This window comes from Bufo gargarizans, chromosome 1 (genome assembly GCF_014858855.1).
Source record: "Bufo gargarizans isolate SCDJY-AF-19 chromosome 1, ASM1485885v1, whole genome shotgun sequence".
Taxonomy (NCBI): Eukaryota; Metazoa; Chordata; class Amphibia; order Anura; family Bufonidae; genus Bufo; species Bufo gargarizans.
Genome location: NC_058080.1, coordinates 326,377,915 through 326,522,093, shown reverse-complemented (window position 1 = coordinate 326,522,093; position 144,179 = coordinate 326,377,915). Strand labels below are relative to the sequence as shown.

General features: G+C 43.5%; 1 protein-coding gene across 4 annotated transcripts; it reads left to right on the top strand.

Moving 5' to 3' along the window:
* Positions 1–69,735: 69,735 nt before the first annotated feature.
* On the top strand, positions 69,736–140,163 carry RFX2 (regulatory factor X2). Of its 4 annotated transcripts, XM_044305980.1 has the most exons (19): positions 69,736–69,904; positions 86,378–86,654; positions 97,464–97,572; positions 98,410–98,499; positions 100,662–100,738; positions 101,172–101,430; positions 106,758–106,832; positions 108,465–108,646; positions 111,838–111,957; positions 112,187–112,302; positions 112,469–112,587; positions 112,790–112,899; positions 113,074–113,225; positions 115,882–115,979; positions 124,730–124,879; positions 125,380–125,588; positions 126,168–126,321; positions 134,207–134,240; positions 137,503–140,163. In XM_044305980.1, the coding sequence occupies exons 3-19, from the start codon at positions 97,468–97,470 to the stop codon at positions 137,610–137,612; spliced, it is 2,160 nt and encodes a 719-aa protein (XP_044161915.1). In that variant the 5' UTR covers positions 69,736–69,904; positions 86,378–86,654; positions 97,464–97,467; the 3' UTR covers positions 137,613–140,163. The 4 variants fall into 4 exon arrangements, with proteins under 4 accessions (XP_044161915.1, XP_044161908.1, XP_044161932.1 ...); XM_044305973.1 differs by lacking the exon at positions 86,378–86,654; XM_044305997.1 differs by lacking the exons at positions 86,378–86,654; positions 98,410–98,499.
* Positions 140,164–144,179: the final 4,016 nt, after the last annotated feature.

The following is a 144,179-nucleotide window of genomic DNA, read 5'->3' as shown; positions in this document are numbered from 1 at the left end:
TATCAAGGAGATACGGGCTTAAGTATAATCCTCATTGTAGGAACTGAATTTTGATGGGGTCATAAAACACTTGGAGGCCAATCCCTAGGATTGACAGTCACTCTGCTGCCATTGGCTGACAGGAGTAAGTCTCCTGCCCATGGCAGAGTTCATAAAAATCCATGCACAAGGACAGAGGGGTGAGACCCATGGAACATCACCAGACACTTAATTGGACATTGACGGCATATCCCTGTATCAGAAGAACTTTGAGGGTCTCCCCTGATACATATTGAAAAGGGGTTTGCAAGGATTCAAAAAGGACATATGAACGACCATCTGAAACCCTGCAGAGAAACTAAGTATTCTTTCATCTTTTTCCCTTTCATTTGAACTGTCGTGATTATTTATATTGTTATTAGTCTGTAGATTTATCGTCATTTTCATTAGATTTGTATGCACTGCTTTTTACCGCTTATTAAAGATTATAAAATCTAAATAGCCAAGTCTTCCATATTCTAAGCTGCTGAACAACGTACCTTGCCTTTGAAGAGACGTTACCAGGTAGTTACTTAAATTGCATTTAGGAATTGTAGTTGGGGGTGATTGACTGCGGTTGGTCAGTAAGTGATATCCGGTTCATCCACTGATCTGTGTGATAGTGAATGACCCGGATAGTCGGCTCGTGGACCGGGAACCCACGTGGTGGCAGTTACCGAAGTGTAGTGGGGGGTGTTAGCCGAGTGGTAATACCCCGGTCACGTGAGGTCTCTGTGTGTGCGCAGACTCCGTCACAGACCACTACGTCAGAGCTGTGGGATCCGGAGCGGTCGGATCCATAGTTCGTGACACCCGCCACTAGGCCCAAGGTCTACAGCAGTGTATCCAAGCCAGCACATTGCAAGTCATCACAGATCATCGCAAGTCTGCACAGAGCATCGCAAGTCTGCACAGAGCATCACAACTCAGCACAGAGCATCGCAAGTCTGCATAGAGCATTGCAGGTCAGCGCAGAGCATCGCATCACATCAAGAAAATACAAGTCTCCTTTAAGAAAGACATTTGTTCCAGCAACCTTCAGATCGCAGTATCCTGCTCTTCAGAATAAGGTCAGAGCTTTCCTTTATTACTTATCATTGCATATAGGCTTTGGCATAAAGAGACATTTTTGTCTTAAGATAAAGACTTTAAAGTAAAACAAAGGACAGTTTGTATTACACGGACTCCATTGCATTTAAAGTGAAAGTCATTTATTGCCTGCATTTATCACTGTTGCATTTAAAGTGAAAGTTATTTATTTCTGCATTTGTCCATATTAGTGAATAATAAGTGAATGGACTTTTAATATTTGTATTGATTGTTATAGCATTTAAAGTAAAATGTCTGAGCCTAGTATTACCATGCCACTGTTAGAGGATACGAAGATAGAGTAGAAGTTGAAGAGCAAGGGAACCTGTCTGATGTAGAAGATTATTTTGCAGCTTTAGTCTTGCCTCAAGCAAATATAGCCCAAGCAGATAAACTAAGACGTTCATCACATGCCAGAAAACTGACCCCAAAGATGCTGAAAATTTGGAGCAAGAAACAGCATTAAAAGGAAAAAGTTTGCCAGAATGTATGAGAAGTGGAAATCATACATTAAAGACATTCGTAGAAAGCTAATTCAAGAAAGTATAAAAAGGAACTTGAGTTATATGGTAGAGACGGTAGAAGAATCTGAATCAGAGCTTATGGCAGTATATGTCAACCTGTGGTCACTTACGACATCGTCCCAGGATATTGTAAGGAACATGGACACATGTACTGCGGTCACTAAAGATTTAGTAAAGCTCATGAGAGAACTATCATCTGCAGCAAACTATGATGAAGTTAAAGCAAGAAGTAGAATGAACGAGAGACTATGCTAGGTCCTTAGGGGGAACCACAATCTCAAGTGTGACTTCCTTTGCTAGCAGAAGTGCCACCCACATATCAGAGTCCTCAAATACTTCAGCCTAAAGAAAGGAATTAGCTGAACAACTTGCTGTCAAGAAAGCAGAAATTGAGATGGAAGCTGCCATTGAGGCACAGCATCAACTGATGGCTGAAAAGCAAACTGAAAAGGATGCACAACATCATCAGATGGAAGCTGAAATGGAGGCACAGCGCCATCAGATGGAAGCTGAAATGGAGGCACAGCACCATCAAATGGAAGCTGAATTGAAAAGTTTGGAAAGGCAGAAAATAGTTAAGATTATAGAAGCCAGACTCAGAGTACATAAGAAGGATATGAATCAGAGTAGTCATAGGTTCAAATCTGTACTAAGTGAAGAAAAAGACTCCTACTTTCCTTCATATGCCCATGAGAATGGAAGGAAATCTCCAGCATGTAGTTAAGAAATAAGTTATTATCCTTCCATCCCTGCTCATAAAAACAAAGAGAGGCCTAGTCCAGTGTTAGGAAAAGGGTGTGTGAATCTACCCTCTATCTCTACCAGAAAAGATGAAGAAAAGGACTCACCTAAATCAGAACTAAGTGAGAAAATAGAACCGGATGATTCTATTCCTAGATGCCACAGCAATGCTCAGGAGAATGTTACAACCATTGTCCCAGCAAGACCACAGAGAACAGTCCTAGCTAGACTTACCATTCCGGAACCTACTGTATTTTCAGGGGACGTACTGAAGTTCATAGAGTGGAACGCAAGTTTTGAAATGATCATTGAACATCATTGCTTCAGTGCAGTTGACAAGTTATTCTACCTTCAGAGTTATGTTGGTGGAGAAGCCAAGGAAGTTCTTGAAGGTAACTTTTATAGAAAAGACAAAGAAGCCTACAAGCACCCTTGGGAAAAATTGAATATAAGATATGTTCATCCTTTCTTAGTACAAAGAGACTTTAGAGAGAAACTGAATAACTGGCCTAAAATAGGTCCTAAAGCACACTTCAGACTCCAAAAGTATGGTGACTTCCTGCAAGCATGCAGCAATGCCATCCTACATGTTCAAGGACTGGAAGTACTGAACCACTATCTAGAAAACCACAGGATGCTAACTAAGCTACCTGAAGAAGTGGCTTCTAGATAGAATCGCTATGCATAGGGGAAGAAACCCCCAAAAATCTGGGGGGGGACAGCATTTTTGCTCGCCGGGTAAATTCTTATTCAGTAAACTGTGAGTTGTTTATATCGTTACATTTTAAGTGTGTGTGTGTGAAAAATCTCACAACAAAAAAATATGCAAAATGAACAGTTCTTTGTTTATCAGGTCACAGAAATGAACCAAACGTTTGGCATATATTTCAGCTATTCCGGGTACTTTCTCTAGCACCCCCCCCCCCTTCCCCCCGCCAAAACAATAATCTCCCCTTATATATAATTTACTTACAGTTCTGAAGACTCAGGGGTGCTGGCTGGCTTGGCTGGGAGGAGTGTGGGAGACTGTGAGGCCTTTTTCTCCAAGCTGCTCCGGATCAGTGCTCTGGGCAGCTGGGCCCTGGGCTGGAAGTGGACACAATAAGAAAAAAATATTTTTCATTTAACAGCCCCAATAAGATCCCCAATGTTAATAAGCCCTCAGATCACACCTCAGCTCAGACCCTAATATGAATGACCCCCAATCAGACCTCAGATAAGAGCCCCATACCTCATAGCAGCCCCCAGTGCCTCTCCAGCAGCCCCCAGTGCCTCTCATCAGCCCCCCAGCGCCTCTCATCAGCCAGTAATAACAGCCCCCCCAATCATGTGCCAGTAATAACAGGGCCCCCCCCAATCATGTGCCAGTAATAACAAGCCCCCCAATCATGTGCCAGTAATAACAGGGCCCCCCAATTATGTGCCAGTAATAACAGGGCCCCCCGAATATGTGCCAGTAATAACAGGGCCCCCCAATTATGTGCCAGTAATAACAGGGCCCCCCAATCATGTGCCAGTAATAACAGCCCCCCCCCCTATCATTTGCCAGTAATAACAGACCCCCAATCATGTGCCAGTAATGACAGCCTCCTAATCATGTGCCAGTTATAACAGCCCCCCAATCATGTGCTAGTAATAACAGGGCACGTCCCAATCATGTGCCAGTAATAACAGGGCCCCCCAATCATGTGCCAGTAATAACAAGGCCCCCCCAATCATGTGCCAGTAATAACAGCCCCCCCAATCATGTGCCAGTAATAACTCCTCCCCCCCAATCAGGTGCCAGTAATAACAGGGCCCCCTGCCTCACCAATCATGTACCAGTAATAACAGGGCCCCCCGCCCCCCCCCCAACATTATGTGCCAGTAAAAACAGGGCCCCCCTCAATCATGTGCCAGTAATAACAGCTTCCCCCAATCATGTGCCAGTAATAACAGCCCCCCCCCATTATGTGCCAGTAAAACTAAGTATTGTATATATTTAAAAAAATATATAACACTTATACTTACCTCTTTGGATCGATGCAATGCAGGCCTCTTGCGGCCTGTGTCCCGACTCCTGCGCTGTACGGCTCAGGCCTATGCCGGCCTCTGATAGGCTGCCGGCCTAGTAGTGCCGGCAGCCTATCAGAGGAACAGGAAAGGGACACACATCCCTGCCCTGCTCCTCCGCACAGCCTTGTTTGTATCGCATTATTTCCTGGGGGGGATCCGTCCCCCCCGTTTCCCCCGCTTCCTACGCCCATGTCGCTATGTGACTAAACAGTTAGATCTAGGTAAGAACTTCCCAAGTTTTAAAAAGTTTTCTGAGTTTGTCAATGAGGAAGCACGGATAGCATGTAATCCAGTAATATCATCTTACGTCTTAAAATCCTTAGAATAAAGGCCTGCAAGAGAGATAAGATGTGTAAGAGCAACTAGCTTTGCAATCAACACTGCAGCTAAAGGTCCATATACCTAGGAGAGCAAGTTCAAAGTCACTACTCGGATCAGTAGAGAGACAGAACTGACAAATCTTCAGACTACCTTAAAGTGTATGTTCTGTGGAGAGAACCACTCCATACATAAGTGCCAACAATTGAAGGAGAAGTCCCAAGAAGAAAAGAAAAAATTTGTGCTGGATAACCAACTGTGTTTCGGATGCCTAAGAAAAGGCCATGTTACTAAGGAGTGTAAGAAAAAGGCCACATGCAGCGTTGGCAAAGGACGCCATCCTACACCTCTACATGAAGAATGTCCAAAGAAAGATAAATCCTCAATACCTAAAAATACTGAGGAAGGAAAGAAAGTATCGGTATTCTCTTGCAGAGTGAGGGAAGGAGAAAGCAATGGCACATCAATGGTTGTACCAGTGTGCATATTAAATCCTAAAAGGAGGAACAAGAAGGTATACGCCTATGCGCTACTGGATGCCCAAAGTGGCTACAGAACCAGTGACAGTGTCAAACTCACCACAATGACGGGGAGAGACACATTAGTGAACAGTCAAATGGTCAAAGGACTGAGAGTTAGAGGACTTCATTTAAACTGCACATTAGATCTACCTCCAGCTTATACAAAAGATGATATACCTCTAGATTGAGATCGCATACCTACCTGTGAAACAGCCAATGAAAGGGAGCACCTATCTGTCATATCTCATGAAATATCCCCGCTGAAGGAGTTTGGTGTTGGACTGTTGTTAGGCTACTATTGTCCCGAAGCCTTGGTACCACGAAGGGTAATCAAAGGAGGAAATGGTGAACCCTATGCTGTTTAAACTGATCCAGGATGGGGTGTTGTTGGAGGAAAACAGCAGATTGCAAACTCAAGACAGGTGATAGGATTGTGTCATCGACTATCTGTCCAAGTTCGTACACACTCTAGAAGAAAGTATTCAGCAGAATCAACAAGGTCATCTTGAAATACCCTTACCCTTTAGAGAATGACCTAGTCTGCCAAATAGCAGAAGTCTTGCCCTAGCAAGATTGAAATGTTTGAAGAAAAAGATGGGAAGAAATCCCAAATTCAAGCAGGATTCTTTGAAATTCATGGAAGGCATCCTTGAAGAAGGACATGCAGAGAAAGTTAATAACCAACCTAAAGAAGGAGAAGTGTGGTACATCCCACATCAAGGTGTATACTACTCAAAGAAACCAGATAAGATTAGAGTAGTATTTGATTGCTCAGCAAAGTACAATGGTGTTGCATTGTATGATCATCTACTAAAAGGACCAGATCTTACAAACACTCTGCCTGGAGTACTCTGTAGATTCAGAAAGTATGCTGTAGCAGTCATGTGTGACGTTGAAAAGATGTTCCACCAGTTGCACGTGAAAAATGAAGATAGAGACTTCCTGAGGTTTCTATGGTGGGCGGATGGAGATACAGATACAATGCCAGCAGAATACAGAATGAAAGTACACAACTCTCCAGGTTGCGCCAATTATGGTATAAAGTACCTGGCTAATCAGAATGAAAAGGATTGCCCATAAGCAGCAAATTTTCAGAAGAACAACTTTTATGTAGATGATGGTCTCATAACTCTAGAGTCTACAGAATCTGCAATCAAACTAGTGAAAGAAAGCCAAGAGTTATGTGCAAAAGGAAACCTGTGCCTTCACAAATTCATCTAATACAACAGAGAGGTACTGGAATCCATCAATGACTCTGAACGTGCAGCAACAATGAAGAATGTAGATCTCAATTGTGTTCATCTTCCAGTTCAGAATGTACTTGGATTGGGATGGAATGTAGAGAACGACAAGTTCTTCTTTGAAGTATCTATTTAAGAGAAAGCTGCAACTAGACGAACCATTCTTTCCGCAGTGGCTTCTATATTTGATCCATTGGGATTCTTGGCCCCAGTAATCCTCAGAGCAAAAGAAATACTGCAATAATTATGCAGACAGAAGTTGGGATGGGATGAGCCCATACCTAAAAATGTGAGGCCAAGGTGGGAGAGTTGTATGAGAGACTAATACAAAACTTGAGAGAAGTTCAGATACCCAAATGTTTTGTACCTTATGATTTCAGAAAGTACAAGAAAATAGAACTTCATTACTTTTCAGATGCTAGTAGTTATGGTTATGGTCAGTGCTCCTACATCAGAGTAATAGGAGAAGAAAAGATACACTGTGCCCTGGTTATGGGATAGGCCTGAGTTGCACCTACCAGTATTCAGACAATACCAAGACTTGAAATGACAGCTGCCATAGTTTCAGCATCAGTAAGCAAGTTTCTGAGAGAAGAATTGGAATTGAAAATAGATTGGGAAAAGTTGCAGTAAAGGTTACACAGAATTGTCTATTAGAAAAAAGAAGTCCAGCTCAGCTCGGGTGCAAATAGATGACTCTTTTATTCCAGCGGTTTTAAAATTTCCATACGACAAGGTGTATGCAGTGACGCGTTTCAGACCTCTACAACATAAGGGTACTTCTTCATGACAAAAACACGATTTGTGTTTGTCATGAAGAAGGACCCTTATGTTGTAGAGGTCTGAAACGCATCACTGCATACACCTTGTCGTATGGAATTTTTAAAACCGCTGGAATAAGAGTCATCTATTTGCACCCGAGCTGAGCTGGACTTCTTCTTTTTTCTATTGGATTTTATTAATTCCCGCATCCAGGTGCGGTGTCTGTGCACAGAGGGTGTTGTGTAGCAGGTGAGAGCTGCCTTACGCTTGATTCACAGAATTGTCTATGGGTGATCCAGAAGTAAAAGTCATACAAATATTGAGCACTGCTGCCAAGTGTCAAGATGACATACTTGAAAGACTAGTCAGATGTTCAAAATGAAATACAGTCATAAACGTAGTAGCTCAAATTCAATGTTTGGCAAAGGGAATCAGAAAGAAGGAATTGCTGAATGTAGAAGAAAGAATGAAAGCTGAAGAAACAGTCATAAGACTCATTCAACAGAGATTCTACAGTAAAGAGTTGAAGAGACTTAGACAATAACCTAAAAGGCTTCCAAACAACCACCCATTGTACAAGCTTAATCTAGTTCTGCAGGATGGTATATTGAAGGTGGGAGGGAGACTGGAAAATGCATTGTTACCTAGCAGAGCGAAGTATCCAGCAATTCTACCCAAAAACTCCACCTTCACAAGATTGATTATTGATCACTGCATCAAGGAAGAAGCTTTACCCAAAGCTGTTTGAGAGAAGGTGGTTACTGGATTGTGAAAGGAAGCAAAGTTATAGCAAAGTTTATAAGTAAATGTGTAGTCTGCAGAAAGGCACGTAGACCTACAGAAGAACAAAGAATGGCAGATTTACCGGCAGATCGTGTAAACCCATCACCACCATTACTTTATAGCAGAATAGATTGTTTTGGCCCATTCATCACCAGACAGAACCGCAAGGAGTACAAGAGATATGGACTAATATTTACATGTCTGAGTTCCAGAGCGATTCACCTGGAAATGTTAGAAGATATGTCTACTGACGCATTCATCAATGCCTTAAGATGTTTCATAGCCATTAGAAGTACCGTCAGAGAGCTTAGATCTGACCAAGGATCTAATTTTTAGTCGGAGCAAAGATTGAATTGAAGAAAGCTCTAAAAGAGATTGATAAATAAAAAGCAACTGAGTATTTGTTAGAGAAACAGTGTGATTTTCATATAAATGCTCCTCATGCAAGCCATACAGGAGGAGTTTGGGAAAGACAAATCAGAACTGTGAGAAATGTGTTAAGTTCAGTGTTGAAAAAGAACGCCGGAAGAATAGATGATGCTTCACTTAGGACCCTATTCTATGTTAATGACTTGTACTGCGACTTTATTGTAATGTGTATTACTTTAAAAATACCAATAAAAACAATCGAAACAAAGGACCCTATTCTATGAAGTAATGTCTATTGTTAACAGTCGTCCACTTACAGTTGATAACATCAACGATCCAACAAGTTTGGACCCTTTAACTCCCAACCTTCTACTTCACCTTAAGTCTGATTACATACAGCTGCCGCCTGGCAAGTTCACCGAAGAGGATTTATATGCCAAAAGGAGATGGCGAAGAGTTCAATATCTGTCAGAACCGTTTTGGAATAGATGGAGCAAAGAGTACTTAGCCAATCTTATGCTAAGAAGTAAATGGCAAACACCCAGAAGAAATGTCCAAGATGGTGACATAGTGTAGGTAAAAGAAGAAGATTTACCTAGAAGTCAATGGAAATTGGCCAAAGTTATAGAAGTTCAAAAGGATGAAGACAAACTAGTAAGAAGAGTGTTGTTACAAATAGGAGACTCAAAACTTGACAAAAAAGGAAAACGTCTCACTACACCACTCAAGTTGTAACATCCTATATAGAAGTAAGTTGCTCTACTTGAGAGTGATAAAAGACACTTGAGAGGTGAGAACCTGATGGAAAATTCCTCAAATTAATGTTCAAGTTCTACCACTAAGAACACAGAATTATAGGTAATTTTGGTGGGAGTGTAGCTGGCCAACTAAGACCTGTCCTAGGTTGCTAGTATAGCTTATATGTGTTTACAGCTAAACCTTCCAATAACCTAAATACCGTTCCTATGTTTATGTGTTAAAGACAAAAGCAGAGTTCTTTACTGTGACATCATGTTTTGGATGTTATATAACTGTTATATTTTGTGTTCACAGAAGCAGAAAAAGATAATATGCCTTTACGATTCATTTTGTAGTGTAAACTAAGCTCAGTGACACAGCAGAAACAACAGAAAGCATAGTGTTAATCTGTTGTTACTGGGCAGAAGTCTAGACCAATCACAGCCATCTTCTCACACAGCAAGAGTTTTAACCAATCACAGCCAGCCTCACAGTGTCACGGATGATGTTGCAGATAGCTGGAACTTATAAATAAACATCCGACTGGCTTGATCCCAAACTAAGTAGCATATGGGTGAGCCCTATATAACCCTAAGAGCTCTCCCTGACTGCTATGCCCATGCAAGGGGTTCAATGGTAGACGATTGCATACCCACGTACCTAAGACTGTGTGACACCTGAAAACCCTATAATAGTGAGGGGACACGACCTCCGGCTCCCTGCACTTAATACGGATGGATTAAAGGAAAGGACTTATCTGAGAAAACAGCAGCAGCAGCCTCCAGCAGTGACCACCTCATCCAGGAAGTAGTATAAACTGCAAAGTGAGGCAGTATAGGAGGGAATATAAAGGGAGACAATTAGTCTAAATAGGTGACACCTGGGAGACGGAAAGGAGATAAGAATGTGAAACCAAAACAAAGAACGTCATGCAAGAAGTAGAGAAGAAAGTCTGCCCTACCTTCTCACAGAACTGGCGGTGACACACAGACAGCCTGTCTGGGAATTCCCCTAGTAGGAGCTGCTAGAATCATTATTCACCAGAGACAGGAGCTAAAGAGACATTCACTCCACTGATAGCTGAGTTTTATGGGAACAAGAGGCCAAAAATAGGTATTTAAAACAGTTATATATTGTTCATATTGTGTTTAGAACTGTATACTGAACTAGATATATATGTGTTTACTTACAGTTCCACCAATTGCAACCATGCAATTGCAAATACAAATTTCAAACTACAAATTGCAAGCATACAATTGCAAGCATTCAGATTTCATTTTGCTATCCAAATTGCATACAACCATACAGATCATACTCAATCAATCTGCAAATAGTCATTGCTAACTGCATACTGCAAGTAGAACTATTAGTTAGACCTCAGATATACCTCTCAGAGATCATAAAGTGCCTAAATAACTTAAAGTTACAGTACAGAGACTCAAAAGACAAGTATAACCACCATTTTATGAGTGACAAGATTAAACAGTTGAATCACCATCTTATGCATACCGCCATTTTGTGATAGCTTTTCAACACGTGTTTTGTACATGAACTATCTGCCACGGAGGCGGCAGTGTTATATATGAAGAAAAGTTGAAGTTAATAAAGACGTTATTTCAAGCATTTGGTGTGCTCTTTAAACCTACTGTTTCCATAGAACGGCGCTAGAGGAATTACAGAGTAAGGCCTCATGCACATGACAGTTGTTTTTCTCGGCCTCTGTTCAGTTTTTTTTGCGGATAGGATGGGGACCCATTCATTTCAATGGTTCAGCAAAAAAATGCTGATAGTTCATCCATTTGTGTTCCACGTCCGTTGTCCGTGTTTCCCTTCCGCAAAAAAAATTGTGTATGTCCTACTTTTTTCACATTTGCGGATGAGGATAGAAATTTACTACAAGGGATCTGTGGAAAAAAACGGATCCTCCAAAAAAACGGATGCCGCATCTGTTTTTTTGGGTGGACGCACAATTTGCGGACACAAAAAAGAACTGTCGTGTGCATGAGGCCTAATAGACAGTCTGGTTAGACTAAAAAGTCAGAGATACCAAAATTCTTCTAATGCCAAAAAGCAAAAGGCACTTCATAGTGCTTGGCCTGCCACAGATAACAAAAACACTGAACTACTTAGGGATGCAGGCTGGCTGCCACAAAGACCAGGAGAAGCAGGACACACTTGTGATTAGGAATACTAGCCACTTCTATTTTCCCACAGAATACGGAAATGATGTCTCATGAGCCAATCAGTGGAGCTGCAGGCAGGGAGGTAACCTTGCAGAATGACTAGAATGTCATCTTTTGTTTGGCTATGAAGGAGGGTGGATGGATATAGCAGTCTCTGACAGAAAACTATTTTAGGTACAGTCTACAGTAACAATTAGCAACATAGTACAGAAGGCCGAAAAAATACATTTGTCCATCCAGTTTGGACTGTCATCCTGCAAGTTGATTCAGAGGAAGGCAAAAAAAAAACTGTGAGGTAGAATAAAAAAATTCTTCCTGACTCCAATCAGGCAATCATAATAACTCGCTGGATCAACGACCCCTCTCTAGTAGCTATAGCCTGTAATATTATTACACTCCAGAAATACATCCAGGCCCCTCTTGAATTCCTTTATTGTACTCACCATCACCACCTCCTCTGGCAGAGAGTTCCATAGTCTCACTGCTCTTACCATAAAGAATCCTCTTCTATGTTTGTGTACAAACCTTCTTTCCTCCAAACGCAGAGGATGTCCCCTCGTCACAGTCACAGTCCTGGGGATAAATAGCTGATGGGATAGATCTCTGTACTGACCCCTGACATATTTATACTTTTTCTAAAGTGAATAACCATCATTTTGATAATCTTTCAGGGTACTGTAGTTGCCCCATTCTAGTTATTACTTTAGTTGCCCTCCTCTGGACCCTCTCCAGCTCTGCTATGTCTGCTTTGTTCACAGGAGCCCAGAACTGTACACAGTACTCCATGTGTGGTCTGACTAGCGATTTGTAAAGTGGTCGGACTATGTTCTTATCACGCGCATCTATTCCCCTTTTGATGCAACCAATTATCTTATTGGCCTTGGCAGCAGCTGCCTGACAATTATGCTTCTCTTTTAGTGTCATCGGCAGTGAAGGAAAAGACTAGAAAGAAGAAGAATTGTGTAGAATAGTGAATAGGGCACGGAAAGCTTTCAGCTAGGGAGTGAGGAGCTGAGATTGGGTGTGCCTGGAACTGACAATGCTTTCTAGCTGCCCTTACTGCCTTATAATACTGATGTAGCTGCTGAAGAACCTCAAAAGCAGCCACCTGCAAGAACATTTCTTTTTTTCTCATTTAAACCCAAGGTCTTTAGATGAGGGTGTTTTTTTAGCTCTGTGTCTTTTATACGATGAGCCTGACAGAGCAGCTTACGCAAAGAGTCAGCTCCTCTCTTTGCATCAAGGCAGGTGACCAGTAGAGGAGTATTGCTCCAAGTTCCGCAGGTGGTGTACTACATCTGTCTGGAATGATCTGGGCCTTTAGATGAAGTCATGTCTCTGGCTATACAATTGGATCGACGTCTTAGAGCAGGGTTTCTCAACTCTGGTCCTCGGTACCCACCTACCAGTCATGTTTTCAGGATTTACTTAGTATTGAGCAGGTGATATAATTAGTGTCCATGCATCAGGACTTACCACAGGTATTCATTCTGTGGGCTATTCTCAAATCCTGACCGGTAGCTGGGTACCGAGGATCGGAGTTGACAAACCCTATTTTAGAGAATGTAAATATGAACATTCTGTCTCTGTTCTTCCTTCTTCATTTCCTTCTGTCTCTAGGCTTATTGTCAGCTTTTTCCCCACTACAATTAAAATGAAGCTGCTATGCTGCCACTATGAGCAATTAGTGTAATTTTTTTATTCAGTGTATCATATCCGTCCATGCTAAACGCATTGCATTGTAGCAGAAGCATTTTTTTCCGGCAATTATGCCATCTGCTGCTTTTTTTAGTGCATCATATCTGTATTGTTTTCAAACGTGTTGCATTGTAGCAAAAGCAACAACGCCATTCTACCAATTAAATTGAATGTAAATTACTCCATACAGAGAAATTGTAAACTGCCGAAACTGCCTTTCCTGCATTGGTCAATTGTTGGTATGTTTGAGGGGGATTAATTCTCCAGACAAAGTATTGGTGTGTTCTGCAAAAATAGCAATACAAGTGTACAATGCATGTTTTACAATCCAGAGGGTACCAGTTTAAATCTGTGATTGAAAACACTTGAAATAGTAGTCTGAAATCTGGGACAGGGCAACTCCAGACAGTTGTTGGTGTGGGGTGCAGAAATTGGAATACAATTGTACATTGCATATTTTACATTCCAGATGGTATCAATTTAAATCTATGAATAAAAATATCTGAATTAATAGGCCGAAATATGGGACAGGGCAACTCCAGATAGTTGTTGGTGTGGGGTGCAAAAATAGCAATACAAGTTTACAACATGTGTTTTACAATCCAGAGGGTACCAAAAATACCAAACTTCAAAAAAGGAAAATTTAGCCAACTAAAGCCTCATTCACACGTCTGTGTCCGTGCTCAAATCCGTCAGAAGGTGGTCAGTGATGCATCTGTGAAGCTGTCCGTGAAGGATCCGGGTTCATTCTGTGTGTCCGTCTTTTGCTGTCCGTGTGCCATCCGTGTTTCACTAACCCTGCACAGCTGAAAAATAATTTTTAAAGCATCTCTTCCTAATCATCCGTGAAACACGGATGCAATACGGATGTTTGTTGTTCCAGGATGGTATTCTGATTGCCTGTTGGAGTCGGGAAGGAATTAAAATCGTTTTTTTGCCTTCCTCTGGATCAACTTGCAGGATAACAGCCTGCACTGGATGGACAGATGTCTTTTTTAAGTCTTATAAACTATGTTACTATGTCAGCTGAACTGCCTGATGGAACACAGCAAAAATACAGAGCATGCTACTAGAGAATCTCAAGGCTGTACAAAGAAAAGGGCTCAACAATTTTAATAACAAAAATGGAAAAAATTATTTTAGCTCAAAATGAGTACAATGCAGTAATTAAAAAAATTGCCCCAAAAATGTGCATAGCATTTAAGAGGCCGAGAGCGAGCATGCGCATACCCTATTGAAGGGCTTAACCTGAGAACACAGGCCACAGCCTGCAGAAGAAGCTTTAAACATTGGTGACCAGGAACGCTGCTGGCTGGAGGAGGGAGGAGAACTGGAAAGGACCACCGTCAGAACAGAGTGGCTTCTTCATGAGTAGCAAGGCGCCCATGCCTGCAAAGTGGAGCAATGCAGTGGCAGGCACGGGGTACCAGTGCCACACAGACATTTGTATATGGGGTGATATATATTTAATACTAATAGAATTATATGGCTTTGTATGGGCCTATTTTGTTTGTTAGTTGTGTGTGGTTAAAAGGAGTCTACAGTGATCTATTCACAGTGCTCCCATATTCACAATGGCCCCATAGAAGTGATATCCACAGTGGCCCCATAACAGTGACATTCAGAGTACTCGTATAACAGTGACATCCACAGCGCCCCTTAACAGTGAAATCAACAGCATCCCACATAACAGTGACATCCACAGTGCTCCCACAGCAGTGACATTTACAGTGGCATCATAACAGGAACATCATCCCCATAACAGTGACATCCACGTAGACTCATAACAGTGACATCCACCGCACCCCCTTAACAGTGACATCCATAATAGCACCGTAATTATGACATCCACAATGCCTCCATAGTGACATTTACAGAGTTCCCTATAAAAGTGACATCCACAGCACCCGCTTAACAGTGACATCAACAGCGTCCCCCATAACACCGACATCAACAGTGCTCCCATAGCAGTGACATCTACAGCGGCCTCATAACAGGGACATCGACATCATCCCCATAACAGTGACATCTACTGTACACTCATAACAGTGACATCCACTGCACCCCCTTAACAGTGACATTCACAAAGGGACCATAACAATGACATCCACAGTAGCCCCATAATAGTGACAGCCACAGTGGCCCCATAACAGTGACATCCACGATGTCTCCATAACAGTGACATTTACAGAGCTCCCATAACAGTGACATGTACAGTGCCCCTAAAAGAGTGACATTCACAGCGCTCCATAATGACATCTACAGTGCCCCCATAACTGTGACATCCACAATGGCCCCATAACAGTGACATCCACAGTGCTCCCATAGCAGTGACATCCACAGTGGCCCTATAACAGGGACATCTACAGTGGCCCAATAACAGGGACATCCACAGTGGCCCCATAATTGTGACATCCCCAAAGCCCCATAACAGTGACATCCACAGTGCCCCCATAACATTAACAAGCCAGGGACCCCATAGCAGAGACCACAACAGTGACCTCCATAGCAGCCTTACTCCTTAACTGTGATCACAGTATCCAGTACCTGTAAATTTGTGACCTACTTAGGAACCCACCTAGCCTTATGAAGACTGATTTTTTTTGCTGGACAAGTTTTATTTTCTAATGGCACTATTTAAAGAGGAACTTTTACCGGTCCTTACATTATCATGTAAATAGCTGGCAGGGCAGCATACTAAAGGCATGTGAGACCTGTTCTGGTTTCCCACCTAGTATGTAAATCCATACCATCGGTACAGGGAGGAGGAGACGGCCGTGTTTCTCAAGGGGCGTCTCCTTCTCCCTGGCCAGAAGGTGAGCTTTTTTTTCTCCCTTGAGAAACAAGGCCGTCTCCTCCTCCCTGTACCGATGGTATGGATTTATATACCACGCAGGAAAACGGCGGCACAGCGGGGGAACGTAACAGTGCATAGGAAAAATAGTAAGCGATCTCACATGCCTTCAGTATGCCCTACCCTGCCAGCTATTTACATGATAATGTCAGGACCGGTGAAAGGCCCTCTTTAATATTGCATATGATGTAGTATGGAGCTGGAAAAATATTCTAAATGGGGTGGAATTGGAAAAAAAATCTATTCGGTCACAGTTTTATAGTCAGTGCAGTGTACAGGTCAGTACAATTACGGTGATACCACACTTGTATAGTTTGTCTTGCATTTTAATATTGAAAAAAAATGCCCCTGACCCCTATAACTTTTTTTTATAGTTATGCTTACAGAGCTTTATAAGGGCTCATTTTTGTGGGGCAATGAGTGATACCATTTTGAAGTGTGTATGTATACCATTTGCCTTATTGGATATATATTGTTGTATTTTAATAGTATGGGCATTTTCGGCGATGCCCATGATGTGTATTTTTTTTAATTGTTATGTATTTTTATTTGGATTTTGGGGAAAGGGGGGTGAATTTTAAAAACTTTTTTTGCTTTTTTTTTACTTACAAATGTCGTGCAGATCGATCCAGTCATTTGGCTGTGTATAAAAAACAGACAGACAGGCAGAAATTGTTATATATATATATATATATATATATATATATATATATATATGAGATAATAGATAAGCCAGCTCAATGGAACTTTGTTATATATGGCTGGGCAATAGAAGACATTAAGACATAGAAATTTAGGATCTCCAGGCTTTTACTGAAATCCCTCTATCTTCTAGCCTGTAGAAGCAAGGCTGTTTTAGCAGTACCTACCCTTCAGTCTGCAGGCTATTTCACTGATCTCCTGAGTTTTCCCATTCAGATGTATATAGCATATGTATATTAATCATGGGACAATATTGCGTTTTGGTAATTAATGTGTAAACCGGTTTGATGAAGGAGCCCCTGTGCTTGCAGATATTCATTTTCTGGCTAGCCATAGACTTCTATTATGACTAAATGAATAACGGACTGCTTCTAAAGGCATTCCGTTATGCATTCCGTCATAAAATTGCGTTATGGTCCGTGGTAACGGAATCCATAACACAATTCTGCTTTTGCCACCAAACGAAGTGTGAACGAATTTCAAAAGGCATCTAAAAGTGACCAAGGCATCTGAGATGCTAGACAGATGAAGGGGGCTCACTCTGTCCTCCAACTGTACCCCCTGCAGCAAAATTGCAGGGTTCCAATCAGTTGCTATGGTATCCTGGAGCCTTGTGAAAGCTCCTAGGACTGCCATAGACTGCAATCGCATACTAATGTAGTCTATGATATAGGAGATCTAATGATTGCATGTTCAAGTCCCTCAAGGGGACAAAAAATTTAAACCATGAAGACATATCACACACAGGACTGCATTACCAGCAGCAACAGAGTTGCTGCAACTATCTATAATAGATAGTAATGAAGACATCATGTGTGATATGCTGTCAGAGGTAGCAGCCTTACACATTCTAGGGGGGTTACTAGTGGCCATTTTAAAGCATTTCCAGAGAGCGCAATTAATTTGTCTCATTACCCCTTTCACGACTGCCATACAGCTATATATGTCCTATCTGCACATACCCCGTGAAGTAGCACATATATAAACATTCTGGCAGCTCTTTAATCCAAGCGCTGGAAAGCTCTTGGATTAAAACTTCTACCCCTGTCACAGACAGTTTACATTCCGGTAATGCCGACAAGGGACCAATTTGCTCAGATTGCTCTGATAGGTTAGTCTGTGCAGATTAACCAATCAGAGTGTGGCAGTGTAAACATGCCAGTTTCAGGCTCTAATCTGCCCTCTGCCCCCCAAAAGTCATATGCAACCCAAAACTTATAACAATAAAAGCTCCAGCCCATCTCATAAAAAATAAGCCCACATACAACTATGTTGTTGGAAAAAAAAAAAATATGTGTTAGATCTGGTGATGGTGATGCAAAAAAAAAATGTGATTTTATGATATTCAAAATTATTCAACCCCCAATGCTGTAAAGGGTTTTAGGGAATTGAGTGTACATTTGTAATTGTGTTTAGAATGAAATCTTACAATGACTTTTTAAAGAACCAAATGCAACTAAAATGACATCAATTGTTTTTGTAATACAGTATTAAATGTATTTTTTTTGTGATTTCTTCATTGACACAATTATTCAACCCCTTAAAGACTACCACTCTTAAGAACAGAGGTTCATTCAAGTGTTTTCGATCAGGTATTGAAAATACCTGTGGATGTCAAGGAGCAGCAATCAAGCATAATAAGCACCAATTAGGCAGATTTAAAAGGACTGTGATACTCAGCTCCTTCTAGACATTTACTGGTGTGTTTACAAACATGTTTACAAACATGGTGAAGTCAAGAGAATGGTCCAGGAAGACAAGAAAATAGGTGATTTATCTTCACAGGAAGGGCAATGGCTATAAGAAGATTGCAAAGATGTTAAACATACCAAGAGACACCATAGGAAGCATCATTCGCAAATTCAAGGCAAAGGGCACTGTTGAAACACTACCTGGTCGTGGCAGAAAGAAGATCCTGACTTCGACTGCTGTGCGTTACCTGAAGCGCAAAGTAACTGCTGAGGAACTGAAAAAAGATTTGTCAGATGTGGGTACTGAAGTTTCGGCACAGACAATAAGGCGCACACTGCGTAATGAAGGCCTCCATGCCAAGAATAAGAAGAGTCGACTGCGGTATGCCAAAAGTCATGTGGACAAACCACAAAAGTTTTGGGATAGTGTTCTGTGGACTGATAACAAAATTAGAACTGTTTGGGCCCATGGATCAACGCTATGTTTGGAGGAGGAAGAACAAGGCCTATGAAGAAAAGAACACCTTGCCTACTGTGAAGCATGGCGGGGGTCAATCATGCTTTGGGGCTGTTTTGCTTCTACAGGGAAGCTTCAGCGTGTGCAAGGTACCATGAATTCTCTTCAGTACCAGGAGATATTGGATGAAAATGCTGAGGCTTGGGAGACGTTGGACCTTTCAACAGGACAATGATCCCAAGCATACTTCCAAGTCCACTAGAGCATGGTTGCAGATTAAAGGCTGGAACATTTTGAAGTGGCCATCACAGTCACCAGACTTAAATCCGATTGAGAACCTCTGGTGGGACTTAAAGAAAGCAGTTGCAGCGCGCAAGCCTAAGAATGTGACTGAACTGGAGGCTTTTGCCCATGAAGAATGGGCGAAGATACCTGTAGATCGCTGCAAGACACTTGTGTCAAGCTATGCTTCACGTTTAAAAGCTGTTATAGGTTATAGAGCAGGGATCAGCAACCTTCGGCACTCCAGATGTGTTAAAACTACGACTCCCAGCATGCACACTTGCTTAGCTATTTTCCTATTTTCAGAACTCCCATAGAAGTGAATAGAGCATGATGGGAGTCGTAGTTTCGACATGTCTGGAGTGCCGAAGGTTGCTGACCGCTGCTATAGAGTCAACGGGGAAAAAAGCCAGCTACTGTCCCTAGGTCACCGGTCCCCTGCAGTGGGACATTTGCAAAACAGGGTTGAAGTCCGGAAGGACTATCTGACCTACCTGGGCATTAAGATAGGACGCACCCCAGCGTCAATATACACTTTGAATTACCCCCCTCTTGTCCTCAAAATAGAAAGCGAACTAGAGAAATGGCATGATCTACCCTTATCTTTGTGTGGGAGGGCACATTTAATTAAAATGGTGAGCTTCCCAAAGTTACTTGATCCACTCCAGACAATTCCACTGCTACTAAAACACACAGATGTTGTAAGGATGCAGAGAGCGTTTAATCGTTTCCTTTGGAAAACTAAGAGGCCCCGTATTGCCTTTGCCAAATTGACGATGCTGAAGGATGAAGGGGGGGTTACAATTACTGAATATTCGCCACTATAATTTGGCATCGCTATTCAGACATGTGAGAGACTGGGTGTGGGGCACGGGGCACTATTCAGCGATTATGATCGAAAATAAACTAGCTGGTGGGGAAAATCTGGAGGCTCTACTACACTCCAGGTTGAAAGACATTCTGGTGTCAATAAGGCAGTCTACCCTGCTAAAGGACACCATAATGGCGTGGAAGGCGATTAGGAAGATTTATGTTCTTCCCTACTATCTATCACCCAGATTGGCATTATGTTCGCTACCGGCATTCCCCCAGGGCAGACAGAATATTATGTTCCAGACATGGAAGGGCAAAAATATAATGAGACTTAAAGATCTACTACACACTTGTGGTCTCCACTGGCTGTCTTGGGACCAGGTGAAAACACAGTTCGACTTACATGACGCCCACTATCTCCCCTATCAGCAAATTAGAAGTTATTGTAAGGCTCAGGCGAATTCTGTTGGTGATTCCGAGAGGCTAGCATGGTTTGCGGCTTTGTTGGGCAGGGATGGCTCCCACATGTCCCTCTCTGAGTTACACCAGAAACTCCATAGCATTCAGACAATAGGCTTGGTGAAGGGGGCTTACAAACCTTGGAAAAGAGAATTATCTGATCAAAACAGAGCAAAGAAAATTAGGGTAGGCATGGAATTGTTTAGGCGGGCGACATACAATGAGCAGTGGAGAGAGACACAATTAAAACTCATGCATAGAGCGACATACGCCTTTAATTTAGCCTATCACGATGCCCCTGCCCATTACCTGCGTGAATGTCCTAAGTGTAGCCTTCCGAAAGCAGGATTACTGCATGCCTTATGGGAATGCCCGAAAGTACAGCCGTTGTGGATGCAAGCAATAGAGTCAATAGGTGAAATTTGGGGAGAAAAGGTGGGTCCCACATCTCAGAAGTGTATATTTCATTATATACCCTAAAACCATGAAGAGGAAATGGGGTCGGTGGTCGTCAAGTCAGGAGTGCACCTTTTACTGATGTCAGTAAAGAAGTCTCTCTTATGGCACTGGTTAGGAGGGGAAGTACCAGCGTGGGAGGAGGTAATTGGGACAATGAAAAATGTTCTCTACCTGGAAATATTGGAGGTAGAACAGTATAAGGAACGACTGATTGAGAAATTCATAAAAAAATTGAGGGGTTTCATAGAGAAACGACTGTTGGATAACGAAATCCAGGAGCTTATAGCCCCATTTAAACTGAATGGCTGGTATTTGGAGGCTCAGCTTGCGAATAGGCTAGGGAAACTGGGATTGTAAATTGGCATGCGGGAGAGTAAAACTCTAGGGGTGAGGGGCGTTGCTTTGCGCCAACACCACTTCATGTACCAGGGTCTTAGATTGGTGTTCATGGGTGGAAGGTATGGGGGGGGGATGGGACGGGGACACAGGTGGAGGGTCGGGTAGGGAGTTGGGACAATAAATTATAAAATTGTGATTTGAGAAATCAAGCTTTATCATCTGCCTGTACAATATTCTTTGCTGCAATTCTTGAACAATGTGATGTTCATTTGCTTATTGCCTTGTATGTGATTTGTCACTTCAATAAAGAGATCTTTAAAAAAAAAAAAAGCTGTTATAACTGGAAAAGGATGTTGTACTAAGTACTAAGATTGAATGTCACTTGGGGGTTGAATAAAACTGATAATGATGTGAGCACAGAAAATACATTTGTGGTTATTTCATTATAAATGTTATGTTATATTTGTCTGACTTACAAGTGCCTCTTTGATTTAATTGTAAACAAGATGAATGAAATGATCAAAATCAATGTCAAACTGGCCAAAACACTCAATTACAGTGGGGGTTGAATAATTTTGAACACAACTGTAAAAGTAGTAGAACATCAAAAAAAAATACAAATTTTGTATCGCCATAACCGTATCAATCCACAGAATCAAATTATCATATCAAATATACCACATGGAGAACCACATTAAGATAAAAATAAAAAACACTAACAGAATTGCAATTGGGGCCCCTCCTCACCTCTTAAAAGTCATATAGACCCCAAAATTGTACATATTAAAAATTCCAACCCGTCCTGCAAAAAACAAGCTCTCACACAGTGATGGTCAGTTCGCAGTGTTCGCCAGCGAACACATGCAGGCTGCCATCTTTAGTAAGGTAGACTCACCCGTCCGGCAATGCACAGAAATCAAATGCAGTCACCGGGAGCAGGCAGTTCCGAGTACAGCCCGATGAAGGCCCCGGCGGCTGTTCTCTGAACTGCCTACTCCCAGTGACTGCATTTGATTTCAGACCGGCTCCTGGCACAGGCACAGGTAAGGGCTTTAGGCCAGCAATATATAGCAACACACTCATTCATTGCAATTAGCAAAACATGTGCAATTTTTTAACAATTAAACAAAACAAGTCCAATTACTATGTAATAATGAATAACAAATCTCACAAAATATGAAATACAGATATGTGACAATATAATCCAAATTCAACATGTCGGAATATTTATGCTGTCTCCGATTGACAGTCTATATTATTTATGTGAATAAATTAAAATCTGTAATAAAGGAGATTCTAACTTATTATCATAAATATCAAGCTAAAACAAGCTCGTGATTTGCGTTGAATTGAAGACAAAACCCAGTTACAGACAAAATATATATGTAATTTATTTATACAATTTATAGTGCAAAATAATATATATAATAAAATTGGCGATAAAAATTTTCAATCAATGATATGCAAAATAGTGATAAAGACAAAAATAATTGAGAACATATATATAGGCAATTATGCCTTCTTGTAGTAATACCCCTCAATTATATTTAAAATCAATTTAATACTTGATTTCTCTCAGCCGACAAATGTCCGATTAAACCCAAATCTGGTTTATCTTTTATCTATATAAATATATATATATTATCAACCATACTGGTCTAGAACTGAATTCAGTTCCTTGGAGATAATACCGTGTTTTCACTAGTATATTTTCAATCTCCCTGTATTGTATTAATTTTCAGGATGATGCTGCAGGTACACCCCAATCTTATTCCAAAACAGATACTATACACCAAATATGGTTAATTGAATATATATAGATATGTATTATATTAATTAATTATCCTATAAAATATAGGTAAGGTTATACTATACCAAAATGTCAGCTAGCAGAAATCAGTTTCAATGGTTCTAAGATGGCTGCCTCCAATGACTGAAAAGGTGGTCAGGGTTGGATCTGGTCTTTTGATGATGTTCAGAGAGAGAGCTAGGGAGCTCTAGAGATCGATCATTTTCTGTCAGCCCATACCATCTTTTTATCCTATCTTAGAAAGGGCTTGGCCAAGTTTTATCATTAACTAGTGACCTCACTTTATAATCAATATAACCTCCCTCTAGTATTTTACCCTAACACTAGATGGCACTAGTATTCCATACAAAAATCGAACCACTCACTTCTTTCTCTTATCTAATATACTAGCAATAAATGTTATCTAAGGTTTCAGACAAAACCTTGAGAAGATCTTGAATAGACAATGGCTTTTATACTTCGTCAACCTCCTTGTTTATCCTTAAATCTTTTGACCAGACCTAATTAAATCAAGATAAACAGGGCTATCTCAATTCATTGTTCTTCGAAGCGACAGGGTTTGTTCATGATCACCTGTGTCCACATTTCTCCATTCAAGAAAATCTCAAGGAAAGAAATAATTAATTTGTGTGTTACACTGAGAGAGATTCTAAAAATGACAGAGGAATTTGTACCTCGTTTCTACTCTTAATACTGAATATAGCTATAAGGACCATACTCTTATATATATATTATATATTTGGTACGCCTATTAAAATTGATAATATAAAATCAATCTACTCATACATTGATTAATATAAAAACCACAAAGAAAGATTAGAGTCTTTCTATTCATTGAAAATCATCAGAACTCAGCATCTTTCTAATACATTGTCTTATCTAGGCAAATACATTTCATTAGACCTTGGGACATCTCCTTCTCACAAAACAGACTTAGGTAAACACTTTGGTATATATCGTAACCCTTAGGTTAGCAATTTCAGAGTAAAAAAAAAAATCTCACCCTGCCTTTTAAAATAAGACAAAATGGTTGTCCACGAGGACACTGATTTCAGGCTCTGATCTGCAGAGCGCAGATCAGAGCCTGAAACCGGCATTTTTTCACTGCCGCGATCCGATTGGTTAGTCTGCACAGACTAACCAATCGGATCGATTGCCGGCAAGGGGCCACTCTGATTGGTCCCTTGCCGGCATTACTGCACTGTATGCTGTCCGTGACAGCATACAGGGCAGGGGCAGAAGCTTTAATCCAAGCGCTTTGCAGCGCTTGGATTAAAGAGCTGCCAGAACGTTTAACCACGGTTAACCTGTGGTTGTTGAGACGCGACTTGAAATCCGTAGTCGTCTCTCAAACATACAACAGGTTGCATGGACAGGTCAGTACATAGATGATAAAACTGGAATCGCACGTCAGATAATAACCTATCCGATGCACAACGCCGGTTTGAGGGTGTACAAATGTTTTACCCTTGAGCATATACCTGCAATTGACACAGGATAGACAAGGAAAACACTAGGACTTGTTAGCGTTGTCTGTCTGCCCTTTTTCAATGTGCCCACATCGGCTTTTACTAGTTGATCCTTTAGACTCCGGGACCTTCTATAGGACATTAAAGGGGGAGAGTGGAACTCTGTAATTGTATCATGGCAACCTTCTAATATGCCCCGGTGTTGTCGTATGATATTCCCTATATCCACACTCTGTTCAGAGTGTGTTGAGATAAAGGGAATCCTCATCATTTTAGAGTGTTCTTTTTTTCTTTCAAGAGTGGCCGCTTCCTTTTTTTCTTTAAGTAATTTAGTTGGATAACCCCGCCTCTGGAACTTATTTACCAATGTATCAAGAGTTTTGTCAAAGATCTTGGGGTCCGAGACAACACGTCTGGCCCTGAAAAACTGCGAATACGGCAAAGATCTTACCATTGGTCTGGGGTGATTGGTACTGTACATCAACAGCGTGTTTCTGTCAGTGGGTTTGGTGAACAATTCCGTGTCCACCTTGCACTCTGACAGAACCACACGGGTGTCCAAAAATTGCATTTCAGTTTGAACTGAACCAGTTCAACCACACCAGTGAACCAGTGTGAATTGGAGCGCACCATCTATCCCATTGAGAAACCTATGAAATTCATGGAGCTGCTCGACACTGCCAATCCAAATGAGGAAGATGTTGTCTATGTACTGCCACCACACCCTGACAAATTGGAAGTGGTGGCTTCCATAGACGACATCCTCCTCAAATCGACGCATGAATATATTGGCGTAGGTGGGGGCCACATTGGACCCCATCGCTACGCCCTGTTCCTGTATATAATAGGAGTCCTGAAACAGAAAGTAGTTGTACCTCAAAATGATCTCAAATAGAGATAAAATAAATAGTTGGCATTGACACGTGAGTGTAGAATTCTCAAGCATATAAGCAACTGCAGCCAGTCCCTTCCGATGGTCGATCGAGGTGTAGAGGGAAGTGACATCAAAGGATGGTCCGCATGGTCTGAATGTGGACTATAATATTGGGGTAGTATATGTTAGCGGTTTGCCCTTGACAAACATATGGAAACGTTATATTGTACCTGCGTATATTTGGTGATCAATTGTATGGGACAAAACAGTAGTTCCTTATGGATTGCCAAATATTTTGTGTTTTTTCTATTCTATTTTGTCACAGATTGTTTGCAATGGAGCATGGTGAGAGGGAATACGAGGAGATATTTGAATGGCCTGCAGTCAAGATCCACATTATGTAGAGGATGTCTGTGCTTGTCTTTGTTTTATTATCTTTTTTCAACTTTTTAGTTTTATTTTGTATATGGTCATAGTCTGTTGTCCACATGGGAGGTGGTATTGAGGAGAACCCTCTTGAACGGTGATAATGTGCGGGTTTCTGACCAGGGGTACAGTGCGACCCTGCATTAACATGCGGGAGCGCTACTGACCCTGGGTCACGGGTGGAGACAGCACGAATTGGTGCTGGCGCCACTTCGATCCTGTGTGTAACAAACGGCAATGATATTGGTATGTGACATCCGCGGTGGATGTCCGGCTCCCTTGCTAAATAAGGTAGACACGGTGTTGGAGTTGCAATGCGCAGCCGCGCAGTGTTGTATGTGGCTACAACCGGAAGCGCTTTATGTACGTCATCCTGACATGCGCAGAGACGCCCCAGACACGCCGAACAACTTGCAGTATCTTGGATGGCAGCCATTCACCCTCTTACTTCTCTTTCACCCTCCGCTCGCAATACCTCATAGTAAGCACTTGGCACTTTCTGATTATCATCCACATATGGCACTGTTTATGATAATTATTGTAATCAATTTTATATGGAAGTTTTTCTTTTATTATATGTAATTATGTATACATCACTAGGGAAATATATACATTGTGGATTATGTTGAATTTGAATTATATTGTCACATATCTGTATTTTATATTTTGTGAGATTTGTTATTAATTATTACATAGTAATTGGACTTGTTTTTTTTAATTGTTAATTAATTGCACATGTTTTGCTAATTGTAATGAATGAGTGTGTTGCTATATGTCCCACTGGGGTAAATAAAGACTTTTTGTACTTTTTAACTTTTTGGAGTGCTGCCCATTTTTTCTATTTCTGTATTGGCTTTGATCCGCATTGGGCCAGTTGCACCCACCAGCTTGCATTAAGGACGGTGCTGCCATTGTTTTAAAAAAATATTTTATAGATATATATGTATATAGTGATATAGATCAACAAATATATAAATCTCTCTCTCTCTCTCTCTACATAAATATATATATATCTATAGTGACAGGGCCAGGGGGAAAGTGGCAGAAGGAGTCTACATTTCACCTAGGTTCCTGTCCTGTACGTTCTAAAAAGTAACCAGGGAATTAACAGCAAGGAAAACTAGGTTTTCTCTTTGCAAGTTTTTTTTTTTTAATTAAAACACCTGGTTAGAAGGGCCTGGCTGCTTGGAGCAGGGAGAGTTGGGTGGGTCCCTGCTCGAATTAGCCACTCCAGGTATCCAGGGTAACTGTGGCTAATCTCCTTGGAACCTGAGTGTGCTATAAAAGGGCAAACAGCTCACTAGCTGATCTCTCTGCTCCTGGGAAGAACCCTGCTGGGTGAGTGGAAAACAACAGTGTGTTTGGTTGATGGAGCTGGGCACAAGGCCCAGTTTCATGTAGTTAGGGACTACTGCCTGTTTAGATGTAGTGGCCAGACGGCCAGGTATTTCTTTTGTTTTCAACTGTTTTGTTTAATATTTATTTTTCTGCAAAAGTCAATAAAACTGTCTGAGGCCAGTTGCACCATACTTGCTTGGACTGGACTGTGTTTTATGTGCCTATAGTGCCTGTCTCACCCAGGAGACGGCGGTCCCGTGAGCTAATCCCGTTACATATGGTGGAGGCTGCGCTGGCACAAAAAATCCAGCAAGTTTTATGTCCTGGGTTAAGTCTGCTGTTCTGAAAAAAACAAACAGTGCAGATATGGAGGAAGTGCTGAAACAGCTGATTTAGGCCAACATACAGCTCCAAAAGGCGAATGCTAACCAGCAGGAAACCAATCGGCTGTTCATGGAGACTACGCAGGCGTGTTTCAGAGAGCAGCAGTTGCTTAATAAAAGTCTGGTGGAGCAGATAGCGGTGCTGGCTGGGAGGAATCCATCTCTGTGTGGAGGAGAGTGCAAGCTTCCCTTAAAAAAAATGGTAGCAGGGGATGATGTGGAGACCTACCTCACCATTTTTGAAAGAGCCGCTGAAAGAGAGAAACTCCCAGCCGAACAGTGGGCAGACACCCTTGCTCCATTTCTGAGTGAGGAGCCACAGAAAGCCTACTATAATTTGAGTGAGCAGGATGCCAGACAGTACCCAAAACTGAAAGCAGAAATTCTCGCTCGCTTAGGTGTAACATCTGCGGTCAGAGCCCAGCGAGTGCACAACTGGACTTTCCAATTGGATAAACCAGCGAGGTCGCAAATGTATGATCTTTTTCTCCTGGCTAAAAAATGACTACAGCCAGAGGTATCTACAGCCACTCAGGTGGTGGAAAGAGTGGTCCTGGACCGGTTTGTTCGTGCTCTAACAGTTCGGATACAGCACTGTGTGGGACAAGCAGACCCCAGGGATGTGGATCAGCTCGTCGCCCTACTGGAGCGGTATCTGAACACCGAGGAGTATCTCCAAGACCTCTCTCCTACTTGGCCGGCGCCAGGGAGCCAGACGTCTACTGATCGCGGTAAGACTATTCCTAATCTAAAGGGGGCGAGGGAGGGCCGTAAAAGTAGGAACTGAGATTGACCTATTAGCCAGACCTCTTAAGCCAGTTAGCCCTAGACAGCCTTGGGCGGTCAAAAACATTGTTTAGTGGCGATGTCAAGGACTGGGCCACGTGGCTGCAAACTGTCCTTTAGCTGATGAGCCTATGGAGTGTGACAGTGGGAGGAGGAGGTCATTGTTTACGGGACCTGTCTACTCTGCCTTGCCGGAGCGACAAACTTGCAGCTTGGTGATTGAAGGACACTCAGTTCAAGCTCTGTTGGACTCTGGTAGTCCAGTGACTCTTGTGCATGGCAGCCTGGTGGACACTAGGAAGCTGCAAAAGAGAAAGATGGGGGTTATCTGCATACATGGGGATACAAAAGAGTACCCCACTGCTATAGTCTCTTTTGAAACCCTGTGCGGGAAAGTAACCCATGAAGTGGGGGTTATAAACAGTCTGTTGCATACTGTCATTGTGGGGTGTGATTTTCCTCTGTTTTGGCAAATGTGGTTGATATGTGTTTAAGTGGGTCTGCTGTAGATCCCATTCCCCTGGCTGAACCTGAAAATGTGCAAACAGTAGGGGTGACCCAGAGTGATACTGATGATGTCCCGGAAATTGGTCTCCCTGACTTGCCAGTCTCCAATGATAACTTTGGGACAGCTCAACTCAGGGACCCTACATAAACCCACGCATGGCAAAGTGTGAAAGTAGTCAATGGGGTGCCTCAAGAAACTGGGGTAGAGAAAATATTTCCCCATTGTTTTTTATAGAGAATGAACTCTTACATAGAGTTGATGAGCAAAATGGACAAGTTGTGGAGCAACTTGTGGTCCCAAAATTGCATCGCCAAAAGGTGATGGATCTAACCCATTCACATGTGCTAGGAGGGCACTTGGCTTATGAAAAAACCAAAGACCGGATTTTGCAGAGGTTTTATTGGCCCGGGGTACATAAAGAGATAAAATAATACTGTGATTCATGCCCAGAGTGTCAATTACACAACCCGGTAGCGACCTTTAGGAGTCCGTTAGTGCCACTCCCGATTATTGAAACTCCCTTTGAGAGGATTGCAATGGATTTGGTGGGACCTCTTGTTAAGTCTGCCAGAGGTCACCAATACATTTTGGTTGTCCTTGATTATGCTACCCACTATCCTGAAGCAATACCTCTAAAGAAAACCTCTGCAAAAGTGATAGCCAAGGAGTTGTTCCAGATGTTTACTAGAGTGGGCATACCTAAAGAAGTACTCACTCACCAGGGGACGCCCTTTATGTCAAAGGTTACAAAAGAGTTGTGTAAACTGTTGAAAATAACTCACTTGCGTACCTCAGTTTATCACCCCCAAACGGATGGACTAGTCGAAAGGTTCAACAAAACCTTAAAAGGGTTGCTCAGAAAAGTGGTGGCACAGGATGGGAAAGACAGGGATTGTCTTTTACCATATCTTATGTTTTCTGTACGGGAGGTGCCTCAAGCATCTACAGGATTTTCTCCCTTCGAGCTAGTGTATGGTCGGCACCCTCGGGGGCTTTTGGCTATTGCCAATGAGACCTGGGAAAGTGAGGATACACTCTACAAAAGTGTGATTGAAGGGGGGCGGAGCCAGCAAGCCATGGTGTAGGACGTCTTCACCAGAGCTCCTCACCGCTAGCCCAGCTTTTTTCAGCTATAATCAGTAGATAACTATCTCAAGATGGGAAAAACCCTCAGGGACAAAGAGGGAGCCTCGGGGATCGCCTCGAAGGCGAAGAAGACTCAGGGAGACCTAAATAAGTTCCTTAATAGGAGATCTTCGTCTCACCCGGAGAGTGGCAAGATGGCGCGTGAGGCGCGCAATCACTCGGAGCAGGAGGGTGCCGATTCAGATGCCGACAGCTCTGACAATGAAACATACAGCAGAGGTGAGTCGGATTCCCTACCACTCACCAGAAGCTTCCTACAGCAGTCGCTGGCTCAGGCGCTTACGCCAGTGATGAAAGAACTGTCTGACATTAAAGCTGAGTTACAGCAGCTAGGCCTTCGGGTGGAAACCCTGGAAGGCAACCAAGACATCCTAGTCCGTCATGGCGCGGGAGTCCAGCACCATCTATCAGCTATGTCCAAGATGGTTAACACTGCCTACCTGAACTTAGAAGATCAGGAGAACAGGGGACGAAGGAAGAACGTCCGCCTGAGGGGTATACCAGAAACGGTGCAGGCAGAAGACCTGACTGACACTGTGCGTCGCTTGTTCTCCTCCTTGGTAGGGGAAAAGCGGGCGGCCGCCATCACTATAGAAAGAGCCCATAGGGCCCTCTGGCCCAAACCAGCTAACGGCGAACCGCCTAGGGACGTAGTATGTGCCCTAATAAACTTTCTTGATACAGCGGCTGTCCTACGGGCAGCGAGAGAGAAAGAAGATATCTCATTAGACGGCCATACAATACTCTTTTTTCAAGATTTGGCGGCGAGTACTTTGGCCAAGCGAAGGAACTTACGCCCGTTAACCGCGCTGCTTAGGAATAAGAAACTGCCGGTCCGTTGGTTGTTCCCCTTCGGCCTCAGCACGGCGATCGGAGGGAAGCAGTTCACTATAAGGTTCCCAGAGGACTTACCACCTATATGGGAGGCCTTGGGATCAGAGGCCCTAGATATACCATCGTGGCTGCCCTGCAATCCGGCGCTTGATCTCCCATGTTTGCCGCAGACGGAAGGCTGGCAGCTTGCTCAGAAGAAGAGGACCCCGAAGAAAAGGATCCCCTGATATGATCCTTGCAAGGTCACTTGAGGACCCTTTGAACCGAGATTAATGATCCTTCGACACAGAGACTGTGGATGACCTATTTCCTGCAGGTTCCAAGCCCTGTTTTTTGTGCATGCCTTTTCATGGCTGGACTGTGTCTGTCTCGATTCCCCTCTCCTGGCATTTACTATTCTTACCCTTTCTCATTCCCTCTCGCATCATTTTTTCCTTCCTATCCTCTTCCCCTATCATTTTGTCGCTGCAATCTCTCAGTAGTGAGAAAAATTGTGCTCGATTATTTTTTCTATAGCTACACTCTAGCTCCAGTTATGTTTTTATTCAAGATGGTGGAAGGTAATGCTTAGCCCCTTAGAGTGTTTATTTCCGCCTTCATGTTCGCTCTTTACAATGTTTATCTACTGTCTGTTGCAGAGTCACTGGGTCTAGTGTGTGAGACCTGGCCTCCGGGTACTTTCACACGAATCCCCCATATCGGGTTTTCACAACCCATTAGGTAGATACTACCTTTTCCGTATTAATCTTTGCGCTCTGTATAACAGCAATGTTTATGTTCTGTTGTTCTGTGTTGTTCCCATGTGTCAACCCATACCTGATTCTCTAGCCTATTTGCACAGACTTACAGTCTGCTATTATGGCTGACTTGAAGATTTTGTCTTGTAACGTGAATGGTATGAACACTCCACAGAAAAGGAGTCAGATTTACCAATTGCTTAGGAGGGAGTGTGCCGACATGGTGCTCATTCACGAGACTCATTTTCGGCACTTGCACATACCCAAAACTGTGAACAAGCACTTCCCTGAGTGGCACCATGCCTCCTACTCCTCAGCGGCAAGAGGGGTTTCAATAGCGTTAGGCCAGAATTTCCCCTTCACACTGATGTCTAAACTGACTGACCCTGAGGGGCGCTGCCTGTTTTTGAAAGGAAAAGTGGTGAATACTATGTATACCCTGGTGAATTTATATGCACCAAATAGCAGACAGACCTCCTGGTTGATCAGCACCCTGGAGCTCCTCAAGACCTTTCGAGAAGGTTTTCTCATTATAGGAGGGGACCTCAACCTCACGCTCGATCCCTCCAGAGATTCAACATCTAGGAATAGGCCGCACTCCAAGAGGCAGATGAGGAGATTGCTTATCTCTTTTAGGGACTTAGGGGTCTCGGACGCTTGGCGTCTTCTGCACCCAGAGGACAATGACTGCACCTTCCACTCGCGGACGCATAATACCTATCAGCGTCTAGATTACATACTTTTATCTAATCACCTGATGACCTCGGTGACTGAGGCTTGCATTGGGAATATTGTAGTTTCGGATCATGCGCCGGTGAGTGTGAAGATTAAGTTTCATGCTCTGCCTCCGAGATCCTGGGTCTGGAGGCTGAATGAGACACTCTTGGAGGAAGAATCGAATAGGCGTAATGTTGAGAGATGTCTGCATAATTATTTCAAGGAAAACACTGGAGGTCTTTCTAGTGGAACATCGCTGTGGGAGGCTCACAAGGTTGTGGTCAGGGGAGAGCTCATTAGCCTGGGCTCGAGAGTTAAGAGAAGCAGACAGAAGCGGCTAGATTCCCTCCTTCAACAGATCTCCACGCTTGAAATTCTCCATAAGAGATCGAAAGCGGGTGAGGTCCTGGGATCTCTTAAGAAATTGAGGCAGGAGGTTGTTGATCTTCTTAATGTGCGTTCAGCAAGAGCACTAAAGGTATTGCGCTTTAAACAATATTTACATGGAAATAGAGGTTCAAAGTTGGTTTCCAGCCTCCTTAAGGGTCAGAGGAACAAGTCCTTCATCTCGGCCATTAAATCACCCTCAGGTTCCCGACTTACTGATACGCCAACAATAGCCCAGGAGTTTTGTTCCTTCTACTCGTCCTTATATAACCTCCCAGCCCCCCTCTCTAGGCAACAGCTTGATGACCGTACATTGGAGTTTCTTGATTCTATTATTATCCCCAAATTGCCTGTAGAGGATAGGCGTAAACTACTTTTGCCATTCACAGTGGAGGAGGTGGATAAAGTCCTTGCCTCTATCCCTTCTGGCAAGAGCCCAGGACCGGATGGGTTCCCATTTTCATATTATAAGAAGTTCAAGGATATCCTGGTCCCTCATTTCACTGATGTCTGCAATCTTCTCCTTGCAGGGGGCTCCTTGACTCCACAGGCCCAGGAAGCACATATTACGATTATACACAAAGAGGGTAAGGATAAAGAGAGCTGTAGTAGTTACAGACCAATCTCGTTGCTAAATACAGATCTAAAGTGGTGGGCTAAACTACTGAACAGTAGGATGGCGGAGTTGCTTCCTGGGCTTGTGGGAGAAGAGCAAGTGGGCTTCGTGACGGGCAGAGAGGGCAGACATAATATTAGTAGAGTGATCCATATGATAACCCATGCCTCCAAAACTAAGTCCCCTCTTGTACTATTAGGCACGGACGCTGAGAAGGCGTTCGATAGGGTCAGTTGGAATTACATGGGGAAAGCATTAAGCGCCTTTGGATTTCCAGCGGACTTTATAAGAGCCATCTATTCCTTATATTCCGCTCCTTCTGCGAAAGTGCTGGTTAACGGTACCCTATCGAACGCCTTCCAAATCAGAAATGGTACCCGTCAGGGGTGTCCGTTGTCCCCCACCCTATTTGTCCTTACCTTGGAGACTCTTTTACTTAAGTTTCGTCAATCTCCCTTGATTAATGGAGTAAAACTAGGGGGTTATACTCACAAGATGGCCGCCTTTGCGGACGATTTGCTGCTTTGGACGACAAACCCTGAGGTAGCTCTACCAGAGATCATGCAGATCTTTCAATCCTTTGGAGTGGTCTCAAACTTTAAAATTAACTTTGAAAGGTCAGAGGCCTTAGGAATCTCACTGCCAGCAGCCCTGAGTGAAAGGGTTAAAGCCCTTACGCCATTCAATTGGCCAACGCAGGCGATTAAATATTTAGGGGTTATGATCCCAATGGAGCCCAAGCTTCTGTTTAGACTCAATTATCCCCCACTACTCTCCAAAGTCACTTCCATCCTCTCAAAAAGCTATTCACCTTTCCTCTCATGGCTAGGTAGGAAAAATGTTTTGACTACTTATATTCTGCCTCTGATTATGTATACAATAAGAGCTCTTTTCATATTAATCCCTAGCACTAATACTAATAAATTACAGGCTGTTATGCGCAGGTACCTTTGGGATAAGGGTCGCCCTAGAGTATCCTTACGGCTTCTTTCTCGTAGGAAAAAACAAGGGGGTATATCTCTGCCGGACATAACGACCTATAATTAGGCCATTAGCTTAGAGAGATGTATTAGGCTGGCTAGACAGGAGACTCATTGTATGCACATAGATCTAGAGTTAGCTTTGCTAGGTAAAGAGGCATCCCGCAGGCTGTGGATTTCTGGGAAGACAGGGGTAGGGACTAGAATCGATAGTGAGCTCACCAAGGGTTTGCTTCATATATGCCATAGGTCTGGGGAGCTCTCCTCTGGCCACTCCAGGATCTCTCCTTTAGCTCCTTTATCAATTGTCCCCATCGTGATGCATCCACAAATACAGTGCCCTTCTGATATTTGGCTTTCCCTATCTCACTGCAGAGTGGGAGATCTAAAGAAAGTGCAGTCGTCTTTGGACTTCTATACTGGCTTATCGGGGGGTGGTATGTCAAGTAAGGATTTCATCCAAAGAAATGATTTTGAATCTATATGTAGGCAATTCGTGGGCTCTAGCTTCACTCCAACACACGATCCGACCTGGTTAGAGAATTTTATTCTCTTGCCAAAACTACCTAATAAATGCGTTACCCTCATCTACAGACAGATCCTCAACACAAGGGACTCGACTGTCCCACCATGGGTTACAGAATGGGAAAAGGAACTACATCTGGTAGCAGATGATGCTAATAGAAAGTGGATCCAAAAATGTTCACATGGGTTCTCCAAATGTATAAAGATACAGGAGAATTCAGTCAAGATAGCATTAAGATGGTATAGGACCCCGGAGTATCTTTTTAAAATTAACCTGCTTCCTGTGGCTCTTTGTTGGAGATGCAAAGCCGACATTGGCTCCCTGTCCCACATTTGGTGGTCCTGCCCGATTGTACGCTCTTTCTGGAATGATGTAGAAGGGGCTATAAATAAGATTTGCGCCACAAACTTAAAGCTTACAGTTCAGTTAGTGATGCTTTGGATGCCCACACACAATTTTCGTCCAGGTAAACATAATCTGACCACACATTTGCTGATGGCGGCAAAGCTCCTTATTCCAGTTAAATGGAGGTCAGTTGAACCGCCGTCGCTGGTAATGTGGAGAGATAGGGTCCACCAAATGTGTCAAATGGAGGAGCTGATAGGTTGGACGTACCACTGTAGAGATAGCTTTCTGAAACTCTGGCAACCATGGTTGGATTACAGGGCCAGCCTCCTTGAAGACTAGTGATCCTTTTATTTATTGGGTATGACCTCTCTACGAGTCCCGCTCATACCATGTCTTAGATGATGTGGCCATTGCAAACAATCTTGATGCTCCTGAGTGTTTCATAGCTGGGGTATGGGGTTGACACAATGGTGGGTTTATTGTCTTTTAGACTGTATGTCTTTCTGTTTTGTAAGATCACTCAACTAAGGGCCTTTGCTCTAGCTGAGGGATTATTGTATCCTAGCCTGTACTGTTAGGCTTTGCCTTTGAAGACTTATGCCCTGCTGTGATGAGATACGTGACATCCCTCATTATGAGTATGTACTAAATTGATGATCTTTCCGTGTTTAATAAAAAGAGATTTCAATCAAAAGTGTGATTGAACACTTGTCCCAAATGCAGGAAAGGATTGAAAAAGTAATGCCCATTGTAAAAGAACACTTGCTGCAGGCCAAGCAGAGTCAGTCCCGGGTTTACAACAGGTCGACTAAAGTAAAAAAACTTCAACCCTGGGGATAGGGTATTAATCCTTGTCCCAACAGTAGAAAGTACATTTTTGGCCAAATGGCAAGGACCTTATGAAATACTTGAGAAGGTCGGAGAGGTGAATTATCGGGTTAACCAGCCAGGTAGACGTAAGCCCTACTAAATTTATCATGTGAACCTAATCGAACCCTGGAAGCACCGAGAGGTGTTAGCAGCTTACAGCAGTGGAAAAAAGGGATGTAGTGTTGAGATACCAGAGGTAAAAATTGCAGACACTTTGTCGGGATCTCAAACCCAAGAGGCAAAGGAGTTTGTACAGAAAAATAAAGATGTCTTTTCTGAGCTACCTGGTCGAACAGATATAATTAAACATTATATAGTAAGCGAAACAGGGATCAGAGTCAACCAAAAGCCTTATAGAATACCTGAGGCTAGACGTAAAGTTGTCACCCAAGAAGTCCAAACAATGCTTCAGTTAGGGGTTATAGAGGAGTCCCATAGTGACTGGTATAGTCCTATAGTCTTGGTTCACAAACCTGATGGCACCATACGTTTCTGTAATGACTTCAGGAAACTTAACACTGTCTCAAAGTTTGATGCTTACCCAATGCCTCGAGTGGATGAGCTGATTGATAGGCTTGGTAATGCTAGGTTCTTTACCATATTAGATCTTACAAAAGGTTACTGGCAAGTACTGTTGACTGAGGGGACCAAAGAAAAAACTGCTTCTAGTGTCCCTGATGGCCATTTTCAGTATGTAGTCCTTCCCTTTGGTTTGCATGCGGCCCCAACCACATTCCAGAGGAAGACCACATCGTAGATACGCAGCTGCCGATTTAGACAATGTGATAATCCATAGCACGAATTGGGAAAGTCATCTACCCAGGGTAGAAGCCATCCTAAATTCTATTAGGAAGCGGGTTTGACAGTGAAAAAATGTGCCATTGGGCAAGAAGAGGCAAAGTACTTGGGGTACACGATTGGGCGAAGAGTTATAAAACCTCAAATAAACAAAGTGGAAGCCATCCAGAGCTGGCCAAGGCCTTTGAACAAAAAACAAGTCAGAGCATTCCTAGGTTTAACTGGTTATTATAGGCGTTTATTGAAAACTTTGCCAGCATTGCGAGCCCTTTAGCAGACCTTACAAAAGGGAAGGATTTAACCATGGTCAAATGGACCACGGAGGTGGAACAAGCTTTTCAGAAGCTGACGCAGGCTCTATGTGCCCACCCAGTGTTAGTCACACCAGATTTTAAAAAGGAGTTCATTGTGCAAACAAATGCCTCGGATGTTGGTATAGGGGCTGTGTTGTCGCAAGTAAGGGTTGGGGAAGAGCATCCAGTAGTGTACCTGAGTAAAAAGTCAAATCAACATGAAAATAAATACTCCATTGTAGAAAAGTTAAGTGGGCCGTAGAAGCTCTCAGGTATTATTTGCTAGAGAGAACATTCAAACTGGTAACTGACCATGCCCCCCCTTAAATGGATGTGCCAAAACCGTGAAAAAAACTGGCGAGTGACCCGATGGTTCATGTCTCTTCAAGATTATAGTTTTACAATTGAACATAGGCCCGGGCGTCAGCTTGGAAACGCTGATGCCCTGTCCAGGATGTACTTTTTAAGGGCAAAGAGTGTTCCAACCCCAAGGTCGAAACAGGGAGGGAGGATATGTGACAGGACCAGGGGGAAAGTGGTAGAAGGAGTCTACATTTCACCTAGGTTCCTGTCCTATACGTTCTAAAAAGCAGCCAGGGAATTGACAGCAAGGAAAACTAGGTTTTCTTTTTGCAAGTTTTTTTTATTTTATTAAAACACCTGGTTAGAAGGGCCTGGCTGCTTGGAGCAGGGAGAGTTGGGTGGGTCCCTGCTCCAATTAGCCACTCCAGGTATTCAGGGTAACTGTGGCTAATCACCTTGGAACCTGAGTGTGCTATAAAAGGGCACACTAGGTGATCTCTCTGCTCCTGGGAAGAACCCTGCTGTGTGAGTGAAAAACAACAGTGTGTTTGGTTGATGGAGCTGGGCACAAGGCTCAGTTTCATGTAGTTAGAGACTACTGCGTGTTTAGATGTAGTTGCCAGACGGCCAGGTATTTCATTTGTTTTGAACTGTTTTGTTTAATATTTATTTTTCTGCAAAAGCCAATAAAACTGGCCGAGACCAGTTGCACCATACTTGCTTGGACTGGACTGTGTTTTATTTCTAGTCCAGCTACAGCATAACCCTTGCAGAAAAATAAACTTTAATATTACTCATACGGTAAACAATTTGTCCTAAAGTGTCCATACATATAACCGACCACCAAGATTCTATTAAGTAGGGGGGGGTAAGGTGACCCTAATTACAATAACCTAGATCTAGGCCCTCTGCCCAGGGGCGACTCCTAAAGGTGGAGACCCCCCGTCCTCGAACCTATCTGGCAGCTCCTAGTTGACCCTAGTGTTGATGGGCTGAAAGATAATGAAAAATAATCTAATGGTGGACTGGCATGAAACAATACACGACACCTAAAGAGATAGCAATTCAACACACAGACAATTCTGTGCTCAACCCCAACGCGTTTCCCCTACGGTGTGGGATCATCAGGGGGTAAATGGATTTAGTTAGATAGCTAGATAAACAAAACGTCGAACGGCGGGAGGCCCAATAAATATCAGGACAAGAGTGACTCTCTTGAATGAGACCTTTGCTGGTGGTGGTCCCTCACATAATTTATCTCGGTGTCTGGATGTAGTTCTATGCATACATACATATGTACATTTTTCTTTCTTTTCAACAGGTATCCACTCTGATTCCACTACGTCAAAATTTTGTGCCTTTAACATCAAGACTGTTGGCTTCTGTCCCTCCCTCCCTTTCTCCCAGTAAGGTTATCTGGTCTAATCTTTTAACTTGACTATCTGGTGACACCATTTACTGCCGAACGGGTGTATCGTGGTTGTCCTGATATTTATTGGGCCTCCCGCCGTTCGACGTTTTGTTTATCTAGCTATCTAACTAAATCCATTTACCCCCTGATGATCCCACACCGTAGGGGAAACGCGTTGGGGTTGAGCACAGAATTGTCTGTGTGTTGAATTGCTATCTCTTTAGGTGTCGTGTATTGTTTCATGTAGTCAGATGCACCGTGTACCTCTTGGTAATTTATACCATCAGGGTTGTATACACTGTGCATTTTTTGTTATATCCTTTCTGTCCATGCCTATGCCAGTCCACCATTAGATTATTTTTCATTATCTTTCAGCCCATCAACACTAGGGTCAACTAGGAGCTGCCAGATAGGTTCGAGGACGGGGGGTCTCCACCTTTAGGAGTCGCCCCTGGGCAGAGGGCCTAGATCTAGGTTATTGTAATTAGGGTCACCTTACCCCCCCTACTTAATAGAATCTTGGTGGTCGGTTATATGTATGGACACTTTAGGACAAATTGTTTACCGTATGAGTAATATTAAAGTTTATTTTTCTGCAAGGGTTATGCTGTAGCTGGACTAGGAATTTTTACCTTTAACCCATTATATAGAATTGTATCCATTCAGGCTGGATTTTGAACTGTGTTTTATTTGCCTATAGCGCCTGTCTATCCCAGGAGACGGTGGTCCCGTGAGCTAATCCCGTTACAATATATATATATAAATATACATATATAAATGATATATATAGATATTGTGACACAGTGAGGGGTTGTGTCTGGCAAGGCATGTATTTTCCTCCCAGCATGTGTCGCTGGGCTGGTTTCCAGCCAGGTGAGGTCAAATACCGGATCAGAGTTTAAGTGCCGGTCCAGGTTTTGGCAGCACCTGGCTGTCCTTAAATAGGCAGCTGGGCTCAGCAGAGATGTCTCTGCTTTTGGGATCTGAGGCTTTGTGCCGTGCTGGAGGGCTGAGAGCCGCATGTGGGGTAACAGGCCCCCTTAAGCCTGCTGTGGACTACTGTAGGCAGAACTGCCAGCAAGGTAACTTGTGTTATATGAACTTTCCATTGTGTGTGAATTAACACCAAGACTGCAAAGTTATGTGCTGTTTGTGAAATTGCCTCAAGTGTGAATAAACACAGACGTTTTGAGTTAAGAACTTGTATTTTTCCTCTGTACTGCACCCGCTTACCCTATCTACCAGAGCGAAACCCCAAAATTGGTGGAGGATGCGGGCCAGAGCAGTGAGGCTGGCATGAACGCTGATATTTATGGTTTCTGCATTTTTCAGGCACGGTTGTATGTCATACATTAAATCAGCTGTATTAAAACTAGTGCCCCACGACAAAATGGAGGCTGTTGTGAAGGCCCTCATGGAGGCTAATCTGCAGACAGTAGGAGCAACCACGAGCATCCACGATGCCTGGAAAGCAGTCCGTGCTACAATTCCTAAGATGACCCCCGCAGACGACATTAAAACCTACCTGGCGATGTACGATAAAGTGGTCATCAGGGAAAAGCTAACCCATGACCAGTGGGCTGAGGTCATCACTCCATTCCTGGCATCCGATTCCCAGCAGGTGTATTTTGACTTGCAGGACAATTAAGCGGCCGACTAACAATAAGTAAATGGTGAGATTTTGGTAAGACTGGGGGTGAATATGTTGGTCTGGGCCCAGCGGGTACATCAGTGGGGGTTTAAGTTGGATGAGCCTGTGAGGACCCAGTATTATGACTTACTCCACCTCTTGCAAAAGTGGCTACAGCCTGATGTGCTGAGTCCCACGGCTATGCTGTATACACTGTTGGCTGATATGTTCTGAAGGGCTCTACCACCCACTCTCCACCACTGGATAGGCCAGGTGTCTCCTGGAAACGCCCTAGAAATGGTGGACCAGGTGGAGCGCTACGAGGCTACTAAGACTGTTACAGGGGGTTCTTTTGGGAGGGGGGCAGTCAAACCCCGTAAATCTCCATCCCAGACACGGCGACTTGTACCAACCAAACCAACCCGGGGTGTACCCTCTACGGACCTGGCTCCGATAGTCTGCTGGCGGTGTCAGGAGCCTGGACATGTATGAGCTGACTGTCCACATTAGGTGGAACCCATGGATATTAACTTTGGCTTCCGTCAGTTGCTATATGCCAGGAAGCTGTGTGCAGCAGGTACCCCAAAAACTCTAAACCACCTGTGCCAGGTAGAGGTAGGAGACACTACAGAGGAGGCTCTGCTGGACTCAGGGAGTCTGGTGTCCCTAGTAAGGGCTCCCCTGGTACAGTCAGTGGAGTATATTGGCTGGAAAGTCAGGGTCATGTGCATCCATGGAGACTTAAAAGACTATCCACAGGGTCTCTAACCACAGGGGCTGGCAGATGGACTCACGAAGTAGCAGTTGCCCCAAATTTACACTACAAACTTATAATAGGGAGAGACTTCCCGGCACTGTGACCTGCTATGAGAGTGACTGATACCCATGAGACAGGGGTAATCCTAGCAGAGTGGCCTGGCTCAGGGGGGAGACCAGAACTCTGGGAACCTGAGACCGAAGGGCCAGCGGTAGGGGTGACCACCATTTTGGAGGAAGAGGGGGAGACAACCACGATAAGTGTGATGGTGGGAGATGTGGAGGACTTGCCGCCGGATCCTGAATTGGCAGACCTCAATGCCTCCTGGAATAAATTTGGTACAGCCCAACGTTGGGACCCAACCCTATCCCGTGCCTGGGAAAATGTGTTAATAGTAGATGGGTAACCACCCAACAACCTGGCACATTGGGGGGGATGGCACTATAATACTGGCACATGGGGGGAGGAGAGAGGCACTTGATACTGGCACATGGGGGGAGATGGCACTATGATACTGGCACATGGGGGGGGGAGAGAGGCACTTGATACTGGCACATTGGGAGGGGAGACGGCACTATGATATTGGCACATTGGGGGGGAGATGGCACTATGATACTGGCACATGGGGGGAAGGAGAGAGGCACTTGATACTGGCACTTTTGGGGGGCGAGATGGCACTATGATACTGGGACATGGGGGGAGGAGAGAGGCACTTGATACTGGCACATGGGGGGTTTGGCACTTGATACTGGCACATGGGGTGGGAAGGAGAGAGGCACTTGATACTGGCACATTAGGGGGAGAGATGGCACTATGATACTGGCACTTTGGGGGGGGGCGAGATGGCACTATGATATTGGGACATGTGGGGGGAGGAAAGAGGCACTTGATACTGGCACATGATGGGGGCATCTATGGGGACACTTACTGGCACATTATTGGGGGGAACTATGGGGGCATCTACTGAGGCCACAAAGAAGGGGTATTTTATATGGGGGGCTCTGTGTGGTACTACTATTATCAGGGGGTTTATCTGTTTCTGCAGTATAATATTGTGGAGCACAGCGGTACAGTATTGGGGGTAGTAGGATCATTTGTCCAAAAGATGCGAGAATGATGGAAAAGTAGTATACTAAGAATTTTTTTGTCAAACTGCAGAGACGAAAAATTGCTGTAAACTGGTGGTCTGGTCTGAAGGTCTGAAAGGAGAAGATGAGGAAAGAGAACATCTACATGTATTTCCAATTTTTCTAATCCAAATACTTTGTTAAAAAAGGACTCTTTATTTTTTCATATTAAAAGAATATTGAATTTTGATCACTTTGTGTCTTACACCGTTCACACAATTCTTATGTACAGGATTCGTAAGATTCGAGATTCAAAAGATTTGAGAGATTCGAGAACCTTTTCGGATTCGAATTAGAAAAAAATGTTATTCGTCCCACCTGTACTTTAAAGTAAAGTTCTTTGATTATTCTTAGTTCTGACCCAATTGGATGGGATAATGGTCTACTGTAGTGTTTCCCTACCAGGATGCCTCCAGCTGTTGCAAAACTACATTTCCCAACATGCCCTGACAGCCAAACGCTGTCTGGGCATGCTGAGAGTTGGTTTTGCGACAGCTGGAGCCATTCTGGTTGGGAAAAACAGGTCTACTGTGATAATATGAACAATGGGGGTTCTACAAAAGAGCTATTGTGGGGCAATGTTCATATTCGTGTTTACACATGTGTTTTAAAATTAATGCTTTCCCCTTTTATAAACAAGTAAATAATGACACAATGCTGTGGGGCTGGTATGCAACTTTTTCCAGGGCTGTTTTTTATCCCCAGTCCGGCCCTGCCCTTTTATGTCGAAGGTGATGAGGGAACACTGTAAGTTGCTGCACATAAAACAACTATGGACGTCCGTTTACCATCCGCAAACAGAAGGTCTGGTAGAACTGTTTAACTAAACATTAAAAAATATGTTGAAAAAAGTAGTGTCTAAAGATGGGAAGGACTGGGACCTCCTTCTGCTCTATCTCATGTTCGCAGTGTGAGAGGTGCCCCAGGCCTCTATTGGGTTCTCACCCTTCAAACTGCTATATGGCAGACACCCTCTTGGACGTGGCTAAAGAGGCGTGGGAACAACAACCCACTCCACATAAAAGTGTCATTGAGTACGTTACCCAGATGCAAGATCGGATAGAGACAATGTTGCCTCTTGTTAGGGAGCATATGGAGGCAGCTCAGCGAACCAAGAGTCGGGTCTATAATCGGCAGGCTAGGGTCCGGATCTTTAACCCGGGTGATCAGGTTTTGGTTCTGGTGCCGACCGTGGACAGTAATTTTCTGGCTAAGTGGCAGGGGCCCTACGAGGTAGTCGAGAAAATTGGAGATGTAAACTACAAGTCACACCAGCCAGAGCTGCGAAAACCGGAGCAGGTTTACCATGTGAATTTACTCAAACCGTGGAAAGATAGGGAAACCTATACAGAAGACAGCCGCGGACAGGTTTTCCAGGAGAAGAGAAACCGGCCCTTTTGTCTGATGCAAGAGAGGCGACTGCCACAGCAAAAATAGCTGACAGCCTCTCCTCTAAACCGACTCAGCAGGCCAGGGAGTTCGTTAGTTGGAACAAGGATGTGTTCTTGGACCTCCCTGGACGCACTTCCATAATCCAGCATGACATTGTCACTGAGCCTCAGGCAAAAATCTGATTAAAACCATACCGGGTACCCAAGGGTCGGCGACAAGCCATATCGGAGGAGGTACAGCTAATGTTGCAGCTAGGACGTCATTGAGACTAGGACGTCATTGAGAAGTCAAAAAGTGAGTGGGCCAGTCCTATAGTATTGATACCCAAGCCGGACAGGACGTTGTGGTTTTGTAATGACTTTCGAAAACTTAACAAGGTTTCCAAATTTGATGCATATCCCATGCCCCAGGTGGATGAGCTCATCGAGAGGTTAGGACAAGACCGGTATTTTTCTGTTTTGAACCTCACGAAAGGGTACTGGCAGGTGCCCTTAACTGAGGCTTCCAAAAAGAAAACTGGCTTCATCACACCTGAGTGGCTGTATCAATATAAGGTCTTACCCTTTGGTCTGCATGGCGCCCCCACCACTTTTTAGTGATTAATGGACATTGCGCTTCGTCAACATCATCGGTATGCTTTGGTTTACCTGGACGATATTGTCATCCACAGTACCGACTGGGAAAGTCATCTACCCAAAGTGCAGGCTATAGTCGACTCCCTTCGGAAAGCTGGCCTAACCGCTAACTCCAAAAAATGTGCGATAGGGTTAGAAGAGACTAAGTACCTTGGGTATGTCATTGGGCGCAGAGTCATCAAACCCCAAGTGAGCAAAATAGAGGCGATACGGAATTGGCCCCGACCTGTCACCACTAGGCAAATAAAGTCATTCCTGGGAATGGTGAGCTATTTCATTAGGTTTGTTCCCCACTTTGCTACTCTAGCCATGCCCTTGACAGGGCTCTTGAAGGGACAAAAATCAGTGATGGTTCGCTGGGATGATCGGGCAGAAGAGGCTTTTGTCGCTTTGAAGTCGGCCCTGTGTGGGTCACCGGTTTTGGTGATGCCCGACTTCAAGAGGGAGTTCGTGGTACAAAAGGATGCCTCCGAAGTAGGCCTTGGTGCTGTACTGTCTCAGGAAGTCAATGGGGAGGAGCATCCCATTGTCTTCCTAAGCCGCAAGCTCACCCCAGCCAATACCAGGTACAGTATAGTGGAGAGAGAGTGCCTGGCTATCATGTGGGCACTCGAGTCTCTCTGCTACTATTTGTTGGGGAGAAAGTTTTGCCTGGTGACCGACCACTCCACTCTCAAGTGGATGAGCCAGGCCAAAAACAGGAATGCCTGGGTCACCAGATGGTTTTTGTCTCTGCAGAACTTTACGTTCTCGGTAGAACACTGAGAAGGCCGGTTGCAGGGAAACGCAGATGCCCTGTCCCGGGTGCATTGTCTGGTGTGTGTCCACCCCCTCAGGATTGAACAAAGGAGGGGGGTATGTGACACAGTGATGGGTTGTCTGGCAAGGAAGGTATTTTCCTCCCAGCATGTTTGGCTGGGCTGGTTTCCAGCCAGTTGAGGTCAAATACTGGACCAGAGTTTTAGTGCCGGTCCGGGTTTTAGCAGCACCTAGCTGTCCTTATATAGGCAGCTGGGCTCAGCAGAGATGTCTCTGTTTTGGGGATCTGAGGCTTTGTGCTGTGCTGGAGGGCTGTGAGCCGCATGATGGAATGTTTTGAGTTAAGAACTTGTATTTTGCCTCTGTACTGCGCCCGCTTACCCTATCTACCAGAGCGAAACCCCACAATATATATGTATATAGTGATATATATCGGTAAATATTGATATATCATCTATATGTATAAAAAAAATATATGTTAGCCTATGTGTTTTTTCGCTGGACTTTGCAGGATGGAAAAACGTGGTACACTACACTTTGCCATACTGCAGAGTCCTAAAAAAAAGTGCATTTTTTTTTTTTTTTTTACAATGGAACTCCATGGTGATGGATGTCATCAGTTGCGTATGTTGATTGTATGACAAAAACCCAGCCTTACGTGCCCGATCTAGAATTTCCGATATTTTCGTTGTTCTGCTCCATTAGATGAGAAGAACAACATAAATAAATAGCACTGGTGTGTATGGGGCCTAGAGGTGGGTATTTATGCAGGGAACCATTACTTGTCTAACAGCAAGCAATCATAGCCAAGTGATAAAGTCCAGTCCAATATTGCGGATCTTCCCTGTACTTGTATCACTTGGCTATAATAGCCTGTCTGCATTCACTACTTACTGCACCGTGATCACATACATGCGTGTGATGTGTGGTGCAACGTGTGATGTCTGTGGTATAGCGAGTGATATGTGTGTAGGGCAGCGTGTGATGTGTGTAGTGCAGCATGTGATGTTTGTAGTGCAGCGTGTAATGTGTATGTAGTGCATATCTTCTGCCTGTGTGAGCTAAGAGATGATCATGTGACTGTGTTTGTATGCGAGGTTAGGATGTGCAGTGTAGGGGGAGGGGAGGGGCAGATTATTCACACCCACAAATATTCATTAGGGTGAGCTCAGTCATTGCTGTGACATGCCCCCACAGCCTAGCTGCAGCATGCAAACAAAGCACGAATAACAGAACTATGCAAAGGTGTAAGTATGTTTTTTTCCCCCCAAGAAATCAAGCTTAACTAATGTATATGTATGTCCTGATGAGTTTTATAATGTGTGTATATTTTATTTTTTCCCCATTACTCGGACAACCCCTTTAACCGCCTCCGGCCCGCCTAACGCAGATGTGCGGTCCGGAGGCGGCAGCCCTGCGCAGAGTGACGCATATACGCTTCATCTCGCGAGAGCCGAGATTTCCTGTGAACGCGCGCGCTCACAGGAACGGAAGGTAAGCGAGTGGATCTCCAGTCTGCCAGCGTCGATCGCTCGCTGGCAGGCTGGAGATGTGATTTTTTTTAACCCCTAACAGGTATATTAGACGCTGTTTTGATAACAGCGTCTAATATACCTGCTACCTGGTCCTCTGGTGGTCCCTTTTGTTTGGATCGACCACCAGAGGACACAGGTAGCTGTGTAAAGTACCACAAAAAACTACACTACACCCCCCCTGTCACTTATTAACCCCTTATGAACCCCTGATCACCCATGATCACCTCATATAGACTCCCTGATCACCCCCCTGTCATTGATCACCCCCCTGTCAGGCTCCGTTCAGACGTCCGTATGATTTTTACGGATCCACGGATACATGGATCGGATCCGCAAAACACATACGGACGTCTGAATGGAGCCTTACAGGGGGGTGATCAATGACAGGCGGGTGATTACCCATATAGATTCCCTGATCACCCCCTGTCATTGATCACCCCCCTGTAAGGCTCCATTCAGATGTCTGTATGATTTTTACGGATCCACGGATACATGGATCGGATCCGCAAAACACATACGGACGTCTGAATGGAGCCTTACAGGGGGGTGATCAATGACAGGCGGGTGATCACCCATATAGATTCCCTGATCACCCCCTGTCATTGATCACCCCCCTGTAAGGCTCCATTCAGACGTCCGTATGATTTTTACGGATCCACGGATACATGGATCGGATCCGCAAAACGCATACGGACGTCTGAATGCAGCCTTACAGGGGGGTGATCAATGACAGGCAGGTGATCACCCATATAGATTCCCTGATCAACCCCTGTCATTGATCACCCCCCTGTCAATGATCACCCCCCTGTAAGGCTCCATTCAGACATCCGTATGATTTTTACGGATCCACGGATACATGGATCGGATCCGCAAAGCGCATACGGACGTCTGAATGCAGCCTTACAGTGGGGTGATCAATGACAGGCGGGTGATCACCCATATAGATTCTCTGATCACCCCCTGTCATTGATCACTCCCCTGTCATTGATCACCCCCCTGTAAGGCTCCATTCAGACGTCCGTATGATTTTTACGGATCCACGGATACATGGATCGGATCCGCAAAACGCATACGGACGTCTGAATGCAGCCTTACAGGGGGGTGATCAATGACAGGCGGGTGATCACCCATATAGATTCCCTGATCACCCCCTGTCATTGATCACCCCCCTGTCATTGATCACCCCCCTGTAAGGCTCCATTCAGACGTCTGTATGCGTTTTGCGGATCCGATCCATGTATCCGTGGATCCGTAAAAATCATACAGACGGCTGAATGGAGCCTTACAGGGGGGTGATCAATGACAGGGTGGTGATCACCCCATATAGACTCCCTGATCACCCCCCGTCATTGATCACCCCCTGTCATTGATCACCCCCTGTAAGGCTCCATTCAGACATTTTTTTCGGTCCAAGTTAGCGGAATTTTTTTTTTGTTGTTTTTGTTTTTTCTTACTAAGTCTCATATTCCACTAACTTGTGTCAAAAAATTAAATCTCACATGAACTCACCATACCCCTCACGGAATCCAAATGCGTAAAAATTTTTAGACATTTATATTCCAGACTTCTTCTCACGCTTTAGGGCCCTAAAATGCTAGGGCAGTATAAATACCCCACATGTGACCCCATTTTGGAAAAAAGACACCCCAAGGTATTCCGTGAGGGGCATATTGAGTCCATGAAAGATTGAAATTTGTGTCCCAAGTTAGCGGAAAGGGAGACTTTGTGAGAAAATACAAAAAAAAAAACAATTTCCGCTAACTTGTGCCAAAAAAAAAATTCTATGAACTTGCCATGCCCCTCATTGAATACCTTGGGTTGTCTTCTTTCCAAAATGGGGTCACATGTGGGATATTTATACTGCCCTGGCATTTTAGGGCCCCGAAAGCGTGAGAAGAAGTCTGGGATCCAAATGTCTAAAAATGCCCTCCTAAAAGGAATTTGGGGCCATTTGCGCATCTAGGCTGCAAAAAAGTGTCACACATGTGGTATCGCCGTACTCAGGAGAAGTTGGGCAATGTGTTTTGGGTTGTCATTTTACATATACCCATGCTGGGTGAGATAAATATCTTGGTCAAATGCCAACTTTGTATAAAAAAATGGGAAAAGTTGTCTTTTGCCAAGATATTTCTCTCACCCAGCATGGGTATATGTAAAATGACACCCCAAAATACATTCCCCAACTTCTCCTGAGTACGGCGATACCACGTGTGACACTTTTTTGCCGCCTAGGTGGGTAAAGGGGCACACATTCCAAAAGGCACCTTTAGGATTTTACAGGTCATTTTTTACACATTTTGATTTCAAACTACTTACCACACATTAGGGCCCCTAGAATGCCAGGGCAGTATAACTCCCCCACAAGTGACCCCATTTTGGAAAGAAGACACCCCAAGGTATTCCGTGAGGGGCATGGCGAGTTCCTGGAATTTTTTATTTCCTGTCACAAGTTAGCGGAAAATTATGATTTTTTTTTTTTTCTTACAAAGTCTCATATTCCACTAACTTGCGACAAAAAAAAAAAATTCTAGGAACTCCCCATGCGACTCACGGAATACCTTGGGGTGTCTTCTTTCCAAAATGGGGTCACTTGTGGCATAGTTATACTGCCCTGGCAATTTAGGGGCCCAAATGTGTGAGAAGTACTTTGCAATCAAAATGTGTAAAAAAATGGCCTGCGAAATCCGAATGGTGCACTTTGGAATATGTGCCCCTTTGCCCACCTTGGCTGCAAAAAAGTGTCACACGTGTGGTATCGTTGTACTCAGGGGAAGTTGGGCAATGTGTTTTGGGGTGTCATTTTACATATACCCATGCTGGGTGAGATAAATATCTTGGTCAAATGCCAACTTTGTATAAAAAAATTAGAAAAGTTGTCTTTTGCCAAGATATTTCTCTCACCCAGCATGGGTATATGTAAAATGACACCCCAAAACACATTCCCCAACTTCTCCTGAGTACGGCGATACCAGATGTGTGACACCTTTTTGCAGCCTAGGTGGGCAAAGGGACCCACATTCCAAAGTGCACCTTTCGGATTTCACCGGTCATTTTTTACAGATTTTGATTGCAAACTACTTCTCACACATATGGGCCCCTAAATTGCCAGGGCAGTATAACTACGCCACAAGTGACCCGATTTTAGAAAGAAGACACCCCAAGGTATTCCGTGAGGGGCATGGTGAGTTCCTAGAATTTTATATTTTTTGTCGCAAGTTAGTGGAATATGAGACTTTGTAAGAATAAAAAAAGAAAAAAAAGAAAAGTCATCATTTTCCGCTAACTTGTGACAAAAAATAAAAAGTTCTATGAAGTCACTATGCCCATCAGCGAATACATTAGGGTGTCTACTTTACGAAATGGGGTCATTTGTGGGGGTTTTCTACTGTCTGGGCATTGCAGAACCTCAGGAAACACGACAGGTGCTCAGAAAGTCAGAGCTGCTTCAAAAAGCGGAAATTCACATTTTTGTACCATAGTTTGTAAACGCTATAACTTTTACCCAACCATTTTTTTTTTTTTGCCCAAACATTTTTTTTTTTAATCAAAGACATGTAGAACTATAAATTTTGCGAAAAATTTATATATGGATGTCGTTTTTTTTGCAAAATTTTACAGCTGAAAGTGAAAAATGTCAGCAGCAATGAAATACCACCAAATGAAAGCTCTATTAGTGAGAAAAAAAGGAGGTAAAATTCATTTGGGTGGTAAGTTGCATGACCGAGCAATAAACGGTGAAAGTAGTGTAGTGCAGAAGTGTAAAAAGTGGCCTGGTCATTAAGGGGGTTTCAGCTAGCGGGTTGAAGTGGTTAAAGGGAACCTGTCACCTTCCAAAACCATCCCAAGCCACCGAAAATACCTGTGTGTAGCCAGCAGTGTGTTTCTGATGACGCCTTTCTCCCTAAAGGCAGATGCAGCAAAAGTACTGAAAACGTTTTATCCCCTGCCCGGCACGCTTCTCCACACATGCTTGAAGTCAAGGAGGCAACAGCCTCCTTGCTTCAAGTCACAGTAACCACGCCCCCTTCCTTGCCCCTTCGCTGTGACTGACAGCGCTTATGCCCGAACGTTCGGCTGCCTTTGCCGAACAGCCGGCTGTCAGTTACAGTGAAGGGGCAGGGAAGGGGGCGTGGTTACCGTGACCTGAAGCAAGGAGGCCGCTGCCTCCTTGACTTCAAGCATGTGTGGAGAAGTGCGTCGGGCTGGGGATAAAATAAAATGTTCAGTACTTTTGCTGCATCTGCCTTCATGAAGAAAGGCATCATCAGAAACACACTGCTGGCTACACGCAGGTACTGTTGGCGTTTTGGGTGGTTAAAGGGGTTGTCCAGGTTCAGAGCTGTGTAAGAAACAGTCATGTAATGCCTCTAAGTTTCATTATCCTGGTAAACTGTGTTAAAATTTTATGTAAAATGTCTGCATTGGAGTTTACCATAGAGAGAGTGTATTACTGTGATTCTGGCTCTTTAAGGCAGCAGCTAAGTGTTGAAGTGACACGCCCCTTATGATGTTAGCCTGCCTCAGTGTGATCAGAAAGAAGGAGGAAGAGGGACTTGAACTGCAGCTGCTGCCATATTGGCAAGATAGAAAACAAGTTCTGTGCTCTGTAAGACGTTTGTGGAGATACTAAAGGACTTCCCTGTACAGCCAAGCTGTGTAAACTTCGGTCTAGAGACGGATGGAGTATAAAGAAACTGTGCATTTAGTGAAGCCAAATTAAAAAGAACTGTGTGCAGCAACTAACCTGTGGAGCCGACATTGGGCTGAGTGTTTTGCCCCAAACAGTAAAGAGACTCAAAGTGCTGTTGAGGTACCGGACAGTAACTGTAAAATTCTGGATTATATTCAACTGGTTTTCCGGCCTGCTGAGGAGGACTTCTTTGTTGCGGATCCTGCGCTGGTTAAAGGAAAAGGACGACATCGGGCCCCACCGTGCACTTCCACAAACTGTAAGCGGTCCACTTGGACCACGGGGATAAGGGGGGTGCGCACCCGCCTGAAAGTTAGGGTCAGTTAGGGACAGTTTCTGGGACTATTATTTCTTAGTGTCCGCACTGCGAATACGGAAACAGCAAAGGTGGAAATTGTTGTAGTGTTTAACTTGTATTGTTTATACTTAGAGTTGAGCGAACACCTGGATGTTCGGGTTCGAGAACTTCGGCCCAACTTCTCGGAAATGTTCGGGTTCGGGATCCAAACCCGACCCGAACTTCGTCCCGAACCCGAACCCCATTGAAGTCAATGGGGACCCGAACTTTTCGGCACTAAAACGGCTGTAAAGCAGCCCAGGAAAGAGCTAGAGGGCTGCAAAAGGCAGCAACATGTAGGTAAATCCCCTGCAAACAAATGTGGATAGGGAAATGAATAAAAATTAAATAAATAAAAATTAACCAATATCAATTGGAGAGAGGTCCCATAGCAGAGAATCTAGCTTCACGTCACCCACCACTGTAACAGTCCATTGTCATATATTTAGACCCAGGCAGAGGAGAGAGGTCCCGTAACAGAGAATCTGGCTTCATGTCAGCAGAGAATCAGTCTTCATGTCATAGCAGAGAATCATGCTTCACGTCACCCACCACTGTAACAGTCCATTGTCATATATTTAGGCCCAGGCACCCAGGTAGAGGAGAGAGGTCCCACAACAGAGAATCTGGCTTCATGTCAGCAGAGAATCAGTCTGCATGTCATAGCAGAGAATCAGGCTTCACGTCACCCAACACTGGAACAGTCCATTGTCAGATATTTAGGCCGAGGCACCCAGGCAGAGGAGAGAAGTCCCATAGTTATTGAGAATGACCCTATCTGCACCTTGAATCTTATATACCCTTTTAGGGATAGATTTAAAGTAGGTCTGATACAGCAGAAACCACTAAATTAGGAAATTGCTAAATTGGGAATTGTATTTCAACCCAGAACAAAAACTGTGCTTTGACGGACACTAAATAACTTGACCAGCCACAGCAATAACCACAGATTTAGATGAATGTAAATTTGAGGCCTAGTATTTAGGCGCTGGGTGAAAGGTATACGTTTACAGACAGAATTAGACTTGGAACTGCACAGTAGCGTGTGTGTGAAGTTATTGAGAATGACCCTATCTGCACCTTGAATCTTATATACCTTTTTAGGGATAGATTTAAAGTAGGTTTGATACAGCAGAAATCACTAAATTAGGAAATTGCTAAATTGGGAATTGTATTTCAACCCAGAACAAAAACTGTGCTTTGACGGACACTAAATAACTTGACCAGCCACAGCAATAACCACAGATTTAGATGAATATAAATTTGAGGCCTAGTATTTAGGCGCTGGGTGAAAGGTATACGTTTACACACTAAATTAGACTTGGAATTGCACAGTAGCGTGTGTGTGAAGTTATTGAGAATGACCCTATCTGCACCTTGAATCTTATATACCCTTTTAATTAATAGATTTAAAGTAGCCCTGATACAGCAGAAACCACTCATTTAGGAAATTGCTAAGTTGGGAATTGTATTTCAACCCTGAACAAAAATATATCCTTTGCCAGACATCAGACAGTATTACAATTGGCTGGCCACAGCTGAAACACCAGATTTAGGGTACTGCTATTTTGGCAATTGTATTTCACCCCTCAATAAAATAGCAAGCACAGCCAAGCCCCTGATGTAGGATATAGCCAAAAAAACACACTATTGATGATTAAATGCACTTGGTGACAGCTTGCCCCATATGTAGGATATAGCCAAAAAATAACCACACTATTGATGGTTAAATGCACTTGGTGACAGCTTGCCCCATATGTAGTATATAGCCAAAAAATAACCACACTATTGAGGGTTAAATGCACTTGGTGGCAGCTTGTGCTGGCGCACCACAAAATACAAAATGGCCGCCGATCACCCCAGAAAAAAGTGAATGAAAAACGCTCTGGGCAGCCTAAAAACAGTGAGCAGTTGAATAGCAGCAGTTCAATGATCCACAGCTGTAGATCGATCACTTCATTAAGTGTTTTTGCTGAGTAAATCCCTGTCTAGTGCCTAATCTCGCCCTAACGTTGCAGCTGCAACCTCTCCCTACACTGATCAGAGCAGAGTGACGTGCGGCGCTACGTGACTCCAGCTTAAGTAGAGGCTGGGTCACATGCTGCACTGGCCAATCACAACCATGCCAATAGTAGGCATGGCTGTGACGGCCTCTTGGGGCAAGTAGTATGACGCTTGTTGATTGGCTGCTTTGCAGCCTTTCAAAAAGCGCCAAGAAAGCAACGAACACTGAACCCGAACCCAGACTTTTACTAAAATGTTCGGGTCCGTGTCACGGACACCCCAAAATTCGGTACAAACCCGAACTATACAGTTCGGGTTCGCTCATCCCTTTTTACACAGTTTTGAATATTTTGCTTGTCTTTACCTCTGTAACTTCACTGTTAACCTGCTTTTATTAATTTATAGTAAATGCAATTTTCTTAATCTTGACTCCAGCGTACGCACTCTTTTATGGTGGCGTAGTCAAGTCATCTGCCTTGTTCTCCGTTCACAGCTGAACCCGGACATGCCCAGAATTTTATCCAGGTAGCCCTGCCCAGCAGTATATTCGGTGACATCAACGGCACTGATGGGCAGGCCAGAATTTCATCCAGGCAGCCCTGCCCAGCAGTATATTCGGCTAGGGCAATAAAATGGCTAGGGCAGTGCTAAAGCCAGCCCATCAGAGCCGGTGATGTTACAGAATACACTGCTGCGCGGAAGCTTCATGAAGCCATGCTAATATGGCATTATTTGCTTATTTTCATTGAACTACTCCAAGATAGCATCTCTTAGAAAGCCTTCAAACAGTTTGCAGATGTTAAACTTACCTGCCTATTTCCTATCTGTCCCCCAACCTTCTGTCGGGTCTATTGGTTAATACTAAGTCCACTATGGCCGTCCCTCTAGTCGGGTCCTGAACCAGTTGGCAAAGGTATTTGTCTTTGGTTATTGCCAAGAACCTGTTTCCTTTATGAGATGTACAGCTTTCAGTTCCCAGTCTGGGTAGTTAAAGTCCCCATAATAACCACCTCATTATGATTTGCCGCCTTGTCTATCTCATTTAGTAGTAGATTTTCTGTGGACTCTGGTATATTAGGTGGTTTATAATAAACTCCTATTAGTAGTTTATTATTGTTTTTTGCCTCCATGTAGTTCTACCCACAGACATATTCATGTCCCTCACTTATATCTTCCTTGAGTGTGGGCTTTAGACAGGACTTTACATAAAGGAAGACCCCTCCCCCTCTCCGGTTTTGGCGATCCTTTCTAAACAGACTGTAACCCAGTACGTTAACTACCCAGTCATAGCTATCATCCGGCCATGTCCATATCTCAGTAATTCCCACTATGTCATAGTCCTCCTCACACATCACTAATTCCAGTTTCCTAGTTTTATTAGGCTACTTTCACACCAGCGTTTTTACTGGATCCGGCAGGGTTCAGCAAATATGCTTCCGTTACTGATAATACAACCACTTGCATTCGTTATGAATGGATTTGTTTGTATTATCTTTAACATACCCAAGACGCATCCGTCATGAACTCCAATGAAAGTCAATTGGGGACGGATACGTTTTCTATTGTGGCAGATTATGGCAGAGAAAACGGATCCGTCCCCATTGACTTGCATTGGGGTCATGCCGTCTTGGTCCACCTAGACCAAAGGTGGAAAACTTCAAGGGAACTTGTCACCTCAAAGACACATATAAAACTGTCAGCATTACCTTATAGTAGCCCCCAATTTGTTTATAATCATATGTTTGATCCGATAGTCTGATGCTCAATAGCTTAAAAAATATATATTTTAGCTGGTCAGCTATTCATTTGAGGGTGGGTGATTCTCATATTGAGTTCATTTCTTGCTTTGTTATGAAAGGTTTACCTGCTCAGATGGTTCTGGGTTTACCATGGTTGATAAAACATAACCCTACTATTGGCTGGCAAACAAGACAAATCAGGAATTGGAGAGAATTTTGTATAAACAACTGTCTTAGTGCCTCTATTTCGGGGGTGTCCACTAAGGTATTGCCTCAGTTTCTTTCAGATTTTTCGGACGTATTCTTGGAGGGTGGAACTCAGAAGTTGCACCCTCACCAAGACTAGGATTGTCCGGTCAATCTTATCCCCGGAGCAAAATTGCCAAAATCTCGGTTATATAATTTTTCTCAACCTGAAAGAGTAACTATGCAGGAATATATTGCCGAGAGTTTCACAAAGGGACATATTAGACCATCTAAGTCTCCTATGGTCGCTGGCTTCTTTTTCGTAAAGAAGGACGGATCCCTTAGACCATGCCTAGATTTCCGGGAACTGAATCTCATTACTGTCCGTGATCCTTATGCCCTTCCCTTGATTCTAGATCTATTTGATCAGATTGTTGGTGCCAAGGTGTTTTTTAAGTTGGATTTAAGAGGAGCTTATAATCTGATCAGAATCAGGGAAGGAGATGAATGGAAAGCGGTCTTCGATACCCCTGAGGGTCACTTCAAGAACCTAGTCATGCCCTTTGTTTTAACTAATGTTCCAGCAGTCTTTCAGCACTTTATCAATGACATTTTTCATCATTTGGTGGGGAGGTTCGTTGTTATTTACCTTGATGACATACTAATTTACTCACCCTATATGAAGACTCATCAGGATCATTTGAGACAAGTGTTATTGATCCTTCGTTATTGATCCTTGTATGCTAAGTTGAAAAAATGTGTGTTTGCGATTCAGGATGCAACCTGATATGTCTCAACTCTTCATTGTGGAGGTTGACGTGTCAGAAGTGGGAGTCGGGGCAGTCTTGTCGCAGGGTCCCTCTCCTAGCAAATGGCGCCTGTGTGCTTTTTTCTCCAAGAAACTCTCGGACACAGACAGAAATTATGATGTTGGGAATAGAGAGTTATTGACCATCAAATTGGCCTTTGAAGAGTGGCGTCATTGGCTAGAAGGGGCTACCCATCCGATTACGGTATTTACTGACATAAGAATCTGGCTTACCTGCAATCTGCAAAGCATTTAAATCCTAGGAAGGCTAGATGGTCATTGTTTTTTAGGGGGACGCAATTTGTTTCCAGATTTTGGAGGGCATTTTGTTCTCGTCTGAGTATTCAGTTGTCTTTCTCTTTGGCTTTTCAACCTCAGTCGAATGGTCAAACTGAGCGCACTAACCAAAACCTGGAGACCTATTTGAGGTGTTTTTTCGCTGAGAATCAGGATGATTGGTCCTCGTTCTTGTCTTTAGCTGAGTTTGCCTTCAAGAACCGTAGGCAGGAGTCAACTGATAAGTCACCATTTTTGGCGCATATGGTTTTCACCCTCAGTTTGGTACTTTTCCTGGGACCGAATCTTCTGGGATACCAGAAGATGAGAGATTCTCTTGCTGTTTGTCATCTATCTGGCGAAAGATTCAAGTTAATTTGAAAAAAATGGGTGAAAGATATAAACAGATGGCTGACAAGAGACATATGACTGGTCCGGACCTGTGTGTGGGTGATTTGGTGGGGTTGTCCGCTAAAAACATTAAGCTGAAGGTACCCTCTTGGAAATTGGGTCCAAGATTGATCGGCCCTTATAAAATCTCGGCCATTGTCAATCCGGTGGCGTTTGTTCTGGAATTTCCGCAGGCCTGGAAGATCCATAATGTGTTTCACAGGTCCTTGTTAAAGAAATATGTGTAACCTGCGGAACCATCTCCTTTGCCTCCTCCTGTTTTGGTTGATGGCAGGGTGGATTTGATTTAAATCACTAGTTAGTAAGGCTTGATTTAAATCATAGTTTTCTACATAAAGACTAATTCTTGCTGATATAACTTATAATATGCAAGTAGATGAAGATTTTTATAATAACAACTTTTCATATTAGTTTGATTTGGTTGATTCTGCATTCATAGGTTTGTAGAAGTTAGGATTTAAGGTATTTTTCTCAACTCTGTTCATGTTATAACATTTTTGCTGTGAAGAAGAGGCATGTGATCTCTGCTGAGTCAAATTAAGTTTTGAGAACTGCAAAAGTAAACCAAGCATCTGTGATAATATCTTGTAGGCAGAGAATCTTACAAAAACCTCTGGAAGAGCATGACATTGTGAACGGATTAATAGAATTTATTTACCCAAAAAATAAACATATAGAAACATAGAATGTGTCGGCAGATAGGAACCATTTGGCCCATCTAGTCTGCCCAATAAACTGAATAGTATGAATAGCCCCTATTTTATATTAAGGATGGCCTTATGCCTATCCCATGCATGCTTAAACTCCTCCACTGTATTTGCAGCTACCACTTCTGCAGGAAGGCTATTCCATGCATCCACTACTTTCTCAGTAAAGTAATACGTCCTGATATTACTTTTAAACCTTTGTCCCTCTAATTTAAAACTATGTACTCTTGTAGCAGATTTTCTTTTAAATATTCTCTCCTCTTTTGCCTTGTTGATTCCCTTTATGCATTTAAAAGTTTCTATCATATCCCCTCTGTCTTGTCTTTCTTCCAAGCTATACAGGTCCTTCAAAAAAAATTAGCATATTGTGATAAAGTTCATTATTTTCTGTAATGTACTGATAAACATTAGACTTTCATAAATTTTAGATTCATTACACACAACTAATATTGATGATTTTGGCATACAGCTCATGAAAACGCCAAATTCCCTTTTTTTTTTATTAGCATATCATGAAAAGATTCTCCAAAGCATTTGACACTGTACCACATAAAAGGTTAGTATATAAAATGAGAATGCTCGGACTGGGAGAAAACGTCTGTAAGTGGGTAAGTAACTGGCTCAATGATAGAAAACAGAGGGTGGTTATTAATGGTACATACTCAGATTGGGTCGCTGTCACTAGTGGAGTACCTCAGGGGTCAGTATTGGGCCCTATTATCTTCAATATATTTATTAATGATCTTGTAGAAGGCTTGCATAGTAATATATCAATTTTCGCAGATGACACTAAACTGTGTAAAGTAATTAATACTGAAGAGGACAGTATACTACTACAGAGCGATCTGGATAGATTGGAGGCTTGGGCAGATAAGCGGCAGATGAGGTTTAACACTGACAAATGTAAAGTTATGCACATGGGAAGGAATAATGCAAGTCACCCGTACTTATTAAATGGTAAAACACTCGGTAACACTGACATGGAAAAGGATCTAGGAATTTTAATAAACAGAAATAACTTTGCCCAGAAAAGAAACAAAGCAGATATAGCAGAGCTGGAGAGGGTCCAGAGGAGGGCAACTAAAGTAATAACTGGAATGGGGCAACTACAGTACCCTGAAAGATTATCAAAATTAGGGTTATTCACTTTAGAAAAAAAGACGGCTGAGAGGAGATCTAATTAATATGTATAAATATATCAGGGGACAGTACAGAGATCTATCCCATCATCTATTCATTCCCAGGACTGTTCATGGGCCCTGGTTCAAAAGTTCAGCTAAAACAGTGTTCCCTATCCTCATTTTGTCCTTTCAGACCAGACTGCCATGATGATTTCTTTCAGCCATCTCTTCTCTCTGCAGAGTTTGACAAACAGTATCTTAGTTTCCTACTTTTCCATCATCCTCCCACCTTATGAACACCCCATCCTGCCACCCCAATAATGTGCCCGCTGTGCTTACCAATGTAGGAACAGATAACAGATAACCCCTCTTAGAATACTAGTATCACACAGACAGTGCCCTAAAAAAATAACTTCGCCCAACAAATAGTGTCCAACATAAATAGTATAAATATAATGTCCACCAAAAAGAATTGTGCTAAGCTAATACTGTGTCACAGTGCTCCCCAAAGTCCCACCAATAGAAATAATTATCAGTGCCCCCAATAGTAATAATGCCCCCATTGTGCCCATACTAGTAATCATGTTCCCCATAGCCCCCCAGTAGTAATACTTCGCCTTATAATGTGCCGATCGATAATACCACCTAATGTGTGACAGTTCAAAAACTACCCCCTTATAATGTGCATCAGTGCAAATATCCCCTTATAATGTGCGCCAGTACAAAAAAAAAACTTCTTATAGTTTGCACCAGTACAAAAAATACCCTCTTACATTTCAGGTCAGACCCCCATAACAGATCCTCAGATGAGATCCCCATATCAAACCTCTGAGACCCCATCTCAGACCTCAGATCAGACCCCTATATGAAAGCTCTGATGAGACCCCCCGATCTCAGACCTCAGTTCAAACCCCAGTTTCAGAACTCTGATCAGACCCCCATGTCAGACCTCAGACCGGACCCCCATTAGAACTCTCAGACTCCCATATCAGACCTTGGACCAAATCCCCTTGAGACCTCTCAGACCCCCATTAGACCTCTAAGACTCTGATTAAACATCTCAGACCCCCCATATCAGACCTCAAAGCAGACCTGAACCCGGACAACCCCTTTAATGAAAAGAGCAGTGTAACTAATCCTTCCCACTGACGTGAATGGGGATGAAGGATGTGTAATTACACCACTCACAGCTGCGATGTGGACAGGTAAACAGTGAAGAGTAGGCAGCACCCATATGCGTGTTGTGTTCTCTTCAAACAGCTCATGGTCAGGGGTGCCAGGAGTAGGATCACTGGCTTAGGATATCAATATAGGAAACCTGCAACCCTTTTAACCACCTCAGCTCCCCTAGCTTAAACACCCTTAATGACCAGACTACTTTTTACAATTCTGCACTACACTACTTTCACCGTTTATTGCTCGGTCATGCAACTTACCAACCAAACAAATTTTACCTCCTTTTCTTCTCACTAATAGAGCTTTCATTTGGTGGTATCTCATTGCTGCTGACATTTTAACTTTTTTTGTTATTAATCGAAATTTACCGAAATTTTTGCAAAAAAATTAAATGTTTCACTTTCAGTTGGAATTTTTTTTTAAAACGACATCTATATATAAATGTTTCTCAAAATTTATTGTTCTACATGTCTTTGATTTTAAAAAAAGTTTGGGTAAAAAAAAAAAAATGGTTTGGATAAAAGTTATAGCGTTTACAAACTATGGTACAAAAATGTGAATTTCCGCTTTTTGAAGCAGCTCTAACTTTCTGAGCACCAGTCATGTTTCCTGAGGTTCTAGAATGCCCAGACAGTAGAAAACCCCCACAAATAACCCCATTTCGGAAAGTAGACACCCTAAGGTATTCGCTGATGGGCATAGTGAATTCATAGAACTTTTTATTTTTTGTCACAAGTTAGCGGAAAATGATGATTTTTTTTTCCTTACAAAGTCTCATATTCCACTAACTTGTGACAAAAAATAAAAACTTCCATGAACTCACTATGCCCATCACGAAATACCTTGGGGTGTCTTCTTTCCAAAATGGGGTCACTTTTGGGGTAGTTATACTGACCTGGCATTTTAGGGGCCCTAATGTGTGAGTAGTAGTTTGAAATCAAAATGTGTAAAAAATGCCCTGTGAAATCATAAAGGTGCTCTTTGGAATGTGGGCCCCTTTGCCCACCTAGGCTGCAAAAAAGTGTCACACATGTGGTATCTCCGTACTCAGGAGAAGTTGGGCAATGTGTTTTGGGGTGTCATTTTACATATACCCATGCTGGGTGAGATAAATATCTCGGTCAAATGCCAACTTTGTATAAACAAATGGGAAAAGTTGTCTTTTGCCGAGATATTTCTCTCACCCAGCATGGGTATATGTAAAATGACACCCCAAAACACATTGCTCAACTTCTCCTGACTACGGCGATACCACATGTATGACACTTTTTTGCAGCCTAGGTGGGCAAAGGGGCCCACATTCCAAAGAGCACCTTTCGGATTTCACAGGGCATTTTTTACACATTTTTATTTCAAACTACTTCTCACGCATTAGGGCCCCTAAAATGCCAGGGCAGTATATTTACCCCACAAGTGACCCCATTTTGGAAAGAAGACACCCCAAGGTATTTCGTGATGGGCATAGTGAGTTCATGGAAGTTTTTATTTTTTGTCACAAGTTAGTGGAATATGAGACTTTGTAAGAAATTTATTTTATAAAATCATCGGTTTCCGCTAACTTGTGACAAAAAATAAAAAAATTCTAGGAACGCGCCATGCCCCTCACGGAATACCTTGGGGTGTCTTCTTTCCAAAATGGGGTCACTTGTGGGGGAGTTATACTGCCCTGGCATTTTAGGGGCCCTAATGCGTGAGAAGTAGTTTGAAATCAAAATGTGTAAAAAATGCCCTGTGAAATCCTAAAGGTGCTCTTTGGAATGTGGGCCCCTTTGCCCACCTAGGCTGCACAAAAGTGCCACACATGTGGTATCGCCATACTCAGAAGAAGTAGGGCAATGTGTTATGTGGTGTCTTTTTACATATACCCATGCTGGGTGAGAGAAATATCTCAATAAAAGACAACTCTTCCCATTTTTTTATACAAAGTTGGCATTTGACCAAGATATTTATCTCACCCAGCATGGGTATATGTAAAATGACAACCCAAAACACATTGCCCAACTTCTCCTGAGTACGGCGATACCACATGTGTGACACTTTTTTGCAGCCTAGATGCGCAAATGGGCCCAAATTCCTTTTAGGAGGGCATTTTTAGACATTTGGATCCCAGAATTCTTCTCACGCTTTAGGGTCTCTAAAATGCCAGGGCAGTATAAATACCCCACATGTTACCCCATTTTGGAAAGAAGACACCCCAAGGTATTCAATGAGGGGCATGGCGAGTTCATTGAAAAAAAAAGTATTTTTGCACAAGTTTGCGGAAATTGATTTATTTTTTCTCACAAAGTCTCCCTTTCCGCTAATTTGGGACAAAAATTTCAATCTTTCATGGACTCAATATGCCCCTCAGCGAATACCTTGGGGTGTCTTCTTTCCAAAATGGGGTCATTTGTGGGGTATTTGTACTGCCCTGGCATTTGAGGGTCTCCGCAATCATTACATGTATGGCCAGCATTAGGAGTTTCTGCTATTCTCCTTATATTGAGCATATGGGTAATGAGATTTTATTTTTTCGTTCTGCCTCTGGGCTGAAAGAAAAAATGAACGGCACAGATTTCTTTATTCGCATTGATCAATGTGGATGAAAAAATCTCTGCCAAAAAAAAAAAGGAGGGGAAAGGCGTCTGCCAGGATATAGGAGCTCCGCCCAACATCCATACCCACTTAGTTACTTAGCTCATATGCCCTGGCAAACCCGATTTCTCCATTCACATCAATTGATGTGGATGAATAAATCATTGCCGGTATTTTTTTTTATACATATATATATATATATATATGTATATATACACCGTATTTTTCGCCCTATAAGACACACCGGCCCATAAGACGCACCTAGGTTTTTGGGGAGGAAAATAAGAAAAAAAATATTTTTAACCAAAAGGTGTGCTTTGGTGGGTTTGGAACTAATGGTGGTCTGTGGGTGGCACTATTACTGGGGATCTGTGAAGGACACTGTTATGGGGGGATCTGTGAATGACTGACACTGTTATGGGGGGATCTGTGGATGACGGACACTGTTATGGGGGGATCTGTGGATGACGGACACTGTTATCGGGGGATCTGTGGATGACGGACACTGTTATCGGGGGATCTGTGGATGACGGACACTGTTATGGGGGATCTGTGGATGACGGGGATCTGTGGCTGGCACTGTTACAGGGGGATCTGTGGATGGCACTGTTACAGGGGGGATCTGTGGATGGCACTGTTACGAGGGGGATCTTACGAGGGGGATCTGTGGCTGGCACTGTTATATATGTGCCATCCACAGACCCCCCAGCCCATAACAGTGCCATCCACAGACCCCCCCCCCCTTAACTGTGCCATCCACGGATCACCCCCCCCCCCCCCCCCCCCGCAGTATACAAATATAAAATGCCTTATTCAATTAAAATGTATTACATATGCCCTCTCACTCCTAAATTCCTAATAGTACCTTACATCCTATTCCTAGGTTCTGTACAATTGCGGCAGGCAGGCGCGTCACTCACTGACGTCACTTGCCTGCGCCGCCTGCTTCATTCATAAAGTAGGCGGCGCAGGCACGTGACATCAAGGAGTTACGCTGCCGCCCGGCCTGCCGACATTATACAGAACCTTTTAGGAATAGGATGTAAGGTACTATTAGGAATTTAGGAGTGAGGGGGCATATGTAATACATTTTAATTGAATAAAACATTTAATATTAGTATACCGGAGCGGCGGGGCGGGGCTATAGTACACTGACTGCACCGCCCCGCCGCTATTTCCGGCCCCCAGCTCCTCCTCCCAGTGCCTCACCCGGCCCCCGCTCACTCTACATCGCATCCAGCGATGATAAACTGTCAGCATTTGCCCCATAAGACGCAGGGGCATTCCCCCCCCCACATTTTTTTGGGGGGGAAGTGCGTCTTATGGGGCAAAAAATACGGTATATATAAAGTGTTTGCCAAAGCATATGAACACCGCCGCCCCCTCAGCTCATATGCCAAACTTATCTTTTACTGCAGAGGAGAAATCTCGTCTTGCAGCGCCGCATATACCGACTTTTGAGTAATCTGACAGCAGCGCAATGCTTCTGTCAGAATGCACATCATGTTGCAGCTAGTCGATCGGTTGGTCCACCTGGAAGGTAAAAAAATAAAAAATAAAAAACCAGGCCGCAACGCAATAAATTTATTAACTTTATAATAACATTTGAACGGAACATATAAACTTTATTTAACTTTTTGAACAGAACGTTAACTTTTTTGCTTACCGGTGATTTTTTTTAATTAATTTTTTTACCTTTATAGGACAAACCTCTCCTTCCCCATGGGACAATGTGCAAAGCGCAAATCGCCCAGAGATGTGGCGAAATACATTATGCACTTTGTCCCAGGTGAAAGTAGAGGTTTGCAGCAGCTCTGTGTGAATGGGCCCTAATAGCCCTGTGTGCCTGTCCTGTGAGATGCAATCCCTATGCTAAGTGTACCTGTGTGTGGTACTTCCGGAAACACTCCCCTAAACATAGGGCAGGGTGGTCAGGGCAGTCAGGACAGAAATAGCGTGTGTCAAGCCTTATTCCACTCCTGCTACAGACACAACATTCTTTTCGGGGTGGCGGTTGGTTTGAGGTATCGGCAACGACACTGGGGAAATGTCGCTCGTGTAGACGGCTTACTACACTGGTGGTTGGGGCCACGGAACCTCCTGGATACAGGAGGTTCTCGATGATCTCTTCCTGAAATTTGAGGAAGGATCTTGTTCTCCCAGCCTTACTGTAGAGAACAAAACTATTATATACAGCCAATTAAATTAAATATACAGAGACCTTCTTATACCAGCGTCTGGTTCTGCAGGAAAGTAAATAGGGAGACAACATCTGGTCATTGAAGTCCACCCCTCCCATGAGCGAATTATAGTCGTGAACACAGAGGGGCTTTTCAATGATACTGGTTGCTCGTTCAATTTGGATTGTCGTGTCTGCGTGAATGGAGGAGAGCATGTAAACGTCACTCTTGTCTCTCCATTTCACCGCGAGAAGTTCTTGGTTACACAAGGCAGCCCTCTCCCCCCTTGCAAGACGGGTGGTAATGAGCCGTTGGGGGAAGCCCCGGCGACTAGGTCGCGCGGTACCACAGCAGACAATCTGTTCTAGGAACAAATGCCTGAAGAGGGGCACACTTGTGTAGAAATTGTCCACATAAAGATGGTACCCCTTGCCAAATAAGGGTGACACCAAGTCCCAAACTGTCTTCCCACTGCTCCCCAGGTAGTCAGGGCAACCGACCGGCTCCAGGGTCTGATCTTTACCCTCATAGATCCGAAATTTGTGGGTTTAGCCTGTGGCCCTTTCAAAGAGCTTACACAATTTGACCCCATACCGGGCCCGCTTGCTTGGGATGTATTGTTTGAAGCCAAGGCGCCCGGTAAAGTGTATAAGGGACTCGTCTGCGCAGATGTTTTGCTCAGGGGTATACAAATCTGCAAATTTGGTGTTGAAATGGTCTATGACGGGCCGCATTTTGTGGAGCCGGTCAAAAGCTGGGTGGCCTCTGGGACGGGAGGTGGTGTTGTCGCTAAAGTGCAGGAAACGCAGGATGGTCTCAAATCGTGTCCTGGACATGGCAGCAGAGAACATAGGCATGTGATGAATTGGGTTCGTGGACCAATATGACCGCAATTCATGCTTTTTTGTTAGGCCCATGTTGAGGAGAAGGCCCAGAAAAGTTTTAATTTCGGAAACTTGGACAGGTTTCCATCGGAAAGACTGGGCATAAAAGCTTCCCGGGTTGGCGGCTATAAATTGAGTGGCATATTGATTTGTTTCTGCCACAACTAAGTCCAACAGCTCCGCAGTCAAGAACAGCTAAAAAAAAAACAGTGCTGAACCGATCTGAGCTGTCTCAACCCGAACTCCAGACTGGGCGGTGAAAGGGGGAATTACTGGTGCGGCTGAAGTTGGGGGCTGCCAATCAGGGTTTGCCAACACCTCAGGGAATCTAGGGGCTCTACGGGCAGACTCTAGGGGCTCTACGAGCCTGTCTGTACGGTGGCTGCGACGGGGGAACTACTGCACGTGCCATCGTACCAGCTTCAACTGCCCTTCTGGTGCTCGTCACTTCACCATGTTGTACGGCAGTGCTGGTACTAGGTCCAGGATGGGCTGTGCTGCTGGTGTATGCCTCACCACGTAATCCGACAGCACCAGCCCCACTCTGCTGCCCTTGAATCGGATCCTGCGCAACCTGTGCTCTAGCAACACGGGGCCGGGTACGCCTGGTGCTATCAGGGACCTCAACGTCATCGTCCGAACTTTGGGTCAGACTGCCACTGCTTTCTACAGGTTCATATTCTGACCTGCTGGATTTTTCAGATGAGGGTTCCCATTCCTCATCCGACTGGGTCAGAAGCCTGTAGGCCTCTTCAGAAGAATACCCCTTATTTGCCATTTGGACTACTAAATTTAGCGGATATTCCCTGAGACTACCCAAGAAAAAAAGCAAGCCTGTCTTACAAATGGGAGGCTAGCGAAGTAGCGGCGGCCGCTGCGATTGATAAAAAATATCAAAACAGATTTTTTTTATCGCCGCAGCGCTTGTAAAGTGATTGTGCAGTGATAAAAAAATAAATAATAATTTTGTCACTGCGGCGGGGCGGGCGTGGGTGAACGCACGTGTGGGCGACCGATCAGGCCTGATCGAGCAAACACTGCATTTTGGGTGGAGGGTGAACCTAGGTGACACTAATACTATTATAGATCTGACTGTGATCAGTTCTCATCACTTACAGATACTATAAAAGTACCAATGCTGATTAGCGATACGCTAATCAGCGAATAAGTGACTGCGGTGGGCTGGGCGCTAACCGACACTAACTACCTAACCAAGGGGCCTAAACTATCCTAAAACCTAACAATCAATACCAGTGGGGAAAAAAAGTGACAGTTTACACTGATCACTTTTTTCCCTATTACTAGGTGATTGACAGGGGCGATCAAGGGGTTAATTGGGGTGATGGGGGGTGATCTGGGGCTAAGGCCCCATGCACACGGCCGTTGTTCACAACCGTGTGCGGGCCGTGGAACCGCGGCCTGGATCCCTCCTGTGAGCTGGAGCGCACGGCGTCACTGGTTGCTATGACGCCGTGCGCCCCCTGCTGCCGCCGCAATACAGTACTACACTGGTATGATCTATACCAGTGTATTACTGTACTGTGCCGGCAGCAGGGAGCGCACGGCGTCATAGCAACCAGTGACGCCGTGCGCTCCAGCTCACAGGAGGGATCCAGGCCGCGGTTCCACGGCCCGCACACGGCCGTGAACAACGGCCGTGTGCATGGGGCCTAAGTGTAGTGTTTGGTGTGTACTCACTGTGAACTGTGCTCCTCTGCTGGAACCAACCGACGAAAAGAACCAGCAGAGGAGCAGGGCAGCCATTTAACACATTATATTTATAAATATAAATAATGTGTTAGATGGCTTCTGATTCGATTTTTTGAAAATCATCAGCCTGCCAGCCACGATCATTGGCTGGCAGGCTGATGACGAAATTGTGCTTTAACTTTTGCCGCATGCGCGGGCCGGCTCTGACCGAAATCTTGCTTCTCGCGAGATGACGTGCCGGCGCGTCCAGGAGGAATTTCAGGGCTGCCGCAAAGACGCATCCCTGCGTGCGGCGGTCCTGAAGAGGCTAAAGGCTCATACACACAAGCATATTTTTTCCGTGTGCGTCCCGTTTTTTTTTTTAGGCCTGTATGCAGAACCATTCACTCCAGCAGGTCTGCAAAAAAAAATGGAAATTACTCTGTGTGCATTGCGTTTCCGTATGTCCACATGGCCGTTTGAAAAAAAAGAGAGATGTTCTATTCTTGTCCATTTTGCGGACAAGGATAGGCATTGTTACAATAGATCTGCAAAAAAAAAAAAAGCTGCAATATGGATGTCATCAATATTTTTTGTGGATCCGTATTTTGCGGACTAGAAAATACATATGGTCGTGTGCATGAGCCCTAACCTTAATGGATAGGTCTGGTAGGGGGCTGAATGACATGGTGGAAATATGAAGAATTGGATTTTCTCCATGTGGAGTTTTAAGAAGAAGAAGGCCGTATGTATTTTGCGGTCTGCAAAAAATACAGATGACATCCATGTGCATTCTGTATTTTGTGGAACGGAACAGCCGGCCCCTAATAAAACCGTACTATCCTTGTCTGTAATGCAGACAATAATAGGACAAGTTCTATGATTTAGCAGTAAGGATATACGGAAACGGAATGCACGCAGAGTAACTTAAGTTTTTTTTTTTTAAATGGAGCGGAATAAAAATAAGTTTGTGTGCAAGAGGTCGAATGAAGATATAGCTGATTGACACGCTGGGATTCTGGACAAAAGTAGTAAAACATTATAATAAAAGTAAATGTGTTTGGCATTACTGTAAGGGTCAATTCACACGTCCGCAAAATGCTGCATCCGTTCTGCAATTTTGCGGAACAGGTGCGGACACATTCATTTTCAATAGGGCTGTCCGCATCCGCACTTAAGTTCCGTGGCCCTGCAAAAAATAGAACATGTCCTATTCTTGTCTGCAGACACGGATAAGAAAAGGCATTTCTATTATAGTGCCGGACATGTGCGGTCAGCAAAATGCGGAACACACATGGCTGGTGTCCGTGTTTGCGGACCACAAAACACTTGCGGATGTGTGAAATTTCTGGAAAGTCGTAAAAATAGGTGACTTTTTTTCCTGTGTCAGTTAAAAAAATAGATGTGTCCGTGATTTTAATGTTGAGGCTAGTGGTACTTGATTAGATTATTATGGTGGCAATTATCATCATTTTACAGCTCACGGTAAATGCTGGTGAAATGAGCTATAGACATCTAATACTTATATTCTTTATCATTTAAAAAATCTTAGACAGTGGGGGCATATGTCTAGGCATCTACAAGGAGAAAGGAGTGGAGAAAGTTGAGGAGGGCACACTGCGCATGCACAGCTGCCCTTGGCAATTTCCGTCGGCCTCATAGAAATGAATGGGAGAGGCGGGGAACTGCGCCTAGTGGTGGATGGACCCCGGGAAACCTGGGGTCCTCCAGCCGCAACTCTCCGTTCTCCTTGTAGGTGCGGGTCCCAGAGGTGGCAATATGCCCCCATTGTCTGTGATGGGAATAATTCTAATAAAATACGTTTGCTGTCTGTGATTTTGGGATAAGTTGTTCAGAAAACTTCTGGTTGGCCACCCTGGTTATTGTACTGATTCAGAGACTAAAGGCTACCATGTTATTTATGCCAGGAAATAAACCCTGTACATAAGAACTCAGTGGAAGTATTGCGGTTTCTTCCCACCCCAGAAAGAGTTAATAAATGTTAATCTGTAATGTGTACCCCAAAATGGTACCATTAAAAACTACAACTTTCTCTGTAAAAAACAAGCCCTCATACAGCGACATGGAGGGAAAAATAAAGAAGGCGATGATTAAGATTTGAAAACAAATGGCTTGGTCACGAAGGCCCCAAAAAACTGGCTGGTCAGTAAGTGGTTAAAGATTTTCACGCTCCAACTTCCCCGGAGTTTGGCGGTTGTCCGGGTAACTGCCCTTCCCCCACCATAAACCAACCACCTCCTCCCGCCATTACCGGCGCCAAAGCTCAAACCCCGCCCTGTTTCACGACAAGGAGACTGGAGCGGAGGGCAGGAATGTAGTCTAAAGGCATCCCTACTGGGCAAGTCTGGGTGACGGGCCCGATGACGTCAGCCAGTAACAGCCAATGGAAATGTGATAGGCGAGCGAGTTGGGAGGGGAATAGTCGTTGATGACGTCAGAGGGAGAGGATAGCAACAGTTGCCTTGAGACCCCCGGCGCCATAGTGACTGTAGCCGTGGAGACTGTTACTTGCCAACCAGGGACACACGATCAGCAGTGGCCGGAGGAGCAACCCGGGGACCGCGGGGCCACAAGTTTCACTCCATCAACCGCACAGGGATCCGTACCCAGGTGAACCGCTCACCCCTTAGCCCGCACTGCGCAGGAGACAGGATACTAGAGGTCGGGTCACGGAAGTGTTCGGGCTGCGCAGGCATTAACCCCTTGTGCATGCTGGGCTATGTATTACATGTATATTTCCGCACGCTGTGTGTGAGGTGCTGCCGGCAGCTTCCGGTCAGCTATGAGTGTAATGGGGTGTCTATGGGAAGACCTGTGACCCATCCCCAGTGCTGGGGGGCAGTACAGGACACTTAGCCTTCCACATGGGGAGTGCTTCTCCCTCCTGTGTTATACTGTCTATGGGAAGACCTGTGACCCATCCCCAGTGCTGGGGGGCAGTACAGGACACTTAGCCTTTCACATGGGGAGTGCTTCTCCCTCCTGTGTTATACTGTCCATGGATACACCTGTGACCCCATCCCCAGTGCTGGGGGGCAGTACAGGACACTTAGCCTTTCACATGGGGAGTGCTTCTCTCTCCTGTGTTATACTGTCCATGGGAAGACCTGTGACCCCATCCCCAGTGCTGGGGGGCAGTACATGACACTTAGCCTTTCACATGGGGAGTGCTTCTCCCTCCTGTGTTATACTGTCCATGGATACACCTGTGACCCATCCCCAGTGCTGGGGGGCAGTACAGGACACTTAGCCTTTCACATGGGGAGTGCTTCTCTCTCCTGTGTTATACTGTCCATGGGAAGACCTGTGACCCCATCCCCAGTGCTGGGGGGCAGTACATGACACTTAGCCTTTCACATGGGGAGTGCTTCTCCCTCCTGTGTTATACTGTCCATGGATACACCTGTGACCCATCCCCAGTGCTGGGGGGGCAGTACAGGACACTTAGCCTTTCACATGGGGAGTGCTTCTCCCTCCTGTGTTATACTGTCCATGGGAAGACCTGTGACCCCATCCCCAGTGCTGGGGGGCAGTACATGACACTTAGCCTTCACATGGGGAGTGCTTCTCCCTCCTGTGTTATACTGTCCATGGATACACCTGTGACCCATCCCCAGTGCTGGGGGGCAGTACAGGACACTTAGCCTTTCACATGGGGAGTGCTTCTCTCTCCTGTGTTATACTGTCCATGGGAAGACCTGTGACCCCATCCCCAGTGCTGGGGGGCAGTACATGACACTTAGCCTTTCACATGGGGAGTGCTTCTCCCTCCTGTGTTATACTGTCCATGGATACACCTGTGACCCATCCCCAGTGCTGGGGGGCAGTACAGGACACTTAGCCTTTCACATGGGGAGTGCTTCTCTCTCCTGTGTTATACTGTCCATGGATACACCTGTGACCCCATCCCCAGTGCTGGGGGGCAGTACAGGACACTTAGCCTTCCACATGGGGAGTGCTTCTCCCTCCTGTGTTATACTGTCCATGGATACACCTGTGACCCCATCCCCAGTGCTGGGGGGCAGTACAGGACACTTAGCCTTCCACATGGGGAGTGCTTCTCCCTCCTGTGTTATACTGTCCATGGATACACCTGTGACCCCATCCCCAGTGCTGGGGGGCAGTACAGGACACTTAGCCTTCCACATGGGGAGTGCTTCTCCCTCCTGTGTTATACTGTCCATGGATACACCTGTGACCCCATCCCCAGTGCTGGGGGGCAGTACAGGACACTTAGCCTTTCACATGGGGAGTGTTAATCTCTCCTGTGTTATACTGTCCATGGATACACCTGTGACCCCATCCCCAGTGCTGGGGGGCAGTACAGGACACTTAGCCTTTCACATGGGGAGTGCTTCTCCCTCCTGTGTTATACTGTCCATGGATACACCTGTGACCCCATCCCCAGTGCTGGGGGGCAGTACAGGACACTTAGCCTTCCACATGGGGAGTGCTTCTCCCTCCTGTGTTATACTGTCCATGGATACACCTGTGACCCCATCCCCAGTGCTGGGGGGCAGTACATGACACTTAGCCTTCCACATGGGGAGTGCTTCTCCCTCCTGTGTTATACTGTCCATGGATACACCTGTGACCCCATCCCCAGTGCTGGGGGGCAGTACAGGACACTTAGCCTTTCACATGGGGAGTGCTTCTCCCTCCTGTGTTATACTGTCCATGGATACACCTGTGACCCATCCCCGGTGCTGGGGGGCAGTACAGGACACTTAGCCTTTCACATGGGGAGTGTTAATCTCTCCTGTGTTATACTGTCCATGGATACACCTGTGACCCATCCCCAGTGCTGGGGGGCAGTACAGGACACTTAGCCTTCCACATGGGGAGTGCTTCTCCCTCCTGTGTTATACTGTCCATGGATACACCTGTGACCCATCCCCAGTGCTGGGGGGCAGTACAGGACACTTAGCCTTTCACATGGGGAGTGTTAATCTCTCCTGTGTTATACTGTCCATGGATACACCTGTGACCCCATCCCCAGTGCTGGGGGGCAGTACAGGACACTTAGCCTTTCACATGGGGAGTGTTAATCTCTCCTGTGTTATACTGAGGGTTGTACTGTCCTGGCAGGAAATAACTTTTCAGTGTCCTCTATTGGAAATCCTTTCTCCAGTGAGGTGGATGTACAGATGTCACCTGTGAGCGCCCAGTCCCAGAGATGGCGGCTTTTGTTGTGTCCATTGCTATCACACTCTTCCTTGTATGTAGTATGTTCTTGAGAACTGATCGCGTTTTGCTGTTTTTCATATTCAGGCGATATTGCGGTATATTTTGGTCTTCCTTCTGTGCCTTCTACGTCTCTATCTGGAAGGCAGGGCTGTTTATTTTTGTTGCCTTTGGATACCGAACAGCTCAGCGGTGCACAGTCCGCCGTGCACAATTCTATCCGGAAAGCAGTTTGTTTCCCTATAAAAGGCCACTGAAAATAAACCACATACAGGTAGGAGCCGGTAGAAGTGACTAGCTCATATGTCCCAGAGAAGGTTACTTCATATAGCTCTTCCCTTGTTCTCACCATGCTTGAGAGTGGTAGTCTTCATTGTATACTAGGGGGGTGAGGAATCAACCAGTTGTTGTTGTCCATAGACTGTTTCCATAGTTACTAATGCCAGACATTAGGGAAAAATAGCTCTCTATGAGCAGAATTTAGTAGTCACAGGCCTCACCCATTTGTCTTCAAAAAGGATTGTAAGGGAGCTCATACAGGTTGTTACCCAACCACTTTCTGGTTACTGTTAACCAATGTGTTTGAGATGATTATATGGGTTTTAACTTTTACTAATATAGCCTTTGTTAATTTCTGCTCAGTTTTTCTATATTTCATAAGCCTTATCCCCTTATTTGCATATTTTTATTTTATTTTTTGTGCCGTCCACACAGAGGTCCTGTCCATAAAATGGCTGCTGATGGAGGATCATGTGATCAGACACCTCACTCAGCCTTCTCCATTATAGCACACTGGAGGGGACATCACATGGAGGTGATTTGCCTGGTCACATGACCGTCAATCAGCAGCCATATTGTGGACAGGATCTCTCTCTGTGGACAGCAGAATAAAGGGGGCATACCTTATGAAATATAGCAAATGGCACATAATATCAACAAAGGCTATATTAGTAAGTGCCATATAGTCATCTTACATACACATTGGTCAACGTTAGCCCAAAAGTGGCCAACAACTTTAAGATCTCTTCTAGATGTGTGACGTTCCGGACTTGCAGCCTCCCAAGCACTGACAGGGTTACATAGCATTATATTGATTTATGATGCTATGTAACCCTTACAGTTCTGGAATGTATTGGATAACACTGACCTAATGCTGTCAGTGTTATCCAATACATTCCAGAACTGTAAGGGTTACACAGCATCATAAATACAGTTGCAAGAAAAAGTATGTGAACCCTTTGGAATGATATGGATTTCTGCACAAATTGGTCGTAAAATGTGATCTGATCTTCATCTAAATCACAACAATAGACAATAACAGTCTGCTTAAACTAATAACACACAAATAATTAAATGTTACCATGTTTTTATTGAACACACCGTGTAAACATTCACAGTGCAGGTGGAAAAAGTATGTGAACCCCTAGACCAGGCATCTCAAACTGCGGCCCTCCAGCTGTTGTAAAACTACAACTCCCACAATGCCTTGCTGTAGGCTGATACCTGTAGGCTGTCCCAGCATGCTGGGAGTTGTAGTTTTGCAACAGCTGGAGGGCCGCAGTTTGAGATGCCTGCCCTAGACTAATGACATCTCAGAGAGCTAATTGGAGTGAGGGGTCAGCCAAGTGGAGTCCAATCAATGAGATGAGATTGGAGGTGTTGGTCACAGCTGCCCTATAAAAAACACACACCAGTTCTGGGTTTGCTGTTCACAAGAAGCATTGCCTGATGTGAATGATGCCTCGCACAAAAGAGCTCTCAGAAGACCTACGATTAAGAATTGTTGACTTGCATAAAGCTGGAAAGGGTTCTAAAAGTATCTCCAAAAGCCTTGCTGTTCACCAGTCCACGGTAAGACAAATTGTCTATAAATGGAGAAAGTTCAGCACTGCCGCTACTCTCCCTAGGAGTGGCTGTCCTGTAAAGATGACTTTAAGAGCACAGCGCAGACTGCTCAATGAGGTGAAGAAGAATCCTACAGTGTCAGCTAAAGACTTACAAAAGTCTCCGGAATATGCTGAGGGTACTTTCACACTTGTGTTTTTCTTTTCCGGCATAGAGTTCCGTCACAGGGGCTCTATACCGGAAAATAACTGATCAGGCATATCCCCATGCATTCTGAATGGAGAGTAATCCGTTCAGTTTGCATCAGGATGTCTTCAGTTCAGTCGTTTTGACTGATCGGGCAAAAGAGAAAACCGTAGCATGCTACGGTTTTATCTCCGGCGAAAAAAACTGAAGACATGCCTGAACGCCGGATCCGGCATTTTTTTCCATAGGAATGTATTAGTTTTGCATTCAAAATACCGGAATGCCGGATCCGTCCTTCCGGTCTGCGCATGCGCAGACCTTTAAAAACAAAAAAAAACAAAAAACGGATCCGTTTTGCCTGATGACACCGGAAAAACGGATCCGGTATTGCAATGCATTTTTCTGACTGATCAGGCATTTTTCTGACTGATCAGGATCCTGATCAGTCAGAAAAATGCCTGATCAGTCAGAAAAAATGACATCCGTTTTCATACAGTTTGCCTGATCAGGCAGTCAGTTCAGGCAACGGAACTGCCTGCCGGAATCAAGCAACGCAAGTGTGAAAGTAACATCCCTGTTGGCGAATCTACGATACGTAAAACGCTAAACAAGAATGGATTTCATGGGGGGGGGGGGGGGGGGGAGTACCACAGAGGAAGCCACTGCTGCCCAAAAAATACATTGCTACACGTTTACAGTTTGCACAGGAGCACCTGGATGTTCCACAGCAGTACTGGCAAAATATTCTGTGGACAGATGAAACCAAAGTTGAGTTCTTTGGAAGAAACACACAACACTGTGTGGAGACAAAGAGGCACAGCACACCAACATCAAAACCTCATCCCAACTGTGAAGTATGGTGGTGGGGGCATCATGGTTTGGGGCTGCTTTGCTGCGTCAGGGCCTGGATGGATAGCCATCATCGAAGGAAAAATGAATTACCAAGTTTATCAAGACATTTCGCAGGAGAACTTAAGGCCATCTGTCCACCAGCTGAAGCTCAACAGAAGATGGGTGTTGCAACAGGACAACAACCCAGAGCATAGAAGTAAATCAACAACAGAATGGCTTAAACAGAAGAAAATGCGCTTTCTGGAGTGACCCAGTCAGAGTCCTGACCTCAACCAGATTGAGATTCTGTGGCATGACCTCAAGAAAGCGATTCACACCAGACATCCCAAGAATATTGCTGAACTGAAACAGTCCTGTAAAGAGGAATAGTCAAGAATCACTCCTGACCATTGTGCACGTCTGATCTGCAACTACAGGAACATTTGGTTGAAGTTATTACTGCTGCGCTATGAGTCCGGAGCGTCACACTCGCTCGTCCGAAAGCGGCCTAGGGCCTTATTCACACAAGCAATATTTAACCTTTCTGAGTGAAAACTGATGTGTAGTGTGTGGTTTCCCCCCCCCCCCCCTCCCTCCCTCCTTCCCTGCACGGATGTTATCAGTTTTCATGTGTTTTTCACACACGTTGAAAAATAACCTGAAGCATAACATGCAACATCTAGCAACCATAAGTGAAAATAGATTGCATCCTGATTTCATGCGTGTGCTCCCCCCCCCCCCCCCTAAATCTTGCGTGAAAAATGCATGAAGATAGAATATACTGCAATTTTTCTGAACGGGCAGTTGGTCAATGAAGAACCCTGCTTATGTGCACATAACCATTGAAATGAATGGGTCAGAGGTCAGTCCGGATGCTATCCATCCAGATGGGTAACTTGCTCATGTGAAATAAGCCAAAAGACCATGTCCATATTTTGATCTGCAAAATACTGATACGTTCCATGTGCATTTTGCATGTTTCTTATAGCAATCAATAGAAAATGCAGATAGCAAACGGATGGCAAATACAGTTGTGTGCATGATGCTTAGGGGTTTGATTTAAATTTTTATTTTTTTTTTGCTACTGTTTTAAAGGGGTTTTCCGAGATTTTGATATTTATGTCCTATCCTGAGGATATGTTATCAATATCTGCTGGGAGTTTGACACCCCAGCCATTCAGCTGTCTGACAAGTTACCGGCGCTTCTGTGTATGGGACTGAGCGGGATGCCAAGCACAGCCTCTGTACATGTATGGCGCTGGTGCCTTCTCAAACAGCTGATCAGCAGGGGTGCCAGGTGTTGAACCCCCACCACGTTTATCGGATTAACCGATATCATCGGACGATAATATATATTATTTTCAAAGTTATCGGCATCTAACCTTAACGATATGCCAATATCTGAATGTCTGGCTAATATTAGAGGGAGTCTGTCACCTCCATATGGCCATATACAGCGCTTGCATTGTCCTATAGCACACCTATACATGAATGTAATGGTACCTTATTTTTATTTTTTTATACTTGCAGAAGCTGGAAAAACAAAATGTAATTCGTATGCAAATGAGCACTCAAGTGCCCAGGGGCGGCAATCACTGTATTGCAGCCCAGGCTGCTCTGCTTTATTTATTTTTTTCTGCCCCAGCCTCTGCCTATACCCGCCCTCCTATTCCCTTACGTCATCTGGCAGAGATCCTGTGCACTGGCAACCAAGTAGAGAGATTGACCCCTGACCTCTGTAGGGGCAGGAACAGAGAGGTTAAATTGCCCCGTTCCACTACCATTTACCAGTGTGTTCCTGCCCCCTACAGTGACCAGTACAGAGGAAGTGGATTTGAAACTTCTTTGTTATTTTCTACATGGGCTCTGCATTGGGGGTTTTCACTTCCCTTGCATTAGATCCGGCACCTGGGTATGTCCCCTGTCCTTTCGGCGGTTCATTCCAACGCTGGCAGGGAGACGGCAGGGTCATGCTTCCTGTTAATAAGGAGCCTACCCTGATGCTGCTGTGGCCTCCTGTCTCCTAGTGAGATCAGCTGGCTTAGACACAGAAACCGCGCACGTACCTGGACATGCTTTTGTGACTGGGGCCCGAAAGCTTTAAGTCAGAGCGACCATGGATCTGACTGACGCCTGGTGTACTGGACGATGTCGGACCCAGAGATTCAGCTGCCTAGAGAGCTGGATGCTCCAATGCAGCAAACAGTGAGTTCCCCCATGCAGGGATACAGTGTCAGCAGGCTTAGTAGTAGTATGTTGGGTACGATACTTTTGTACATAAGGCTACAATTTGTGTATTTACTTAAAGGGGTTGTCCTGGATTTGGGACATTGCTCTAATAGTACAAGTGTGGCATACACATTACATACAAGCATGTAGTACCTTTGGCACAGATTTCTGCAGCCCTGCTTTCATCTTTGAAATTTATGGCCGGAAGTTACTGGTTTCTTCTCCTCATTGTACTGGGTCTCTTGCAGGCAAGCAAAGCTTCCTCTTCCGCTGCTCAGGGAGCTCAGTGACGTCACTGGCAGTATAAGTAATTTGTGCAGAATGGATGGAGGGGCGGTAACTAGGCTGGCCAACTTTGTGCTAAGCCCCGCCCCTCCAGTCCGGTGATGTCACCGGGCAAGGAACCTGAGAATGAATAAAGGTGAATATTGATGAGGGGCGGAGTTAAAGCAGAGCAGAGAGAAAGCTGTAACCACCTGATGCCACGCTGCTGATGCCAAAGATTGATGAGAAATTCCTCCTCAGACTCCGGTGGTCTGGAAGATGAAGCTTCCTCGTCAAAAAGGTGGGATGATTAAAATCAGAAGGGGAAGTAGTTGAAGAATCGAGAATATTCTTTTTTCCCACTAAGGAAATGAACGACATTTTAAAAGCGGTCAGGGATACTATGGGGATAGATGTACAAAAACCCCATTATATACAGGAGATGTTCATAGGTTTAAAGACCAAATGTTCTAGAGTCTTTCCCATAAATGAGAACATCAAGGAGATGATTATGGATGAATGGGCGGATCCAGAAAAGATATTGGGAGTCTCTAGGGAATTAAAAAATAGGCTGTCACTTGATCCTACTGAGTCTAAAGTTTTTGACTACTTACGGTACTCAAGATATACAGGTAGCGAAAGTATACAGGAAAACTCTCTACCATTTAAAGACTCCACTCAGTTATGAGACCCCATGAGAAAGGCGGATAGCCTTCTACGAAAGACCTGGGAAGGTGCTATGTATAGTCTTAAAACCAATATTGCAGCAACAGTGGCCAGGTCGATGTACCTTTGGTTGAATGAGCTGCAGAACCATTTGAGTAATAAAACTCCTAGGGATGAGATAATTAAATTCCCTTATTAAAATCAGCAACCGGCTTCTTAGCGGATGCCTCAGCTGAAACAGTCCGGTTCTCAGCTAAAGACACGGCATTGTCCAATGCTGCTAGGAGAGCACTCTGGATGAAATCCTGGATGAGGGATAAAACATCCAAAATGAAATTGTGTTCAATAGCCTTCTTGGGAGAATGTCTTTGGGCCAGTCTTGGACTAAATCCTAGAGAGGGCTACTGATAAGAAAAAAGGCTTCCCTGAGGAGAGACTCCCTAGGAGGAAGTTGCCCTTTTGTCCCCAGAATAAACAGGAAAGATCCTATCGGGGAAAAGGTAAAATGGGGCGCTGGAGTTGCCTTCTACCGCGCCTCCCTTTTTGGTATCCCCTCAATCCCCAGAGGAAAAGTAGCGACAGACAATGACGCCAGTATAGGGGCAGACTAAAAGATTTTGTTCCCCAATGGGAATCTGCAACTTCAAACCCCTGACCCTTGAACATCATAAAAGAGGGTTGCAGAATAGAATCCCCCCGACGCACACAAGGTTCCACGTCACTTGTCATCCTTCAATAACACAACTAAAAAGGGATTGTGGACCCTAGAGGCATCCGTAGCTTCAGGTGTGATGTTGCATGAAAGGTTTCCAGGACAACAAGCAAACACCGCTTCCCCACACACGAACTACCGGCCGGAGCTACGCGCGTGCCATGAGGTGAGCAGAAGACAGAACTGTGAGAGACATAAATAGAAGAATTGCAACAAGTGGCGAACGAGTCCAGCTACAGTAACAGACGTGCCTCTCAGTGTGCACACTAGTAAGTGGCTGTCGGATATTTTCATATACACACTGCATCTGATTGTATATGATTCATACTTGCCAAAGATTATTGATGCATCTAACCTTTTTTGATACTGCAGTACATGACCATACTAGTTAGTACTTTTTGTCTAGTCAGTATTAGGCACCTATACAAATCTGATTTAATTATTCTTTACCGTCTCATTCTAAAAGTTAAATAACCAGTCAGCGCGGGTCCCCTTTTACTTTGAGATTTGGGAATGTGTTCAGGATCTCCTAAAGTTGGGAGTGGTAGTCCCGGTTCCTCAGTCTCAACAAGGACAGGGCTACTACTAAAATCTGTTCCTAGTAAAGCCTGGAGGATCTTATCGAACGATGATGAACTTAAAAGATTTAAACAAACATATAACCTACAGGAAATTCAAAACACTACCATCCCACTAATTAAAAAAAAATGCGCTAATGTGTACGATCGATTTAAAGGATGCTTACTATCACGTTCTGATCAGAACTTGGTCACAAAGGTACTTAAGATTCACCATAAAAAGTCCTATGGGAAATGTAGTCCATTTTCAATTTTTCGCACCCAGGGTCTTTACTAAACTGCTAGTGGAGATAATAGCTTTCCTGAGAACAGAAAGGTTAACAATAGTCCCCTATCTGGACGATGTTCATAGTATCAGACTCAGAACAGCAAATAGAAACTGATCTAAACAGATTTTTTTCACCTTTTAGAAAGTCTAGGATGAGTGATAAACCAAGGCAAATCGTGCCTACTACCGAAAACAAATGTGAAATTCCTTGGTATTCTCCTAGACTCTGTAAAACAAACTTCCTTTCTTCCAGCAGAAAGGATTGAAACTATACAAAGATTGACCAGGTGGTTTCTGAAAAGATCTTACTCCATCAGAGAAGCCATGAGTCTTTTACGTCAAGACATCCTGCATTGTGGTGGTTCCCTGGTGTCAGATCCACTACAGAACTCTCCAAGCCTGGTTACTGAGGAAGTGGGACAAATGCCAAACATCAGTGGACCATAAAATTCTGATTCCGAAACATGTAAAAACTCTTCCCTCTGGTGGCTGACTTCAAAAAATATGAAGAGAGGAGTAGTCTGGCAGAAAACATGATCAGTAGTGATCCACACCGATGGAAGCAAAGGTCAACGAAAGCCTCTGAGGGGGTCTGATCAGCAGAGATAGCAGTCCAGTCATCGAATTATCGAGAGCTCAGAGCCGTCTGGGAGACCTTTAAAAGCAGCTTTGGAAGTATCAAAGGGCCGACATAAATATGTTCTCAGACAATGTGACATCAGGGAGGAACAAGATCAGTAAGACTAGGGAATCTGTCAGGGAAAATATTCTCCTGGGTAGAAAGTGCGGTTAAATCTGTCTCAGCTGTACATTTTAAAAGGGAGCAAAAATTTGGTAGCAGATTTCCTAAGAAGGAAGAAAATAGATCAAGGAGAATGGCCCTTAAACAGACATTCGACTTGATAGTAAAGAGATGGGATTGAGCATCTATAGATCTGTTTGCCTTGAAAGAAAACGCCAAGGTCCCACTGTTCTACTCTCTGAATGCAAGGGACAAACCCTGTAATCTAGTAACACGGTGGTGGGAGGGGGCAATTTAACCTTTCTCTGTTCCTGCCCCTACAGAGGTCAGGGGTCAATTTCTCTACTTGGTTGCCGTCATGGTGGATTCATGGAAACTGAATTACCTGTAAGACTAATTTTGTTTTGTTTTTCCATTGCCGTGTGTGTGTGTGTGTGTGTGTGTGTGTGTGTGTGTGTGTGTTTTTTTTTTTTTTTTTTTTTTTTTTTTTTTTTTTTTTTTTTTTTTTTGCAGCTAGTGGGCAGAACCATTAACTTCAATGGGGCCACAAAAACATTCAACAGTTGTGTGCATGAGCCCATAGAGCAAGCATCCTCAAACTGCGGCCCTCCAGCTGTTGCAAAACTACAACTCCCAGCATGCCCGAACAGCCTACAGGTAATAGCCTACAGCAGGGCATTGTGGGAGTTGTAGTTTTACAACAGCTGGAGGGCTGCAGTTTGAGGATGCCTGCCATAGAGCAACAAAATAATGCACCAGGAAGGAGACGTTGCAATCAAATGAAATGTGTGTGAATGTAATAATATTTGTAAGTTATTATAGTACCTTATAAGGCCATCTCTAGCTTGGATCCAAGATGAAATAAGGTTTTACACTGAGGCATACCGCTTCTGTATGGTATCGTGCTGCATATTTGCACACAGATGTTGCAGCTGGACCTGCAAATCCTGCATACTTATAGGTTGCTGAAGCTAGCATCCCAGCTTGTTCTGTAAATGCACAATTAGTGATGAACCTAGTTATTGTGCAGTCCAAGGAAGTGTTGAAATCTAGTGGAAATATTCCTAGGACACCCTTTCTGAAAAATCCCAGTTGGAAGCCCTGCCATAAGAGGCAACACATGTCCTACACAGATCATTACACCAGCAGTTGGGACAGTATGTTGCTCCACAGCAAAGGGGGTTTGAAATGCTTACCACAAGACATCCATACTTGAACCTACCTTTATGGGATCCCAAACAGAACCGGCATTTATTTCTAAAGACGATGCTGTTCCAGTCTTTAGCTGTCCAAATTTCTTCTCCACGGCACCACTGCAAATGAAGGTGACAGTGGCTGAATATCAGTTGCAGAACGCTTAATGTGTGCCGTGACGCAAAATATACTTTTGCTGAGTGCCTGGAAATGGTCTGGGCAGAGGCAGTTTTGGTTAATGAAGGTGCTTACCTGTGTCTGGATGGTGGACAATGAAACCGTGGGTCCTGCTTGTGCTGGTCTGTTGATCAAATATTAATCTGTTCTGGTGGTCTGTCTGAACTGCCTGCAGCCTGTTCACGATGTGTGAATGCCCTGATGTAACCACTGTTCTCAACACTTCCTAACGGCTAGGTCATAACAACCTAGATGGTGGGCAGTTCTTTGAATCAACCATCCTGTTTCAGTCCCAATGAAGCGCCCCCTCTTAAAGTCTGTTTACTGGTCAAAATGTCTTCCAGTGAATTGGAGGCTTGACTAGCAGTCAGCAGTCTCTCACTTAGTGGTATGCTACCCAAAAGTAGCCTCTGAGAGCCTTTTTATAGATGAGCACTTTTATGTCTTGTGGCAATTCCTGGGTTCTAGCAGCAATCTGACACTTCTATCTGGATGCGTTGCTTTCTTTGTCACTGATCGTAACATGTGCTACAGAAATGTATGTCCCTGATACATTGGCCTCAAATTTATGGTCTGTTTGGCTATACAATTTGTTCCAAATAGCTTTGTGGGATGAAATGAAATCAGCTATGTAAGTGCAGATGTGGCATTTACAGGCTTAGGCCTGATTCATGTGGCCATATTTGTCAATGTGCTCATTGGATTGCACACAGACCCCGCCCCCATGATGAAGGGTCCATGTGGAGAAATTCCCAGCACACACATATACCATTGTCTCCGGTGGTTGCAAGGCTTTGTGTCCTACGTAGACATTCCAACTACAGTGCATATATCGCCGCCATGAATCCCTCCTTATCGTTGATTTTGCTGCAAGTTTCTCTGATTGTTTTCTTTCATTCTTTTCAGTAGTTTATCAGTTTCTCCGAACTCTTCTAAGGTCAATGTACACAGAAGTTAGTTTTTTTTCTAAGTTACAAGCTATAAACCTTCTCCATGCCACCTGTATACTAATGCCTCCAGGCGCTGTTTAAAATACGCCGGCATCACAATGTTTTCATATTTAAATCTGGTCTCCTTGGTTCCCTCACTAAACAGGAGTGGACTTACCATGATCCTCACTGAGCAGAGACACCTACTGGTTAGAGGAACACAGTTGGATTAAGCACCCCTTTACTCCCCCTTAAGCACATTTTAACTCTAAATCCGACTGGAATGTTTTGCCTGGCGTAGAGGCGAGCATATTTTTAAATCTGACTCCCACTGTCTGTTTAAAGAGACATGCCTGCAATATCCGAGCCTGCCAAGAAGTTTGTTTTCTCTGAACTGTCAACTACACAGCTCCAGTGCTAAATGTCCTGTGCTTAGTCATTGCCCTGCAGATGTTTCGAGATCTCTGTACAATTTCCATGGTGTTCTCAGTATCTCCTTCAAAGTTTTCTGTAATGTATTAATTCTCATCCGAGGACCTCTCTTCTTTATGCCATCCTGTCCAGTGACATGCCATTTTGTTGTCCTGCTACTTCTGGCAATACAGAAGGAGCAGGAGAAAATAATGAAACCTCCATACTTTGGTTCTTGGTTTGTTTGGTGTTGAGGGGAAAGGTCTCAATCTACTGCTGCATGTTACCTGTTCCTTTTCATATGATTTTTTTTTTTTTAAATACTAGCTGAAGGACCTGGCTTCACTCAGGTATATTTAATCTATTAGTATTTCATTTAATGTTTGTGTGCGTCGTTGATGGATATCAACACTATCCACTATTGCAGTGACCTTTACAGCAGCCTTCCCCTTTTAACAGTGAGTTTCACAGCACACCACCCCTTTGACAGTCACCTTCCCAGGTGCCCGCCTCCTTAACAGTGGCCTTTACAACAATCTGCCCCTTAACACTGACCTCCATAGCGGACCATCTCCTTATCTGTGACCTCCACAGCAGCCCGCCCCTAGCGTGGCCAGAGATCCAGTTCTAGACCGGACAGTCTGGCTTTCAGACTTCCTGTCCTCCGTCTGGAGCAGGCCTGGACGGACACAAGGATGTCCTTTTGAACAGCTCACTCTCAGACAGCAGCGCTGTGCTGTCGGAGTGTGAGCTGCTGGGAGAAAGTTGCCCTTCAACCTCTGCAGCTGAGAGAAGGAGATTTTTACCTTTTTTTTTTTTTTTTTCAATCCTTGTCGGCTGAGTGGGATGAGGCGTGGCCTAACCAGGTGAGGGGCGTGGCTTAGCGGGATCTGGGTGCAGGATTCTAGGGTCGTCCTTTGAGGGTGGAGACATTGTGGCAGGGGGCGTGTCTGGGCTCCTTCCTGCATGAGTGACGCCCCTCTGGGCACCTTACTGGCTCATTTGCATACCATATAAACTAGATTTTCAGAGGATAAAAATATCATCTATTGCTGGAACAAAGGCACATCTTGAAATAAGGTACTAAGTGCTATTAGACCATGGCTTTACTTCAATAGCATTTATCCTGGTGACAGATTGTCTTTAAAGCTGACCTACAGCAGTGAAGAAAAATGGCTGGGTTGTTATGGAAACCTGGAGTGAAACTGTGTGTATGTGGAGGCTAACTGCCTGCGAGCTTCTATTGGTTGATAAGAACATGTGACCTAGCTTCTATTGACTAATGCATTTTGGGGGGAATATCTCAGGAACGGTACGTCCTAGAAAGCTGAGACCTGGTCTTAAACCTACTGGACACCTGATGTACCACACACACACTCTGCTTTATATACTGATTTGCTTATACTGTGGTGAGCTAGTTGGGCACATGTATTTCTCGTTCGCCCATGACTGCATCCCTGCAGAGACCGCCTCCACCTCCTCAGGACAGGAAACGGGAACCAGAACCGCCTTTTAAAAGAGGGATCATCCCCTCTACCTCCAGTTTTGCTTCCTATCCTAAGGGGCAGGAGGGAATCGGATCCGCTGGAATAACACTAAGGCTACTTTCACACTCATGTTTTGTGCGGATCCGTCCAGAACGCATCCGTTTGTATTATCTTTAACATAGCCTAGACTGATCTTGATCACTATTGAAAGTCAATGGAGGATGGAACCGTTTTCTATTGTGCCAGTGAAAACGGAAAGGGGGTGTGCTGTGTGTAAAAAGAAGCTACCTTCTGCCTCGGCAAAACCACTGTCAAGTGTTTATCAGCAAGTTAATGGAGGAGGAAGCCCCGTCTTTAATAGGTAACATTAAGCAGATGATCCGTGAAGAGGTCAGAGAGTCTGTTAGCAGTTTGTTTAAAAGCCAACCCAGTACTTTTGCAGCTAAGGATTCCCCTTCAAGTGACAGTAATATACTTTCTGGTTTGGAAGAGGGAGAATGGGTGCAATCAGATGAGTCTTCTAAGGACGAGGCCGCATGGAAACCACAGTTTCATGTTGAGAACACAAATTCCCTAGTCAAGGCTGTTAGAGCTACCATGGGGTTGGATGATCAGAAGCCATAGCAATCAGTCCAGGACTCTGTTTGAAGGTTTAGGTCCCAAGAAAAGAAAGGTGTTTGACATGCATAAAAACATTCAAGCAGTGATTGCCTGAGTGTGGAAAAAACCTTATGGGAAGTTCCCCCCCCCCCCCCCCCCCCCCCCCCTCCTTCTGTGAAGCAGAAAAATCTGTTTGATGGAGAGATCTCCTTTTCTTGGGATAGAGCCCCAAATCTTGATGCTCCAGTGGGATGGGGTAGTTAGAGACTCACATTAAGGGGAAATTATTTTCTTCCCTCCCTACTATAAATAATGTTGTTATTATTATTTTTATTATTTCTTAGCAGACGCTTCTGCAGACTCCTTAAGATTTTCCACTAGGGCTTCTGCCTTATCTAACTCTGCCCATAGGGCAACTTGGTTAAAAGGCTGGAATGGGGCTGCTAGTTCCAAGGCTAAACTTTGTGCTATTCCTTGTCAAAAGCAGTCGGCCATCATGTCAGAGGTTTTTTCCCTAATGGGGGGGAAAAAAGGTGTTGGTGAGAGTTCCAGAGCAGGAAGTGACAAATGGGTTTTATTCAACCCCTTTTCTTGTAAAAAAGCTCATTTCAGACAATAAATAAACGTATTGTTTAAACCGATATCTGCTGTACGAGAGATTTCGAATGGAGTCAATCAGGTCAGCTGTGAACAATCTGTGATTCACAATGGTAAAAGACCATGTGATGACCGGAGTGACATCATCAAAGGTCCTTAACCTCTATTTAATGCTCACCTCAGGTCCTGTTCAGCGCAGAGGAGACACAAGGAGATGCCGGCTTCGCGATCAAGTGGACTATTGATTGGATCGGATCGGAGCCTCTCTTCTATTGATTGGTGGGGGGTCCTGGAGACCAGAACCCTGCCATCTTGTTACAGGGTGGCCTAGCTATGCACCCTCACATTAGAAGATAAGACCTCAGACATTATTTTGAGGCTTCAGCTGACACTTGTTTGAGTCAGTATTTCGTCCAGCCTTCTGAGCAACAGTAGACATTTCTGAATTTGTGACTTTGAGGTACTGGAATGTTTTTTTTTCCTACTTTGGGTTCTGTACGGTTCTATTAAGGGAAGTTTTATATACCGTTCGTGTAACTGCTTGGTTTCCCTGACTGGCTGTCATCTCGCCTGGCCCTGACAGGAGGAGAGGAAGGGCAAAAGAAGCAGGAGCATTGAGTGGGTTAGGCCTGCATCAGGGGCAACTGGTCTCAAAGTGAAACATATTGCATTTAATGCAGCTAGATCTACAAGACAGTATCACCAGGCGACTTAATGCTAAAACAGACAATTGCCTTTATTGGTAATCTACTTTATGTATAGTAAGAGAAAAACGTGCCACCTCCTTTGTCTGTGCCCTTTCCCCCTTCCAAAATTCTAGCCAAAACTGAAAAAAATAACAGTGAAAGGGATGTGTTCCTTTTGACAGATTTATACACAATTGTTGCACTTTAAGGCTAATTTCACACTAGCGTTCGGGGCTCTGCTTGCGAGTTCCGTTTGAGGGCTCTCACAAACGGATCCGTACAGCCCTAATGCATTCTGAGTGGATGCGGATTTGCTCAGAATGCATCAGTCTGGCTCCGTTTGTCCTCCGCTCAGCAGGCGGACACCCGAACGCTGCTTGCAGCGTTTGGATGTCCGCCTGGCCGTGCGGAGGCAAACGGATCCGTCCAGACTTACAATGGAAGTCAATGGGGACGGATCTGTTCGAAGGTGACACAATATGGTGCATTTTTCAAACTGATCCGTCCCCCATTGACTTTCAATGTAAAGTCTGGACGCATCCGTCTGAATACAAATTGTACTTAAACTTTTTAAGTGAAATATAATGCAAACGGTTCCGTCTGAACGGATACCATCATCTGCATTATAGGAGCGAATCCGTCTGTACAAATACCAGACGGATCCGCTCCGAACGCAAGTGTGAAAGTAGCCTAATTTTGTTCTCTTGAGCTCCTATAACAGATTGTATAATGTTATAATATAGATGTGTGGACAAATACATTTCTGTAAATTTGATGGTAAAACATGAGATGCATTTTCTAGGTGTTAATAATAAGCAGGGTGGCTCTCTATGGCTTTCCTTTCTCAGGGATAGGTCATCAATATCAGATCGGTGGGTGTCCGACTCCCGGGGCCCCTGCCAATCTGCTTTTTGAAGAGCAGGCAGCACTTGTATGAGTGCTACCTTATCTGCTTTGTTTACTTGCTCAACCCATCAATTGCAGTGGCGAGCAGGTGTAATTACAAGTATGGCGTCCCCATTAACATCTATTGGACGGCTCTGTAGTATTCACTTGAACAGATGGAGCTGACCCATACTAGTAATTACACCTGCTCACCACTGAGAACTGCTGCGGTGAGCAGGTAAACAGAGCAGAGAAGGCAGCGCTCATACGAGTGCTGCCTTCTCTTCAAACAGCAGATCAGCAGGGCCCCCGTGAGTCCGGCTCCTGCTGGTGATATTGATAACCTATCCTGAGGATATCCTGTGTATTCATAAACCAAATTTTCACATGGGTTTCTCTAAATCTGCATCTTTTATTTGAGGATTATGTTGTGGTTTTTCCACGATCTCCTTTGCCATGAAAATCCACACTAAAAACTGACACAATTGACATGCTGGGAATTCCATGCTGTGAGTTGTGGACAGCCACCCCTACAAATTTATCTTCATTAACTCCAGTTTATCTGGTAGAAATGAAGCCCATAGGTTTCTGTTTAGGTGCACAGACTGAAGGTACACCAAATTTATGGCGAGACGTGCGCCTCATCATAAATTAGGTGCTTTTTCTGGCAGCACAGGGGTAATCAAGACCAGAGCAGAAAGCACCTTCACTTAAGGCCTCATGCACATGATCGTTGTTTTGGTCTGCATCCGAGCCGCAGTTTTTGCGGCTCGGATGCGGACCCATTCACTTCAATGGGGTCGCAAAAAATGCGGGCAGCACACAGTGTGCTGTCCGCATCCGTTGCTCCGTTTCTTAGCCCTGCAAAAAAAAATATAACTTCCTATTCTTGTTCGTTTTGCGGGAAAGAATAGGCATTTCTACAATGGGCCCGTTCCGCAAATTGTTTTTTTGCGGGTTCAAGGTTTGCGGACTGCAAAAAACGGCACGGTTGTGTGCATGAGGCCTAAGTTGTATACCTTATTCACATGTTAGTGTTCAGTCAGATTTTTAGGCAAAACCAGGTGCGGCTCTAACCACAGGGCCATGTGCAGATCTTTCCCTTAAACCTTATGCCTGTGGAGCCTCCACTCCAGGTTTTGGCTCACAATCACTAATGGATGGATAGTTTTGGTCCACATCCCATCTGCATTTTATGTGGATCGGATGCGGTCCCATTAAGTTCAAATTGTGGACAAGAATATACCTTTCTAACAGAGTGCGGGATGCACAGATTTGCAAAATGTGGAATGCACACGGCCGGTATCTGCGTTTTGCGGACCGCAAAAATAGGTATGGTTGTGTGCAGGAGTCCTAAGGCATTACTCGGTCTTCCTGTTACCCCAATAACTACTGCTAATACTGGGCTTTATGGCAACTGAGGATATATGATGAATGCTAGTCCCCCAGCACAAGTATAATGCAGATACAGTCTATGTGCAGCCCTATATGTAGTAGATATACCCTGTAGTGATAGACCCAATACCTCAGGAACATTGTATAATTTATGAGAAGGATCGTGTCACAGGGGCTGGACAACCTGGTAGTCCCCCAGGCTGATCACTTACAGGGGGCTATGATGCGCACAATTAACCCCTCAGGTGCGGCACCTGAGGGGTTAATTGTGCGGATCACAGCCCCCTGTAAGAGATCGGATGCTGCCAGGCAGCAGGGGGCAGTCATGTACACAGTTCGTAGTATATTCTAACTTGAAGCGTTCCCATCACCATGGGAATGCCTCTGTTAGAATATACTGTCGGATCTGAGTTTTCACAAAGTGAAAACTCGGCTCTGAAAAAGCTTTTATGCAGACGGATCTTCGGATCAGTCTGTATGAAAGTAGCCTGTGGATGCAGATGTCGGTCTTGTGTGCATCCGTGTTTTTTTCAGACCCATTGACTTGAATGGGTACGTGAACCGTTGACCGTCAAAAAAAAAATAGGACAGTTTTTTTACGGACAGGAGACACAGATCACGGACACGGATGAACAACTGTGCATTTTACGACTTTTCAACGGACCCATTGAAAGTCAATGGGTCCGCAGAAAATCACGGAAAATGGCACAAAGGACCCGTATGCACACAACGGTCGTGTGCATGAGGCCTTAGGCCTCATGCACGCGGCTGTGAGTGGACCGTGGAAACCCGGCTGGGATTCCTCCTGACAGCATGAGTGCACGGCGTCATTGGTTGCTATGACGCGTGCGCTTCATGCAGCCGCTGCTGTACAGTAATACACTATACTAGTGTATTACTGTACAGCAGCGGCTGCATGAAGCGCACGGCGTTATAGCAGCCAATAACGCCGTGCGCTCATGCTGTCAAGAGGAATCCCAGCCGGGTTTCCACGGTCCACTCACGGCCGCGTGCATGAGGCCTAAATTGGCATTCTGCACATTTTATATAGTGCACCGTAAAAACCCACAACTGCAAGCTGCAGCATTTTAGTCACATGCACCCCAAAATGGGTGCTCACAGGCTAGGAACCCGTGGTCAGGGGGCTGTGCTTGATTGGCCAGCAGCTGTGATGGGGTCCAGCAGGGTCTGGAAGCTCTGGAACCTGAGCACTCATGACCGTTGAGGTGTTTTATTTTAAATATTCTTTTTAATAATTTTTGGCACCATGCCTGATGGTTTCCTGCTCGCTCTCCAGACTTCACCTAGTCCCGTACCTCTGTTAGCATCCAGATTGGATTTTTGTGCCACCATAGATTACAATAAATGTCGCATGATTCATGTTGCTGTGTAGTGGCACTATTGCGTGACTTATATTGCCGTATAGCCCTCGCCTTAACTTTTTAAACAATGAGGCTTGCTTTACACATCTAGGTTTTTCGGGAGTGAATTAAGAGATGAAGTAGTATCTGTCCTTTATGTATAACTCTTTATGATCCTGTACTGGCTTTGACTTCAGATACGACAGCAGAAAACCAGAATTACAGTTTAATCCTCAGCTCTCTGGCATGATGGAGCTTGCCCCTCTCGGGGAGGGTTTTTCCCTCCTTCATTTTCCTTTCTTCACTTCTGTGAGAATACATTCCTGAAATTCCTTATTGCTACACAAGCCCTGATTATTGGGTCCACAGACAACCCCTGGAGAGGACATCAGCTATGCATTACAGTGAGTAAGATGGCATGTGCCCAGTGTTCTGCTGCGCATGGAATGATGACTACATTATTTTTCACAGCAGTGCTGGAGGCTCCATTATTTTAAGAAAAATTCCAGAAAATGCTCTGTGTCCAGGACTGAAAACATTATATTGGTGCTTATCATGCAGTGGAGCAGTCTTTGGCTTGCCTACCATTCCCTGTGACTGAAGAGTACCTGATGTAGCCCTCTGAGCAAGCCTAAAAATCCAGCACACATAGAAGTGAGTGAGGCCACATAAAAAAAGGAAATTAAGATTTTTTTTTTTTTTTTTTTTTTTGTAAGGCCTCATGCACATGGCCATGCCATTTTTTTGCAAACCGCGGATCCGCCAAAAACAGAAGCCGCATATGTTGCCTTCTGCAATTTACAGAACGGGCGCCGGCAATATAAATACCTATTCTTGTCCGCAAAGCGCCGACAAGAATAGGACATGTTCTAATTTTTTTTTTTTTTAACGAATCACACGGAGTGCTGTCCGCATCTTTTGCAGCCCCATTGAAGTGAATAGGTCCGCATCCGAGCCGCTAAAACGGCGGCTCGTATGCGGAACAAAACGGTCGTGTGCATGAGGCCTAAGGCTGCCTTTTTTTCCCCTATAGTGTGCAAGCAGACACACCACTGGATTGCAGGGTGGTCTGTAACCATGCAACCGAGCAGTGTATAATGTGCAAGAATCAGGAAGCATTATGGATAATAATACATTAATAAGTGCCTGGTATTAACTTTCTCTGCATGATAAATGCCACTTACTGAAGGGAGACAACCCCTTTTAAGGCTTCCTGTCTTTTTGAGAACTGCTACATGGGCCATAGACACGATGGACAGGAATTGATCGCATTAACGTTTGTAGGAAATCTTTCTAGGCTTCCCCTGTGACCTGTGTAGAGGTCAGAAGGGAGTAAATAAGCTGTGAGAGAACCTATCGTAAATGGTGGATCCTGTGTTACTTTTCATTGTAATTCTGCCTGTGATAAGAAATCGCTATTGAAAAGTTACCTATACAGGACATCATAATCTATTAGGTCTAGTGTGAATATTGTAGGATTATACATTTTAAAAAATATCGATGGTAATGTAAAAAAAAAAAGAGATTCAAAAAGAAATTTAAAATAATAACTTAATTTAAACAATCAGGTGCCTGGGCCCCCTTGTATACCGTATACTTACCTGGCTCCCCGGACCCATGTAGCTCTGGATCCCTGCACTGCCACCGCTTCATCTTCCCCCTCGTGGCCTGCTAATGGTCCCCCCACACCCACCCCCGCACCACAAGCGCAAATCAATGTACGGGGCGTAGAGTGTAACTATAAGGGCCCATTCCCCCGACTGTATGGTGGCCGTGCAGTGTTGCAGACCGCAAATGGTGCTCTGCAAAACACTGGTAACAGCCATATAAACTATGTTGCTGTGTGGACCCATTGACTTGACTAGGTCTGTGAGGACCTGTCTTTGCCTTCTGTGGGCTTTCTGATATAGTCCTCCGCACCACAAAAGCTATCTGAGTGTTTCCGTGGGCTTCCGATCCTGGACATGTCCTAATTTAAGTCAATGGGTCCGCCCTGCAAAACGGAGTTCACATGGTGGGTGCCCGTGTTTTGTGTACCCGCTGTTTGCAACACGAGCATGGTGGTCATACAGTGAATGGGCCCTAAGAGACTGATACTACGTCACTTCTTTTTTTTAAATCCACTTCTGGGTTTGACTTCAAAAGCTGAAAGGGATTTCTCTAGCTAGGGTGACATTAGCTGATGAAGAAATGAGACCTTCTCTTTAATGCACGGTCCTAGATTTGAGCTGAAGTAAACAGTATCCCCCCCCCCCCCCCCACATTTCCCTGAGTCTGGCATAATAGATGACACATTGCCTAGTTAATGGTAGAAAGCAGAGCAGCATACAGTAGGAGAGGGGGAGGGGGTGGGGTGGAGTGGCGTATTGTTTAATTTGGGATGTAATCTGTGAGTTGCCCAGCAACCAGATCATGGATTCGGGAGTGGACTGCAGTTGCTCCTAGCAACCGTTGTTTGCAGAGCAACAATTTGAAGGAAAGCAAACAGAGCTAAGCGTGAAGGTCTATGCTTTACACATGGAACATCTGCATCTGTTTTCCTGCTGATTACACATAGTCTAACCTCCCCTCCGGAAATAAGCCGCAATCTCTGCTATGCTCTCTGTATGTGTGTGTCAGGATTTTATGCACTCCACTTCTTGGGTAATGTTAGCATTTTCAGCTATTTGCTCTCGCTCTGCTATGGCTCAGGAAGCGGAGCAGGCTGTATTTTTCAGCCCTTTTTCCTTTTCCACCTGTGTGAAAAACAGGTTTGTTTTAGGCTACTTTCACACTCTTGTTTGGTGCGGATCCGTCATGGATCTGCACAAACGTATCAGTTCAGAACAAATCAGCTTGTATTATCTCTAACATAGCCAAAACGGATTGAAAGTCAATGGGGGACTGATCCGTTTTCTATTGTCAGTGAAAACGGATCCGTCCCCATTGTCAGGATGGATCAGTTTGGCTCAGTTTCAACAGACAGCACCAAAACGCTGCAAAGCGGAATGGAGACGGAACAGAGCCAAACTGCATTTTGAGCTGATTTTTATCCATTCAGAATGCATTCAGAGCAAAACTGATTCGTTTTGGACCGCTTGTGAGCCCTGAACGCATCTCACAAACGGGAAACCAAACCGCCAGTGTGAAAGTATCCTAAGGGCACACGACAGTTGCCATTTTTGCGGATCCGCAATACATGGATACCGGCCGTGTGTTCTCCACATTTTGCAGAATGGGATGTCCAAGAATAGGGCATGTTTATTTTTTATGGGGCCACGGAATGGACATATGGATTCAGACAGCACATGCTTGTGTGCGCAGCTAAAACAGCCAAATGTCCATGTTTTCTCCCCGCTCTGATGCTCGTGCCCATGAGCCTGGAAGTTTAGGCTACATACTTCTACACAGTGACTATGGCCATTTTGTTGGAAGCAATCTTAGTTACTGATGGTGTGAAATGAATGTAGTGCCAGCCATAGTACAAATAGTATCAGTAGTAGTACACACAGTAACACTAGCCAGCTCAACCCCCTGGAGCAGCATTTCTGACCACAAGCTGCATACATTGTCGTGATAATATATATGATCGATGGCATCATTGTGTGTATTTTATATAACCAATATGCCCTCCATCACAGCCCAGCAGACAATCTTGACCCGATTGCTATATTGCAGGCTCACTAGCCTCATTTGCTTTGATGGACAGATGTATTGACCGTTCCTCAGATCTGCAGCATAGCTAGGGAGAATTGCCTTTCAGAGTCCCTGGAAAGCTGGGTAATATAGCTTGTGGAGCTGTAATAGAAACTGCCGAATACTAAGGCTAGGTTCTTTGTGAAAAAAAACAGTTGTCGGTTTTTCTTTGCCATTTTGCATCCTTGTATGTGCCCTTTTTCTGGCTAACTTCCGTTTTGCCTCAACCAGTAAAAGTTTGTAGGCTTTTTTTAATCCCTTCCCATGCATTGCCCTCAGTATATGTGTATGCTCGCCCATAGTGCTCCCTGGACATAATATGACTCCCAATATAAATGTCCCCCTTTGTGCCCCCAACCCCGGGTAGTGCCAACAGATCCGTGTCAACAGATCGCTGTGCAGTGGAGGCACAAAGACCTGACCCCCTCACCCGGCGTGATCATGTGACATCATCATGCTCGGTGTTTGAGGTCCTGCTGCCTCCAGTGCTGAGTGAGTGTAAGTGTATGAGGTGAGTTGTTTTTTATTTTTCAACCCCTGAAGAACCCTTTTAACATAGTTTACCCCTTTTCAACATCTGTTTGAGGGGTGCGCTCCTATATAAACAGCTGTTAAAAACCAGCCCATTGATTTTAGTGGGGGGTCCTTCTGGCTGTGAAAACGGCCAAAAACAAGACTTCCTATAGTTTTTTTTTATTTTTTTATTTATATGGGCACTATTCACCGACTGTTAACAAAATGGCCATGCAAATAGCCCCATAGACTTTAATTGGTTCTAAAGATGGCTGTCACGTGGCATTCATGTGAACAAGGCCTATCTACCTAAATAAATCAGATTATGCAATGGCTTGCTAAGTTTGCATTTCAATGGCTGGACGGCATAGCATGTAGAATTGTGCAACATCTTCCTTTTCTTTTCAAAATTATTTTTGTCATTTAAAGTGTGAATATACACTCGGCTAAAGAATTATTAGGAACACCTGTTCTATTTCTCCCTAATGGAACCAATCACATGGCAGTTGCTTCAATGCATGTAGGGTTGTGGTCCTGGTCAAGACAATCTCCTGAACTCCAAACTGAATGTCAGAATGGGAAAGAAAGGTGATTTAAGCAATTTTGAGCGTGGCATGGTTGTTGGTGCCAGATGGGCCGGTCTGAGTATTTCGCAATCTGCTCAGTTACTGGGATTTCCACGCACAACCATTTCTAGGGTTTACAAAGAATGGTGTGAAAAGGGAAAAACATCCAGTGTGCGGCAGTCCTGTGGGCGAAAATGCCTTGTGGATGCTAGAGGTCAGAGGAGAATGGGCCGACTGATTCAAGCTGATAGAAGAGCAACGTTTACTGAAATAACCACTCGTTACAACCGAGGTATGCAGCAAAGCATTTGTGAAGCCACAACACGCACAACCTTGAGGCAGATGGGCTACAACAGCAGAAGACCCCACCGGGTACCACTCATCTCCACTACAAATTGGACTGTTGAAGACTGGAAAAACGTTGCCTGGTCTGAGTCTCGATTTTTTTTGTTGAGACATTCAAATGGTAGAGTCCGAATTTGGCGTAAACAGAATGAGAACATGTATCCATCATGCCTTGTTACCACTGTGCAGGCTGGTGGTGTAATGGTGTGGGGGATGTTTTCTGGGCACACTTTAGGCCCCTTAGTGCCAATTGGCCATCGTTTAAATGCCACGGGCTACCTGAGCATTGTTTCTGACCATGTCCATCCCTTCATGACCACCATGTACCCATCCTCTGATGGCTACTTCCAGCAGGATAATGCACCATGTCACAAAGCTCGAATCATTTCAAATTGGTTTCTTGAACATGACAATGAGTTCACTGTACTAATATGGCCCCTACAGTTACCAGATCTCAACCCAATAGAGAGTCTTTGGGATGTGGTGGAACGGGAGCTTCGTGCCCTGGATGTGCATCCCTCAAATCTCCAACTGCAAGAAGCTATCCTATCAATATGGGCCAACATTTCTAAAGAATGCTATCAGCACCTTGTTGAATCAATGCCACATAGAATTAAGGCAGTTCTGAAGGCAAAAGGGGTCAAACACCGTACTAGTATGGTGTTACTAATTCTTTAGGTGAGTGTATGCCAGTAACATCAGCAGTAAACAGGTTACCAAATTAAATTGCAGTAACATCTTCCTAACTGAGTTCTACTTTTGATGTTTTGTATGTTCATCTGTCTAGACCATAGTGGTTGCATTGTGTGCTAGGACAGATCGGTTTGGCTCGGCTTCGTCAGGTGGACACCAAAACGCTGCAGGCGTTGGTGTCCGCCTCCAGAGCGGAATAGAGACAGAATGGAGGCAAACTGATGCATTCCTTTTCCATTCAGAATGCATTAGGGCAAAACATATCCGTTTTGGACCGCTTGTGAGAGCCCTGAACGGATCTCCCAAACGGAAAGCCAAAACGCCAGTCTGAAAGTAGCCTAAGGGCCCTTTCACACTTGCGTTGTCCGGATCCGGCGTGTCCTCCACTTGCCGGAGGTACACGCCGGATCCGGAAAAACGCAGGTGTACGGAAAGCATTTGAAGACGGATCCGTCTTCAAAATGCTTTCAGTGTTAGTATGGCAGCCAGGACACTATTAAAGTCCTGGTTGCCATTGTAGTAGCGGGGAGCGGCATACTTACAGTCCGTGCGTCTCCTGGTGCGCTCCAGAATGACGTCAGAGCGCCCCGGGAGCCGCATGGACGGTAAGTATACTGTTCCCCCGCTCCCTGCTACACTTTACCATGGCTGCCAGGACTTTAGCGTCCCGGCAGCCATGGTAACCATTCAGAAAAAGCTAAACGTCGTTTCCGGCAATGCGCCGAAACAACGTTTAGCTTAAGGCCGGATCCGGATCAATGCCTTTCAATGAGCATTCATTCCGGATCCGGCCTTGCGGCAAGTGTTCAGGATTTTTGGCCGGAGCAAAAAGTACTGCATGCTGCGGTATTTTCTCCGGCCAAAAAACGTTCCGTTCCGGAACGGAAGACATCCTGATGCATCCTGAACGGATTTCTCTCCATTCAGAATGCATTAGGATAATCCTGATCAGGATTGTTCCGGCATAGAGCCCCGACGACTGAACTCTATGCCGGAACCGGCCAACGCAAGTGTGAAAGGGCCCTAAGCTATAAAATCCTGTTATGATCTTATGGCAGAAAGAGGAGGAGATTGCTTTACCAGCCAGTTCTGTAGAAAAGATGCCCTGTGATATCCTTTCTAATGTTGCTCTTGTCTATCCTCTACCTAGAAACATGCAAAGTTCAGACAGTGGCTCAGATTCTGCGACCTCGGTTGCGCTACGAACCTCAGCATCTGCTCAAGCACCAGTGGTTCAGCCAGTTCCAGCTTCTCCACAGGTAGTGTGATCCAGTTGATCTTGAGATGCTTGTTGACCGTTACTGTCCTATATACAAGTGCATTTGTTTTATTCTCAGTCCTACCAGTTTCTCTGAAACAGTATTAACATTTAACAAGCTGCCGTTGTAGAAAATAGCATTTGTTACTTATTTTTACATGAAGGAAAACATTTTGCCCTTAGAAAATTGTCTGATCTTGTAAAGTTGACCATATGCATTAAATATTTGGTTGTGGTTCTGGTGGAAACCAATAACTGGCAAATTTGTATTCTGACCTGTCTGATCCTCATTGGTGATATGTGGTATCAGATATGTTTAGCTGCTTACTTACTTTACCTGACTCCAGTAAGCAGGTCTTTCGAGAAGTTATCTGGGAATTTCATATTGATGGCCTGTCCTGAGGATAGGTTATTAATATCAGGCGGCATTCCCTGCCAATTTATCTGTTCGAAGAGGCAGCTGCGCTTCAGAAGTGCTTAGGCCTCTTCCTAGGCCAGTGACTTCAAGTGAATGGGGCTGAGCTGCAATACCAAGCAAAACTGCTATCCAGTGAATGACGCAGTTCTTGGTAAACTGTAAGAGACCCCAGCGCTTATCGGCAGCCTCTTCAAACAGCTGATCAGTGGAGGTGCCGGGAGTTGCACCTCTGATGAACTGATATTGATCACCTATCCATAGGCCATAAAAATCAGTTTCCTGGAGAACGCTTTAAGTGCTTCCTAACTGGAGTCAAATATGCCTATAACTAGATATTATGTATGGGTAGCATTTTTGGCTTGCAACATCTTTCCTCTTAAGGGGTCTTTCAATTTCTGTTAATTACCTTTTTCCTTCCAGAGGAGTTTGGCTCATTCGTCTAGCTCTGCTCTCAAAGGGGCACATGGGCAGGGTGTTTCTGTGCCTAGAGCTCACCAGATACATCAGCAGGTAAAACGGTCCACGATCAGGTCCATGATCTCGGCTCAGTGTGGCTGCTACTAATCCCCCTATTCCACGCTGCCTGCCTATCCTTGCACTGCTGACATTTGCATCAGTTATAACACAGGATTGTCTATTGCTATGCCCGTTATAATCTTTTATAATCTTTAAAATGTTTGCTTGGTTAGAGAGGCAGATAAAGACCACTAAAGAAGACCATCTCCGTAGTTACATTTTGGGTTATGGAAGTCGTTTTGACAAACTCAAATGTTGTCAAGTTCCTTATGAGCACAAATGGGCAATTTTGAAATGGTTTTTGAGACAAATTATGTTTTTAGCAGCCTTTATTTATGTGCACGACTTTACCGGTTCACAGTACATTTGTTATGTAAGTTAGTTTTTGAGTCTTTATGTATTTCTGCTTAGACTTATTTTAATTTTCCCACCTACATTCACATGCTGTAAACCAGCTATAATCTGTGGGAATTGATGGTGGTTACCTTCATCTTTTCCAGTCTACGGTGGTAAAGTGGTTAGTACATTTATGTGCCAAATATAATGGAGATCATTGAGCAATACCCAATGCCTTTTTTCAGTTTTTTTTGTACTTTATAAACGCTATTTGTGGGAAAAAAATGCACAGATGGCTTATTTACATTGCCCTCACCACTTTGCAAAAACTGGGCTTGGGTGGGTCCGTCAGCCCATCCAAATTCATAAAAAAGCTGACACAAATGGTGCTGTAAGTTGGCCTAGATTTAATTCCAGGTACACACTGCCAGAGAATGTACTAAACTTATGACTAGGTACGTTTTGTCCTCAAAAATGAAGTGCCTCCTTCAGCACAGGAGTTATAAGGACCAGTATAGGAAACTGTGGTCTGGATAAATTATATATATTCTCATACCCTTGAACTTGGCTCTGGTGGGTTTCTTTTACCACAAAAAATGCCAGAATAAGCACAATTTTATTTTTTGGCACCTGTGTTCTTTGCTTTTTTTTTTTTTTTTGTAGGGGTCATGTATTTATAGATTTGTATGCACTTATATAGTCCCACAATCTAAGTTCCACATCAGTATGTCTTTGGAGTATGAGGGGGAACTCGCACAAACGCCATGCAGATGTATTGTAGACCAGTATTTTAAGCTAGTCTTTTATATCCCCTGCGCAACTGGAGGATGCACATAATTTATGACTAGGTGAAAACCTGTGAATGTGCCAGGGCCAGAGAAAGCGTCAGGGGAAATGGGTTCAATCTTAACCCCCTTGGGTACACCCTTGCCCTCTATGTCCATCTGAATCTTTGCAGTTCTTGTTTCTTTTGTGTTGTGGACAGAATGAATTTTGCAGTGATGAGAGCTGGGAGACATTATATCATGTTAATAATTTATTTATTTTCTTATTGAAGAATAAAGCTTCTGTTTCATTTAAGTGCTGGCCACTAACAAGCTATCTTCTCCGGTGTTGTGTGCAAATTGCAGGAGGTGCTGCTGCAAGCTAATATTAAAGCTATTATGTTGCTAAAATACATTTATGTATTAAATTGCCATAAACAAACTATATTTGGTAACGTGTCCACCAGAAAATAGAGTACCGTATATTGTATAGATGTCATGTTAAAATGGTCGACTGTAACTAGTGAAAAGTTCTTTCATTAGATGGTGTGTGTTCAGGGGCTTGTTTGTAATAATTTTCCTGAATGAAGATCTACCCACAGGATTTCCACTTGTTCCCTGATATTGAAAAGCTGTGACCTATGTGTGATCCATCCATCCAGAGGGGTGTAACCAGCAAGCACGTGGCCCCACAAGAACTGTGACTGTGACTGTTCTCCCTTATGAACAGGGATAATGCTTACAATGATGACACAGTAGCTTGGGAATGTACTATGAAGCTAGATCATTTGCACAGTAATGTCACACTATAGGGGTATTGCACACAAGGTCATTATGTAAAGGTCATAAGTAAAAAGGAGATTGGCGTGGTGTCAGAGAATATAAGTAATGCAGCAGGGGTAACCATAGTAAAACTAAGGGTGCCCCCCCAACTGCATCTTGGCTGTCCGACAATGGCTCCCCTTAGTTCTTGGATCCCATAGGAGCTGTTATGACTGCTTACCCTGGCATACACCCATGCATTCAGAAATGGTAAAAGCTAATCTGTCATTGCAGGTCCAGACTGTGCAACATGTTTACCCTGCACAAGTGCAGTATGTGGAAGGAGATGCTGTGTACACCAATGGAGCCATGTAAGTGTTTGCTAACACACACATGCACTAAAGTAGTCACAGAATGAGTGGCTACGAAAGCACTTGGCATTTTCAAATATATATATTTTATAATCATTATTTTTTTTTTTCCCTCCTACCATTTACACTTTGTAGGCCAAGGGTCGGCAACCTCTGCACTACAGCCATTGTCAAACTACAGCTACCAACAACCTCCTTTCACTTCTAAAGGAGTTCTGAGAACAGCTGAACCAACAACTGGAATGCTGGAGGTTGCTGACCCCTGGTGTGTAGGTCTTCATTGCACATAACTGCAAATATATAATATATATATATATATATATATATATATATATATATATATATATATATATATATATATATATATATATATAGTGTGTTTAGGTCACTAGTTTTTTTAATTTTACTGAATTCCCACCTTTTTCATCAACAGCCGAGCAGCTTATTCCTACAATGCTGAAGCCCAGATATATGCTCCAAGTAGCGGTGCCTCTTATTTCGACTCTCAGGGCGGAGGTGCCCAAGTGACCACTGTGGTCTCCTCTCCCACGGCAGTACCCTCCCACAGTATGGTGGGCATCACCATGGATGGGAGCCAAATCATCTCTAGCTCTGGAGCATACCTGATCCATGGTGGACTGGACAATTCACGCCATAGTTTATCTCACACTTCTCGTTCCTCGCCTGCAACGGTGCGTAGTTAAGGTTTGGTCTCCTTGTGTTTGTCTGTGTTTTCTATAGTGTGTATCGTTTTATTGAAAACCATTCCCCTGTAATTAAATCACCAAGTTTAACTGGCATTGCAAGCTACCAGTAGAATCAAATAAATGCATCACACTGCAATTCCAGAATGCTGATGATGGCTTCCATAGACCATATCAGTTGATTGTTGTCTCCCAAGATAGTTGGTCACAATTTAGTCAAAAGGGCAATGACTTTATCGAACGCTTACAGTTAACCTTATTTCCCCTCGCGAATGAATGTGATAAGTACAGAATGGTTAATATATATTTGGGATGGCTTCCATTCCAGTCCTCCTTCAGTCTTGTGTTTAGTGTAGCACCAGAATTGATGTAGTGTCCATATCCTGATGCTTGCTATGGCTACCTCTTCCTGAACATGCCTCCCTGATTTGGAGAATGAGTGACTGTTTTACAGATATCATACCCGAATTAACTCTATTAAACTAGCGATGTGCTAATGACAGCTGAACCTAGCTAGCCTATTCATACTTGTATCTAGGCCCCCGTTACTCCAGAAATATAACTTTTAAAATATGCTTATTAGCCTCTAGGTGCAGGGGAAGGGGGGGCGGCGCGCGCGCGCGTTGTCCCAGCTTCTAGAGGCTCCATTCTCCCACCTCTGGCCACGCCCTGCTACACTAGATTGACAGGGCCAGGCAGCGTTGGTCTGCCGTGTAAATCTCTAGCTTGCGCCGTCCCGTTCAGTATTTGGCGCAGGTGCAGTGAGTGAAGGGCGCTCGCTGGCTGCCAGCTTCCTCACTGCGCCTGCACCGAATACTGAACGGCGCGAGATTTCCCAGCACACAGGGCCGGCAGTTGGAGATGAACGCTGCCTGGCCCTGTCAATCAAGTGTAGAGGGGCACGTCCAGAGGTGGGAGAACGGAACCTCTACAACGCCCTCCTGCTCCTAGAGGCTAATTGGCATATCATAAAAGTTTATATTTCTGGAGTAACGGGGGCATGGATACAAGTATGAATAGGCTAGCTAGGTTCAGCTGACATTAGCACAACAACCCTTTAAAACCAATAATCGTATTCCCCATCGAATGACAATTCTGGAGCATTTATTTGAACTTTGTTATACTATTCTATTATAATTGGGTTAACAGTCTGACATTGAACAGGGACCCCCCCCCCCCCCAACTGATATCACCCTTTTAACAATTCTTAAGGGATTCTGTCACCTCGTTTTAGCCTATACAGCTGCGGACATGCACGGCTAGATGCATGTCCGCAATATACCTGTCCCATAGCGCTGTGTGCTTTTATTGTGTTTAAAAAATGATTTTGTAGATATATAAAAGAGCCCAAGGGGCTGTACTAAGCTTCTTGGAGCCCAAGCACACACCCCCCGTTGAAGGAGCCCAGCACCGCCTGTGTCCTCCGAATGGTCTCCTTGCTTACAGTTAGATTGCTGTAATCTCGCGCCAATCTATAAAAAAATTTAAACCCAATAAATGCTATGGGACAGTTATATTGCGGACATGCTAGCGGCGATCTAGCCGTGCATGTCCGCAGCTGTATAGGCTAAAACGAGGTGACTGAATCCCTTTTTAAGCTTTTACAAGGAATGATGGAGGAGAGATACATCATGGAGTTATAGCAATAGTTGGTAAAAGTTGGACCTAAGCAGGAAGTCGTATGCCCACATAGAAACTGTAATTCTACCTAAATATTATAAATCCCACTTGGGATACTTTCACACTAGCGGCAGGACGAATCTGACAGGACGTTCACCCTGTCGGATCCGTCCTGCCGCTATTTCGCCGTGCAGCCGGACCGCCGCTCCGTCCACATAGACTATAACTGGGACGGAGCTCCGGCAGTGCACGGCGAAAGGCCGAAGTACTGCATGTCCGGCGACCTCTCGCCGTGCTGCGCCGGAGCTCCGCCCCCATCCCCATTATAGTCAATGGGGACGGAGCGGCGGTCCAGCAGCACGAGGAAATAGCGGCAGGACGGATCAGACAGGGTGAACAGCATATAAATCACAGAAAAAAATGCACCAAACGGATATGCCACTGACTATACTAGCTGGTCATACAAGCAGATATTAAAAGCTGAGACTTTTGCCAATATATTCCTGTCAGGAACACATCGGAGCCCATCATGCACCACGTCATGGTCTCTCAGCATGGCAAGGGTCCTACCACTACGGTAACTATGGTGTGAACACGGTCTGAAGGTAATGAATTCCAGGTCACAGCCAAGCTTCCACACAACCGTATAGCAGGACAACTAATGCAATGTGAACAAAGCAAGACTGTGAGCCACACCCATATCAGACCGTGTGATGGAGGCCACCAGGTGCAAAAGAATGTTTAAATGCCAGGTAAAGGCACATTCAATACATATAAAACAAAATCACAGCAATATAGTGGCAAATATGGCGGAACAGTCTGTCGGATCAGTCCTGACGCTAGTCTTAAAGTACCCTTACACTGGTCCTGAACCTCCAGACCAGCCTTTCTGACTTGTGTACAAGGGTGGTTATATATAATTATTATTGTAAAATTATATATATATATTTATTATATTATAATTTATAGCTACCCTTACAGCTTTTCTAACTTCCAACTGTAATGCTTAACGTAGGAGTTAAGATAGATGCAAATTGTCTGCGATGTGGGATGGAGGAGGTATGGATCTGTAATCGATGTCCAGGTTGCTACCTGACAGACCTACTGATTCTGTTCTTATGTTGTTTAGATGCCAGTGTTATACGTTTTGTTAGGGTTATAGCTGTAAAAAAAAAAATTGACAAAGATAAATCATTTCAGAACTTTTTCCACCTAATAATGTGACCTATAAACTGTACCACTCAATTGCAAAAAAAACTAAAATAATGTGGTTGCTTAAGTGTGCACACCCTCTTATAACTGGGGATGTAGCTGTGTTGAGAATTAAGCAATCAGATTCAAAATCATATTAAATAGGAGTCAGCATACACCTGCCATCATTTAAAGTGCCTCTGATTAACCCCAAATAAAGTTCAGCTGCTCTAAGTTGGTCTTTCCTGAAATTTTCTTAGCCGCAGCCCACAGCAAAAGCCATGGTCCACAGAGAGCTTCCAAAGCATCAGAGGGATCTCATTGTTAAAAGGTATGAGTCAGGAGAAGGGTACAAAAGAATTTACAAGGCATTAGATTTACCATGAACACAGTGAAGACAGTCATCATCAAGTGGAGAAAATATGGCACAACAGTGACATTGCCAAGAACTGGAAGTCCCTCCAAAATTGATGAAAAGGCTAGAAGAAAACTGGTCTGAGGGGCTACCAAGAGGCCTACAGCAACATTAAAGGAGCTGCAGGAATATCTGGCAAGTACTGGCTGTGTGGTACATGTGACAACAATCTCCGTATTCTTCATATGTCTGGGCTATGGGGTAGAGTGGCAAGACAAAAGCCTTTTCTTACGAAGAAAAACATCCAAGCCAGGCTACATTTTGCCAAAACACATCTGAAGTCTTGCAAAAGCATGTGGGAAAAGGTGTTATGGTCTGATGAAACCAAGGTTTAACTTCTTGGCCATAATTCCAAAAGATATGTTTGGCGCAAAAACAACACTGCACATCACCAAAAGAACACCATACCCACAGTGAAGCATGGTGGTGGCAGCATCATGCCAAGGGGCTGTTTTTCTTCAGCTGGATCTGGGGCCTTAGTTAAGCTAGAGGGAATTATGAACAGTTCCAAATACCAGTCAATATTGGCACAAAACCTTCAGGCTTCTGCTAGAAAGCTGGACGTGAAGAGGAACTTCATTGTTCAGCATGACAACGACCCAAAGTTTGTTTTTCAATTGAGTGGTACAGGTTATAGGTCACATTAAAAGGTGGAAAAAGTTCTGAAATGATTTATCTGTCTCATTATTTTTACATCACAGAAACCTGAAATCTGCCTAGGACAGTGCTGTACATTGTATAGTGGCAGTGCTTGGTATTGCAGCTCAGCCTCATTGACTTGAATGGGGCTGAGCTGCAACTAGGCCATGTTTTTGTTTATGTAAACATCATTTATGATAGACGAAAATTTCTTATTTTCTCTATTCATTGACATGTGACTTTAGGGCTCAGGTCAACGTGTTCAATGGTTATGTTCCCACCATGCACTCTTCTCTGGTAGTATAACACCAGCAGAGCTCTGAATTTGGCTGCAGATATGTAGCTGAAAGCAAGATGGTCACCGAGCAGTTTATTTTTTTGTATTTTTATTTTGTTTGTAGATTTGGGACATTTTAATTAATAAAGTATTAGTAAATGACCAAGGAGTGTCTGTAGGATTTATCTAAAATATCCTGCATTCCGATCTTCCTGATAATTTCCAGAGTGATGATCAGTATCCTATAGAAGGAAATCAGTAATGAAATTACAGTACATGTGCCCTTGCGTATATTAACTGAGCCTCACTAATAACTGATCATTTTCCTTTTCTTTACAAAATGTAGCTGTATTTGGGACCCATTTAAAAAAATGTCACTGGTCATGAGTTCATTACACAATTTCCATTTAAATGAGCTCTAAAGTGGTTGTCCAGCTTTTATAATGTTTTAAAAGTCTGAACCCCAGCCTGTTCTACCTGTTAACCCATACTGGTCTGTTCCAGCTCCCTGGCTCCTTTCAGGGGGCTTCTGGTCTGTTCTGTTAACCTCCTAGATGGGGTTACGTGCACTGCTGCAGCCATTGACTGGCCTCAGCTTTGACAAGTGGCATGTCACTGCTGTGTCGTGTGCTGCTTGGGGACATGTTAGCGCAGAAGCCGTTGGCTGCAGCGGCGCATAAGACCCCCATCCATCTGAAAATTTACAGAACGGGGAACAGAAGCACACTGACTGGACCCAGGGAGTGGAGTTGTGGGGAGGGGCATAAGTTTGAGTTTTACAGCAAGCTGAGGTTTAACGTTAGAAAAAAGAACTACAAAAACTTGGACAGCCCTTTTCTAACATTTTATGTTGTGTGTAAGAGTTGAATGTGTTACCCACCATTGCTGGCAGACATGCATGAAGTGGTCACATTTGACTTTTGTGTCCTATAAATGTATCGTCCCTATGCTGCCTGTACAGAGCTGTGGTCAAGCATTGCTGCTTGTATGTGTGTTGGGTTCTACACAAACCCATAACTGTCGGGTTCCTAACAGTGACTGTATTATCAAGCATCTACCTGCTTCTAATAGTAATTCTCTATCCGTGCATGTTGCAGTGTCCCCATTCCTGCCCCCTACATCATCTGGGCTCCGTCTGACGTTTCCTCTGTTTTTTGCATGCTTTCTCTGTAGCTTGAAATGGCGATTGAAAATCTCCAAAAAAATGAAGGCATCACCTCTCACAAAAGCAGCTTGCTCAACAGCCATGTAAGTTCACTTCTAACGTCAGTCGGCCTGTCCGGAGAGCTTTTATTAACTGTTGTGAAAGAAATGCATGTTTGTTTGTTTGGGTTTTTTTTCTTCATACTTTTGTACTCCAGAATATTGGCTGTTTTTGCTTGCCCAACCTAAAATCGTCTCAGAAGGGTGCCTCTTTAAAGTAAGAGTACTTCTTTTGGAATAATAGCCTCTTCTCTAGTGTCTGGATGTAGCATAGGGGCAGTTACAGCCTTTCCTGCACCAGTGCTTGGGCTCTTCTCCTACTACTCCATTATACAATTCTACAGCATTCAGAGACAACTCTCTGGAGTTGTACTTGTAGTATGGCAACATGTAGCTGAATAGCCATTGTGGAGCTAGATGCTGCCATGAATTTCCGGGGCAATTCACAGCATAAATTGCCATGCCTTGGATTGTGAAGAAATTCCTCTGCAAAAATTTGTGCTACTGTAAATTCATATTTTGCAATGCAGTAAATCTGCAGCATAATACAGTACCAGCAAAGTGCTTCAGATATGAGCAAATCTTATCACTTACTGCTGAAAGTTTACAGAGCTGGTTTTTAGATCTGAAACATGTCTGTTTATGCTGCAGATTTCCCCCTTTGCGATATATAGGTGAAAGGAGTAGCAAAATCTGCATTTGCTTGTAACGCCTTTATGTGCAGATTGTTCTGCCACCGATTACATGTCATGTGGATGTTACCTCTACTATTAGTAAAACGTATTTCTTAACAGGTTCTAATAGTTGAAGCACTTAAGTATGAACAGTAATGCAGAAATATTATGTTATATTGAATTTATGCTTTGTATTCGCTTAGATGTAGATGTCGCCATTGAAGGCAGGACTTTGCCACCCAGTGGTTACAGCATTATATTACAAAGCAAACTAAATTTACTCTGCATCTGATTCTGCATAATTATCTTCGTATAACTGACTGTAATATTTAGGGTTGGCCAACTATCTGACCATTTTGTCCAGTGCAAGAGCCTGGTTGCCTTTTAGACAGACCATTTGTGTATTCTACAATAGGAAACTGCTATGGCACAAGTGCGGTGGAAGCATACTGGCACAATCATTCTGCTCCTCTTCTGTACGTTTCTCTTAGGCCACTGTAACGTTTTCTAGCTCATAGCTTCATGGCAAGGGTGTTGGCAAGTTGGTAAATCAGTTCCTATACCTCTAAGTCATCTCGGAATATCTTTGAGTTCACCATGTAATGTCAGGATCCAAAGATAAATGACAATTGTATTACCACTTTGCATAATTTGCAGGTTGACAAGCTTTGTCAATATTGTCTAAAGAAAGTGTCAGATAAAACGTTCTCGGCATGACGAGCAGTAACTGTCTTCTGTTATGTCATATGCAGGATGATAATGAGTACAAAGTAGAAATGGTCTTACATTATGTCTGGACTTTGGCTTTCCTACAGACTTATGCTTCTGCCACCCAAATACTTCTAGCAAATATACCTCTCATTTACAGATGCAGCTGAAACTCCTTTTCACATGGCCAGCCAGGGTTAAAAATGTTAGGAAAAGGAAAAAAAGTACACTGACATGTTGGTTCATATAGCATATACAGCATTTCCATATTTTCTACCCCTCTGTATTTTTTCAGCTGCAGTGGCTGTTGGATAACTATGAAACGGCAGACGGTGTGAGCCTGCCCAGGAGCTCCCTGTACAACCATTACCTGCGGCACTGCCAGGAGCACAAGCTAGATCCAGTGAATGCAGCCTCGTTTGGCAAACTAATACGCTCGGTGTTTATGGGGCTGCGGACACGGCGTCTTGGCACCAGGTTAGACAGGACAAAGAGATTTACTCATTTTCGACTGGCACAACACATTTGGCATTACCGTTGTAAAATTGAAATATCCCTTTCACCATTACGTTGCACCTTGAATGTGTAAATTACTTGGAATCCCACTGGAATTCAAACGGCACCCAAAGATCACTGCAAATACTGGGATAGTAAAGTGTAATAGTTCAACTACTTCAACTTCAGCTATTAGGGCTGTACATGGGCGAAAGTGTCTAGTGTAGCACAGCATTTGCTTGTTTGTCAGATAATTGGCTCTTTTAAAAAATCCTCCATGGTCAGCTGTTTATTTCCCGGTGTAATGGGTGTGCTAACTGCATCATATTAGGTCTACTTTGCACGACCAAATGAACAATCCTTAATCCTCCTTGCAGTTTGCATTGGCTGCTCTTAGGCCACATACACATGATGGCTATTAAATGGGGTATTCCCATCACAGACAATGGGAGCATATCACAAGGCTATGCCCCCATTGTCTGATAAGTCACTGATTGAGATATGTTTAGATTACGTTCACCTCTAAATATTGATCACTGAACTACTGAACGTTTGTATTGTATACTTAACCCCTTAGGGACACAGCCTTATTTCACCTTAAGGACCAGGCCATTTTTTGGAAAATCTGACCACTGTCACTTTAAGTGCTGATAACTTTAACGCTTTGCCTTATCCAGGCTGTTCTGAGATTTTTTCGTCACATATTGTACTTCATGACACTGGTAAAATGAAGTAAAAATTGTTTTTTTCTTGCACAAAATAATACCTAATTTACCAAAAATTTTGAAAAATTTGCAAATTTTCAAAGTTTGTTTCTCTACTTCTGTAATACATAGTAATACCCTTAAAAATTGTGATGACTTTACATTCCCCATATGTCTACTTTGTTTGAATTATTTTGGGAATATTTTTTTTATTTTTTGGCGATGTTACAAGGCTTAGAAGTTTAGAAGCAAATCTTAAAAGTTTTCAGAAATCCAATTTTTAGGGACCAGTTCAGGTCTGAAGTCACTTTGTGAGGCTTATATAATAGAAGCCACCCAAAAAATGACCCCATTCTATAAACTACACCCCTCAAGGTATTCAAAACTGATTTTACAAACTTCGTTAACCCTTTAGGTGTTGCACAAGAGTTATTGGCAAATGGGGATGAAATTAGAGAATTTCATTTTTTTTTGGCCTAATTTTCAGTTTTAACCCATTTTTTTTCCCACTAACAAAGCAAGGGTTAACAGCCAAACAAGACTGTATCTTTATTGCCCTGACTCTGCCATTTACAGAAACACCCCATATGTGGCCGTAAACTACTGTACGGGCACACAGTAGGGCGTAGAGTGAAAGGTGCGCTGTCTTGTTTTTGGAAGGCAGATCTTGCTGGACTGGTTTATTGACCCCATGTCCCATTTGAAGCCCCCCTGATGCACCCCTAGAGTAGAAACTCCATAAAAGTGACCCCATCTAAGAAACTACACCCCTCAAGGTATTCAAAACTGATTTTTACATACATCGTTAACCCTTTAGGTGTTGCACAAGATTTAATGGAAAATAGAGATACAATTTCCAAATTTCACTTTTTGGGCAGATTTTCCATTTTAATATTTTTTTTCCCAGTTACAAAGCAAGGGTTAACACCCAAACAAAACACGTTGCATGCTTGGTGAATAAAGCCTTTTTTTTTTTTTTTTTTTTTTTTTTTTTTTTTTTTTTACTTACTACCTGGATGTGCTGCGGAATTTCTTATTTTTATACATTTTTGGAGGTGGATCGCCTACTCAGCCGCTGGCACTACGCATACACCTTACAGTCAGTGGTGCTGCCCACACTTCCTTGTATGTGTGTGTGGATATATAGATATGGATAGAGATAGAGAGAGATAGAGCTCTCTCTATCTCTCTAATCTATCCCGCAGGTCTGAATTGACCTGCGGTTTGTTGCGATCGTCGACATGGGGTGGGGGACCCCCCCCACACATTTAGCCTAGGACATCGCTCTTGTTATATATTTTAAGGTATACCCATTGTCTGATAGGTGCGGGTCCCACCTCTGGGACCCACACCTACAAGGCAAACTTAGTGGGGAGAGCTGTGGCTGGAGAACCCAGGATTTCCCGGGGTCGGTCCACCACAAAATGCTGCTCCCATAGAAGTGAATGGGAGCGCACCGCGCACTTGCGGCCCCTGCTCCCATTCTCATTCAGCCCCTTTGAAATTAATGAAGGGCGGCTGCACATGCGCAAGTGCGCCCTCCATTCATTTCCCTGCTCCGTACTCATTGTAGGTACGGGTGCCAGAGGTGGGACCCTTACCTACCAGACAATGAGGGCATATCCTAGCAATATGCCCCCATTGTCTGTGATGGGAATACCCCTTTAAGCCTCATTCACACATCGGTGTTTCACGGACGTGTGCTGTATGTGTTTTCCACGGACAGCACACGTCCCCATTCATTTTGATGTGTGTATGTGACGGCTACACAGATGCATTACTGACCACCTTCTCACGGATTTGAGCACGGACGTGTGAAAGAGGCTTTACTTGCCAATGTTACACGAAGATTTTCATATGTAAAATCCACAGCGTTCGGCTACATGCACACGACCCTATGTGTTTTACGGTCCACAAATTGCGGATCCGCAAAAAAGATGCCATCCGTTCTGTGCAGGATTTTAGTGTAGATTTGATACTTTGCTATGCATGTGGTGAGATCTGGGGCAAATCTGTATCAAAATCCAAGTCATATAAATGTGCGGAAAATGCTGTGAAAATGCTTGAAAAGTTTGCATAAATTAGACTGCTGTGTGCACTTGCCCTAATACCTCATTCACACGTCAGTGTTCAGTCAGTGATTTCAATCAGTGATTGCGAACCCAAACGAGGTACGGCTCTAAACACAGAACTGGTGCAGATCTTTCCCTTTATACCGGATGTCTGTGGAGGCTCCAATCCTGGTTTTTGGCTCACAATCACTGATGGGAATCACTGACTGAACACTGACGTGTGAATGAGGCTTAAAGGTCCTTTTAAATAAGCACCAATAGACTTGTTATATTGTCAGTCGATGCTCGTTCCAGCTGAAAATGCTTTCTGAAAGAACCTTCTGTTGTTCATGGACTGTGGGCTGTACGTTTTGTATAAGTTTTTTTTTATAGATATTTATTTCTATGTACATAATAGGGGAAATTCTAAATATCACTATTATGGCATACGTCTAAAACCGGATTCTCCTTTGAACCGACTACAAGAGGACACCCAGTATATGGCAATGAGACAGCAGCCCATTCATCAGAAGCAAAGGTTGGTGAGCCCCTTTCACAGGTCTGTGCAGTATAAGTTTTCTATGTAGCATACAATCGTACCACAGCACAATGGCTTCTCATGGTAGAACAACAACAATGATCTAGATCATTGAAGAACTCCACCATAGGCTTAGCATTTAGTTTTAAATTCAGATTTCAAGTCCTCCTTGGTACATCTGAGGTTTTTCTTTTTGTCTTTCTTTTATTAATCGTACGCTTTTTACTAGGTATAGACCTTCACAAAAGATGGAAGGCATGCTAGATAACACTCCAAACAGCAGCCAGCACACTTCTCCAGAGCAGTCCGTAGCTGCCCAGAGCCAGCATCACCAGCAATTCATAGGTAAGTCATAGTAATGCCCATTGCGGCCTTTTACGCCTAGCCTGCAGTTTTTGCCGCATCTAACATTTTAGAGCAGCAAAAGCGCTTTTTTTTTTATTTTAACGTTTTGTGTTAGTGTGCCTTTTGATAACATATTTAATATAATTGCTTTTATTTTGCTTTTTAGATATGTCCCATGTGTTCCCAGATTTTCCTGAACCGGATCTCGGCACTCTACTCTTACCAGATGGCATTTCCATGACAGATATAAAGAATTTGCAACTTATGTATCGGCGACACTGTGAGGTTAGGATTCTTGTTTTATTTGGGTGCAGGCATGAGTTTTTTCTCAAAAAATCAACAGATCCCACCCTGCGGCATATTGTTGATTGTGTACCTCTAGTTTACGTTTGGTCAGATGCCCGTCAACACAACTGATCATAATGAAACCTTTATTTTTTTCAAGATGAATTGTCTGATGAGGAAAAATATCATCTTTTACCTGCAGGCAACTATTGATGTGGTTATGAATCTACAGTTCCAGTACATTGAGAAGTTATGGCAGGCATTTTGGAACTCGAAGCCAACCTCACCAGACGGTTCTACCACGTTGGCAAGGTGCTAAATCAAATTTCATGCCACTGGATATTTTAGACTTGTTTCACTTTTCAGTCCTTGTATAAAAACCTGCATTGTAACCTTTAACACATAGATGCTTGATCCATGAAATAGCTCAAGCACTGTGTTTAGATGTTGGCCCCAATAATTAACAATAGATTTCTTATTACGCAGTGATGAGGAACCAGAAGCCATTATCCCAAAAGAAAAACTGATGGTTATGTGTAAATACGAACCCATTATGAGATGGATGAGGAGCTGTGACCACATCCTATATCAAGCCCTTGTAGAAATTCTTATCCCAGATGTTCTACGTCCTGTACCCAGTGAGTATATAAAATTAATGCAGATATTAAAAATGTATACTTGGTAATTTTCTCCCTAGGGTTAGGTTCACATGGTGGAAATACACCTCAGGAAAATCCAACAGGTATTCGCATCGCAGCAGGGACCCAAGGCAGACAGATCTGCATGTGTATTCGGCCAAATTTAGTGGGGTTAATCTGTGCATGGCCACTCACCATGGTTTCTGTAAGGAAACCCCTGCAAGGATTGACTTCTTCAATGAGTCATATGTTAATTTTATTTTTTATTTGAATTTTATTTTTTTACACAGTTTTCGCTGTGGAAAACTCTCCAAAATCCTAAAAAAGCCTCTTAAATCCATAAGTCTCTTTAAAAATACATCCTTAGAATTAATATGCAAGTTTTCTTTAATATCTGTAATAATCCATTCAACCTCAGTGTGGTGCTGCTAATACACAGTAACATAGTTTATAAGGCTGAAAAAGACACTTGTCCATCCAGTTCGGCCTGTCATCCTGCAAGTTGATCCAGAGGAAGGCAAAAAAATACTGTGAGGTAGAAGCCAATTTTCCTCACTTTAGGGGAATAAAAAATTCCTTCCCGACTCAACGACCCCTCTCTAGTAGCTATAGCCTGTAATATTATTACACTCCAGAAATACATCCAGGCCCCTCTTGAATTCCTTTATTGTACTCACCATCACCACCTCCTCAGGCAGAGAGTTCCATGGTCTCACTGCTCTTATCGTAAAGAATATTTTTCTATGTTTGTGTACAAACCTTCTTTCCTCCAGACACAGAGGATGTCCCCTCATCACAGTTCTGGGGATAAATAGATGATGGGATAGATCTGGTTTCCAGAACTGTACACAGTAATCCATGCGTGGTCTGACTAGTGACTTGTAAAGTGCAAGACTATGTTCTAATCATGGGCATCTATGCCCCTTTTGATTCAACGCAGGATCTGAGGAGCATTGCCTGCCTATAAAATTCCTCACACCTACTAGACTTTCCATAAAGAGAAATGGTACATTCCAAATTTTCTAACCTAGTTAAGGCAGATCTCTGCTCTGCACTGATGAGGCTAGTTTCACACTAGCAGCAAGGAAATCTGGTAGGTGAACAGCTAGTGCACTCTGGCCACATTGACTATAATGGGGGAAGGCCGGAGTTCTGGCGGCAGCATGGCAATTGTGCCGTGAGGTGGCCGGAATAAAACTACAATATGTCGTACTTTTATTCGCTAAAAATGATGTACTGGCTTGGCTATCATCCAAGTTATAGAGCATTGAATTACAGGATTGCTACCTTATATTATATAAGTGGTATAATACCTACTATAAATGTAAAAATAGTAGCTCTTTGCGCACATTTTTGATCAAACGTGTGTCAGGCCCTTCTACTAGGCGTCAAGGTAGCTTCTGCAGAAGGGTCCCTAACACTAACAGGACTGCCTCTCCTGGGCTTGACTAAGACTACAATATCTGCCTGGGACTTCTGAGCAGAGTATGAATGTAGCTGGTTCCTACACCGCCTTGAATATTGTAGACTTAGGCTACTTTCACACTCACGTTGTCATGGACAGATCTGTTCAGATAATACAACCGTCTGCATCCATTCAGAACTGATCCATTATTATCTTTAACATAGCCAAGATGGATCAGTCTTGAACACCATTGAAAGTCAATGGAGGGCGGTTCCGTTTTAGATTGTGACTTACAATGTGTGCCAGGACTGATCCGTTTGGCTCAGTTTCATCAGACCGACACCAAAAGCGTTTTGGTGTCCGTCATCAAAGCGGAATGGAGACTGAACTGATGCATTCTGAGCAGATCGTTTTCTATTCAGAATGCATTAGGGAAAAACTGATTTCGTTTTGGACCGCATGTGAGAGCCCTGAATGGATCTCTCAAACGGAAAGCCTAAACGCCAGTGTGAAAGCAGACTTGGCCAAACCCAGGAGAGGCGGCAGTTCTGTTAGTGTTGGGGACCCATCTGAAGAAGCTACCTTGATGCCTGGTAGATGGGTCCAACACACGTTTGATAAAAAAAAATGTGCGCTAAGAGCTTCTATTAGGTATAAAAGTTTTTATTTGTATGTGAGCTGTTGTGCTGCCTTAACTTTTTTTTGTTTGCTTCCTGCATGCTAGCTTTATGGATATGCATTTGCGATTGTGTGTGCTAGTCTAAATTTTATTGTACATTTATATCTGGTGTCATCAAATAAGCTTACTTTTCCTTTTGGAAAGATAGCTAAATTATCTTTATCCCTCTATAAGATTATTAATAAACATAGTAAAAAGAATAGGGCCCAATGCTGACCCTTGTGATATGTATCCATAATAACCACCCTCTGTGATTGTTTTTTATCACCAAGCTAGTTACTTGCCCACTTAAACACATTTTCCTTTAGTCCAAGCATTCTCATTATATGTAACAATCTTTTTATGTGGCACAGTATCAAATTTTTGAAAAAATCAAGATAAATTACATGTCCTGGTCCAGTCTAGTACTTATGTCTCACTCATAGACACTGATTTAGATTAGTTTGACAGGACTGATTCGTCACAAATATTATTTGGTACCCTATAGTTTTCTGACCATTATGTAATTGGCTCGCAGTAAGCCGTTCATTTGATTTAAAGAGTTAATTCCTCATTTTCATATTTTATATTAGGTACGTTGACTCAGGCTATCAGGAATTTTGCAAAAAGTCTGGAGGGATGGCTGACAAATGCAATGTGTGACTTTCCTCATCAGATTGTTCAGGCAAAGGTAACCATTTAGCATACCTGTACACATTGCAGATTACACATGGTTTTTCTGCGTGGATTTTCATGCATAAATACAGTACCAACAAACAATGAGATTTACCGGATCTCATGTACACTTTGCATATATTTTAACATGTAGAAATTGACCTGTCATGTGGATTTTAAGATCAGTAGAATGTCAATTGTATGTGCGATTCCGATTGTTTTCCCCATAGACTTCAATAGGGTTGTTAAAATAAACAGAAAATCTCCACCAAAATGCAACAAAAACCACGAAAATAGGACTAAAACCACAAAACATAATACTGTTGTATTTGTGTGTTTATGTATTTTCTGCCTACAAATACTGTGCACAGGTAGCCTTAAGAGTAGGTGTGTGTGTGTGTGTGTGTATAATATATATTTTATAGTGCTGCCCATAATTATTCATACCCCTGGCAAATTTTGACTTAGTTACTTTTATTCAACCAGCAAGTCATTTTTTTAAACGGGAAATTAAATAGGTGTCTCCCAAAAGATAAGCTTTTATTTACATTTGAGCAAAAAATACAAGATGTTCCGCACTGTGGAAGATCTCAGAGGAGGTGGTCGGAAGCCAAAAGTGACACCTGTGCTGGCCAGGAGGATAGTTAGAGAGTTGAAAAAGAATCCAAGGATCACCACCAAGGCCATCCTGGTAAATCTGGGCTCTGCTGGTGGCAATGTCTCAAGTCAGACAATCCAACGGACACTGCACACTGCTGGGTTCCACGGATGCAGACCAAGCACACAAAAGCTCGCTTGGCCTTTGCAAAAGCTCATCTGGACAAAGAAGACTACTTCTGGTCTTCTGTGTTATGGTCACAAAAATTAAATGGTTTGGTCACAGTGATGTTTCCTTCATTTGGTGTAAAAAAGGAGAAGCCTTCAACCCAAAGAACACCATCCCCACTGTCGAACATGGTGGTGGGAACCTAATGCTTTGGGGGTGTTTTTCAGCCAATGGACCAGGGAACCTAATCACAGTAAACGGCACAATGAAAAAAGAGCAATACATGAGGATTCTCAACGACAACATCAGGCAGTCTGCAGAGAAACTTGGCCTTGGGCACCATTGGACATTTCAGCATGACAATGACCCAAAACACACAGCTGAAGTGGTGAAGAAATGGTTAGCAGACAACATAAACGTTTTGGAGTGGCCCAGCCAGAGTCCAGACTTTAATCCAATTGAGAATCTGTGGAGGGAGCTAAAGATTGCTAAAGATGAATGGGAAAAATACCTGTGGAGACATGCAAAAAGCTGGTCTGCAATTATAGGAAGCGTTTGATTGCTGTAATGGCCAATAAAGGCTTTTCTATTGATTGAGAAGGGTATGAATACATTTTGGACTGGACACTTTTTGCTCAAATGTAAATAAAAGCTGAGAAATATTTTTTTCCCCCCACAATGCTTTTTGTACATAGTCTTATTATATTTTGGGAGACACCCATGTCATTTCCCGTCACAAAATTACTTGCTGGTTGAATAAAAGTAGCTTTAAGTCAAAATTTGCCAGGGGTATGAATAATTATGGGCAGCACGCTAAAGGAATCCGCACCATCACATTTACAATCACAAAATTTGGCACACAGTTACATGAGGTGTCCGGGAAGGTTTTAGATCGGGTCTCTGCTCTCTAGCACGTACCGTTCCTGAGATTCCCCCAAAATGCATTAGCCAATAGAAGCCTGGTCACATGACCCTTATCAGCCAATAGAAGCTCGCTGGCCCTTAGTCTCCACATATGCATTTTTACACCAGGTTTCAATAACAACCCAGCCATTTTTTTTTCACTGCTTTATAGGGTTGTCTCCATACCAAAATTTTGATTCAGTTTCGATACCATAGAAAAGTATTGCGATACTCAATACCACACAAAAAGACATGTGCGTTCTGCTTTTTATGGAACGTCCGGCCCATAATAGAACAGTCCTATCCTATTTTTCCGCGGCGTCTTCACAATGACGACAAATTTCAGGAAGGAGGCAGATTAAAAAGATTTGCCTCCGCCTGGGAAGACATTTCTACCTCTAAAGAAATTTCATGAGTGAAGGCTTCAAGCTAGAGTTCGCTTCTCCTCCCGAGATTTCTACACCAGCAACAAGCCTTTGAATCGTCTAGAAAAGCAGCAGGCTCTGGAATCAGAGATATATTTCTGCTAAAAAAGCCAGTCATAATCCCGGTACCAGAAGATCAAGAGATAACTGGGTTTTATTCTACGTGTTTTATTTTTTTTTTATTTTTTTTGAAAACCAACACTTACAGTGTAATAATAAACCTGAAAAGGTTTAACAAGAACATAACCTACAAAAAGTTCAAGATGGAGACAATCGGGTCAACAGTAAATATCCTGACTCAAGGCTCCTACATGGTAACTCTCGATCTTTCCGATGCATTTTACCATGTGCCCATTCACAAAAGCTATCAGAAATATCTCAGGCTGGCGATATTTCTGAAAGGAGAGAAGAATCACTTTCAGTTTCAGGCCCTTCCTTTCGGGTTGGCCTCAGCTTCCAGAATTTTTACAACAATCATGAAGTGACAAGTTATTTTCACCCTCAGGTTATCTTAATCGTTCCTTATCTGGATGATTGCAGCTCCATCCCTTAAAATTCTTCAGTCACATCTACAGGTTGTTCAAAAGAAGTTACTGGAATTGGGCTGGGTTTTAAACAAAGAGGTCAGACCTGGATCCCAGCAGAGAGAAAATATTTTTGGTGGTCAAGTTAGACTTGCACAACGTCATGTCTTTTCTCCCTCTAGAAAAACTAATTTCTCTATCTCAAAAGGTCTCTCTGTTCTAATAGTCCAGAACAGTATCACTCAGAGACATCATAACACTTTTAGGCCATTTGACGTCCACAATTCCAGCAGTGAGGTGTGCCCATTTTCACATAAGGGCACTACAGTCATTTCTCCTGAAGAACTGGGATGGAAATCTGAATACACTAGACAAGCGGATAAGATTTCCCCTAAAAGTAAAGCAGTCTCTCCTGTGGTGGAAAATAAGAAAACCTCTTCAGATAGAAGTATTTTGGCGACACACAAATCAAGTCGTCATTTCTACCAACGCCAGAAGTCACGGATGGGGAGGCCATACCAAAGAAAAGTAATTAAAGGTGTTTTTGCTGGGGAGAAAATAACCTAAATTCTTTAACAGCCGTCCATCTCAAAGGCAAGGAAAACATAATGGCGACAATCTCGGCAGAGAAAATGTTAAGATGGAGAATGGTCACTAGACCCCGATATGTTTGATCAAATGGCAAAAAAAATTGGGGTACCCCGGTCTTAGACCTGTTCACGAATCAAAAGAACAAACAAGTAGAAAAATTCAGCTCCCTCTCCTTAAAAGATCAGCCATTGTTTGTGGACACTCTAGCCGCCCCATGGCCAAAGGGCCTCCTGTATGCATTTTCACCCTTCCATTTAATACCAAGAGTGCTAATGAAGGTGATATAGGGAAAAGGTGCAGATGATTCTGGTAGCACCTTTTTGGCCAAAAAGATCCTGATTTGCCCTCCTTTCTGACCTCGAGTTCTGGATTCTCCTATCATATCCAGGCCTACTGCATAAGGGTCCAGTATCTCATCCACGTGTCTCAATTACAACTAACAGCTTGAAGACTGAACAAGTTATGTTAAAACAGAAGTGTTTGTCAGATCCTGTAATATCCACCCTTCTGTTGGGTAAAAAGGACACAACTTCCAAGATCTATACAAGAACTTGAAAAGCCTTCTTAAAATTTGCAGGCAATAGATGGTGTCACTATCAAGATCCTAATATTCACCTAATACTGGAAGTCCTACAAGAAGGTCTAGATAAAGGGCTCAGACCTAGCACCCTTAAAATGCAAGTTTCAGCATTAAGTAATTTTCTAGAAACAACTTGCGGAAATACCCCTAATTAAGCGGTTCCTAAAAGGGCCAACAAGACTGTCCATTCTAGCATACCTCCTTGGGATTTAAATCTAGTGCTTTATGTTCTGACAGATGCGCCTTTTGAACGTTTACAGGATATTCCGCTAAAACTTCTGACGTTTAGAAGAGTTGGGGAAATCCAAGCTTTTTCCTGCAGACCACCTTATCTCTTAGACAGCATTACTCTCAGGCTTAGGCTACATGCATACGAACCTTGTTTGTTTCCATGTCCGTTCCCTTGCGCCGCCCCCAAAAAATAGTTCATGTCCTATTTATTTATTTTTTCTAGTTTGTAGACAAGGATAGGCATTATTACAATGGATCTGGATGTAAGGATGCATACTAACCTACTTGGATGTCAACAAAGAATTCAGGAAGTCGGACAATCTTCTGCAGTTTCAGGGTCACCATAAAGGATCTGCTGCAAGCAAGAGTACCATCGCAAGATGGATAAGAAATGCAATTGAATTCTGCTACATTCAGAGGGACTTGACTCCACCTAAAGGTGCACCTCATAGGGGTTGGGTACCAGCTATATGATTCTGCAGCCAGTACCCACTTCCTGTATTTGAATTAATGAGTGAGTTAACTTCATTGATGGTGCAGTGACCACAGCCCCTCCCCCTCCTCTTCCCCTCTCTCCTCTCATTGGTGGCTGCAGCGGCACAGAGGGAGGGACTGCTTCCTTCTCCCTGACAGTCACACACTGACTGTAGTGCAGCCTAGTATCGGTAAATGGCAAATCCCGGTATTGAACAGATACGGTACAAAAGTATCGATGGGGTATTAATAATTTGATACCAGAGACAACCCTACTGCTGTAGGTCAACTTTAAAGGGGCAGGGCGCTGTGGATGACATTGTAAATGGAGCGGCGTGCTGTGGAAGTCACAGTTCAGGGGACAGGTAGAGTGGCCATTCAGGCCACCCTCAAAAGATGGACTTAAAAACCCCGCCACCAGGTCCTGTTAAGCCACGCCCCCAAGCCGGTTAGGCCACACCACCTTCCTCTCCGCAGCCGACGGGGAATGAAAAAAATGAAGGTAAAAGTCAACTTCTGTCATCTGCTTTGACTTTCTCCCTGCAGCTCACTCGGACAGCACAGTGTTGCTGTCTGAGAGTGAGCTTGTTCAAAACATTTCTGTGTCTGTCCAGGCACAGGGAGTCTGAAAGCCAGACTGTCTGGCCTAAAACCGGACCTCTGGCCACCCTAGGGGCAGGTTGCTGTGGAGATCAGTTAGGCCTCTTTCACACTACCTTTATTTTTATTTATTTTTTCATTTTGCGGGCTGTTTTTTTTTTTTTTTTTTTTTGCGTTCCGTATATGGAACCATTCAATGCAATTCAATGGCTCCGCCAAAAAAAAAAACAATGTACTCTGTATGCATTCCGTTTCTGTTTTTCCGTTCCGTTGAAAGATAGAACATGTCCTATTATTGCCCGCAAATCACGTTCCGTGGCTCCATTCTAGTCAATGGGTCCGCAAAAAAAGAACACACATGGAAATGCATCCGTATGTCTTCCGTATCCGTTCCGTTTTGCAGAACCATCTATTGAAAAGGTTATGCCCAGCCCAATTTTTTTCGATGTAATTACTGTATATGCCATATGGAAAAACGAAACGGAAACACAACGGAAACAAAAAAAAACAGAACAACTGATCGCAAAACACTGAAATAGCCATACGGTAGTGTGAAAGAGGCCTTAAGGGAACGGTATGCTATGGAGGTCAGTGTTAATGGGAGGATTGCTGTAGAGGCCACTGTTAAGGGAACGGGGTGTTGTGGAAATCACTGTTAAGGAGATGTGCAGCTGTGGAGGTCACTGTTAAGGGGTGGGGTGCTGTAGAGGTCACTGTTAATGAGGCAGAGTGTTGTGGAGGTCACATTTTGAAGGAACGGAGCTCTGTGGCGGTCACTGTTAAGGGGGCAGGTTATTTGGTAAATTACGGTTAACGAGACAGTGTACTGTGGAGGTCACTAATAAAAGGGAGGCTGCCGTGGAGGTCACTGTTAATGGGGAGTCTGCTCTGGAGGTCACTGTTAGGCCTCTTTCACACTTGCGTTGTCCGGATCCGGCGTGTACTCCACTTGCCGGAATTACACGCCGGATCTGGGAAAACGCAAGTGTACTGAAAGCATTTGAAGACGGATCCGTCTTCAAAATGCTTTCAGTGTTACTATGGCACCCAGGACGCTATTAAAGTCCTGGTTGCCATAGTAGTAGTGGGGAGCGGTATACTTACAGTCCGTGCGACTCCTGGGGCGCTCCAGAATGACGTCAGAGCGCCCCATGCGCATGGATGACTTGTCCATGCGATCACGTGATCCATGCGCTTGGGGTGCCCTGACGTCACTCTGGAGCGCCCCGGGAGCCGCACGGATGGTAAGTATGCCACTCCCCACTGCACTTTACCATGGCTGCCAGTACTTTAGCGTCCCGGCAGCCATGGTAACCATTGAGAAAAAGCTAAACGTCGCATCCGGCAATGCGCCGAAACGACGTTTATCTTAAGGCCGGATCCGGATCAATGCCTTTCAATGGGCATTCATTCCGGATCCGGGCTTGCGGCAAGTGTTCCGGATTTTTGGCCGGAGCAAAAAGCGCAGCATGCTGCGCTATTTTCTGCGGCCAAAAAACGTTCCGTTCCGGAACGGAAGACATCCTGATGCATCCTGAAGGAAGGACTGTCCATTCAGAATGCATTAGGAAAATCCTGATCAGTATTCTTCCGGCATAGAGCCCCGACGACGGAACTCTATGCCGGAAGACTATAACGCAGATGTGAAAGAGCCCTTAAAGGGGCGGGGTACTGTAGATGTCACGGTTATAGTGGATACTGTCTATCTTTTTAATGACTCACACAAACATTAAATGAAATATACCTGTGCAAAGCTGGGTCCTTCTGCTAGTATAAATATATAGACTTGCATAGAATTACACATTAGTTGCATTTATCACCACCAGCTAATATCCAGCCGCTAGACTGGCTGGGAGAGACTCAATAAGGTCCTGGTAGGTTGTCACAGGTATCTGGAGTCATGCTGACTGCAGTGCATCCCACAGCTGCTGGAGGGAGCACTGAGGATGATTAATGGAGTGAACATGTCTTGTAGTCCCCTGGTTCATTTTGGCAGTGATCTGTTCCACTGCAGTGTCTCTTTTGTGTCTGTTTTGCCTTTGCACAACTTTGTAGCCTTCTAAAAACAATTGCCGATTGTGCTCTGCAGTTGCCACATCAATTATTCACAATTGTGCCATTTGTCCACTTACGGTACACATTCGCCACAGCAGAACATAAACAACTCCACAGCTACGCAGTTTCAGAAATAAGGCAATCCTTGGCCTGAGAGCCAGTAATCATCCCTTTTTGCAACTCTGATAAATCTCCACTTTTACCCATGACGGCAGTGAATGGATGCGTGTGCACACAGGCTATTGTACGTCTTATATACCCACCAAGCCAACTTGTGACTTCCTTCATGGGCTATGAGCTGCTGCTGACGGAAGTAGCGAGTGGTCATAATAATGTGACTTGACTGTGTGTGTGTATATATTTTTATAATGTATATTCTATTTCATTTTGTTTCCGTGTGTCGACAGTTTCCCCCATAAGAGACCTCCACAGTGCCCGCCCCTTTAACAGATATTGCGCCTTTAGCATTGACCGCCCCTTTAACAGAGACTTTCACAGTGGCCGGTTATATATACTATATTGTAACTCGCACACAGTAGAAGTCAATAGCTTGAACACACGTTTTCTTTCCATGTGTGGAACAAACAAACAGAATTAAGTAGTAAAAAAAAGGGTTAATCTAGAATGTTTTACTTTTATATTCTTCAAACTGGCACCCTTTCCCTTTCTCTCAATCTGCTTTAGGCCCCATGCACACGGCCGTTGTTCACGGCAGTGTGCGGGCCGTGGAACCGCGGCCTGGATCCCTTCCTGTGAGCTGGAGCGCACGGCGTCACTGGTTGCTATGACGCCGTGCGCTCCCTGCTGCCGCCGCAATACAGTACTACACTGGTATGATCTATACCAGTGTATTACTGTACTGTGCCGGCAGCAGGGGGCGCACGGCGTCATAGCAACCAGTGACGCCGTGCGCTCCAGCTCACAGGAATGGATCCAGGCCGCGGTTCCACGGCCCGCACACGGCCGTGAACAACGGCCGTGTGCATGGGGCCTTATAAGGTAGTTGCAGTAATGGTTGAAGGAGTTCCTAGATGTGCTGAGCCCTTGTTGGCTGCTTTTCCTTCACTCGGCAAACAGCACTTATCATGTACAGATATACACATTATATACATTATACACTGCTCATTTCCATGGTTACGACCATACTGCAGTCCAGCAGCTGTGACCGTGTTTGCACACTTGCCTGCACTCCCATTGGAATTAATGGAGGGCGGCTACACATGAAGTTGATTGCGGGAATGCCAGAGCTGTCATCAAGTCAAAGGGGGCTACTTTATTATACTTGTATAGAGCTGACCTATTTCTGCAGCACTTTACGGACTTATCAGTAGGTCTTTGGTGTGTGGGAAGAAATCCATACAAACGCGGGGATTACAAGCTCCATGTAGATTATGTCTGGGTTCGAACCCAGGACCCCAGCTTTGAAGAATCTGAAATATAAAACCATATTGCAAATTTGGTCCTTCATCATTTTTATGTCTTCAATAGGAATCTACAATGTAGAAAATTTTAAAAATAAATATAAAAAGAAAAGCCATAGAATGAAAAGGTGTGTTCAGATTTTTGACTGTTAATTTTTATTTTATTTTTAACTCAATAATTTTTTTTATTTTACAGGTTGGTGTTGTTAGTGCATTTGCTCAAACCTTGCGTCGATACACATCCTTAAATCATCTAGCGCAAGCAGCCCGTGCTGTCTTGCAGAATACGTCACAAATTAATCAGATGCTTAGTGATCTCAATCGTGTGGACTTTGCTAATGTTCAGGTAAATATAGGAACTCGTGGTATGTAGGTTATTTCTTGGTATGTATTAGGCTACTTTCACACTAGCGTTAATATTTTCCGGTATTGAGATCCAGCAGAGGGTCTCAATACTGGGGGTTAGAAAATGTAACAGAATGGAATGCTCCAAAATGCATTCCGTTCTCATACCAGAGAGCAAACCGCAGCATGCTGCAGTTTTCTTTTTGTCATATGATGCAAAGTAAGACTGATCAGTCATGACCCACAATGCAAGTCAATGGGGACGGATCTGTTTTCTCTGACACAATAGAAAACTGATCCGCCCTCCATTGACTTTCAATGGTGTTCATGACGAATCCGTCTTGGGTATGTTAAAGATAATACAACCGGATCCGTTCATAACAGATGCAGATGGTTGTATAATCAGTAACTGAAGCGTTTTTGCTGAACCCCGTCGGATGGCAAAAACGCTGGAGTAGCTGTGAAAGTAGCCTTATAAATGCATTTTGTTGCTAATGACAGGAACAAGCATCTTGGGTGTGTCAGTGTGAGGAAGGCATAGTCCAGAAGCTGGAACAAGATTTCAAGTTAACTCTTCAGCAACAGAGTTCTTTGGACCAGTGGGCGAGTTGGTTGGATAATGTTGTTACCCAAGTCCTGAAGCCACATGAAGGGAGCCCCAGTTTCCCAAAAGCTGCCAGGCAGTTCCTTCTGAAGTGGTCATTCTACAGGTCAGTTCACCTACAGATTTAGCATTTTTAATATTGTGGTTATCGCCTGCATTCCCTTATTATCTAGACCTTCTTTTATATTTTTATTTTTTTTATTACTGCATTTTACTCATGTTGAGTTAAAATAATTTTTAATTGTTCTTTATTAAATCTTTTGAACCAATGTCTTTGTGCAGCCTTGAGTTTATCTAGTAGCAGGATCTGAATTTTCACTCTGTTTGTTCAAGCAGCACAGCTGACTGACTCCTTATCTCTCACCTCCTAAACACTTATTATAGCTCAATTCTTATATTACTGATAAGAATGTGGCTTAAATAAGTTTTGTAATTTAGAGAAGGTTTATTAGATGACCTGCACAAAGCGAAAGTACAATTCACACAGCTAGACAAATGGTTAAACCTTTGTGACACAACGGCTCAATATTTTTAATAAAGACCAATTGAAAAAAAATATTTTCAGCCAAGGAGTTAAATGTAATGATAATAAAAATAACAAATTGCACCCGAAGGTGTACCTAGCCTTTTAATATATTGTTGATATAACACACTTCTCAGTCTTCAATTTCTGTTTTCTTCACAGCTCAATGGTAATTCGGGACCTCACCTTGCGCAGTGCTGCCAGTTTTGGGTCCTTTCATCTAATCAGATTACTTTATGATGAATACATGTTCTACTTGGTGGAACACAGAGTTGCTCAAGCAACGGGAGAGACGCCCATTGCAGTCATGGGAGAGGTGAGTTATAAATCCTGTCGTACAGTATTGCACTTATTGTCATAGCCATTTTAAGCAAAGAATTCCTATTTGATTATGTTTGGAATAAAAATATTCTATGAAGGCTTGCTATGTGCATAGTGAGGTCCTCCAAAAAATTACATATGCAAATTAGTACACCTTATGCCTCGCCATAAAACCTTCCATTTTGCAGTCTAAAAATGACCAAGTAGTAAACATTGTGCAACTTGCATATATTCAGTCTATACAGGAATTCCGGCAGTTTGTCTATTAAAGGGGTTGTCAAGAAACATGTTCTAAATTTTTTTTTTTTTTAAACCAGCCCTTGGATTTATATGTAATTTTATGTTAATAAAAAATAATTTTTAGCCAGTGAGCTATTTCATATATCTGTATAGCACCACCTGCTATTAGTTTTTTTCCTTATTTTTTGTCCATCTCACTGAGCTGGACAACTGCCATCAGTCATGTGTTCTGTTGGAAGCTGGGGCAGTTACAGGGAGAGAGCTGCAGAAGAAAGGACACATCCCCTGAGCTGCCAGGCTGAAGATCTAGCAGAGCGATTAGAACAGCGAATGAGGAGATCTCTGGACTCATGTGTGGTACAGCGCACATGATCAAGTTATCAATATGGCAGTTACTCAGATGTCCAGCTCTCTATGGTGCGCATGTGCCAGTCCTAGTAATGCCAGTGAGAAAGTCCTAGTTGCTTAGCAACCTTTTCTGCACAGATACTGTGCTCTACCTCGTTCCGGTTACTTGGCAACTTCCTGAACACTTTGTTATATGTATCACAACTTAGATTTAGAATCTGAGGGGTGGGGATAGAGAAGCCCAATTGTAGAGTGCACTGGTTTGCATATGTAATTGGTGTGATGTCACTGTGTGTTAGTAATTGCCCAGGGATGCCCAAACTTTTGCATCCCACTGTATATGTTACTGTGGACAATTAAGCAAGTTGACGTGAAATAATCTGCAAAAGGCATTAAGTTAAAGATTGCACATTCCCTTTTATATTTTAACCAAAATATTTTTATTTTTACATTTTAAATTTCAAAATATCAAAATAAGGTAAAGCGCCTGAAGGAAAACTTTGGGCACTCACTTTGGCAAGTATCACATGCTTTTTGTAGCCAACCAAGAGTCTTCAAATTCTTGTTTGAGTGGGTTTTCATCCATTCTTCCTTGCAAAAGTCTTCCAGATCTGTGAGATTCCTGGTCCAACTTGCATGCACTGCTCTTTTGAGGTCTATCCAGATTTTCAATAATGTTCAAAACAGGGGACTGTGAGAGCCATGTTAAAACCTTCTGCTTGTGCCTTTTTAGGTAGTCTGTTGTGGATTTTGAGGTGTGATTAGGATCATTATCCGTTTGTAGAAGCCATTCTCTTTTCAACTTCATATTTTTTTTTTTATTTTTTTTTTACAGTTGGTTTTATATTTGCTGGAATTCCATTGGATCCATTCTTCTCTCTACCCATAAAATGTTCCCTGTTTCATTGACTGCAACACAATCCCAAAGCATGATTTATCCACCTCCATGCTTATTGGTTGGAGAGGCATTGTTTTTATGAAGTTATGCCTTTTTAGATTTTTTTTCAAACATACCTTTGCTCTTTGCGTCAATGTTTTATTTTATTTTTTATTTTTTTTAACCTTGGTCCACAGGACTTCTTTCCAAAATGCATGAGGCTTGTTTAAATATTCTTTTGCAAACTTCTGACACTAAATCTCGTGAGGATGCAGGAAAGGTTTTTTTTCTGATGACTTCCATGAAGGCCATATTTGTGCAGGTGTTGCTGAACAGTAGAATAATGTAAAACAACTCCAGAGTTTACTAAATCTTCCTAAAGGTCTTGTGCAGTCAAGTGAGGGTTCTGATCTGCCTTTCTAGCAATCCTACTAGTACTTGTCTGAAATTTTTCTTAGTCTTCCAGATCTTCTCTTGCCCTCCACTGTTGGTGTTGAGTGCTATTTCTTAATTACATTACATTTCAAAATGAAAAAATGACAACTCTTTGCTATCTTCTTATAGCTGCCCCTTGCTTTGTGGGCCTCAACCATTTTCAGAGTGTTAGGCAGCTGCTTAGAAAAACCCATGGCTGCTGTTTTTTAGGGACAAGATTACAGGAGTATTTTTAAAATTTTGAAATTTGCATCACTTGGCCTTTCCTAATGATTGTGAACAAGCATTATTTCTACCGAGCTATTTAAAAATGTGTGAATTTAGAAAATGAAAATACTTAAATATTACTTTATTATAAATATATTCCGATGTAACTTTTATTAGTTATAATGGTTTGTTTTGTCTAGGAAACACGTCAGAAAACACTTATATTCACAATACCTGAGTATAGTAATAAGGTCTCAAAGACCTAGGCATAGTATGCTAAAATGTAACTTTTACTTATTACGATTAAAATTGGAAAAAAAAAGTGCTCAAATAGTGCGGTGAATTAAAGCTATAATATCAAAGCCATCAAAAAATACTTGGGAGAAGACAATTGCCGGTGTATATAATTGGAATAATCTTACCGGATCCTAAGATGCATATACTGATATATGTCTGCCCAGTGTTCATCCTTTTGATGTCAAGACGGTAAGCAATGGTATCAGCAGGGCCTGTATCACTGTGGTAAATCGCATATGAATCCTACAATTGGTTGGGATAGGGGCTATAAGTCCCTACCTAACAGTGATACAGAGCAGCCGTCTCGATGGTAGTGACCCAGTCAGGAACTTGTCCCTATTAGGGGCCTATTCCCTACACGTGTCCCGACATGCCATGTTTCATCCCTTACAGGGAATCATGACAGTCCACTAAAAAAGGAAAAACAAGAAAATAAACTATTTTGCCTAAGAAAGACTTACATTAGATCAACTAAATAGTGGTCTACTAACCACTTCTGGACTGGAGTCAAAGCTGTGGAGATGTCAGGCTCCTTAAGCAAAATTCAAGGACAAACAACTGTGTCCAGATGAGTGCCCAGACACAGCTCCTCCCCTCCTCAGAGTGCGCTGGAGCGCACGTGGAACGCACTCCAATTGTGCGCACATTGTTGAGAACAGGAAGGAGCAGTCATGTGACACTGGGGCAGCCGGATGTAATCCCAGACAGACTTGATGATGTTGAGATCAGGACTCTGGGGGGCCGCATCATCATTTCACGCCTTGTTTACAATGAAGATGGGTCTTAATGACATTGGCTGCATGTTTGGGGCTGTTATCCTGAAGAAAAAATTTGGAGCTAATCAGATCCCTCCCTGAATGGTATTATGCTTCTCTTTGAAATCTGAACATGTTCAGCAGTACCATCAGCTCAGAACTGGCAGAAACCAGTAGGACCCATGTATAGCTAGCTATGTTCGGTGAAGTCTGGCCAAGTGGTCTTCATGGAGAAACTGTGGCCAAAAAGTCATAGCTTTTGAAGTAAAAACTAGGCCAAGCGACTCAAGTATGCACGAAAACGTAGGAACTGTGGTGCAGAAAAATGTCAGCAGGTACTCTTAACTAAGATTTGAAATATTTGGCTGTAACAGAATGCAGTTTATTCGCAAAGTAATGAGTGTCTGCAGGCGGAAAATTTATTCTGCAGCAGGACATGTGACTTTCTCGAACATAGCCAATGACATTTAGAACTATATTCAGCATAAAGAAAAACACTTCTGTTTTTTAAAGCATTCTTAATTTTCAGCATTTATGTCCACACCTGCCTAAAAGTTTGGATGGTACTGTGTATATACGTGTGCGTGCTATGTATCTATCGTACACACGTCCTGTGGATGTTCTCATTCATCCAGGTCATGGTATATCCGTAGTAATAATAACAGCAACTGGACGTATTCTTTTTCTGGAAGACGTTTTGCTTGTCATCCTACTGGCTTTCTCAGTTAAGCTTGTTAGCTATCATCTCGCAGTGTACTACTGCCGCAGATTTGCCTGATGAGCAAGCAAGCGCTCGATCATCGGGCAGTCCAAATCTTTTGACATGTTAAAAATTGTTGTTTGCAGGCAGCAGATTGTGGTGTCGTATAAAGATCTGCTGCCAGCAAACCACTATACAGCATGGAGACGAGGGGGGGCATAGCAATTTGCTTCTCTCCATGCTGCGGAGGAGAGTGCTGCATGTAAGGGCAGTGGTCTTTTTCTGGAAGACGTTTTGCTTGTCATCCTACTGGCTTTCTCAGTTAAGCTTGTTAGCTATCATCTCGCAGTGTACTACTGCCGCAGATTTGCCTGATGAGCAAGCAAGCGCTCGATCATCGGGCAGTCCAAATCTTTTGACATGTTAAAAATTGTTGTTTGCAGGCAGCAGATTGTGGTGTCGTATAAAGATCTGCTGCCAGCAAACCACTATACAGCATGGAGACGAGGGGGGGCATAGCAATTTGCTTCTCTCCATGCTGCGGAGGAGAGTGCTGCATGTAAGGGCAGTGGTCTCCTCTGCTAGCGAGCAGGTGATTGCCGGGAAGGAACGTTTCCCTTCCAACAATTTGTCTGCCACATCAGGCTTTGTAATACAGCCTTTAGAATAGCTTATACAAGAATGCTCCTGCTTTAAATGCTGGTCTCGCTTGCTTCACGCATGGAGATAAAGTGTTTGCATTACCGAAGCTCTAACACCTCTCCTGAAAAAGTATAATCAGACTTATAGCTTCAGTCATTCACTAATCACCAGTATTTAAAGACAGAGGACTACCGGAACATCATCTTCAAGAAAAATAAATGCGTCTAGTTGCTCTGACTTATTTCTACTGAGATATATAAGAGAGAAAGATGGATATTTTTCTTTATATATCAATCACTGTTGGAAGTTGCTTGAGAGAGTTGTTCATTATTTGAAACGTTGCATGTATGTGATTAATGGAGCGCTGTATTATATCCTGCAGCTAGTGTAAACTGGGAATTGAAGGCTGAAATCATATGACTTTTGGCCAAACTCTACAACTATGCTTGGTTATGAACAATGAGTGATATACAAATTAGGGATCGACCGATTATCGGAGTTGCCGATTATTTATGATTTTCAGTTATCGGTATCTGCATCTAACATTGCCGATAATGCATCCAGCGCGCTATCACAGAACATGAGCACCCTGCTGTCAGCACGCCATGTTCCCCCAGCAGCACAGGGGAGGAGTCACAGCTGCCAATGAGGAGAGGTGGCAGGAGGAGGGGTGGGCGTACGGCGCCACCAATGAAAGTTAACATCTAATACAAATACAGGAGGCGGCGCCCAGCCTTATGAGGCCACCCTTGAGGGGTTAACTGCTGCTGATCGCAGCTCCCTGGCACAGTGCGCCCCCCCCAGTATTAAAAACATTGGCACATTGCCCCCATCCCCCAGTATCAAAATCATTGGTGGCGCAGTATGCCCCCCCCCCCCCCCCAGTAATTAAAATCATTGGTAGCAGTGGCCACAGGGTGCCCTCCGCTCCACTTGATTAGTGGCAGTGGCAGCTTCTGATTGGCGCCCCAGCAGTGTAATCCCGGGGCTCCGATCGGATACCATGGCATCCAGGACGCTACTGAAGCCCTTGCTGCCATGGTAATCTCTCTGCTGCTGTGTGCACTATGCACAGGGCAGCAGGGAGAGTGTGAAGTCCTATTCACTCCGATAGAGATCTATCAGTGGGAATAGGACAAGGGATTAAAATATCCCAGGTTCTAGCCCCTAAGGGGGGGGAAATACACTGAACAAAAATATAAAGGCAACACTTTCGTTTTTGCTCCCATTTTGCATAAACTAAACTCAAAGATCTGAAACATTTTCTACATACACAATACCCATTCCTCTCAAATATTATTCACGAATCTGTGTTAGTGAGCACTTCTCCTTTGCCGAGATAATCCACCCCACCTCCCAAGTGTGGCATATCAAGGTGCTGATTAGACAGTATGAATATTACACGGGTGTTCCTTAGACTTCCCACAATAAAAGTCCACTCTGAAATGTGCAGTTTGATTACACAGCACAATGCCACAGATATTGCAACGTTTGAGGGAGCGTGCAATTGGCATGCTGACTGCAGGAATGTTCATTTCTCTACCGTAAGCCATCTCCAAAGCGTTTCAGAGAATTTGGCAGTACATCCAACCGGCCTCACAACCGCAGACCACGTGTAACCACACCAGCCCAGGACCTCCACATCCAGCATGTTCACTTCCATGATCGTCCGAGACCAGCCACCCGGACAGCTGCAGCAACAATCTGTTTGCATAACCAAAGAATTTCTGCACAAACTGTCAGAAACCGCCTCGGGAAGCTCATCTGCATGCTAGTCGTCCTCATCAGGGTCTGCATCTGACTGCAGTTCGTCATCGTAACCAACTTGAGTGGACAAATGCTCACATTCGATGGTGTCTGGCATGTTAGAGAGGCGTTCTGTTCACGGATGAGTCCCGGTTTTCACTGCTCAGGGCAGATGGCAGACAGCGTGGGTGAGCGGTTTGCTGATGTCAATGTTTTGGATAGAGTGGCCCATGGTGGCAGTGGGGTTATGGTATAGGCAGGCATATGTTATGGACAACGAACACAGGTGCATTTTATTGATGGCATTTTAAATGCACAGAGATACCATGACTAGATCCTGAGGCCCGTTGTTGTGCCATTCATCCATGACCATCACCTCATGTTGCAGCATGATAATGCAGGGCCCCATATTGCAAGGATCTGTACACAATTCATGGAAGCAGAAAACATCCAGTTCTTGCATGGCCAGCATACTCACCAGACATGTTACCCATTGAGCATGTTTAGGATGCTCTGGATCTGCTTTCTACGACAGCGTGTTCCAGTTCCTGCCAATATTCTGCAACTTCACACAGCTATTGAAGAGGAGTGAACCAACATTCCACAGGCCACAATCAACAACCTGATCAACTCTTTGCGACAGATGTGTTGCACTGCGTGAGGCAAATGGTGGCCGCACCAGATACTGTTTTTATGACCCCCCCCAGTAAGGCAAAATTGTGCACATCTCAGAGTGGTCTTTTATTGTGGGCAGTCTAAGGCACACCTGTGCAATATTCATGCTATCTAATCAGCACCTTGATATGCCACACATGTGAGGTGGGATGGATTATCTCTGCAAAGGAGAAGTGCTCACTTGCGCACTAGACAGATTTAGAGAGATTAATGAACAATATTTGAGTAATGGGTCTTTTGTGTATGTAGAAAATGTTTCAGATCTTTGAGTTCAGCTCATGCAAAACCGAAAGTGTTGCGTTTATTTTTGGTCAGTGTAGTTACAAAAAAAAAAAGTAAAAAATTAAATTTAAAAAAAGCCAAAATATTTTGTATAAATTGCTCCCTTTTCCAATGTATGTGTGTGTATATGTGTGTGTATGTATGTGTGTGTATATATATATATATATATATATATATATATATATATATATATATATATATATATATATATACTCTCACTCTCTCTCTCTCTCTCTCTCTCACACTCACTCTCACTCTCACTCTCACTCTCTCTCTCACTCACACTCTCTCTCTCTCTCTCTCTCTCTCTCTCTCTCTATATATATATATATATATATATATATATATATATATATATATATATATATATATATATATATATATATATATATATTAAACATCACATATTGCCATGTCTGAAAAGTCCAAACTAGATTTTAAAAAAAAATGGGGTGAATGTCGTAACAGAATTTTTTTTATTTTCAAAAATGAAAATGCACAGAATGAGTATAAGCTATCGGCCTGAAAATTCACAGCTTATCAATATCGGTCGATCTCTAATACAAATGTATGCCGACTGAATTACACATTAGGGTAACACTGGAGATATGTCTTTACCTTTTTAAGTGGTGCATCTTTTATTAAAATATGCTCTTATTTTTATTTCCCCCATCAGTTCAGTGAATTGTCTTCTGTGTTAATTGATAAAGGTGAGTAGTGTTCATAGTTTGACTTTGGTTCATTTTGATTAATGATATATCTTTGCAAATGCTATACTTATTTTTTAATTTTTTTTACGTTGAATTAAAACATTTTTAAACTTTTTTTCATGCTGTACTTCATCTATACAGTGCTGTGAAAAAGTATAAAAAATATTTGCCGCCTTTATTGTATTTGCACATTTGTCACACTTAAAAGGTTTTAAAATGTCAGACAAAGAACCTGAGTAAATACAAAAATGCAGTTTAAATTATTTATTTTATTAAAGAGGACCTTTCACCAGAATTAAACTTCTAAAGTAACTATACAGGCATGTAGAGCGGCGCCCAGGGACCCCCCTGCACTTACTGTTATACCTAGGCGTCGCTCCGTTCTCCCGTAATTGCCTCCGGTATCTTTACAGTTAGGCTCCACCCAGGGGAACCTGCCGGCGCCTCCTTCTCCCATGCTGCAGCGCTGGCCAATCACAGCGCTCAGCTCATAGCCTGAGAGGCTTTTTTCTCTCTCAGACTATGAGCTACAGCATGGGAGAATGAGCCGACGGCAGGTTCCCCTGCGTGGAGCCTAACTCTGAAGATACCGGAGGCAATTACGGGAGAACGGAGCGGCACCCAGGTATAACAGTAAGTGCAGGGGGGTCCCTGGGCGCCGCTCTACATGCCTGTATAGTTACTTTAGAAGTTTAATTCTCGTGAAAGGTCCTCTTTAAGGAAAAATGCTATCCAAACCAACCTGGCCCTATGTGAAAAAAATATTGCCCCCCCCCTAACGTAATTAGAACCTGTCTGACAACATGAAGTAAGCTAAAACGGGGATGCCCAACCTGCAGCCCTCCAGCTGTTTTAAAACTACAACTCCCAGCATGCCCAGCCAGCCTAAAGTCTACAGCAGGGCATGGTGGGAGTTGTAGTTTTTCAATAGCTGGAGGGCTACAGGTTGAGCATCCCTGGGCTAAAAGATCTCAAAAAGCAACTTATCATGCCCCGATCTGAAGAATTTTAGATGAGAAAGAAAGTCATTGACATCCGTCAGTCTGGAAAAGGTTATAAAACCATTTCTAAGGCATTGGTACTCGAGCGAACCACAGTGAGAGCGGTTATCTATAAACGGAGTAATTTTGGTAGACCGGCCAGGTTTTCTCTAAGAGTGCATCAATGACTCATCCAAGAGGTCACAAAAGAACCCAGAACAAAATCTAAAGCACTGCAGGCCTCGCTTGCCTCAGTTAAGGTCAGTGTTCATGATTCAACAATAAGAAAGAGGCTGGGCAAAAATGGTATACATAGGAGAGTTCTAAGTCAAAAACCACTGCTGCCCAAAAAGAGCACACAGGTCCATCTCTCATTTGCCAAAAAATGATAATCCCCAATCCTTGTGGGAAAATATTCTGTGGACGGACGAGACAAAAGTGGAACTTTTTGGAAGGTGTGCATCCTTTTGCATCTGGTGTAAAACTAACGCAGCACCAGTTTGTGACCTTAAGGGATCATGCGCACGGGAACACACAGCATCATAGATTACAATGATATTGTGCACGTCGGACTGCCTGCGGCACTATTGTCCTGCACTCAGTATCATTGATACGTGATACTGAGTGCACAGCATAATTGTAAATCTATGATGCTGTGTGCTCCTGTGCACAAGATCAATGCCACTTGGGGACATATGGCCCGATCACGGACCGTATGTCTCGGAGGGTATACGGTAGTGTGCAAGGGCCCAAAGCTCAAGTGTACTTGGTTTCTGTACAAGACAATGACCTGAAGCACACCAGCAAGTCCACATCTGAATGGCTGGAAAAAAAATGTATATAAAAGGTTTTGGAGTGGCCTAGTCCGGACTATGACCTGCTCGAAAACTCTCCCGTGTTGCTGAATTAAAACAATTCTGCAAAGAATGGGCCAAAATTCCTGCACAGAGATGTGAAAGACTCATTGCCAGTTATCGCAAACGCTTGACTGGTTGGGCCACCCTTGGCAGCAACAACTGCAGTTATTAGTTTTAGGGGGTAATTACTTTTTCACATAGGGAGAGGTTTGTTTGCATAGCTTTCCCCCCCCCTTCCCCCTTTAATAAATGAAATTATCAATTTAAAACCTGTATTTTTATATTTACTCAGGTTCTTTGTCTAATATTCAAGTTTGTTTGATAATCTGAAACATTTAACTGACAAATGTGCAAAAACAAAAGAAATCTGTTAGGGGGTCAAATACTTTTTCACAGCACTAATATATAGGTGCTTTCGTTGGACAACATTTTAGCTTGCGACAGGATAGATCATCTGTTCACACTGTGCTTCTAGTGTACATCAGAGGTATGTGTCCGGAAATAGTCCTGACAAAAGCCACTAACGTGCCACAATATAGCATACTATGACCATAGTATGCTATACATGGTAAACGCAGAGGACTAAGCACTCTGACCATAGCTTGTCATCTGAAATCCTACAGTTCATTGCTCCTATGAAGGAGGGTGACTAAGCGGGTAGATGGACAACTTGTTTAATCCTTAGGCTTATTGCACACGACCGTGCCGCTTTTTCAGTGTTTTGCGGTCCATTTTATCACGGATCCATTCAGTTTTTTTTGTTTCCTTTGTGTTTCAGGTTCTGTTCAGTTTTTCAGTTTCCATTTTTCCGTATGGCATATACAGTAATTACATAGAGAAAATTGGGCTTGGCTTAACCTTTTCAATAGATGGGTCTGCAAAAACTGAACAGATATGGATGCATTTCCGTACGTGTGCCTTTTTTTTTTTTTTTTTTTTTTTTTTGCGGACCCATTGACTTGAATGGAGCCACGGAACGTGATTTGCCGGCAATAATAGGACATGTTCTATCTTTCAATGGAAATACAGAAACGGAATGTATGCGGTGTACATTCTGTGTTTTTTTGCGGACCCATTAAAATGAATGGTTCCGTATATAGAACGGGGAAAAAAGATTGTGTGCATGGGTCCTTATTTGTATGTGGTTGAATCTTGGAAATTTCAGGGTACTTTTTAGTCCTGAGAAGGGCGATCTGTTGAGCATCCACAAAAAACGGACATGACATTCCATGTTAAATAGATGCAATATGGACAAGAATACTGCAAGTGTTAAATGAATCATTGACTTGCACTGTCCATTGTGCACACGGATAGGATAAAAAACCCTTTGAATCGTGTGTAAACTGTTGTCATGGTTGTTTGTACATGTTTTGAATCTGTGACCATAATAGACAGATTATATACCATTCTATTCCATTCATACAGATGACCTCAGCGATCTTGGAAGTGATACAGATGGAGACCTTCGTGCCTCTGGTGAGCCCCCAGTCAAGAGGGAGCGTGTGGATATGAACCACTCCATGCAGGAAATGTAGAAAAGAAAAGTCAGCGATGCCTTATTGCTTCTTATAATGGGATTTCCTCATTTCTGAGGCAACCTGCCTTCATGAAAGTAGTGCCTGCTTAACACACACACTGTGTTTTCCTATTAAGGACCACTTCCACCATTTTCCTGGCATTTGCTGTTCATTTAAAACATTAAGTATGGCATGGAAAATGTGACATCACTGACAATCGCACTGCAGCCATATGTGCCCTGAATCCTACTCATCTTCTTTATTGTGCAGATTTTCTTTTACGCTAAAGTACCTAGGTTGGAGGTATGTCAAAAGATGTTTTAAGGTTATTTTTGAGATATGTTAAAATAAAGAAACCTAGATATTGGGGATTATAGTTGGAGCCTTGTCGAAAGCCTTGGCACACTGTTAGGTACCTATTCTACACCACAGCTCTGTTACCTCACTGTGTATGTATCCCTGACTTGGGCTGAATGTATTTGCCAAATCAGATTGTGCTTTAGACTTAACAAGAGTTGGAGTATGTGTAGAGTGTGTCCATGACTGGAGAAAGTACTGCTGGGAAAAGTGGTGGTTGTATAAAAGGTTCCTGATAAAATGGCTTGATCTGGACACTCCCACATGGGAGTCTTATGGAGTAAAGCTGGCCATACATGTGAGATAATGATCGGCAACGTACAAACGATCCCACCACCTAAACTGGCCCACCAGGGAGTCCCTTTATTTTTATTTTTTTATTATAAAAAAAAAAAAAAAACTGACTCCCTGGCGCTTGAACACAATGGCAAGTGATCGACTGAATTCAGCCAATCATGCCATGAACATGCAGTTTCCATCGACTAACGGACAAAGTTTTCCAGCATGGGGGATTGCATTTTTGGACACCTTAAGAGTGTACATGGATTGTCTTACATTTGTTCATGCCTTTCGTAACAGAAAAATATAGCATTGAAACTTTTTTTTTTTTTTTTTATATGAACTCTTGTGGTGGTTGAGTATATTTTTTTGAATCAGACCCTGCACATTTTTGCCAGTTGGTCTATTAAGAATTTAATGTCCAGTGGAACCCCCATAATTGTTCTGTCCGGAGTTTGAATACCAAAGCATCCTGCAGGCAAACCACAAGGATTTGCCTTTATTTGTGACATACGATTATGCTCTGAAATTGGGCAGACCCTTTTTGTCTTGGCTCTTGTGCCTTCAGAATCCAGTTGAGGAATTCTGGATTATTTTTATTTTTTTCCCCTGGTCTCTCTAAAGCTTTAGATGAGGACTGTTCTCAAGACTCCCTTAACTACTTAGTATCTGTAACGCGATAGATTTGATCTTGGCCTGTACTCAGTGGCTATGCTTTCTGGTACCAACATAAAGTAGCTATTGATGCTCAAGAACCAAGAGTTTAGCAATTCAGTGCCTTAGTATTTGATTCTGCCTGACTAACCTCCTTTTTTTACCTTTTTAGCGTTCATTGCTGGGATACTTTTTATTTTATTTTATTCATTTGTATCTACAGACTGCTGGTTTGTTTGAGCCCCAACTTAAGACTAATTTCACACTCGCGTTTTGTGAGGATCCATCATGGACTGATCCATTCAGATAATAGAACTGTCTGCATCCGTTCAGAACGGACCTGTTTTTTATTATCTTTACTGTAGCCAATACGGATCAGTCTTGAACACCATTGAAAGTCAATGGAGGACGGATCAGTTTTCTATTGTGTCAGTGAAAACAGATCTGTGTGTTACAAACTTACATTGTGTACCAGGACGGATCTGTTTGGCTCAGTTTCATCAGACGGACACCAAAACGCTGCAAGCAGTGTTTTGGTCTCAGTCTCCAAAGCGGAATGGAGACTTAACTGATGCATTCTTAATGGATCCTTTTCCATTTAGAATGCAAACTGATCCATTTTGAACAGCTTGTGAGAGCCCTGACCGACTCTCACAAACTGAAAGCCAAAACGCCAGTGTGAAAGTAGACTGACTTACTATACAATTGATAAATATGTGAACGTATCAAGTGACCACTTTGAATAAAGGATATACCATGTGTTAGAGATGGAGGTCACTTGTCTATCTATATATTGTTTTTCTTTAAAAGTGTTTTCCAGGACCCAGTGGGTCCAAAAAACTGCATTGATTACATGTAATACACCTGTAAGAGAGTTTGTACATTCTGACGTCGCGTGGCTCGGCCTCCCAGGAACCCAATCGCATGACGCTCCTCTTCTGAAATGTTATCTTCTGCCAAAATTATGTCAGTTACCAGGTTTCCAGACTGGGCTATGAATGGAATGGAATTTCCACAGTGGATGACTTTCCCTCTCAATGTCCATTTTCAAATATGGTGGATTCAGGAGTGGGCACATATCCCAGGGACAGGTATAGTACTGGCCTATCCATAGTTCTGGCCAGAAACCTGGTAAAGGATAAGACATCGGCAGAAAACGGGTTTTCAGATGAGTGTTCTGTTATTGGATTCCAAGAGGCCGATCCATGAATCTTCAGAGCCTTAACGAGACACTGTCAGGCCTTCTGAGCATAATTAGATCTTTATATGCCCTCTTAGGTCTTGTAATAAGTTTCCAATTCATATAAGTATTATCCCTGTGTGCATTGTATAACATTTAAAAAATAATCTTTATAATCACCTGTCAATCAACTGTCCTTTATGCCCAAGGGCTGTTCTTTGCGCCGCATTTGTGCCCAGCCGCGCCCAAACTGCCGGATTCTTAGACACGCCCATCTCATCAGTATTTACTTCGCTGGCCGGTGTTTTCCCGTCCCTGACATTAGGAGATCATGCACAATACGAAGTTACGGTCATCTGCATCAATAGGGGATGATGTGATCCCGGCGAACGAGGGTGCCGGGCGCATGCGCACAAACTCCGAATGTCGGGGGACAGGAAAATACCGCCCAGCGAAGTGAATGCTGAGGAGATGGGCGTGTCTAAGGATCTGGCAGTTGGGGCGCGGCTGGGCACAAATGCAGTGCAAAAAAGAACGTCCCTTGGGCATAAAGGACAGGTGATTATAAATATTATTTTTCACGTTTTACAATGCGCACAGGGATAATACTTATATGAATTGGAAACGTATTACAAGACCTAGGAGGGCATATAAAGATCTAATTATGCTCAGAAGGCCTGACGGTGTCCCTTTACGTATATTACATACTTTGTTCTACAAGGGTGTTATGTTTTAATTAAAGTGGATCCCAGAAAACATCTTGAATTTTGAGTAATTACAGTGTAAATGGGTTATCATATCATCAGTATGTTAGTGTATGTGGGCAGTGGGTATGTGGGTTAGTGTATGTATGTTTTAGATGTATCTATCTTTTTCACTCACTGTATTTGAAATATATGGTTATTTAAAGAAATGCTTTATCTCCATTCTTAACTGAAAAAAAATGTTTAGTGCTTGGGCTTGGATAGAAGTATCATTTTGATCTTGAAGACATGTCACTGCATATTAGGAAACCAAACTATGAAACCTGTTGGTGACCGATGACATGGTTGTCAAAACAGGACTAGTGAACTTTTGTGCCCTGAATGTGAACATGTGGCCTTGTACCCCTCCCTGGGACTGTGTAGTTGCCTTTTTTTGTTAGCCTTTTTAAGTCTGAGAATTTCAGAAACAATTTCAAGAAACTTAACAATTGTATATTTTATTAAATAAGTTTTTTGTTGAATATAATATTTTAGTAGTAATGATTTAAAGGGATTATATAACTACCTTTATAGTGGTCTCTCTGTGCAATATAAAGTAGTGACAAACGCTGATTTCATCATTCTTTCTGTTCTGATTGTGGGATTAGCCGGCAGCTCATGAATTCTGCATTCATGCATGATATTAAAATAACTTTAGCGCTGTATCTAATAAAAGTAGGTTTTGCTAATACTACACTCCACACATAACAGAGCACTAAAATGTGCACAGAAAGGTCAGCATTATGGTGGTACCATTCCCTTTTTAACTAGTTTTATCAAATGGATGTCTTGCAAAATGCCAAATGTTGGCCTTTCAAGATAATCTGGCTAGTTAAATCGCTTTCCGTAAATAGACAGGGAAGGTGTAATAAGATGCGTTTATATAACATAGTGTAATCTGCAAGTTTTTTCACCTGTAGATTCTATTTCAACTTTGTAATATTTTCATACGTAAGACAATATTATTTAGTAGGTCTTTATTAATGTAATGGTTCAGTATGCTGTAATGTTGCATTAGGTTTTTCTGTATTGTAAAAAAAAAAAAAAATTTCTTAACCTTAATTTGGTCAACCACCCCATTTTGCTGTTTTCCATTTATGTACTGTACTGACATTTTAATTTCATTTCTTTGATATGATCCATTGTCACCATTTATTGGAATAGAAGTACACAATGGAAAGTTGTTACACTTTAGTCATATCCCAGGCTTAAGAAAAGATTCTTGTAACTTACACGTGTATGTGTTATGTGGGAATTTACAACTCCTATTTTTTTTTTTTTTTTAATGGCACATTGAAGTTGTAGTATTCTCACATCCAAAAGGACACTAATGTATATTAAACAGAATAAGGGTTGTAATCACACATAATTTTAATGCCCACTGTCAAACAAAGCTCTTTGTTTTGGTCTTTGTTAAAAGTATAAAACTATTGTGACAGTTAATTTTTTTTGTAAATTGAATATTTTGATTATATTGGATTGAATGTGTCAATTTGTTGCTCAGTGTGTTTCTTTCCGTTTTATTATGATTACTTTTTTTTTTTGTCTGTAATATCAGCTGTCATTAAAGTGTAACTGCCATTTTTACTACCAATAATGAAATTCCTAACATATGTGATGCTGAAGGGAAGGTATTATTGAAGCTTTTTTTCCCTTACATGAACTAGCAGGACCAATCAGAATGCAGTTAACAGAGCAACACACACTCTCTGCCAAACACCATTTTGAGTCAAGTCTTCCCCTGGCACGTTTGCTGGCTGCTACTGGCACTTACTGTAATGCCGTAGCCATGTTGGTTACTGGCATTACAGTGATTGGCTGGCCGGGATGCGTCATCGGGTGCTATATAGCACCTGATGACACATGGTTCAGCTCAGTCTTAGGAACAGCTGCAGCAGAAGGAACAGGAATTGTTGTTTGTTTATTTTTCCAGGCAGGGTTTACTGTTGAAAGGTGTTGGAGACCCAACAGTCCTTTTTAAGGACTATTATTTTATCTGGCTGCAAAATATATCTATCTATCTATCTCTCCTTCCTGTGTGCAATTATTTTCCCGCTGTTGAGTCACACAACCGCTGCTACATCTGTTGTTACATTTGCGCATCCTAAGGCTGAGTTCACACGGGTGAGATTTCTGCGCAGGTGCAATGCAGGAGGTGAACGCATTGCACCCGCACTTAATCCAGACCCATTCATTTCTATGGGGCTGTGCACATGAGCTGTGACAGGAAAAGGACCTGGGGTGACTTCACTCTGGTCATCAAATGATCAGTCATCATGGACCATGTGATGACCGCAGTGATGTCACCACAGGTCCTTTTCCTGTACACAGCAAAGACAGAAGAGATGCCGGCTGCATGAGCAAGTGGATTAAGTTGAGTTAAATCATTCATTTTTTTTTTTTTTTTTTTTTTTTTTTTTTTACCCCCTCCAGCGCTATTGTGCTATGCATTCTGTATTAAGAATTTAAGAATGCTATTATTTTCCCTTATAACCATGTTATAACAGGGCTCCAAAAGGAGACCAAAATGGTCGCCAATGCGACTTAGAATTTACAAATGGCGACAAGACCCTCCGCGGCAGCTCTGCAGTAGAACAGCGACGGGCACAGGAGCCAATAGTTCTCTGCCCCGCCACCGCCGCCGATGTTCTTCTCAGTCTGTGAGTCACAGCACACAACAGCAGAGACGCTGGCAGCAGGGAGGGGAGGGGCTGGGAGGAGTGTAATCTGATCCTAGAGTGGAAGCTGCTTCTGCCAGCCCCTCCCCTCCCTGCCCACCAACCAATCAGAGCTGAGGCAAGGCAAGGCGAGCACTAGCAGCTCTGAGTCACTGACAAGTACAGGGAGAAAGAATCGGATGAGTCACAGGTGAAAAGAACTAAAGATCTGACTTAGTGACTCATTTGATTCTTTCTTAGACTCCCTGTACAGTGTGCCCCCCCCCCCAACACCCCAGTATAAGAAACATTAGTGGCACAGTGTGCCCCCAACCCCTCCCCGTATAAGAAACATTGGTGGCACAGTGGGAAGTGCCAATGAGGGTTAAAAAATAATTTTAAAAAATTAACTCTCCTCCAGTTGATCGCGTAGCTGCCGGTCTCCTGTTCTTTCTTCAGGACCTGTGGTGATGTCACTGAGCTCATCACATGGTCCATTACCATGGTGATGAATCATGTGATGAGCACAGTGATGTCACCACAGGTCCTTTGACAGGTCCTGAAGAAAGAACAGGAGACGATCAATTGGAGGAGGGGAGTTAATTATTTTTATTTTTTAACCCTCATTGGCACTGCCCACTGCGCCAATGTTTATTATATTGAGGGGGGCACACTGCGCCACCAATTAGTATACTGGGGTGTTGGGGGGGGGGCG

What these genes read in the sequence shown, in the direction of transcription:
- RFX2 (XM_044305973.1), top strand. Translation starts at nt 97,468, where the DNA reads ATGCAAAGTTCAGACAGTGGCTCAGATTCTGCGACCTCGGTTGCGCTA. An exon ending in GCAGCTTGCTCAACAGCCAT is followed by an intron (nt 106,833 to 108,464) that starts GTAAGTTCACTT and finishes GTATTTTTTCAG; the next exon opens with CTGCAGTGGCTGTTGGATAA. An exon ending in CCATTGCAGTCATGGGAGAG is followed by an intron (nt 126,322 to 134,206) that starts GTGAGTTATAAA and finishes TTCCCCCATCAG; the next exon opens with TTCAGTGAATTGTCTTCTGT.